The sequence below is a fragment of the Mustela erminea genome, chromosome 17, assembly GCF_009829155.1.
Source record: "Mustela erminea isolate mMusErm1 chromosome 17, mMusErm1.Pri, whole genome shotgun sequence".
Lineage (NCBI taxonomy): Eukaryota > Metazoa > Chordata > Mammalia > Carnivora > Mustelidae > Mustela > Mustela erminea.
The window spans coordinates 68,526,653-68,638,445 of NC_045630.1; the positions used below are offsets into that span (position 1 = coordinate 68,526,653).

Consider the following 111,793-nt stretch of genomic DNA (forward strand, 5'->3'; position numbering starts at 1 on the left):
TTCCCTTTAGGGACACTAAGGACCCCACCATGCCCATGACCTTGGCCCTCCAGAGAGAGGCTTCAGAACCCTAGTGTGGGGTCTGCCCTCACAGTCTCCTCTGCAGCAGGGCCCCGAGTCCCCTGACTTCTGTCCTGATCCCCCTCCCACACACAAGTTGAACCAAACACCAGCATCCACAGAATGATTTCACGGACACATCTGTGAATTGGTTCCAAGCTGGGCTGGGAATCTGGGGGTCTGTGACCTGTGCGTTTTCCATCCCACTGCTCAAATGGGCGTCCAAAGCAGAAGCCCCACCTTGGGGCTTGTTGGAACGGCAGCCGCCCCCAACCATACTGAGCTAGATTCTGCTTTTCAGGAGGATTCCCAGATGACTCGTGGTTCGTGGGCCCATTCAAGCGTGCAGGGCACTAAGTTCCAAGAGACTCCCAGGGGAGGTAGGCTCAGCCGCACCCCCCCCGCCCCCCCCTGTAATTGAGCTTGGTGGTGCTGTTAGGGCCAGCTGTGAGGTGGTTGAGGATGTTATTGTAGGGAAAACTTGGATATTAAATTGCAACCAAAGGCGGGTGGGGGGGTGGTGGTGGATTACTGCAACAAAGGGAATCCTGATAGTTTCTCCGCAGCCAGCATCTGCCGGTGGGTGGACTGGATGGCGGCCGGAGAGACTTGCGGAAGGGTTCGGAGGCCTTGCAGCTACCTGTTGGGACTCAGCGGTGCGGAGAGATGGGGCTCTTGGGGGCTGCACTAGATTGGAGAACAGTTTAGAACACGTTTGTTGCCTATCTCTAACACCGGCCTGGACACTTAAACGAAATATATTGGGGGACAGAATTTACTGAGACAGCCTTAGGAACCTGTGACAAGACTCTGCTAACAAGAACAGAGAAAAGGGCAGGATCACAACCACCACACTGACAGCAGTTCATGCCGGAACGCCCTGCCGCGCAATAACTGAAACCTGGGAGCTGTGTTGCAACAAGCTCTGAACTGAAACACATCGGCAAGTCTGCGGCTGAGGCCATGCCTGGCTCTTTCATTGCACCGGGAGTGTCCCTTTGCGACAGGAGCGCCTGTGGACAGGGCCAGAGAGATTCCTATTTCAAGGGGGAACTATGCCGAGAGGCCACACTGTTATGAAAGCAAAACCCGTGAAATGCATTGCCGTAAGGACGGAACGCATACCAACAGCCGGCTGGTATGACCCTGCGGAGCAGGGTCAGTTAACACGGAGCAGCCATCCCATGCCTCCCAAGTCTGGGTCAGGAAGGGGGCTCAAGGAATTTCAAGGGGTCCCTGTTCTCAGGAGCGGGGTGTGGACCTGGGTGTGGACCTGGGCCTTTGGCTACATCCTGGGCTTCCTTGCAGGAAGACTTTGCATATGCTTTGAAGTGCATCGGTTAGAAAAGCATGCATGCCTATTTTACCTATTCAAATCCAGAACATGCAGTTGCAAAATTTTAAGGATCTCAGAAACGCCGTAAGAGATCCAAATGTCTTCTTTCTTTCTTTCTTAATTTTTAAAAAAGATTTTATTTATTTGACAGAAATCATAAGTAGGCGGAGAGGCAGGCGGGGGGGGGGGGGAGCAGGCTCCCAGTTGAGCACGGACCCGGATGTGGGTCTCGATCCCAGGACCTTGAGATCATGACCTGAGCCGAAGGCACAGGCTTAACCCACTGAGCCACGCAGGAGCCCCAAATATCTTATTTCTAAGAGACCACAGGTGCCTGGATTTCAGCAAATCCCAGAAGTAATTACTACAGTTCTGTTTGGCTTAATGGGAAAAGACCCGAGTTCAAGTTTTGGCTGCACCCCTTGTCATCCTAGAAGTCGGACTTTAACGGAATACGGAATCCAGCAGAATCCCTCATTCTCCGACGCCAGCTCCAAGTCACCACCTCTGTGAAGCCTTCCCAGATTCTGCCCCATTCCCCCTCTCCCTCCCCAGAGAGGCAGTGTCCGGCTCCCCGGCCTTCACAGTGTGGTTTACTGGAGGTTTGGGGTTTACTGGCCTTATGCGGTGTCCCGTCCCCCCCCCCCCCCAAGAACAGGGACCGTCTTTGCAGGCTCAGCGGTGGCGGAGCGCAGACCGCCTTTGCCAGGAAGTAGCGCCCAGAACGTGGCCGCTCTGTGCCACGAGCCCTCGGACACCTCCCGACTCCCAAAGTCGAGCCTCTCCCCTCCGCCGCGGCCGCTCGGACCCCCGGGCGTCTGCACGTCGGTGCCCCGCAAGCACTGGGGGACACGGAGGGGGCGGAGGGCAGGGAGAGCCCGCGCGCACACGGACTCCCGCGGCCGCGTCGGGCCCCGCGTGCGAGCGCCCCCCGGGCCAGGGGAGGGGCGCCAGGCCGCTCCGTCCAGCCGGGCGCCAGCTCCTCCCGGCGGGCGTGCGGGCGGGCGCCCCCCGACAGCCGCACACAAAGCCCGCTCGGCCAGCTCGGCGCTCGACTCCTCACGCCTGTGCCGCCGCGCGCCGCCGGGCGGCCCCGGGTTGGGCGTCGGGCCGCGGCAGGCCCGGGGCGTCGAGCGCCGCGCGCATCGAACCGGCGCGGGAGGGGGAGGGGAGCGGGGGAGGAGGGGGAGGGGGCCGGCGGGGGAGGAGGAAGAGGCCTCGCGCCGAGGAGGGAGCAATTGAATTTCAAACACAAACAACCGCACGAGCGCGCAGCACCGCGCCGCCGCATCCGCGCCCGCCCCGTCCGAGCGGCGCGGGCGCACAGCCGTGGCCGCGCCGGAGCTGGGGCCGGGGGCCGCCATCGAGGCGGGGGCCGCGCGAGGGCCGGAGCGCAGCGGCGCCGCCACCGCCGCGCGCGCAAACTTGGGCTCACGCTCGCCGGCGCGGCGCGGAGCCCGGGGCGCCCGGAGCCCCGCCATGTCGCGCTCCAACCGGCAGAAGGAGTACAAGTGCGGGGACCTGGTGTTCGCCAAGATGAAGGGCTACCCGCACTGGCCGGCCCGGGTGAGCAGCGCGGCCCGCCGCCCCGGCCCCGGGCTGGGTTGCGTAACACCCGGGAGGACGCGGGCGCCCCGCGCGGAGGGGCGCGGGCGGGGGGCGGCCGAGTCGCCGGCTCGCTGCGAGCGTGTCCGCGCCCCCCCCCGCCGGTTACATAATGGTGGGGGCGGGGGGCCCCCCGAGGCTGGCGGCGTGGGGCGCGCGGCCTGGGCTGGGGCCGTCGGGAACCCCTCCCGGGCGCCCGGGGACCCCCTTAGAGACCCCCGGTGTCGTCCCTAATCGCTGCCCCGGTCGGACCCCGCTCGCACCGAAAGGTAGCAGGAGGGTCCCCGCCGGGGAGGGCTGAGTGGAGGCGGAGTTCGCTGCTGGAAAACTTTGGTTCGGGGCGGCCGAGAGAGGTCTGAAGTTGGGAGGGTCGAGGAGTGTTTGGGGGCGGCGTAAGAGGGGATCTGCCTGGCTCGAAAGTTCTCCGCCAGGACCCCTCGCTCCGCAGCCCCACAAAAGTGTTCCTCCATATGCTGGCAACTCAGGCGGGGGCTGGGGGTGGCACGGCCCTGGGAGGCCGGGGGGTGCAGTCCAGGCTGCCTCTTCCTGGAGGCGGGGTGGGGGGGCCCGAGCGGCTGCTCCCCCTCGGATAGGATCCTCCCGCCACAACGGCCGGGTCTGCCATGTGGTTGAGTCAGCCCGCCAGTTCGCGCCTCCCCCCACCAGCACCTGGCCAGGTGGGAGGGTGGGGCCCGAAAGCCCAACCTGGTGTGTGCATCAGGTTTCCCCTAAGGACTGGGTCAGCTCAAATAAGGGGAGTGGGGGAGGGAAGTTGCTGGAGGAGGTCGGGGGTGTCACGGGTGGGGGGGGCAGTTGTCTCTGGCAACTTCAAAGTCGGTCTGAAGAGGCCTTTGGAACTGGGAGGGGGTGTGCCTGTCCCCTAGAGGTAGGACTCAGGAGAACCGAATAGGAGGGCAGAGAGCAGTGGGTGGAGGGCAGTTTCCAGGCCAGGGGGCCAAGAGCAGACCAGCCTCCAGGCTTCTGGTTCCTCTCCACGTGAGTCTGTGCCCTTAGGGTTGCAGACCCCGCTGGAGCTGGGGAAAGTTGCCCCAGGCTCCGCTGGACCTAGTTCGGGTGGCCAGGCCAACTTTGGGGGGCCACTTAGGCCCCTTCCTCAGTCTGTACCCTCTTTGGAGCAGCGTGTGTAATCTCGTGTCCCTTGAGCTCCTTGTTCCTTGAAACTTTTAGACGTCCAGCCTGTGAATGGAAGAAGTGGGGCTCTCCCAGCTTTCAGGGCCTCCTCAGAGCCTGGGCCCTGGGGGGTGCTGGAAGCAGCCACCCAGCCTGGTGTGCCCATGGTGTGTGTGACGTGTGGACCGTGGTGTACTTTACCCAGCACCTTTGACCCGTCCGGCTTCTTGGCCCGGACTCCAAGGCCCTGTTGGGCCCGGCAGGAACTGAACCCAGGTCTTTACTGCTCCTACCTCCTGGGGTGGGACAAAGTCTGGAGGCTGGCCCAGGCCCCAGGGAGGGGTGCAGCTGAAATGTGGGTTGCGGGGAACCGGATCAGGGAAGAGAAGGGAGGGGGACACGGGCCCACGTTGCGCCCCATGAGGTAGAGCTTCAGGGTGAGGCTAGGTTGGGGATGCCCTCTGTCTTGTCTTCACTCTGGATCTCCAGGACAGAAGGTGGGGACAGGATGAGGCCTGGACCTTGGAGATAGAGTTTGGCTTGAGGAGGGCAGGTCAGACTGGATGGCAAGAAGGTGCCACCCTAAGCCTGTGTTCTGGCTTCTGTGACTTCAGGGGAATGGTCCACCCAAGGCTCTTACCTCCCAGATGAATCCCCCTGGCACGTGGAGAGAACAGACCAGTCCGAGCCTCCTCCTCGTGCTGGGATGCTGCCTTAGCCCCCCGATGGACAGAGTCTGAAGGGGCCCGGCCCCTCCTGAGAGGGAGGAGTGTGGGGCCCTCATGGACAGCCCCCCCTAATCTAAGAGACCGAATCCTCAGCCATGGCGAAGGGCCTACTTCTGGGGAGGACGGCTGACTGGGGATGAGGCGGGGAGAGGCCCAGCCAGAGGGGCCACGTGGTCGGCAAGACCTGCCTGGAGTGGAGGATGACTCCATCTTAACCTTCTCCATTCCCTCTTCCTCCTGCTTGACTTCTTGGGGGATCTCCAAGCACTTAGCAGTTAACCTCCAAGACTCAGGGATTTTTTTCCTCCGGGTTCCTTCCTCCTCTCTGCTTCCTGTTTCACAATCCCAGAAAACCTGAGCAGCCAGAGGGCCTCACCCAGCTCACTCCCCCTGCCCCCTCCCCCACGGCTAGGCCCTACCTTCTCTTTTCTGTCACACTTTCCCGGCCCCAACTGTCTCCTGCCCCAGATTTTCTGGTTCCTGGGTCAGGTCGGGCCTGGCCCTGGGTGTGGTGGTCAGAACCCTGGCTGGCAGGCTGTGTGGGCTTAGCCTTCCCTGCTGCCTTCCTCCGTGTGGGCCAGCCACCCTGGGCTGGCCCTGGGCTCGGCTTGATCTGAGGCTGGGGAGTCACCTGCTTTCCGCGCCTGGGAGCTTCAGCTCCCTTGTCAGACCTCAGGGTGGCCGTGGGCTCTGGGAGGACACGAGTCATGTGCTCGGCTCGGTGTGATGCAGCGAGTGCCGAGGGCTGGGCCTGGAGTGGATGCACCTTCTGGATTCCCCGTGTGGCTGAGAAGCCTTGGAGCCCCAGCCCCTGTTGGCCAGTGTGTTGGGGGGGGGTGCGGTGGGGTCCCCAGCCCGCCTCTGGCCCCACCCTGACCCACTTAGCCTTGAGTCACTTGTTCTGAGTCAGAGCCTGGATATAAAGCCTGGGAGACGTATGTCTGTATTGGGGGTACAGGCCTCCCCCGAGACCTCATGTCCTCTATGTGGAGGAAGAACCGCCCTTTGCTTCAAAACCAAGAAACGAGGATGGAAGGGACTTTTCCCCGTGGGGGCGAGGGGCTGGGACCTGCATTAAGTGGAAGGAGCACCCTCTCCTGGCACCTCCCGCACAGGAACCTGCCAGTCAAGGGGAGGCGGGGGTGGGCTTGGCCCTGTTGGGGTAGGTGCCCACCTGCCCAGGCCGCTGGCTGCGGGTCTTCCAGACCCACCCTTTATGTGGAGGGTCAGCAGGGCAGCTGTATCTGACTAGTCGTTCTGTTTTTAATTCCTACCCATTCTTTTGTTTCTCCCCCGCCCCTGAGGCTGGGCAGCTGGTGGCTTCCTGGGTCCCCCGTCACACTGCTGAGCTGCCTCTGACTTCGCTGCCCGTGGCCTCCCGTGGCCTCCCATGGCGCTTGCCTGGGAGCAGCCCTGCCCTGGCTGTGCTCCTTGGGAGAACTTCTGGCCCCTCCTTTCCTGAGCTTCAGTTTCTTATTTCGGCCCTCCAGCAGGTTGACACCCCGGCTCAGGTGTGACCACCAAGAATGCAGAGCGCAAGGTTCCCTGCTCTGCTCTCAGCCAGACCCTTTGCTCCCCAGCCCTGTCCCTTGTTTCTGGGGCTGAGATCCTAGAGAGGAGGCCTAGGCCTTCTGCTATTGTCCTGAGCCTTTCTCTGGGGACCTCTAAGCCTTGGAGGCGCGCATTTAGTTTTTTGCTTGCCTCCCTCTGAGAGGGGGTGGGGAGCTGGCTGGTCACAAGACCCAGGTGTCCCGGCCGGGAACCGACTCCTCCTGCGCCTGCACCCACGGGCTGGCTTCCTGAGAAGGGCCTGGGCCCTCCAGCCCCTAGCTGTGGTTTCAGGCTGCAGCCCGGGACCCAGGTGCCAGACTCCAGGCTCGGGGGTGGGGTGTGTTAGTGTCCCCTCCTCCCCAATCGGGAGAGAGGGCCTGGGGGGGAGGGGTGGTCACATTCCTGGTTGCTGAGTGGCCCCGGGGGCGGGGTGGGTTGTCATGGCGATGGGGATCCTGTTTGTGGGGGGGAACTGCGTGCCTTTCCACCCCCTGCTATCACACCCCAAGCTCTTGGTCATGGGGAGGGCCCAGTTGGTGCTGGGCCTTCCTGAGGGGAGGAGCCGGACCTCTGTCCCCAGAGGCCACAGGGCAAGGGGGGAGGTGCCCAGGGACCTGAAGGCTCCATGCCTGGAGCAAGATGCCCCCCATTCAGGCCCAGGGCCCCACCCCCTCTCCTGGGTGTGTCTCAGCTGGTTTCCAGCCCCCCAGCCTCAGCGGCCCAGGTCAGGCCCTGCGTCCCAGTCTCTGTTAATCACCGCCTTGGCCTGGCCGGCTGGGTCCTATCTGTGCCTGGGGCCCCAGTCAACATGGCCACCTGGCCTGTGTCCGGCGGGAAGCCAGGCTGCTGGGGCGCCTGCAAGTGTTGCTGGGAGTTGTAGTCCTCCCGCCCCTCCGCCTCCAGCTCAGCTTGGCCTGGGCTTCCAGGGCCTGGTCTGGGGAGGCTGGCGGGGCCGCTGCCTGTCCATTTCCCCGACCGCAGACCTCTGCACCTTCCTCGTGCCGCGGGATATGGGGGACCAGGGGGTCAAGTCAGGAGACCAACACAGACCCTCACTAACTTCCCCTGTCATTTTGGGGGGCCTGTTTCCTCCTCTGTAAAACGAGTGTCTCACTAACCTCAAGAGTCTTTCAGAGTGCTCCCCAGAGGCCTGTGGCCTTGTCTTGGGGGGGGTGTCAGGTGGGCAGCCCTTGGCCTTGCCCCTCCCGCTCCCCCAGAACTGGCTGTCTTTACCTGCTGCTCAGCTTCCTGCGGCAGATCTTTGAGCCTGTGCTTGGCCCCTAGCAGGGGGTACAGACAGACCTGCTCTCAGGTCTCAGGGCAGGTGCAAGGCTGAGTCCGCATGGGCCGTGCTCAGATACTCCTGTGAGTGACCGTGACCCTGGCGCTCTGAAGGAGAGGGGCTGCGCCTTCTGTGAGGGGAAGGCTCCTCAGGACTGAGTGAGTGTGGGAGACCAGAGGCCAGCGTCTGTCTGGGGAGGAGGGCCCGCACCTGAGGGCTGGACTGCGGGCCAGTCCATGGCCATTTAATCCTTACCCACCGGACGGCTTAAGTGCCTTGACAGGCTTCATTTTACAGATGAGGTAACTGAGGTTGGGGATGTTGACTGTGTTGCCCCAGGTCTTCCAAGTATATTGGTGGCAGCGTGGGGATTCGGACCTTGGTGCCCGGGAGGAGGCGATTGGGTGGGCCCTCCGGTGAGCCGACGGCACGAAGGGCTCGAGGCAGCACCTGCACGGTGGGCACAGTGGCTTGTAGGCGGGCAGTAGCCCAGCGAGCTCGAGGGGAGAGGTGGCCCTGATTGGGCTGGGCTGTTGAGCCCACGGAGCAGGTCCTGGAGCCAGGGGCTTCTTGTCTGACTCTGAACAAAGTCCTGCTGCTTGAAACGGTTTAAACACCACCTCGGGGATCTCCCGGCCCGTCTCAGTCTGATTTTACGCAAATGTGTCTTGGAGGCCGGCCTCAGCCCCAGACTTGACCTCAGGACACTCACTGGCTTCTCTCATCTTGCTCCCAGATCGACGAGATGCCGGAGGCCGCCGTGAAATCCACAGCCAACAAGTACCAAGTCTTTTTTTTCGGGACCCATGAGACGTGAGTGAGGGGCTGGAGGTGGGGCGGTCAGCGGCTGATCTGGCGCCCCTCCCGCTGGGGCTGCGCAGCTCACCAGCCAGGGCTCCAGAGCACAGTCTCCCCTCTCTCCCCAGGGCATTCCTGGGCCCCAAAGACCTCTTCCCGTACGAGGAGTCCAAGGAGAAGTTCGGCAAGCCCAACAAGAGGAAAGGCTTCAGCGAGGGGCTGTGGGAGATTGAGAACAACCCCACTGTCAAGGCCTCCGGCTACCAGGTGAGCGGCTGTCCACGCCAGAGACCCCCTGGGAAGCAGGTGTGGCCACTGGCTCCGGAGCCCACAGGACCGGAAATGCTTAGCCTGCAGGAGTGGGGGTAGGGGTGGGGGTGGGGGAGGCCCTGCAGGAGGGGCTGGGGTCAGGGGGTGGGGTGCGTGGCGTGGGGGGCAAGGACAAGACAGGCGGTAAGTGGGGACAGCCCTTTACGGGGCCTAGTGTGAGAGTAGGACTCGGCCCGAACTCTTTCCGCAAAGGCTTCCAGGAGGAGGTGCTCGTGCGCCGGGCAGGATGAGGCGGGAGGGTGGGGGGCGGGGGTTGGCGGGGAAAGGGTCCCAGCTCCCTTCGGGAGAAGTTGACCCGAGGTTTTGCCTCCTGCTCCAGCCCTCCCCCCTCCTGCACAGAGCCCTGCCTGCCCGGCCAGTGGGTTTAGCCCGGGGCTAATCCGACAGAGGTGGGTCTCAAATCACTCGTGAGACTGGGCACCTGGGGGCGGGCGGGGGCGAGGTGGGAGAAGGAAGGAGTGAGTGGCCGCGGGTGGGTCCGGGGAGGGGCCCCCTGCGCCCCGCTGGTGCCACTCAGCGCCTCCCGTCTCCGCGCAGTCCGCCCCGAAGAAGAGCTCTGTGGACGAGCCCGAGCCGGAGCCCGAAGCCGCAGAGGGGGACGGCGACAAGAAGGGGAGCGCCGAGGGCAGCAGTGACGAGGAGGGGAAGCTGGTCATCGACGAGCCGGCCAAGGAGAAGAATGAGAAGGGGGCGCTGAAGAGGAGAGCGGAGGACACGCTGGAGGTGACGGGCGCCACCTGCAGCCGCGGAGGGGCTGGGCGGGCAGGGGCACTTCAGGGACATCCTGATCTGGGGGAGACCAGCTCCTCGTCTGGGGTCCGTAGACCCTTCAGCTGGCAGAGGGCTGGGGAAGCGGACAGGGGGTGTGCCCAGGAAGGAGCCTCTCTGGAAGCGGGGGGCTCTGCTAGGTGGCTGGGGTCCTCCCTCTCCGGCCTCAGTGGGCCTCATCTCTGCCAATCCTCCCTAGGACTCCCCTAAACGTCCCAAGGAGGCAGAAGACCCTGAAGGGGAGGAGAAGGAAGTAGCCCCCTTGGAGGGTGCGAGGCCCCTCCCTGTGGAGGTGGAGAACAGCACCCCCTCGGAGCCCAGCTCTGGCCGGGGCCCTCCTCAAGGGGAGGAGGAGGAAGAGGAGGAGGAGGAGGAGGAAGAGGCTGCCAAGGAAGATGCCGAGGCCCCAGGCATCAGAGATCATGAGAGGTGAGGGAGCCCCCTGCCCTGAGGCAGCTGGGCTTGGGGGGGCCCGGCCACCCCTGGAGAGGAGGAGGAGGAGGGCCTGCGGCGGAGGCAGGGTGGGCTCCCCCAGGACGCTGGCCCTGGCTGGGTGTGGCCGGCAGAAGGCCACGCGATAACCCTTCTCCCCTCCAACCCTCCCCCGCAGCCTGTAGCCACCAATGTTTCAAGAGGAGCCCCTGCCCCGTTCCTGCTGCTGTCTGGGTGCTACTGGGGAAACTGGCCATGGCCTGCAAACTGGGAACCCCTCCCCCCACCCCCCTGCTCTCCTCTTCCACTTACTCCCCCCGCTCCCAGCCCAGCCTCTGGAGACTGACCTGATGGGGCAGGCCACCTGGCCCTCACCTCCATGTCCCCAACACCCTGTGATCTGATCTGAGTCAGGGCCCTGTCTTCTGCTTCATGGGCTGAGATGCGACCATTGTGTCCCTGCCTGCCTGGAGCTGTTTCTGAGGGTATCCGGTGGGGCCTGGACTGGCTGTTTCCACCTCCTGACACCCTCCCCACCCCCCTCCCCAGCATTCTGGTCCTCTGGGTTAGCTGGGATCAGAGGTAGGCGTGGAAAGGCTGGAGAAGAGACAGCAGGGTCGGCTTCTGGGCCTGAGAAGGGCCGTCTGCAAGCTGGGGAGGAGGGTGGGCAGGAGGGTGGCGCCTTGGTGCACTCCTGTCCCTTCCTCCCACACCTAATATCCCAGCTGCCTAGATTCGGGGAAAGTGGGACAGCTTGTGGGGGAGGGGCTCCCCTCCATAAATCCTTGATGATTGACAACACCCTTCCTTTTGGTGACCCCAGCAGTTCTGGGAGTTGTAGCTGATCATCAAAAGATTGGGGCCTCCTGAGTCTGGCAGGGTCGGCCCCACCCAGCAAGGGGGGGGGGAGTGCTGAGGAGTATCTGTCCCCCCACCCTTGATCTCTGCCCTGGGGAGACCCCTAGCCCTGTCCCCTCCCCACGTGCTCAAGGCCAGCCTACAGTCATATATGTCACCCAGACATAAAGGAAAAGACACATTTTTTAGGAAATGTTTTTAATAAAAGAAAATTACAAAAAAAAATTTTAAAGACCCCATCCCTTCGTGTGCCCCCTCCTCCTCACACCCTCCCCCACTGCTGCCCCCACTCCCGAAGTGCACCGGGAGGCTCCCCTTCTGTTTGGGGTCTGACGACTTCTCTTCTGTAGCTGGGGCTCTGGTGTCCTTCTCTTGTCACGGCCCATTCCCGCCCCCGCCCGGTCTCCGCGTCTCCCCAGACCCGGACCCCACTGAGAGGACAGCGAACGAAGTGCCCTCGCCCAGCCTCGCGCGCGGTCTCCTGTCTGCCCTCGCCCTCTCCCTCGGGCTCTGATGAAAACTCGCTGACTGTAGCTTTGGGAGTGTAGCTCCGAGAAGTAGCCGGTTGCAGTTCTAGGACAATAAAACCCGTTGATTACTAGCTCGGGTCCGACTGCTGCTTGGGCGGGGAGGCACGGGGGGGACCGCGGTCGCGGAGACCCCCTTCTCGGGGGCGGTGGGCGCCGCAAGGCCGCGCGCCGCACCCCTCGCTCCACGCCTGCGGCCGCCGGGAGCCCCGTCACCCCACGGGCCCCGGGAGGCCTCGGCGCGGGGCTGGCGGGAGCGGGGTGGTGGGCGCCGGGCCGGGGCGGGAGCTGCTGCGTCGGGTCCGAGCCGGGGGTGCCCGCCAGCCCAAGCGGTGGGGAAGGGCCGGGGGGCCGCGAGCGGGGTCCTCCCACGACCCCGAGTCGCGTGGAGCGGCCGGGGCAGGTCACCTCCCGCCCTCCCAGAGCTGACATTTTGTGACAAGCCCATCGACTAGCCTTCGAAGGGCCCACGTTGCACCCCTTCCTGCAGAAGCCTTAGGGCAGTTTCCTAATCTGCCCTGACCCCCTGCTGCAGACTGGGGCGCGCGGGGAGAGGACGGGTTCAGCCCAGCCTGGAAGGGGAGGCCCTCGGCTGCGAATGGGAAGCCACAATCCCCTAGAAAATGGAGCCCTGCTCTCTGGAAACTACAATTCCCAACGGCCCCCGCGAAGAGCGCGTGAGGGAACGTGCCGGGCGCTGAGGCCTATCCCGCCCGGCCTCCAACTTCCGACGTGCTTCTCGGCGCTTACGTTTCCTTATTTCCTACCCGACCAAATTTCCTGTTTCCAGCTCGCTTCCAGGAGGCGGACTGCAACTCCCAGCTTGCACAGCGAGGTTGGCCTCAGGGTCCGCTCGCATTTGGACTACATTTCCCAGAAAGCCGAGGGACCGGGGCGGGGGAGGGCGGCGGGCCCAGGGCGCATGTGCGGGCGGCGCGGTGGGAAGCCGAGGTGAGCGTCGGGTACCCAGACGGTGGTGACCTCGCCAGGGTCGCCCGGGAGCCGACGTCGGGAACGGCCCTCGTTTGCCCCGGCCGTGCCCAGTGGGCTGCGGGAACGGGTGGGTGCCGAAGACGGCTGGAGCCGGGGTAGGGGCGGGCGCGGCGCCGGGACTCGCCGCGGGAGCCCCCCGAGGACGTCCCTCCGGGGTGTGCGGGAGACGAGGGCGGGTCCCCGGGCCGACTTCCGGGGTCCCCGTTGGGAGCTGCAGACCCGGGCCCCTCGCTCCGATCCGGCGGCTGAAGTAGCCCCCGGGGTTTCCTCGTCTGCGGAACCGACCCTGTGGTCCGTGCTCCTGCCGCTTCGCTCCCAGCCCGGCGGGGCGGCTCCCCGCGCTCGGCCGGGCCCGGGGCTGCGCTGCGACGCGCGGGTGGGATCTGCGGGGAGCCGTGGGCCCGACGTTCGCTGGGGGCAGCGCCGGGCGTCGTGGTTCGCGCACGGGGAAGTGTGGGGGGAACGGCCGACGCCGAGACCAGCCGGTTCGGTTCTGTCCCCCGGCGCCGTGCGCGTGTCGGAGCAGAAGGAAGGAGCCGCGCCCGCTTCCTCGCCCCGAGCGAGCCCTGGGGCTCTCCTTCCTTCGCGGAAATTCTTTTAAGATTTTTTTATTTAGTCATTTGACAGATCACAAGCAGGCAGAGAGACACGGGGGCGGCGGGAAGCAGGCTCCCCGCTGAGCAGAGAGCCCGACGCGGGGCTCGATCCCAGCACCCCGAGATCATGACCGAAGGCAGAGGCTTAACCCACTGAGCCACCCAGGCGCCCCTAAAGATCTTATTTTAAAAAATAGAGTTTTACCTTTTGGACAGAGTGTACAAGTAGGGGGAATGGCAGGCAGAGGAAGAGGGGGACGCAGAGTCCCTGCTGAGCGGGGAGCCCCATGCAGGGCTGCATCCCAGGACCCCGGAGCATGACCTGAGCCGAAGGCAGATGATGCTCAACCGACTCAGCCCCCCAGGCGCCCCAAAACGCTTTATTTGTACGTTGAAGTTAGACTCCTTTCTTAGCTACAGAATAAGATTAACAGTCCCTGCTCCATTCTTTCCCTCTCCCCCTTTTTAAAAAGGATTTATGCATTTATTGGAAGAGTGTGAGAGCATGTGCCAAGGGAGGGAGCATCTCTCCCCGCTGAGTGTGGAGTCCAGTGCAGGACAGTCTTACGCCCTGTGATGGTGACCTGAGCCAAAATCAAGAGTGCCACACCTTTTTTTTTTTTTTTTTAAAGATTTTATTTATTTATTTGACCGACAGAGATCACAAGCAGGCAGAGAGGCAGGCGGAGAGAGGAGGAAGCTTGCTCCCCGCTGAGCAGAGAGCCTGATGCGGGGCTTGATCCCAGGACCCTGAGATCATGACCTGAACCGAAGGCAGAAGCTCTAACCCACTGAGCCACCCAGGCGCCCCAAGTGTGCCACGCTTAACCGCCCAACCAACTGAGTCCCCCAGGCATCCTCTTCCCTTAGTGCGGGATGCAGGAAAGCCGCGGGGCGCCGGGCAGGTAGAAGAGCCTAGTATTTCTGCCTCGGTTCTCTCATCAGCCCGTTGACTTAGTCCATCATCCAGAACTGGGAGGCTCCCGGTACGTACTTAGTTGGGAAATCCAGGACTCGGTCATCCTAGAGTCTGGCCCTGGGGCCTTTTCCTTTAGAAAAGAAGCTGTCTTAGGGAGGAGGAGTGCTTGTTTCCCGAATGAATTGAGGAATGGGAAGTGGTGTAGCAACATTTTAATCCCCCCCCTTTTTTTTCTATGTTTTACCTTATAATTGCCTGCCCCTTGGCCATGTGCCCTGATTTGATCCCCTTTCCGGTGTGTTTCCTGTCTTGCTGTCTGTGAGTGTATCTGAGAAGTGTTCACAGACTGTCTACTACATGCCGAGCCCTGCTTGGATCTGCCGGACTCAGGGGTGACCCAGATGGCACAGTCCCTGGCCTGGGGGAACTTTTTGGACTTTGAAGTCAGACACGTGGGTGTGAATGTCAGTTCTCATGTAGTAGCTTTAGACCACGGGCAAGTCACCGAACCTCAGTAAGTCCTTCGTCATCTGTAAAGTGAAGGGAACATCTTGTGGGGATTCAGTGAGTCATTTAACAATGGGCTGTGCACAAAAAACCTCTTTCCCTCGCTTCTTTGCCCACTTATTTCTGTCTATTTTGTGGGTTTTTTTTGGCTTTTAGTTGTTTGTTTTCCATAGGCTCCACACCCAATGTGGGGCTTGAACTCAGGACCCTGAGCTTGAGCATCACGTGCTCTCCCGACCGAGCCAGCCAGGTGCCCCTCCATCCATCCACTTCAGAGCTGACTGAGAAGGCTTCTGGATCTTCCCTGGCCAGGGGACGTCTCCCAGCCTCCAGCCATGCGTCTCTCTGCCATGCTGGCCTTGGCATCCAAGGTCACTCTGCCCCGCGACTACCGCTATGGGATGAGCCGTCCGGGCTCTCTTGCAGACAGGAGGAAGAACCCTCCGGGGACCCGGCGGCGCCGGGTGGCTGTGGAGCCCATCTCTGATGAAGAGTGGCATCTGTTCTGTGGGGACACGGTGAGAGCCTCGGATGGGGCGGAGTGGCGGGGGCTCCCGGACAAGCGCCCCTCCCTGACCCGCACGTCTTCCCACAGGTGGAGGTCCTGGAAGGCAAGGATGCTGGGAAGCAAGGCAAAGTGGTGCAGGTCATCCGGCAGCGCAACTGGGTGGTCCTGGAGGGACTGAACACGGTGAGCCGAGAAAGGCGGGGCTGCTCGGTCCCCTCTGTCACTGTGTGCGGGGAGCAGCCCAGGGCGGGGGAGACTGAGCCGCAGGGGCAGGGATGCAGCTGACTGCTCCGCTGTTCCCTGGGGCTGAAGCAACGGCTTTCCTCCATCAGCACTACCGCTACGTCGGCAAGACCGCAGACTTCCGGGGAACCATGATCCCCAGCGAAGCGCCCTTGCTCCACAACCAGGTCAAGCTTGTGGACCCGGTGGACAGGCAAGCACACGCGGCCCTGGTCAGAGGGTTACCTACCCTGCGGGTCTCCATAGCTGTTGGCCACACGGATACCAAAGGAACGGTGGGTCGTGGGCTCCGAAGTTGAGAGGGGCTATCCGTGTGATGGACATAAGCCCCCCTAGGTCGCCCCAGTACAGACGAGCAGTGACAAGATGGTGACCTGTTCTCAGCCCCTGGCTTTTTTGGGTGGAACGCAGCAGGAAGAGCTGGTTCCCATGCCGGGTTTTTCTCTTCCACCCCTAGGAAGCCCACCGAGGTGGAATGGAGGTTCACTGAGGCGGGAGAGCGCGTCCGTGTCTCCTCCAGATCAGGAAGAATTATCCCCAAACCTGATTTTCCCAGGGCGGACGGCATCGTCCCTGAGACGTGGACGGGTGAGGCGTGGGCTGAGGGGCAGGAAGGAGGCAGGGGCTGGGAGGAGGGGGAGTGAGGGGTGTTACGAAGCCCTCCCACCTGTGCTCCTTTCTCTGGCTCAACAGATGGTCCCAAGGACACCTCGGTGGCAGATGCTCTAGAAAGAACCTACGTGCCCCGTTTAAAGACACTGGAGGAGGAGGTGATGGAGGCCATGGGGATCCAGGAGCCGCGGAGACACAAGAAAGTCTACTGGTACTGAACCCAGGAGAGCAGCCTCTCCCCTCCTCTTCGTCGGGAAGGCCAGGGCCACTCTTCTCCAGACTCCAATAAAGAGCCAAGAGTCCTCCCTGCCCCTGCGTGTGGCTCTTGCCTTCAGGTAGACGGAGCCACCTGAGCCCCGCACTGTTTCCGGGACTGAAGGAAGGGGCCTCCTCACGTACTGCCAGAACCTGGATGGAAGTTCGCCAGCCTTCCCCGGGGCAGGGCCTGCAGCCTGCTGGGCAGGAGACCCGTGAGGGATGGGGTGCAGCCCACGGGGCGGGCGGTGTGGGGGGGTATGAGGCCCCGCCGCCGCACCTCAGCATCTCCCCAGAGGATGCTGCACACCTGTGCTTTTCCACACTGACCAATAATGGCAGAGAAATGAAGACTACACTTGTTTAATAAATTAAAAATACATCTTTACATCGTAGAACACAAACCCACGAACGAGGGTAGAGGATGCCGGCTCTCTGAGTGGTAGGGCCTGGGTTGTCTCAGACGGGGTCTGTCAGCGGTCTTCAGTCTCCAGAAGAGAGAAGGCTTCCCCCAGTGGCCTCTTGGTAGCCACCAGAACCAGGTTTCTAGGAGAGAGCTCAGGACTGAAGATGGGCAGGAGCTCAGCGTGGAAGCCTGGGGGAAAACGGCCGACTGGGTCATCCTCTGGCAGCCCCCGTCAACCCCCAGGGAAGGCTTCAGGGTGTCTAAGCAGACCCAGTTCTCTACCAGGAATGTGATGTCCACTGTACATTCTCGAAGCCTGGGGTTCTGGCTTAAAATGCAGCTCGGGGTTGGAGTCTGATTCTGCAGGGATCTGCACTGACCCGGCTCCCACCCCCACGGTGGCCCAACAGGTGTGGGGGTTGGGGGCCTGGAGGAGGAGCCTCAGCACTCCGGCCCCACCCACCCTGCAGCCCGTCCCCCATGCCGGCAGGGCAGGCCGCCCTCACCCTGCTCCTGAAGGTAGAGCAGCCGGTCCAGCAGAATAAGCGTCTCCACTAGCGGGGCAAGAAGCAGCGCCAGGCTGAAGAAGGCCACCACCCGGTTCTCCTGGGACAGGTGGGCCCGCAGGGCGGCCAGATTCAGTGGCAGCCGGGGGTCCAGCCCTACCCGCTGGAGCCCCCGCTGCACGTACCTGCGGGGGCCACAGGCGGCACTCAGTTTGGGTTTAAGAACCTCCACTGCCCGTCAAAACCATCCATTCCTGATCCGACTCCAACCTTGCTTCACATGTCCCCCCAGGACACATTTTCAAACGTTTTTCTGGCTGTGAAGTCTGTCCAGTAGCAAATTAATTGCAAAATATATCTTCAGCCAGATCTGTCCCATTATTTATATTTTCAGCATTTCCCGCGCAAGAGAACGACAACTCCCTTCTAAAGAAATTTAGAGAACTGCCCCGAGACATCAACATCCACCGTCCAGGCGCATTCAGGACTTCAGGATAAGCCAACAAGCAAGGCTGGTAGGGGAGTCAGACCTTCAGGTGGTGATGCCCCCTCCCCACCCCACCCCACCCCACACCTCCCCAGCCTCACTCTTCGATCTTGAGCTCGTGGACCCTGGGGATCCCCTGCACGCCAGGCCGCCGGAGCTCAGGCCGGGCCCCCCGGATGACGGTCTCCAGCGCTGCCCGGTAGCAGTGGGTGCGGAGGCTGGGCCCTGATCTCCGCAGCCGCCCCGCGTACTCCTCCAGGGCGTGGCACGCTCCCTCCCGCAGCCGGTAGGGCAGCTCGTGGCCTGGCAGCCCCGCCACCCACTGGCTCAGCGGGTAGCCACCGGGGTCACTCAGCTTCATATAGCAGCAGCCCACCGAGGCCAGTGCCACTACCTCCGGGCAGGAGAAGTGCCTCAGCAGGGTGACACTCAGGTCCCCGCACGCGTGGAGGCCAGTCAGCAGCAGGCGGGCCCCGCCCCGAGGCAGGGTCTCCAGGGGAAGCAGCAGCTCCTCGCACAGGGCCGTGGGCTCTACCCACCTAACCACATGTTGTGGGGAGCAGCGGGGGCCGGCAAGGACCACCTGTGCGGGTAGGACGGAACGAGGGCAGGTGTAAGGTCTGTCCGCTGTCCCCGTGCCACCTCGGGTCACAGGAAGAGGTGTGTCCTCTGCATTCCTTCCCAAGGAGGGAGAGAAGCTGGGGAACGGGACAACTGAACCTTGAATCAGGAGCCGGGCTGAACTCTGGGCCCCTCCCAGGAACTGCAAACCTCCTCCCCGAGTCCCAGTGCCCTCATCCGTCGCAGCCTGGTACGTGATCGGCCGGCCGGCGGAGCAGAACACACAGGTGGAAAGCACTTGGTAACCAGAAAGTGCCTTTAAGATCTGAGGAGGCTCTGATGAAAGGGGGTCCTCGGGCGGGGGTGGGGGGCGGGCAGCAGGGTTAGAGGCGGCACCATCTCAACGCCAGGAACGGGAAAGAGCAGGTCCAGCCAAGCAAACCCGGCCCGCGGCCCCGGCGGCGGGGAAAGCCGGCCTACCTGTGGGTGCCTCTTTCCCTCCTTCTCCAGGGCCTGCAGGAGCTCCCGGTCCAGGCGCCGCGCTCTCTCCACCAGTCTCGGATCCCCTTCAACACTCTTCACCGTCAGCCCCAGCCCCAGGGACATGAACCGGGAGAGATGGCCCTGGGGTCACGAGAGCAAGGATGGAGACAGCCCTGTCCAGTGCCCCTCCCGAGCGCCTCCCTTGAGGTGGCCCAGACCCCCAGAAAGCTTACCCGCCCTGCCGACTTCCACCACTCCCCGACACCTGCTTCCAGGGGCCTGTGGACTCACAACCTGCCTCCTGCTTTCTGTCCCCACAACGCAAGAAAAGAAATCCCAAACCCCAAACCGCAGAATATTGGGGGTCTGACCCACCTGGCCTGAACCTATATCCACAACCTGGGTGCAGCCCGTGAGGTCACTCAGCTTCTTCACCAACTACAAGAGGCGGGAACAAAGCTCTCCTGGCCACTGGTCCTCGGTTCCCAGAGCAAACACCCACAGTGAGGGGGGAGGGGCGGCAGGGGGCCGAGGGAGATGGCAGGGGTTGGGGGGGAGGGGCACGGAAGAGAAAGGAGATGGGGAAACCAAGATGGAGGGCGCTGACCCCAGGCTCAGGCTCCACTCCCTGCTCCTCTTAGTACCAACAAGCAGAGGAGCCCCCGCGTGAAGCCCAGAGCGGACGGAGGCTGTGGGAAACGGGAAGAGGACAGTGATTCGGACACAGCCACCAACCAGTCCATCCAAAGGACAACACGTGACCCAAAGGCAGCCTCGAGGCAGGATTATGGCACGCCTGCCCAGGGCCATCCCGCAGGCGACACAAGGTGCCCACACCCCGGTAACCCACAGCGTGTGCTCCCACACGCCGCCGCACGCCAGCCGCCTCACCTCTCCCAGCCTCCGGATCTCGTGCTGCTTCTTGGGCCTGACGTGTTTCCGGAACGGAGCTGTCAGGCGGGAGCTCTGGCTGGGGTTCTCCAGGAACTCGGAGGGGGTCTGAAACCCAGGTGTCCGGGTAAAGGCCAGGGCACAGGCTGTGGACTTCAGGGCGAGCAGGGAGAGGGGCCACACCGAACTGTACCTGCGACAGGCCGGCCGGGACCCCAGTGAACAGCTCCATTGCAACCCAACTGTGCCAGTCTGCAACCCAGGAAGCCCCAGGGAGACTGTGAGCCTGAGTCCCCCAGCCCGGGGCCCCTCTTGCCCATACCTGACCACTTCCCCTTCCCCGGGCACCCCCAGCAGCTGTGTGGCCAGCTGGGGAGGCTTCAGTCCATCCAGCGCTTCCTGCCATGAGCCTGGGAGTGTGGCCCACAGGTTGTCTGTGAAGAATTCCTGCAGGAGGGGAGAAGTGGGCTGGCCACTGCCCTCCCCACTCCTCCCGGCCCCTCCAGACACAGGGCCGCTGGCTGAAGCCGGCAGGTGCCCCCTCCCCAGCCTGGTCCCTGCTCCCCCACACCCCCAGGGGCCCAGGCAGCATCCTGGACCGGCCTCTCCTTGCTGCACTTCCCCCGCCTGCCGCTCTCTCTGTCTGCTGCACACAGCTGAGCCTGAGAGCGGGGCCAGCATCTCACCGCGGCACGGGCGACAGCTCAGTGACCGGCTGGTGGTGTCAGCGCTGCCGCTGAGCACTCCGCCGTCATACCGCGGGACACTGTGCGTGCCAGACGTGGTGTGTGACAGAAGGCATTCTTAGTCACACGCTGTTTCCCACCCGTTCTGGAGTTCTGCTCACGCACCAAGCTCTAGTCTAGGCTCAGAGGACACACAAAGAAACAGACACTGTTCTTGTTCTCGAAAAGCTGACATTAAAAAAACAAAAACGTAACTCTAGGTAGCATCGAATGCCACGCAGACAGTAAAACTCTGATCAGGCAGGTTTGACGGAGTCCGAGAGAGCACTCCAGAGAGCACCAGGGACGGCTGGTGTGAGGAGCTGGTGCTGGAGCCCAGATGCGGATGAGGGACACACAAAGGCAGTAGTTGCGGGACGGAGGGAGGATGTGGGGGTCAAAGACAGCAAACTGCCAGTTATAAACACATCTCAGAGAAGAAACGTACGGCAGGCTGACTATAGCTGACGATACTGGACTGCATATGTGACAGTTGCAGAGGGTAGATCTTAAAAGTTCTCCAAAAAAAGTGGATCTCCCTTCAGCTCAGGTCATGATCCCAGGGTCCTGGGATCAAGCCCCAAACTGGACTCTCTGCTAGCAGGAAGCCTGCTTCTCCCTTTCACTATCTTTCTGTGCTCTCTCCCTCTCTCAAGCAAATAAAGTCTTTTAAAAACTCCGCTAACAAGAAACACTTATCAAAGACTTTAATATGCCAGGCGCTGTCCAAAACATTTTTCCTGTATTAATGCATTTAATCTTCAACCAAACCTGTAAGTAGTGGCTCAGCTCCCATCTTATACTGAAGGAGACTGCCACACTGCAGTTCAGTAACTTGTCCAACTCAAAAACCTAGTTAAGTAGCAAAGCTGGGACCTGAAACCGACTGGACTCTAGTTCTTGCCCCTAACCACTCTGTTCTGCTGCCTTCCTGTGCGGGAAAACATTCAGGCACACTACTAAGTGCAAAGGCCCAGGTGCCCACCATGTCTGTAGAACAGAAATCAGGCCAGAATACGTGTGGAGAGTGAACGTGGGAAAACCAGCGTGATGGCCTTCACGTGGCAGCAGGAGACAGACTGTGCAGCATTTTCTAGGTAACAGTAAGGAGTTAGGATTTCATGAAAGCATCCAGGAAATAAGGCAGCATTTTTTTTTTCTTTTGTAAAGATTTTATTTATTTATTTATTTATTTATTTATTTGACAGACGAAGATCACAAGGAGCCAGAGAGGCAGGCAGAGAGAGGGGGGAAGCAGGCTCCCCGCCGAGCAGAGAGCCCGATGCGGGCCTCCATCCCAGGACCCTGAGATCATGACCTGAGCCGAAGGCAGAGGCTTAACCCACTGAGCCACCCAGGGGCCCCTTCTTTTTTTTCTCTTAAGTAAACTCTACACCCAACCTGAGGCTCAGACTTACTACTCTACCACTGACCCAGCCAGAAGCCCCTAATCAGATGTAGGTTTTAAAGAGATCAATCAGGCTGCTTTGTGAAGAAGTGGTCACAGGACGGACACAGAGATTCGTCAGAAAGTGGTCCAGGAGCGAGAGGACGGTGGCTTGGCCCCCAGGGGTAGCGATGGAGATGGGAACAAACGGGTGAACTTGGTCTCTATCCTGCGGGCAGAGCTCAGGGAAGGCCTCGAGGGCACATCAGCGAAGGAGAGAGCTGCGTCTAGGGTGCTTCTGGGTCTGGGGGCCGAAAGCGTCTGTGGACGCCGGTGCCATTCACCCACCGGCTCACTCGTGCTTCCCCGTGAGCCTGCAGACAGCGGTTACGACCACGGCGGAGAAGCCGGGGCTCGGCTGACCCGGCGAAGAGGGCAGGAAGGCAGCCCGACCCCGAAGCTCTAACTCCACGCCCCGCTGAGCCAGGGGTTCAGCCACAGCGGGGCGGATTCTGGGACAGCGCGCCCGCGCCCAGACCCGCGCCCGCGCGTTCCCCCGGACGTGCGAGGCGAGCAGCCGCCCCGAGGTCAGGAGTCCTCGCACGCACGTCCGAGAACTCCGAGGGCGGAGGCCCCCCTCGTGCACAGACGCGCGGGGGACGGCGCGGAGCCACCGCCCGCCGTCCGCCCGCCGCGCGCACCCCGCCCGCCGCGCGCCCAGCCCCGCGCCCAGCCCCGCGCCCAGCCCCGCGCACACCCCGGGCTCACGATGATGTAGGCGTCCAGGATGGGGCGGTAGCGCGCCAGCACGCGCGTGAGCTTCACCGCCAGCTGCCTCCGCTGCTCCGGAGAGAGGCCGCGCGCCGAGACGCCCGACATCCCGGGGGCCAGCCGGGGCGTCGGCCGCGAGCGCGCGCTGCGCGGGGACCAGGTTCGCGGACACGGGGGGGTGGGCCCTCGGCTCCCCGCACCCCCGACACCCCGGCCCCCGCCGGCCGCTGGGACAGAAGACCGGACGCGCCCCCTGACGTCACAGCTCGCGACACGGCGCGGGCGCACACGTGGGGCGGCGCGCCGCGCAGGCGTCACAGAGGCGAGCCGCGGCGCCCGGGCCCGCCCCTCCCCGCGCAGTCCCCGCCTGCCCCGGAAGTGGGGCCGGTCCCGCGAGCGGCGTTTCTCGCGAGGCGCGGCCTCCCCACCTTCGAGTTGTACCTCCACGGGGCTAGAGGGGCCGGGGAGCGCATCCCGCCCCCGCCGCCCCCCACGCCGCCGCCGCCGCCGCCGCCGCTGCCGCTGCTCACGCACTCGGAGTCCCTGGCCTCGCTCCCGGAGGCGGGGGCGCTGCGGGCGCGCGCACGCCGGCCCCCGGCGCGGTCCAACCCGCGCGCCTACCGGCCGGGGCCTCGCCGGCGCGCGCCGACTTCCGCATCCCGCTCCGGGCGCTTCCGCTCCTAGCGGGGCCGCTGGGAGGTAGGTGGGGGCGCGAGGGGCGCGAGGGGCTCTCGGGGCTCTCGGTGGCCGCCCCCCCGGCGTGCTCGCTCACGTGGGCGGCCCGCAGCGGCGGTTCCCCCGGCGGGTGGGTGTTGTCACAGGGCCTGCGTCGGGAGCGGGGCTGCGTGCGAGGCGCGCGGGGGGTCCCCGCACCTGGGGCCGACGGAGCCGCGCGGGGGGCGGGGCGATCCTGACCCTCGGGTCCGGCCCCGCCACCGGCCACACTGAGACCTCCGCGCCCGGGCGGACGATGGCGCTCCCCCGTTCCGGCTCGCCGGGCTCCGACTTCGAGCTCGTTGGCCCCGCAGCCCCCTCGGTTTCGGAATGAGACAGCTCGGCCGAGGGCAGGTGACCCTTGCGAGCCCTACAGGTGGGGAGCTGGGGGCCGCGCCAGAGTCCTGGCTTCCCGGCTCGGGCCGTGCTCCGAACGGCGTTTCCCGTTCCGGGTTCATTCCCACGCTGGCGGGTGGCTCTGCTGTCTTTCCAGCCTTAAGCCCCCCGCAGGTGGGTCTTACCGTTCCGCAGGCGAGCGCTCTCGGTTACCAGGTTCGCTTCCTTCCCCAGGGTGTCCTCCAGTCCTCCCGATGTCGGCCCGTGGGGTTCGGCAGAGGATGAGTCCTCCGTCTTCCTGTCATCAGTAACCATTCTTCCCACCTGCGCCCTCGCCGTCCGCTGTTCTCATGTCTACCTTGCTCCTCAATCTGGATTTTGGTGAACCCCCCCCAAAAAAAGCAGTTGAGGGGAATGCCAAGCACCGTAAGTTTGTCAGGAAGCGGCGACTCTTGGAACGGAGAGGCTTTTTGAATAAGAAGAACCAGCCACCGGGCAAGGCGCCTAAGCTGAACTCCGAACCTGCAAAGAAAGGGGAGACTTCGAGCGTGGATGGCGCTTGGAAGGTCTCTCCCCTTCCAAAAAAGAAGAGCGTTGCCTCCAGCAGTGGACCAGAGCAGTCCCTGGACAAGAAGGCTGCAGTGCCGTGGCTGACCCCAGCCCCTGTGCAGAAGGCCGGGTCCTCGGTGGGGAAGGTGGATTTGCTGGGGGAGTTCCAGAGTGCCCTTCCAAAGATTAGGAACCATCCAGCTCGCCCCCACAAGAAGGGCCCCCAGAAGAACCTTACTCAGAAGAACGCCCCACAGAGCTCCTCCCAACCTCATTCAGACGATAAGTGTTCTGGATCATCTCAGAAGATGGTGGCCATTGACTGTGAGATGGTGGGCACGGGACCCAAGGGGCACGTCAGCTCCCTGGCCCGATGTAGCATCGTCAGCTACCACGGAGACGTGCTCTATGATGAGTACGTCCTTCCCCCCTGCCACATCGTGGACTACCGGACCAGGTGGAGTGGCATCCGGAAGCAGCACATGGTGAATGCTACCCCCTTCAAGGTCGCCCGGGGCCAGGTGAGAGGCATGGGGTGCACTGGACACAGCGAGGCGCAGGCCATTCCTCAGCCAGCGGGTTCAGCCTGGGAAGGAGGCAGGTGGACGGCCAGGTGAAGGGGGCTTCCTGCTGAGGTGAGGCAGGCTGAGAGTCCAGGAAGTTCCAGGTCACTGCTGTGACCGAATGGGGGCAGCTGAGACCTACCTGAGCTCCCAAAACCAGTTCTCTGGGAACTGGGAATCCACACAGGGAAGTAACTGCCGCCCAGGGGCAGAGCAGGAGCCTCAAAGGGCGAGGGAAAGGGCTCCGTTTGGGAATGGTTGGTAGAGCTGGAGTTTGGGGCTGGGCATGGAGAGGTGGAGACGGTTCTCAAGCTTCAGTGTGGCAGGCATGGGACCTGTGGGGGCCGCCTGCGCAGGGTGCTGTGCACACCTGGGACAGGGAGCCTGAAGCAGAGGGGATAAAACACACGGCGCAGGCGTGTCAGGACTCTGGCTTCACTCACGGAGCACACCTCCCCGTGGTGGCCCCGTGCTGGAGGCCCCGTGCTGGAGGCCCGACAGGGGAGCGGCTGGTCTCAGGGGGCCTCCAGGGGGCGCCCGTGGTCCGCGTCAGTGGCTTCAGCTCCCTGTTCTCCAACCCAGCGGCTCTGTCTGTTCTACTGGTTGTGTTCTCGGTCTGACCGTCAGGGAGCTTCATCAGGGCGGCTGGGGCCGGATCTTAGCACTTGGGAGGAAGGGCCGCACACTGTGGGCACCGCTGAGTAGGGTTGGAGAGAGGCAGGACGTGGAATGGGTCTGAGATCTCAACTCCGCTTACCTCGGAGGAGGGCTGTGTGTCGAATGAACGCCCAGCGAAGGTGTTGGCAGCCGGTAAATGGCAGTGGTGGTCGGGAACCCACAGGGAGCTTGTTGATCGTAGACTCCAGTCCCGTTTTTGTCCTGACGCCCTTCCCAGTGCCTGTGCTGGGGTGTGAGGCTAGGGGGTCTGGCCCCGTCCGGGAGCTCCTGGGGGTTCTGCACCGACCACGGGACTGCCACTCTTGTTCACAAATGGGGCTCCACTTGGGGAATGGCCTTCAGACCTGGCGTCCAGGCCGCTGGACCGCTTCCCTCTGCAGCCCGAGTCTCTCTCGTAGCTCGTAGGCCCTTCCAGCGTCTGACGGAAACCATAGACCCAACGCCCAGAAGAGCCCCACGTGCATAAACTATTTGCCTGTGACTTGGGACCCCTGTTACCTCCGTGCAGCCCATCTTAGACTGCGTTTGTCCAGCACGTGGGGTGGCTGGGGGAGTTCCCGTAGCGAGCCTGAAAACTGCAGAGTTAGCAAGCGTCTCACACGGGACTGCGATTTGGGACTGGGGCGACTTAGCCTGTTGTCAGGGTGGAAATAAAGGAGAAGATACGGAGCCGCTGCTAAATCCAAACCAGGTCATGCCATGGGCAGCAGCTGCTCTTGGGGAGCGGAGCTGGGCCTCAGATGGAAGATACCTTGTGGGGGGGGATGAGGCGGGCGAGCGCGTGGTGGAAGAGAGTCCGGAGGGACCCGTGGGCACGTTGAGCCTCCGGGACGCAGGACTCCCCACCCCCCCCAGCCGCCTCCGCCGCCTTCTCACCCCCACATCCTCTTCCTGTTTCAGATTCTGAAGATCCTCACGGGCAAGATCGTGGTGGGACACGCCATCCACAACGACTTCAAAGCCCTCCAGTACTTCCACCCCAAGTCCCTCACCCGTGACACCTCCCACATCCCGCCCCTCAACCGGAAGGCCGACTGCCCGGAGAATGCCACCATGTCCCTGAAGACTCTCACCAAGAAGCTTCTGAACCGGGACATCCAGGTAGCGACTCCCCAGATGCTGCCGGGCCCTCGGCGTGGGGGGTGGGGAGTGGGGGGCCCTCTTTGCTGCCTCGCTGCAGACTCTGGCCCCAGAATCACCCTGGACGGCGATGCGGGCGCCACCCTGATGGGAAGAGCTTGGCACAAAGGGGCCCCATAGTCTCTCCACCTGTATGTGGGGCCACGGTTCCTGTTCTCTGCTGAGCAGTGTCCTGGGGGTGGGGGGGTGTTTGGGAGAAGGAACATCTTCCGGTGCATGCAGAAGCCCGGCTGGGAAAAGGAGAAGGCACAGCATGCTGCTCTGAGAGCCCGTGGAGTGGGTATCTGGGTCTCCTGTGTCACGCTTGCACGGGGAGGATGGCCTGCCTGGCAGGAAGGCGGCGCACGCCGTGTAGACAGCGGCTGTGGAAGGGGGGAGGTGCCGGACTCGGGAGGTCCGCCAGGGATCTGGAACGTCGTGTGTGGCGAGCGCAGAGCAGCGCGGCATGGAGAGCCCGCAGCGGGCCCCGGGGCGGGCAGGAGTGCGGGACTGGAGCCCGGCCTGCAAGGACCCAGCGGCGGTGGCGTGTCGGGCTGGGGGAGCCCGTCGGGAAGGGAGGAGAGAGGCTCTTATGGCTTCACGCTCTTGCCTCCCTCCCATGTTCAGGTTGGGAAGAGCGGACATTCGTCCGTGGAAGACGCACAGGCCGCCATGGAGCTGTACAAGTTGGTCGAAGTCGAGTGGGAGCAGCACCTGGCCCAGAGCCCCCCGAAAGACTAGCGGCAGCGGGGGCGCTGCCCCCAGAGAACCGGGGCTCCGCCTGCTGGCGAGCTCAGCTGTGAGGGGGACACACGCCCACCCCGGGCTTAATACTTATGAGATCTCACGTCAGGCGTTGTGTCGTGTGTCTGGTTAAGGCCTCCAAGGAAGCAGGACAGCCCCACAGCCCCGCGCCTCTCCCCTCTTCCATGGTGCTAAGCCCGGGTCCCAGGGTGCCGGCCTCCAGCGGGCCTTCGACCTCCACGGGCAGGGCCCCTGCACAGTGTCGCTGCCCCTGCTGCCTTATCACCGGGGAGGCTGCGGGTCCCATTTCACGCCTTCTGTTCTCAAGTAACGAGCAGCACCCCTCTCCCTCTCAAGTACCCTGGCGGGTGGCAGTGTATCCCAGACCGCACTGAGCTGAGAGTCCCCGCCTGTTACCCCTCCTCACCCTGACCTCGGGAGGGCCCGGCCCGGGCAGGTCCAGTTCTTCGGGCTCCAAGGCAGTAGAGGTCAGAGCGTGGCTGGGGAATCAACTTTTCTGACTGAGGAAAGCAGTCCCTTTCCTAAGGTCTTGGAGGGTTTGTTTAATGTAGATCCCCCTTGGTAGGTTAAAAAAGAATTTTAAGTGTTTTCGTGGTTTTTAGTCTTTTATCTCTAAAGACTCAAATTATTCCGATAAACTTTTATAACGGAAACGTGTGGTGCTGTTGTTAGAGCTTCCCGTTAGAGAGTTTCTTCAGGAGGAGGCGCGCCTGGCTGGCTCGAGTCCGGCGTGCAGCTCTGGATCTCGGGAGTAGTGAGTTCCAGCCCTCCGTGAGACATAGAGCTTACTTGGGGAACAGAAAAATCTTGGCGTGAGGTCTTACGGGGCTATGGCTGTGCGACGGTCCGCGGGTCTTGGTGGACGGCACCGTCGGCCCCCTTTCAGTGGAAGTCATCAAGAAGCAACGACCAAGCCTTTGCGTGTGGCCCACATGCTCTGTTCCCTCGTCCTCGTCCCCACCGCAAACCGAGCACGCCTGCAACGATGCCCCAAACCCCGAAAACGCCTTCCCGCAGAGGGGATGTGGCCAGCGGCGTGACTCGGTGGGCCTGCGGGAGGACGGGCAGAGGGAGGGGAGGGTGCTTCGTGATGCCGGCCCGGTCGGTCCTGCTTGGGAAGGTGAGTCACAGGCCTGACCTCGTGTCTGGGATCACTGTGCACACTGTGTCTTGAGAGAACGCAGCCTTGGCGTCTGTTCCCGGACTTGTGCCCTCTTGACTGGCTGGTTTGGCTCCTGGGGCGGCGTCCGCGTCACAGCCGCCGGTAGCAGGGAGTTTCCTGTGGCCACGCCAGACCTTTGCCATGGTCTTGCTGTCCCGTCCTGGCCGCAAGGGGCTACCTGCCCAGGCGGCTACGGGGCCCTGAGCAAGTTGGTTCCTGCTGAGCCCGACGTAAGGAATGTCTGTGACACTTGGGAGAGGTGCCAGGCGTCCTCACACACCTCCAGGTGCGAATCGTCGAGGGCCGCACCCCGAATGGGGAGTACACGCGAGAGCAAGTGGGAGTCAACTTGTCATCCGTAAACTGGGAGCTGCCTGGGAAGGTCTCACTGGAGGTCGGCGTTGTGTGCGTCCGGGTAAACAGCCGGCGGCCCCGGCGGCCCCTCACCCAGCCACCCCACCCCACCCGCCCCGCTCCCACCACGTCTGGTCTGGGTGCAGGGCTGGCCAGAGCCGTCTGCTCACCAGGAAGAAGCTGGGGCCCAGAGGACCTTGCAACCATTTCCTCCGTGTTTCCTCTCATCACAGTTCCTGGTTTAGAGCCCAGCTTGCCCTAAGCAAGGCTGCACGGGACCCTCTACCCAAGTCCCCTTCCTTCTCTGCCCTGTTCCCAGGGTCCTGGCTTCCTCTGAGGGCGGCCAGCGCCTTGCAGATTGCCGCATGAGTCCAGACCACGTGTTTACGCCAAACGCCGGTCCCTGGGCTGGAGCCCGGAGCCCGTGTAGGGAAAACATGCGTTCCCGGTGATACTGCCTTCCCAGCGGGAGGGGGTGCTGTGATTCAGAGACCCCCTCTGCAGGTGAGCTTGGGGAGGGGCAAGGCGAGGAGAGACGTCTCCTGCTAGACGCCATCTCGGTGTTGTGAATCTTCATCAAACCAGTGGCTCTCACTGAGAAGGGGTTGGCGCTGCACACACCCCCCCACCCCCGCCAGTGGCCACAGCCAGCCTGCAAGGAGGAGCCGTTTGATTCCTGGTTTAACAGGATCACAGCTGACAATAGCAAGGTTCAACAGTGCTGGGATTAGGAACTTGCCCCAGGTCACAGGAGCCCAGATCCAAGTGTAGAGACAAATACTCACATACGAAGGTGCCAGGTGCGTCCTGACTGTCCTCCCTCTGCAGCGAGCGTACAGCTCCCGGAGCGCTGCCATTCCTGGCGCCGGCAAGCGCCCCGCGGTATGAGAGCCGGTGACCTTATCACCGGGGCCGGAGTGGGATTCTGCCATGTACTAAATGTGGCATCAAGGGTTCCAGCCTTGAAACCCTGGGACTCGGAACGCCTGGGTGGCTCAGGTGGTCAAGCATCCGACTCTTGGTTTCCACTCGGCTCCCGACCTTGGGCTTGTGAGTTCAAGCCCCGTGTAGGGCTCCATGCTGGGCAGGGAGCCTACTTAAAACCATGATGCTTGCTTTCTACCCGTGACGTTAATGGCTGCTGTCGACAGCAATGGTGTCCGTGGGTCAGGCAGGGTGCTTGGTGCTCGGTCCTCTGGTGCTTGTGCCGTCCTCACTGAGTCCGGTGCTGGCACTCTCACATGATAGTTGGAGAAGCCTAGGTTGACACAAGAAATGTCGCCCAGGCCCAGTAGCCGCGTGCGGGTGGCAAGCCTCTGGTCTTCACCACGGCCCAACTCTGCTGTTGACCCAGCCCCGCGGCCTCTGAGAAGACTGGGAACCCTTCTGCTCAGATCCTGCTGATGCACCTGCTGGGGGCCGGGTGTGGGGCCAGACACGAGGGAAGCGGCGTGGTCTTTGTCCACTGGCCGCTCACCGTCTGACAGAGGGACACCCGTCAGCTCACTTCAGACAGCCAGTGCGCCCCGAGACCGCTGTGGGATCTGAAGCAGGGGACCCATGAGGTCCCACTTGGGCTGCAGGAGGATAATGCTCGCCGCGGAATGGAAGCTGGATTGGAGAAGGGCCGGGAGACGAGTTCTGTGTGGACACTTCGGAGGAGCGCTGAGGGAGAGCTGCATCCGTGAAGTGGGAGGAGGCCTGCGAGTGTCCCTGCCGAGGGAGAATCAAGAAGACCTAGAGGTCAGGGCAGGAAGATTAAAGACAGCCTTGATATTTCTGACCTGCGGGACACAGAGGCTGTCCTTCACCAACGTGAAGAGCCTTGGACTGGCAGGAGGGCTTCCTGTAGGAAGGTGTATACAGAAGAGCACAAGGCCGAGATCAGAGGCTTGGGAACACCCATCTTACAGGCCTGGAGGGAGGCCTGCTGGAGGCTGCCAGGGGCCAGAGGGCGACAGAAGAGTCTCCAGCAGAAAGGGGACAGTGTCCAACACCACGGCGAGGGCCAGTAAGATGAGAGCCAGGGAAAGGGTCTGCTTTTTGCATGAATTGGGAGCTACAGCGGGCCCCGAAGGACGGGGAAGACGAGCTTCACCTTGACCATCAGTAGGAACCCTTGTCTTCTGGGACCGAAAGGAAGGTGGGCGGTGTGGGGTGGATGGGTATGTTTCTGGGCAGCCCCTGGTGACCTGGTTTGCTCACGAAATCAGAGTATGAGCCAGAAGCCAGGGGACAGAAGCTGGGAGCCGCAGAGGCTGATGGAGGGCCCGCGGAGGGCAGAGGCTGGGGTTGGAACCTGGGTTTGCAGCGGTGGTGCAAGCCGGCTGGCAGGTCTTCTGGCCTTGTCTGGCAGCCCAAATGCAGAAGTGGCGAGTTTATGTGGTTGGGGCAAGGGGAGGCTGGGGTGTGCTGGAGCCCGTGGACTTGCAGCCCTAGAGGGCCTAGAGAGGCTGAGCTGTGGAATGAGGGTCAGAGACGTCCCGTGGCCAGCTGTGGGCTTAGAGACCCAGGAGGGGCGAACCCGAGCTGGATCCTCAGGGACCTGGGCAGACGTAGCAGCGAGCGCCTTCGGGGGGCTAAGGCATCGCCAAGGAGCATGCGGAGTCCTGACCCCTCCGTGGGAGCTGGGCCCGACTCGGTCTCGTTTGCAGACCCGGTATTTGCAGCGTACCTCTTCCACACCCCTCCCCAGGACCATTAAATACATGATTGAGTCAGAAACAAGAGGACTAAGGCACCTGGAGGGCTCAGTCGGTTGAGCGTCTGCCTTCAGCTCAGGTCATGATCTTGGGGTCCTGGGATTGAGCCCTGCGTCCAGCTTCCCGCTCGGTGGGAAAACGGCTTCTCCCTCTCCCTCTGCCGCGTGCTCTCTCTCTCTCTATCTCAAATAAATCTTAAAAAAAGAAAAAGAACAAGAGTACTAATGGAAGGCCCAGTTGATTATTTCTTTCAGCCTAATAGTCACTGATTTTGGCTGAAGTCACGTGTTTACTTGTTATTCATTTGTCCAGAAACGGTTATCGAGCACCAGCTTTTGCCAGACACTGTTGTACGACCAGCAAAATCTACGTGGGGTTCCTTGCAGTGGGGGCCGATGAGTGCCATGCAGGACTGTACAGAGACAGGCAGGTGCACGAGGACACAGGACTGTAGGTGGGTTGTAGAGAGAAGAGCTCTCTGAGGACAGGACATGGGAGCAGGGGCCTGAAGAAAGTGAGGAAACCCATTGTGTAAACATCTGGGGAAGAACATTCCAGAAAGAGCAAGAGGTGCAAGGGCCCCGAGGCAGGCGTTCACTTGGCATGTTCAGGAGCAGCAAGCCCAGTGTCGCTGGAGCAGACTGGGCAGAGGAAAGGGTGGGAGTGGGGTCAGTGAGCAGGGCAGAGGGAAGCAGAAACCACAGAGCCGCTAGACCATTGTAAGGACGCAGCTTCTCTCTGCACAAAATGGCAGCCACTGCAGGGTTTTGACAAAGGAGTTGTTTGAACTAACTCAGGGTGTAAAGGAAGCCCCCTCCAGCCCCTGGGCTGCTGGGAAGGGAGAGAAGAGAGACAGAACCACGGAGCTCTTGCTCTGTCTAAGGAAGAGATGCTGGGAGCCCGGGCAGCGGTGGTAAATGGTCTAATTCGAAACAGACTAGCTTCCCACACCTGGAGGATCTTTGGTGGGGGTGACCCTGAGCAAGTGTTTATTTTATTTTAAAGATTTTTATTTATTTATTTGATAGAAATCACAAGTAGGCAGAGAGGCAGGCAGAGAGAGAGGTGGGGGAAGCAGGCTCCCCGCTGAGCAGAGAGCCCGATGTGGGGCTCGATCCCAGGACCCTGAGATCATGACCCGAGCTGAAGGCAGAGGCTTAAACCACTGAGCCACCCAGGCGCCCCAAGTGTTTATTTTATTGCCTTTCCTTTCTTTTCTCGAGTAAGCTCAACATCCGACATGGGGCTCGAACTCACAACCCAAATATCAAGAGTCGCTGAGCTGGCCAGGCGCCGCCCGAACAAATACCTAAATCCAGGCAGACATTTTGGCCTTTGAAGTCTCACCTGGGCTGTGTACGCGCGGCGCACCCACCATGGAGCGCCCAGGGAGTGCTCGTACCCTCGGGGGCAGGACCCAGTGTGGTCCACTTTGGGGATTGGCCGCAGCCTCTGGCAGACAGACTGTGAGAGCTGTCCAGGCAGTGATGAAATGCGTAAGGGCCATCTAGGGGTGTGGGGGGCCGGGCTTCCCCCCGAGGCCCTGGCTACCTCAACCCCAACCGCCTTCGGAGCCCCTGCTCGGGTCGTGTCCCTCCTCTCTGCCCCCACCACTTGGCTGGGCTGACCTGCAGGCTTGCATGCTTAATAGGTCTGCTGTCTAGCCTCGCTCTGGGACACCCCCGACCCTGGGCTTTCTTGGAAAGGTTTATGTGACACGTCAGATTCTGAGAGAGGTGCAGATAGGGGGAAAGGCGTGGAGAGAGGAGGCAGTTTTAAGAATTTGGCTTGGAGGGGCACCTGGGGGGCTCAGTGGGTTGAGCCTCTGCCTTTGGCTCAGGTCATGATCCCAGGGTCTTGGGATCGAGCCCCGCATCGGGCTCTCTGCCCGGCAGGGAGCCTGCTTCCCCCTCTCTCTCTGCCTGCCTCTCTGCCCGCTTGTGATCCCTGTCTCTCTGTCAAATAAATAAATAAAATCTTTTAAAAAAAAGAAAAGAAAAGGAGAATTTGGCGTGGAAAGACAAACACCTTTGTCTTCCAGGCTCAACCAAATTCCATCTTAAAGGGTTGAAGAGCGGCTTTGGGATGGGCCAGACTGGAGACAGACCGCGTGGGGATGGCGCTCCGGTCTCCCTCGGCCACGCCTGCCGCGCTGGCCCGTCTGTCACAGCCTGAGCATTTCCACGAACCCAGTCAGTCTGGCCTGCCTCGTCAGGGCAGCTCCCCCCGAGGAGGGTCGGTCTGGTCTCCTCAGTCCCTTCTGCCCCATGGAATCCTGTTCGGTTGCTTCTTTGGAAAGAGTCCCTGAGATGGATCCAACCACAACCGAAGGAGGAAGAAGGGGGACTGGCCCTGCCCTGGGAGCCCGGGGAGGCAGAGCCCACGCCCAGGACCCAGAGGGAGGAAGAGGCCTATTGATAATCCAGCCTAGCAGCTCGAGGCCGGGCCTGGGGCTCCGGGCTGGGCTGGGAGAGTGGGTAGACGTGGGAAGCTTTCCTGAAGGGCGAGCCGGTGGGGCTGCTGAAGGAGCACAGGGGCCTTCGGAGAAAGGGCCGAGTGTCTTGGTGGCTTCCTCCTAGGCTAGGCCCGGTCCTGCTCCATGCACCCCCTCCAGCCAAGGCACAGAGCACCGCCTCCCTGCTTGGGTATCGGTTCCCTGGGGCTCCTGGAGGCCTAGCCCCAGGGGGTCTGGGAGCTCCAAAGAGGGGGTTGGGCCCCCAGAGACCACAATGCCCACAAGCAGCAAGAAAGGCCTGCGAGTGTCCAGGACCCAGGCTGGCTCCCTCTCTGGGCCGGTTCCTGCAAGCTTGGCAGGAAGACGGTCCCACCCAAAGTCCAGATCATCTGGAGACCTGGGATCCCGAGGCTGACCGTCCCAGAGCTCTGGGGTTTAGGAGGCAGGAGACTACAAAATCCAGGCGATGCTGGCTGGCTCCTTTGATCCGCAGGGACGTGTCCCCGCGGGTCCCCAAGTGCTAATCGCCCCCCACCCCACAGATGTCTTCCTCAGGTTGGTGGAGGAGGCACAGAGGGGAGGGGGGGCTTCGTCAGGGCAGCCTGGCCGAACTGCTCAGGCGCCAGCCCGGTGCCCTCTGGGAATCCGGGCAGGCGGGGAGGGCCCCTGCTGGCCGGGTCGGGCCAGGGGGTCATGGGCAGGGGGAGGCCGGAGACTGTTCAGTCTCTCTTTGACAGCTAACATTTTCCAGAGCTGGTGCCCGCAGGAGAAAGGAAATCAGAGCTTCCCACCTCACACATCTTTTTCCCATTTTGTTCATGCTGCCTGGGGAAAGCCATTAGGGCTAGGTCAGCCTGGGGCCTCCCCCACCGCCACCTCTCCAGCCCGCTGAGGGAGGGGCAGGGATGGGGGAGGGTCCCTGGAAGGGGCCCGACTGTGAACTCTTGTATCCCTTCTTAATTCCCTGTCCACTCAAGATGGGAGTGTAGGGGCAGGCACCCAGAACCCCGGCTTCTGGGGTCCTCTCTCACCGGCTCAAGTCCCCTGCACCCCTGCTTCTGTCTCTAGGGAGTCTGGCCCACTGGCCCTAAGGAGCATGGAGCCTAGGCCTGGTCTGCAGCAGGAAGTGCCCTGGGGTTGGGGATGCTGGCCTAAAGGGGGGGGGGTCTGGCCTCCTCCCTGGAGCCAAGTGGGGGCCCAGACTGCTGGCTATCATGGTCTGGAGGCCGGCTGCCCTGGGAGCACCGAGGAGCCTGGAGGAGGACTCCTCCCGAAGCTGGCTGATTGCCTTTCTGAGGCGAAGCCCTTCGCTCCGTTATCCTGCCCCTGCTCCCAGGGACGGTGAGCCCAGTGCCCTGGTTCTATCTTACCCAGTACTTCAAACGCCCCACTCTCTTCTCTGGGAACCTTGGCACCCCCCCCCCCCCCGCCCCTTTCCTCTTCAATCCTGGAGTCTGCTGCTCTGGCCTGGGGCCCACCCTCTGCAGTCCAGGCTGGAGAGGGAACGGAGCACCCAGCCAGTCTGCAGCCCTGCTGACCTCCTCCTCCTGCCCAAAACTCCAGCTCATCTCAATGGGGAGGGGGATTCCTGGACCCGCGGCTCTTCTTCAGTTTCCCATCGTCAAAGAGTGGGAGAGGAGGCATCTGGGAGATGGCTTGGGATCCCCAGAACAGGTCTTGGGCTAGGTTGCAGGCTGTCCTTCTTTTCCAGGGCTGGCCACTGTCCCCAGGTACCCTGCAGACCCAGGGGTTCAGCCTGCCACACTTGTCACGGTTCCAGCCATCCCTTTCCTGCCCTGGGCTGCCAGGGGTTAAGGAACCGGGGCTGGGCAGAGGGTAGGAGTGACAGAGGGGTCTGGCCCTAGTCCCTGGCTCATAAAAGCCAAGAGGAGTTTAACCGGGTCACAGAGCTGCCTGACTTCTCCATCCAGCAATGCCGTTCTGGGGGGGGGTGGGGGCGGGGGAGGCAGTCCCTCAGGAGGGGAAATGGGGGCCACCTCCGGCCAGGACCAGGGCAGATGCTGGCGGTTGCTGTCAGCAGTGCCGGCCACACTGGCTCCCCCTCTCCACCTTGGAGGTTCTCTAAAAAGCAGGACCGCAGAGTCGGGCTTGCTGGGCATCGGTGCCTGTCTCCACGGCGAGCTGGGAAAACCGGGCAGCGGTGTGAGTGGGGAAAGGCGAGGCTCTCTGCCAGGCCAGCAGGAAGCACCAGTCGGGGCGCTGGAACACAGGCAGGGGACAGAGAAGCACACACCCGGGGTCGAAGAGCAAGGGCAGGGGCCTTCTGTGCTCTGTGCTGCCCCCGGAAGAGGCCAGCAGAGCTGGGGGCCTCTCGCAGGGGACAAGACTCGGTCTGGACACGTCCTCAGCCCGTGCGTCCGCACCTCCTCCCTCCTGCCTGCCCGGCCCAGCCCTGAGGAGAGCGTTGGCAGCTGGGAACCAGGTAGCAGAGCCAAAAACAACAGAGGAGCCGCCTGGCTGCCTGGGTGCTGCCCGGCCCCTCGCCTGCGCGGTGATTTCTCCCAGAGCCCACAGCCCTCCTCCCACCGGAGCCTCCGACCCTGCCTGGCCACACCTGCCTCCTTCACCACGGCCTGGGGCTGGCGCTGGAGGTCCCCGCCGTCCCTGCCTTCCCAGACCAGCTGCCCCTTCGGGTCACTCAGGATTCTCAGCCCACACCTCCCCGGCTTGGGGTTGGGGCCGAGGGGGGGCCCTCTGCCGGCTTTCCAGGTCTCAGACCCGGTCTCCCAGTGGGCAGGGAGCCCTTCTTCCCTGCTGTAACAGCAATCTGACGGGAGAAGGGCTGGGTCCCCGAGCCCAGGCACACAGACAAGAATGGAACATTCCCCTCTGTACTGAGGGTCAGACCAGACCAGGAGGGAGACTGCTTGAGTTCACACTGTGCGGCGGGAAATCCTGCGGGCCTGGGGACCAGGGGACACCACGGTCCTGCCCCAGCCACTCCTAGCTCTTACTCTACTCTTGCTGAACAGCGCCCCCCTCCCACGGCTCCCTGGCCCTGCAGAAGCTGTCCCTCTGCGGAGTGGAGAGACCCTGCCTCACCTGGGTTCAGTTTCTGCCGGTCTCCCAGCCAGCAGCAGAGGCGGTAACTCTGCTGGGGCGAGGCTCTTCTCCAGTGCTGAACTCGGCCATGGAATCCCCTTGGCCCGGCTGGGGGAGAGGAGGGAGGGGTTCGCGACTCTCCCACTCTCGCCATCCCCAGCGGGGCAGGTGGTCCCTCCTGCCCCACCCTCAGGGCGGGGGTGGAGGGGGGTGGGCAACCCTCTGGCACGCACACACGCGTGCTCACTCACGCTCACGCCCTCCGCCCAGCCAGAAGCGTGGCCCCCTCCATTCCTTCTGCTGCAAAGCCAGCCACTTTGCTCGCAGCCTCACTGCCATAGGAACAAAGCCCCAGAAGGTTCGTTGCTCTCAGGCCTGTTTCCTCCGCACTCCAACCCGCTCTGCCTCTGCTCCCCCAGCTTTTCTCACCAACTCTGCACCCTGCCCCCGTCACCAAATCCCTGGGGCAGCCCCCGACAGGGGTAGGACTGAGGTTCCTAGAAAGGGAGAATGGGTTGCCTGGGGCTGACCTGCATCAGGTTTGGTCCTAATGAAAAGGCCAGCGACACTAGGAAATTCCTTCTCATTGATCCTGGTGGGGAAATTGAAACCAGTTGTTTGTGACTGAGTGACTGACGGGGGCTAAGCCCCTCCTTGTCGCCTGGCTCCACGCCTGCACCCTGCCCCTAGGCTCCGCCATCCTCCACTGTTGGCCCCCTTTCCCACCCCCCAATCCTCTTGTCCCACCCCCAGTGTCCCCCCCCCCCCGTGTCCCCCCATCCCCTTCCCTGCATCTTCTCTAAGCCCCCTCCGCTTGCCTGCCCCCAGGCTCCAGTGGGCAGCCAGGGCTTCTGGAAGCTGAGACCTGCTTCCCAGCATCCTGCCCCAGACCCTCTACCCACCTCCCTCCGCCAGGGTTGGGGTGCAGGGTCTGGAGCTCAGGCCCAGAGCTGCCAAACCACAAACACTCACATCTGGAAAAAATTCCCCTGCCAGCCCCACTTCCCTTTGTCTTATTTCTGTCTTTTTGGAACTTCTGGCCGCCAGGCCAGTGGGGGGAGGGAGGAAGTGAGGGGAGGGGAGTGGGCCCAGGCCTCCCCGCCCCCGCCCCAGGGAGCCCCTCTTCCAGCCTCCCCAGGATTCTCAGCCAGACCACACCCCCTGCGGCCCCCCTTCCCCCGTCTGCTCCTGTAGGTCTGGCCTCCTGATGAACGTCCTTTGGGTGAGGCTTTAACATCCTGAGTCACCAGGCTTGTGGGGGGAGATGGCCTGCCCTGGCCTTTCTCTCTTGCAGGAGGAAAGGTCGCCCCGGAGCAGGGGACTGGACCCTCTGGGCTGGGGGCTCAAGAAGCTGATGTGAAGAGGAGGTGGGCAGACTGACCTGGCTGGAAAGGGGGGCGGGGAAGGCGGAAGGGGGTGCCGGACTCGGACTCGCCGCCTTGTTCCCTCCCCCAAGCCTCTCCTCATCCCTTGGCTGGGAGCCTGATTCCACTGTCAGAACCTAATCCCCTCCGTTTACCTACAGCAGTGAGAACCAGCCAGTGGGGGAGGAACACAGGCCCTAAGCACCCCGCAAGGACCACCCCTTCCCTCCAGCACCTCCGCTTTTGTCTGTCTTTCCTCGAAGAGCTCCGACCTGCTGCCCTCCCACTTCCAGAAGCCCAGGCCACCCCCACCCCCAGATGAGCCCTCCCGCACAAACCCTGAACCCTAAAGCAGCTGAAGCACCCAGCTCCCTTCTGGAAGCCTGAGAGCTGATGGGGTCTCTGTTTCACAGCCGCTCTGTCCCGCCCGCGCAGGGACAGCCCAGCTGCTTTACTGTTTCCCGGACACAGGCGTTACTCGTTACTCCGAGATTTCCCGCTTCACAGCCCAGGGGCTCCAGCCCTCTCCAGCCTTTGGTGAAGCCGCCAGCACCCCCCCCCCCAACCGTTTGGCTCTATTCCTCCGACCCCTCCCTAGCCAAGGCCCCCAGCCCTCCAGACCGTTGCATGGCCCTAACCGAAAAGGGTTCAGGAGCTCAGTGAGCCTGTCCTCTGCTCCACCCATGGCCACGCTGGCAGGGAGGGGCCAGCTCTGGGACCAGATGTGGGGTTTTTCCTCCCCGCCTCGCAGGGAGCTGGGAGCGAAGCCCCGGGACAGGGGCGGGGGGTGGAGGGGCGGGTGCGGTGCGGGCCGCGGGGCCACGTGCAGGCTGTCGCCGAGGGCACCTGGGCCGCAACATCTCCTGAGCGCCCGCCCGCCTCCGCCGCTCTGCGGTTTGCAGCCTCGCATCTCCCGGCCCGTCTCCGGGGCTCCCCGCTTGACCTCCATCTGCTTCAGGCCCCCAGCCCTCCGCAAAGGGGTCTCGGCGGGGAGCTGGGCCCTGCCCCCTCCTTGGATCTCGCGCTCGGAAGCCGCCAGCGGAGGGCGGAGGGCGGGCGCTCCTTCCGCCGTCGGATGGCGCGGGGTGGTGACACCTGAGACCCCGCTCCACCCCTCCCCTCCCCGGGGCACCCCGTCTCCCTCCGACACGGGCGGCAGCGCGGCGCGCTGGGCTCCGCGCCTCGCGTCCCCGCCCCGCTCCCCCGCCCCTGCGGCGATCCCCCGGGGGTTCGGGGAGCCGCGCGACCGAGAAAGCGCCTTAATAAAGAGCTCGTGTCAAGTGATTGGCTGTGACCTCTGCCCTCCCCGGCCTCGCGCCCGGGGCTCTTGCTTAACCCTTGGATGCCCGCCCGACCCATTAAGAGGAAGGAGTCTCCCGCCGCCCGCTTCCTGAGCCCCCCGCAGCCGCAGCCCTGAACCCCCGGGAGGCCGGCGCGGGCAGGGGGTCCGCTCCCTCCCACCCCCCGAGCCTCTCCAGCAGGGGGCGCCGTTGCCCCACTTGGGTGCCCCCGGCCTCCCCCGGCGGCCCCAGACTCGGGGCGCGCTCGTTGCACCCAGTTCGGGCCCCGGTGGAGCCGAGCCCGGCCGCCAGCCTCGTCCCCAGCGCCCGCTCCGAGCGGGACTCGTCCGCCGCTGGTGTCGCCGGGCGTCCGGCGGGTGTCCGGCGCCAAGAAGTCGAGCGCGGGGAGTGAGGTTGGGGAGGGGCGGGGAGCACGCCGGCCGCGACCCTGGGGCCGTGAGACCTGAGCGTCTGCGCCCCGGCCCTGGCGTCGCCTCCCCAGCCACCCCTCGCGCAGGAGCCCGCCGCCTCGGCCCCCCGCGCGCGCCGGACCCGCCCACGGGGGACCAGTTCCTGAGGCCGGGGAGCCGGGGCTCAGGGCCCCCCAGGTGGGGTGGGGGCGGGGCGGGAGGCGGGGCCACTCTCCCTCTCCGCGTCTCTCTCGGGCAGGGGCGGGCCCGCTCCGGGTATAAAGGCTGCCCGCGCAGGAGCCCGAGCCAGCTCTGGGGTTGTCCTGCGACGTTCCCGTCCTGAGTCTCACGACCAGGCGGAGGCCACCGCGACATCTCTTCTGCCTAAAGACTCAGCGTGCAGTGCTCCAACCAAAGCGTCTAAGAGGACCGCCACCCGCGCCTCCATCATGCCCGACTTCTCCGGCAACTGGAAGATCATCCGATCCGAAAACTTCGAGGATTTGCTCAAAGTGCTGGGTAAGGAGGTCTTGGAGCTCCCGGGGAGCGGAGGGCGGCGAGGGAGTCCTCGGAGGTGGGCGCGAGGAAGAAAGGAGGGCGGGGATCGAGGCGCAGGAGGCTGGGTGTCTGCATCCCCAAGAAAAGGGGCCGAAGAGGGGCGAACGCCCCTGCGTGGGGGGGGCGGGGGGTGGCTCAGGGCCCGGACGTTTAGGCCCTTTATCCGGCGGGGGACCCCCACCGCACCCCCGTGCCAGCTCCTGCAGTGGCCCGCCTGTGAATTAAGTAGAAACCAGAAGCACGAGGTCGGTATCCCTGGGGGTGGGGCCGGGGAGCTCTGGGCAGTTCAGAAGCTGCAAACCCGCCCCCAGGCTGGGGGCCTGGGTCCTTACTCGGCAGAGCCCCTCAGAGCGGTGCCAGCCTCTGCACCCCCACCCACCCAGTAGCCCAGGCCCGGAGGCAGGTTCCTTATCCCTGTGCCCTGGCTCCACTCACCAGGTGCTCGGCCACCCTGGCTCCCACCCTGGCTCCACGGTTGCCCCTTCCCTCCGCCTTGGGCACTCTTCCATGTGTGACTGTGCCCCCACTCTCCATCTGTGACACAAATATTTCCCCACAGCGGCCGCTCCAGAATCCTCAGGCACTCTGGATAATTACCACTTTCTGAGATTTCAACAAATGGCTTCGTGCGAAACCCCAACCTCCCATTTCCAAAAATCCCAGTTCTCATCTCCCTCCCTCCCCACAGACCTGCTGCAGCCCCGCCCGGTGTGTTGGTTAAAGGTGGGGGAACCCTAAACCCACTCTAACTGCCTTTCTCAACTCTGGGTGCCCTCTGGTGTGTGGGGGAGGGGCTCTGGGATGGGAGGAAAGTGAGTTAAGGGCCTCAGCAATTGGGAAGCCCCCCCACCACCACCGCAGGAGCCGGCAGCCTGAGGGTAAGCATGGCCTCGATCTCTGGACTGAACAGGGTAGGGACTGAACAAGATAGTAGGGTACACCTTGTGCAGAGCTGGGTGTGCGGGTGAGTCTGGGCCCAGGAAGGACCTAGGATGCCGTGTTTCCATCATCCCTTGCCATTAGTTCTTGCACATAAACCACAAGACTTCTTCGACCCCTGTCTGCCTTCCACTCCGCCTCTGCAGCTAAATGCCAAAACATTTTCCCTTCAGAAAGCCTAGATATCATTCCCTGCCCTCCTCTGGATTCTGGCCACTCTCCCCAGGGGATGAAGCAGGAGGTGGCCGGGCACACCCACAGGCCCAGCTGGAGAGGAAGAGCCAAAGCCCAACCCCGTTGTCTGTCTGTCTTTGGCCTGTTTGTCCTCCCCGCGGGGTCTCTCAGAGCCACGTGCCTTCCTCGGGCCCTGCTGGGGGCAGATTGAAAACAGACCCACTAGACAAACAGTCCTGGCTGGAATGGCATCTCCTCGGAGCCCAGCGCAGGGTCTGCGGGACCTCGGCCCTTCCTTGCCTCCTCCGCCCTCACAGAGCACCCGTGCCCCCAGGAGGAATGCTCAGGTCTTTGGGAAGTAGCCCTTGTGCCCGCTGCGGCAGGCAGGGCACGTGTGCACGTGCTGCTCTTGTAGCAGGAGAGACAAGAGTTAGACAGTGGCAGGTGGACTGCAGGGGAGGCGGTGTAGGGGTGTCTGCTCTGCCAAGGCCCCGAGGTCTGAAAACCTCTCCCTGGACCCAGGAGGTCAACAGCCCAGAAGGGGGGCTCTTGGGGGCGTTCTCCTGCCCTCCCACTCCCTTCGTTCTGGAACAGTGGGTCTGCTTCAGTGCCGAGGGAAAAGAGGTTTTGTTGGTCTCGGAGCTCACGTCTGGAGGAGGGCCAGCGAGTCCCGCTTGCCCCCTTCATCCCCACCCATGGCTTCCCTGAAGGTCTCTGCTCCCGTTCAGGGGGGAAGGAGGTCACTGGGCAGGTGAAGTGGGGTGATGGTGCTTGGGCCTGGCCCCGGCCAGAACGACCTGCCTGCGAGCCTGTCTTCCTGCTCTCCGGGCTCCCCCGCCCTTCCTCGTGACTGGGGACCAAAGAGGAGAGGCCAGTTTGGGGAGGAGTATGGAGGACAGCCGCAGGGGCTCCCGGTCCGCAGAGGCTGAACAAGAAGACCTAACCGCCTGAGGTCAAGGTGATCCTCGAGTAGGGAACATATTGGGCGGGGGGAGCAGGGTCCCTGTCGGTCCCTTGCGGGGAGAAGGGCACAGGAGTCCCCCAGGAGGTCTAGCAAGGAAGGGTCCGATACAGGGAACTTTGTCTGAGCCTCAGATCTGGCTTTTTCTTTGGTTTCCTTTTCCAGTGAAAATAATAGCAGGATTAAGAAAAGTTGTGCCCAGAGCTGTGTTTCTGGGTCCCACGCGTGCCACCCATTTGCCCAGGGTCACCTGGCCCGCAGGGGAGGCTGAGCCCAGGGGACATCAGGGTCCAGTGGAGCCTCTGGCTTCCCCGGGCTGGGGCCACTCTGTAGAGGGGAACAGCCGCCCCAGCTGGTCACTGCCGAGGGGGACAGGGATGGGGCAAAGGAAGGCCCAGCTAGCCCTAGCCGTTGCGGGGGGGCGGCGTGCGGCAGGAAGGAAAGTGGGCCCTACTTCCAGGACGGGAGTGGTGAGGCCCGGCCAGGGCGGGTCTGGCCTGCCCTTGGCGCTGGGTGAAGACACAGTGACTCTGATGGGTCCACGCCCGCAGAGGGTCCCAAGCAGGGTGGACAGAGGGCCCCAACTGAAGTGAATCGGGCCAAGGCGGGCGACGGGGAGAGGCTACCGCCGAGAGTGCGGGGTCCGGGCCTTCGGCTCTGAGGTGCGGCCGCTCTGCCCGAGCTGCATGTGGGGAGGGGGGAAAGCAGGGGCCTGGAGCGCCGCTGAAGGCCAGCCTCCCCCCTCCCTGCAGGGGTGAATGTGATGCTGAGGAAGATCGCTGTGGCTGCGGCGTCCAAGCCAGCCGTGGAGATCAAACAGGAAGGAGATACTTTCTACATCAAAACCTCCACCACGGTGCGCACCACGGAGATCAACTTCAAGATCGGAGAAGAGTTTGAGGAGCAGACTGTGGACGGGAGGCCCTGTAAGGTGGGTCCCTGGGGCTCACGGCGTCCACGGCCCGGCCGCTTTCCAGTCTTGTCCTGGATTCTCGGCTCCGCTCCCCGTGGTGAAGGCCCTTCTCCTGCGCTGCCGTGGGCCCCACTCACGTGGCCTCTCTCTTGCAGAGCCTGGTGAAGTGGGAGAGCGAGAACAAAATGGTCTGCGAGCAGAGGCTTCTGAAGGGAGAGGGCCCCAAGACCTCCTGGACCAGGGAGCTGACCAATGACGGGGAGCTGGTCCTGGTGAGGCCTGTCCCCTGCCGGCCCAGAGCCACGTTCGGGAGTTTTCTGGAACAGTCCGGGGCACAGGGGGTGCACTGGTCTCCCCAGGTAGCTGGTGGGCCGGACGAAGCTGTCCCTGTCCCTGTCCCACACAGTGCCGCTCTGTGACCAGGGCACAGTCTTCCACGTAGAGCAAAGGACACGCACTGGGAGGTCCAGCAGTCCTCTGGGCGACGACCCTCCTGGCCTGGGGAGGAGGGTGGAGGACAGGACGTGAGGCTCCGTTGCCATGCTCCCTCCTGTGACACCGGGGCATGTGGGGACTAGCTCCCGCCTGTGGGTCCTGAATCTAGAAGGAGGTTTGGTCTCCGAAGCCACAGGACCACAGGCCTCGAGACCTATGAGTTAACAGTGACTTGTGACTTGTGTCCTTCCAGACCATGACGGCGGATGATGTCGTGTGCACCAGGGTGTACGTCCGAGAGTGAGCGGCCGTGGGTCCAAGAGTTGCCGGAGCGCCCCAGGTCATGCACCCAGGCTCCCAGGCTCCCTGCCCCTCCCCCTTCCTTCTAGGCTAGCTCGCCCCTCACCCCCTCGCTCTCCCTCACCCCCCTCACTCCCCCTCACTTCTGGGGATGCTGCCATGCCTCCAGCCAGGCTCTGCCTTGGGGGTCCCCCTCCATCTCCCCTCCCCCAACAAAGAGGGATGGAGAGCAAGAGCCCAGATCCCCCCTTCCAGCATCACTCCCCTCCCCAGCCAACAGCCCCGAAGCAGCCCAGAGCACGGCCTCTGTTTCTGTGAGGGGACCCGAGGGCCCCAGTGGGAAAGACGGCCCTCTGGCTTCTGCTCTTTGTCCCTGTAGCCTACACAGTGTAGAATATTTATTGGTTAATTTTATTAAAACGTTTTAAAAAATACAAGTTGTATCTGGCTCCTTGGGAAGGGGACAGAGAGGATGCCTGAGTGTCACTTTACCTGAGTGTCCTCTGAAGGACAGTGTCCTCTGATGCCTCTGAAGTGCTGTGTGGGAAGCCAGGGCGTCTGCCGCAGGGGGGCATTGGGCTCCAGGGAGGGAGGGGCCTTCCCTTACCCCAGTCCCCCCCCACCCCGCAGCCCCCTGCACCGTGACGCTGGCTTTCAAGGCTGGTCCTGGACCTCTGAGCGGGCGCCCGGGCCCTGCGGAGCCAACTCCCACCTTCTCCCACACTTTTCCTCCAATTGTTCCTTCTCTCCTCCAACTCCAGTCCGTGGGCTACCCCGGGCCTGGCCTTGGCCTCCCACACGGTTCCAGATGAGCTCCCCAACACCCAGGGACTGGGTCTCCTAATGAGACTCTGGTCCTGCCCGCCCTCTGAATCTGCAAGGCGACTCTCGGCCTTGAGACCGACACGCCCCTGTGCCAGCTCTCCGCCACCCCACGCCTCCACGCTCAGGTCAAGGCTCTACTGCGTCTTCCCAAGCTCCAAGGCCATCTCCCCAGTGCCTGCCCCCCTTCCGCAAGCAGAGGCTCCCGACCGGGACTTCTCCCGGCCCCCCTGGTCTCCTACCGTAGCGCCTTCTAATGGGCCTGCCTGGCCCACTCCCGTCTTCACGGCTTGGCTTTGTGGGGCCAAGTGAGCACAAGCATCAGGAGAGGTCCCGTCCTGGTTCTATCGCTGGCTCGCTCTGTGATGCCGGACAAGCTACTGAGGTCCAAGCCTCCCTTCTGTAGTCCAATGGCTCGTGTGCTGGGGAGTGATGGTGGGGGCTGGCAGGACCCAGCCAGGGTGGGTGGTGGCTTCCCCCGCCCCCTGTCTCGCTCATGTCCACTTCCCTTGTGCGCTGGCCACCTTTGGCCCTGCCAAACAGAACTCTCCCCTACATCAGTGACTTCAGTGCTCCGAGCCCCCCATCCCCCAGCAGCACACAGAGCACCCCCTTTAGCCAAGGCATCGAAGCAGCGACATCAGGCTCAGGAGGTTCACAGCACTTAGCAATAGCGAAGGTCCTACCTCTGGGAGCCTGCTTCCAAAATGCTGCCAGGGGCAGGAGGGGGGTCCTCAGACCAGAAACTGTATTATGTCAGAGCCCTGTTCCAAAACAATAAAACAGAGGTGCCTGTGGAGCTCCGTGGGTGAAGCCTCTGCCTTCCGCTCAGGTCATGATCTCAGGGTTCTGCGATGGAGCCCCGCATCGTGCTCTCTGCTCAGTGGGGAGCCTGCTTCCCCACCCCCCACACCCCGTCTCTGCCTGCCTCTCGGCCAGCTTGTGATTTCTCTGTCAAATAAAACAAAATCTTAAAAAAATAATAATAAAATAAGAAAAGAAAATTGTAAGAAAAAAAGTAGAACAGAACAAGCTCACCTTAGCGGTGGCCTCTCTGTGCAAATGACCGTGTAGACCGGTGTCCGCAGCCATTCCGGACACGGCCCCTCGCCCTCCCTGCGTGGGCCGCTCCCCTGCAGCGCCCCCCTCGCCCAGGGTGCCCAGTGCTTCTCGCCTAGCCGGAAGTGGCCTCTCTGGCCAGCAGAGCTGACAGCCCACGTCCTGCTTCACAGCCTGCGTGTGGCGGTGAGCCTCCCCCCCCTGCGAGAGCGGGGTGCCCTGGGGCCAGCCCCCTGCGAGAGCGGGGTGCCCTGGGGCCAGGGCGACTGGCTCCTGCCCCAGGAGAGGCCACGTGCTGCTGCTGAGGGCGGAGGGTCAGGGCCAAGGAGTGGGGGGACGCTGTCCAGAGTCCCCAGGCGAGCCGGTCCCTTCTCTGAGTGTGGGGCGGGGGAGATGGTGGGCCCTCTCCTGTGTGCGGCCGGCCGACTCGGGCCTCTGGACAGTCTCCTGGGAGCTGGCACCGTGCTGGATGCGGGGGAGGCAGAAATGCATCCCAGGGACAAAATCCCTGCCCTGCTGGGGCCTGTGGGAGGCCACAGCTCGTTCGGGGGAAGAGATGGTGACACCCTCAATGCCCCCATCCATTCCTGAGGCGCCCTGTGCAGTGGTTTGAGGGGAAAGGGGCAGAGGGAGGGAGAAAGCACGGAGGCCGGTGTCGCCTGGGGCAGGTGGCCGTGTTGGGAGAGCAGGTGTTTTAGAGAACAAAGAACTCAGGGGGTCCTGACAGTGGGGTGAAGCAGAGGGGAAGGTACTCTAGGTGAAGCCCCCCGAGGACAGCTTGGGGCTGGCCAGGGTCAGGGGAACAAGCGTAAGACAGTGGAGCCCTCAGGGGCTGGGGTTCGCTGACCGTAAAGGGCCTGAGGGCCACAGTCCCTATTTGCTTATTGGCTTCCAGGAGCAGTGACAAGCCACGGAAGGATTTACAGGGGACAGCGGTGCTGGGGGGTCCCCTCTGGCTGCCAGGTGAAGATGATGGAGAGAAGCAGGGGAGGGGAGGGGAGAGAGAGCAAGCAGGTGGCCAGGGAGGGGCTGGGCGGCGGGTGGAGAGGAAGTCGGAATGGCGGAGACCCGGGAGGCATGGGCAGGAGTGAGGCGGGAGAGAAAGGGGGGTGTCCTGGCTGGGTCTCTGCTTCCGGTTCTGGGGGGGCTGTTTTCAGAAACAGGGCAGTGAATCTGGCTTTCTGGAGGCCAGTTTTGCTTGACCTCAGAAGCGTCCTGACTCCGCAGCCTGAGGCCCGGCTCCGTCGCCTCGGCATCGCCTCCTCCCCTCGCGCCTGTCCCTGACCTCGGGCTCCGACGCCCCTGTGGGCTGCGGACTCCCCAGCCCACTCTGCCCCCCTTAGCTTGACTCCCGCGCCCTCCCTGGAGGACCTTCACGCAAGCTCTCCCGGACCCTTCTCCTGGACCCTTCTCGGCCTCTGTGACTTGTTTTTCTGACCAGTTTGTCTCTAGAGTCGAGTTGCTGACGAGTGTCTGTTTCCCAAGAAGTCCCGGAGCGGGGGACAGGGTCTCCCCCATCCGACTAGGGGCTCCCGGAGGGCGGGGGCTGGGTTTTCCCCATCAGATGGGGGCTCCCTGAAGGCCACGGCTGCGTGTCTCCCCTGAGACTGGGGCTCCCTGAGGGCCAGGCCCTTCGCTGGCTTGGCTTCTCCTGTACTTCCCCGCCCTCCAGCCCGAGATGACGGGGAAGTTACCTCCTGGACCCAGGAGATGGGATCGGGGAGGGGCCGCCTCACCCGTCTGGCCCAGCCAGGCCCAACCCGTGAGAAAGTCCCTCCAGCTTTCCCGTCCCGTCCCGAAGGCTCTCTTCCTCCTCGGCCGTTACCTGGGCCTTCGTTACTCAGCCGGGCTTTTAGGAGAAAAGGCACAGGCGCCCCAGTTCCCTGCCTGCGTCCCCCAGAGTCTGTGGGTAGAGCCTTCTCTCCACAGGCTTCTCGGATTTCTACCATGGAGGGGGCAGCCGAGGGCCCCGCCGCCGAGCCTCCTCTGTCTGGGAACCACCGAGGGCAGGGAGGGCAGGAGACTGAGAGCCAGAGAAGGCAGGAGGGCAGGGGCAAGGGGGGGAGCCCGTGGGAAGCTCCCCTGGGGTAGGGTGACTGCCATGCCCAGCAGGGGCCCGACCGCCCTGGCACCGCCCGCGCTGCCATCTGACATCATAGGGAAACTGAGGTCCGCGCACAGACACTCTGCAAGAGGCAGGAGCGTAGGGCTGACACAGACCTAGCGACGTCCAAACCAGGAGATTCGGGGCCCAGCCAGACAGAAGAGGACAAAGCCTGTGGGATCCAGGGCCCTGGGTGGCACAGAGGCCCCCAGATCCCAAAGGCAGCCTCCCCGCCCGTGTTTGGCAAGAAGAGCCAAGCCTCCAGAACCCCCAGGGTGCTGAGGAGAGGGAGAGGCGGGGAGGAGCCTGGCAGAGGGGACGCAGGGGTCAGGCAGGAGGGGGAATCCAGCAGGGGAGGGTACTGAGGGCCCCAGGGGTGGGAGTCAGAGGAGGGGGCGCGCTGGTCAGGCCCTCTGACCCGCGGTCCTGACAAAGGGCTGCCACAGGCACAAGATGGATGGAACTGGGGCGTCCAGGCCCTTTGTGGCGGGGGATGAAAGGGAGCCGGCTCTGAGGAGCGCCCCCGGGCCCCCCCCAGGCCTGTTGGCTCCCCTGCCCCCCCCCCCCCCCCCCGCCGTGACCTCAGGAGCCTTGGAGTGTTGTGGGGGGTAGGAGAGGCGGGGAGGAGCGGGTCCAACCAGGCATTTCCCCTGGCTGGGCCAGCCGCACCTGAGCAGGGGGCAGGCAGGACAGTGGGGCCCTGGGGGGCTCCGGTGTGTGCGGGAGTGCATCGGTGCAACACGCAGGGTCTGCGCCCACGCTGGGGAGGCCCCCGCAGAGCTGGCTGAGACTGTGGTGCCAGCGGGTGCCAGGGGTCCCCCCCGGGGGCCCCCCCTGCTCCTGCAGGCCTGCTGCCCTCCTGACCTCTTGGCTTCTTCCTGTCCCCGTCCGCCTTGGCGCTGCCAGTCGAGAAACCAGTTCTGTGCCTGGGCTGGATAAGGATCTCTGGGCTGGGTGCTTCCCAGGCCACGGCGGGAACCTGGCAGGCCGACGGCACCCTCCCCCCAGGGTCTCCCCGCTCCTGGCGGCTGCCCGCCTCGCCCCGCCTCGCCCCCCCGCACCGTCTCGACCTTCCCAGCCTCCTTCCCCTCCCAGCAGCCTTGGGTGGGGCAGGGGGCCTGGCTTGCCTTCTCCCTCGGGTGTCCTGGAGGCTGGGTCCCTGTCCTGCTGCCCCCTCCCCGCTGCCCCTTTTTCCTCCAGCCCCCCCCCCCCCCCGCAGGGCCCTGACAATGGCTCCCCACAGCAGGGTCAGCCGGAGGCCCAGTCACAGGCATGTAAGGGGGCAGGGTGAGACAGGCTTGACCCCACTTAACCCCAGGCCACGGTCTCCTCCTGAACCATCACTCAAGTCCCAGGACATTCCGGTCCCCTCCTCATCCCCCCGAGGGACTTTCAGAGGCCATCTCCTCCATTCTCCCGCCGCCTCCCCAAATGTCTGCCTTTTCTCTGCCCCTGCCCAGCGCCCCAGAAACCTCCGACCACTCCCAGCACCTCTGCCTCCACCTCACCCTCCACGGGCTTGGCCAGCCTCTCCCGGCTGCCCCCAGGAAGCTGGCGGCTTGCAGGGGGCGTGGGAGATAGGGGGCAGGGAGGAAGGCCGTTCGGAGACCCGGGCGCCTCGGGAGGAGATGGGGCTCCGGCCTGAGCCCCCGCCCCCACCCCTGGAGCGGAGCAGGTGTGCGGAGCCAGGCTGGGACTCAAGCCGGTGACTCAGGCCCCAGCAGACAGCTGCTCTGTCCTCAGCAACCAGCCCTCCCTTCCGCAGCCCGAGGTGCAATCTTAGAAGCTGGGAATTCTAGAAGCTGAGCGCAGAGTCCCAGAAGGAAGCGCCCTCAGGGATCCTGCCTCTCTCCTTTGTCAGAGGAAACTGAGGACCAGAAAGGGGTGTGTCCTGCTTGGGGGGTTGCTCAGGCAGCAGGGAAATCCCTGGTCCCACAAAACAGGCCGCTTGGGTCCAGTACCAACGAGCTGGGTCCCCGGTTGCGTGAGCTGGGCCCCTCCGCAGCCTCCTGCTCTCCAGCGAGGGGAGTGGGTTTCTCAGGGTTGAGAGGCCGCTCCAGTCTCTGCAGTCTGTTTTCCGTCTCTCCCCCCGCCGTGGGGCAAGCAGATGCCCCTCCTTGGGCCCCTCGTCTCTCTTTCTGGGCCCCAGATTATGAGGGCCCGACAGGTGCCGGGGCCCTTCAGTCTCAGGTGGGGGATTATAAGCTAAGGTTTCAGCAGGAGCCTAAAGGCAAGGATATCCCGGGCTCGGCCTAGAGCAGCCTGGGGAGGGAGAGCCATGGTCCCCTGGCCTGGCCCGGCACGGAGCCGGACACCCAGCCCCCACCCGTGTGTGGGCCCTCCCAGGGATGCGTCCGAGCACCAGGAGGCCTAGGGGGCCTCCGCCTACCTGGGTGACACACAGGGAATGTGGTATCACGGTTCCCAGGAGCCAGGCCAGGCCCTTTGCGGACGGGCAGCGTTTATGCCCCTGGCAAACATGTTCAGAGCTCAGCTCTGTGCAGACCCTGGGTGGGGATAAACCCCCGGCCACTGAGGAAGTAGTCTTGACCCCTGCCAGGCGCCCACCCTGTCCTTCCACAGGACCCCTCGGCTCCGGAGCCAGGGGTGCCTCGGAGCTCTCGGTGCGGGACGGGGTTCGAGGAGGACGGCCCTCCCCTGCCCCTGCGGCCTCTCCTCCCCGCCCTGCAGAGGCTCAACTTTTCACACAAGCTTTCCTGGGATTGTCTCTTCTGTCATCACAGCTCCTGACGCAGAAACCAGCCGGGGACTGTGGAAATGCCCAGGCAGAAAGGTGAGGCCGTCCCTCGGCCACCTGCCTCGGGACGAGAGCGTGGGCCACAGCCGAGCCCCGCCGCGCCGGGGGACTCCCCGGAGGATGCCCAGGAGAGAGTCACCCTCGCCAGCCCTCTCTGGCTCCCACCTGCCCTCTGCCCCTCTCCCCAGGGAAGTCCTTCCTCAGGGCTGACTTAAGTGCCTCGTGCGGCGGTGCTGCCGGGTCAGCTCCTCGCAGACGGACCCGGAGGACGCGCTCCGCTCACAGTGGCTTCGGGGACCAGGCAGGCAAGCGTGTGGGCGCAGCCGGGTGGGGACGCTGCGGCCACTTCCCACACCTGTCTTCCCTTGCTCTCGACCCCTCCCCCACCCTCCCCCCTCAGCCCCCACTGGAGCTCCTGGCTGGGAGCCAGCACTGTTCTGCCCGGTTCCCGGCTTCCCCCCTCCTTCCCTCCCTGCCCTCTGGTGGCCGCGGCTCCTGGGCACCCGCCTGCCTGCCCCGCAGCGTGCCCGGGCTGGGGGCGGGGTGGGAGCAGGACGGCAGGTCCCAGGCTCTGCTTCTTCCTCATGCTGTCTCCACAGACGGAGCGGCCGGGAAGCTTGGGTTACTTGGGCCTCCTGGTTATTTTTACTGCCACCAGCTCACGGGATAAATATACCTCCCCCTCCCCCCCAGCTGCCCCGACGATGAGTCCCTCCTCACCCAGGTTCCTCAGACCAGGCTCTCCTCTAAGGTCTTCCCCTCACACGCCCTCCTGGTAGGTCCGCCTGGCCCCGGACTCCCAGCAGGGAGACAGTGCGGCCCCAAACCCCATAGATGAGGGGAGAGGTGTCCTGACTCCTCCCCCCTCACCTATGGGGTTTGGGCTGGGGCAGGCTTCCCAGAGCCCCGGGGAGGAGGTGCTGCACAGGAGCTGCTCCTGCAGGTTGGGCCTCGGGGCCCCTCTCCTACTTGGCCAGGGGCGGGGGCTGGGATGGGGGCTGGTGGAGGCCCCCCACCCCGCTGCCCCTCTCTCACCCCACTCCGCTCCTGTCTGGTCCCACAGCGCAAGCAAGTTCTGCCTGCAACTAACTTCTAGGCCTCTTACTTTGGTCCAAAGAACATCCTGGGCAGGAACCGCAGCCTCTCCACGGAGGGCAGAAGACGGAGCCTGGGATCAGGACAGTGGCTGTTCATTCCTGGACTGCAGGAGAGTCTCTGGCCTGAGGAAGCCCCCAGGGTCCTTAGGACAGACCCCAGCGAATGAGCCAGCGTGTGGTGGGTCACACACCAGCAAGAGGGCACTCTCTCCCTTGGTGACAGCCGCTGCAGTCCCGAAGCAGGTGATGGCCGCCCTGTCCGGGCTGACCTCTGGCCCCACAGCTTCTGCCTCGCAGGCCTTTCTTGGACCCACAGAAGAAAAGTCTGGGCCCTTTTACCCAAGAGCTCCCAGATGCCCAGGATGACCCCATCCTCTGTATTTACTTTCAAATACTCCATGCGCTCTCTCCATCAAGAATTCTGTTACAGGGGCGCCTGGGGGGCTCAGTGGGTTAAAGCCTCTGCCTTTGGCTCAGGTCATGGTCTCAGGGTCCTGGGATCAAGCCCCGCATCGGGCTCTCTGCTCAGCAGGAAGCCTGCTTCCTCCTCTCTCTCTGCCTGCCTCTCTGCCTACCTGTGATCTCTCTCTGTCAAATAAATAAATAAAATCTTAAAAAAAAAAAAAAAAAGAAAAAGAATTCTGTTACGCACACGGCCTACCCCTCCACGCCCTGCATCTCTGTCCTGCTCCCCAGAGGGGCCCGCCGTCCTCTCCTTCAGTCCAGCATCCGTTTGCTTTCCGGAGACGCTGCGTGTGCGCCCGTGTCCGCGGGACGTGCTGTTCTGCCGGGATGCGACTGTGCAGGTTCTGCCCCGGCTCTTCCTTCGCTCGTGGGCTTCAGCTGCGCGGCGGTGACCCCCACGGTCGGATCCGATGAGCACAGCGCGCAGCCCGGAAAAGCCAAACACCAGCGCCTGGAGGGTGTGGAGCCACGGGACCTGCTTGAGGCCGGCTGGTGGGGACAGGACACGCACACCTGCTTCGGAGAGCCGCGTTTGGTCCCGTGAAGGTGTGCGATCCCCTCCCAGACGGCCTCGCAGGCCAGGAGGCCTGGGCTCGGGTGCTCGGGTGGCGCTGGGCGCCAGGACCCACGTCCCCCCACCCCCATCCTGGCGCTCTCATCCGTGAGCTCCCCGGAAGGATCGGGCAGGCCAAAGCGAACCGTCTGGGCTCAGGCCCGGAGGTCTCACCATCCCGCCTCAGATGAGAAGCTGGGACTCGGGGAGTTTAGGGGTCTCCGGAGGACTCCCACTCGGGTGTGCCTCGAGAGCCGGTGGTCTGCACAGCCTCCCCCGCAGCCTTGCCCCACTGCTCCAGGCATGAGGTGAAGGGTGTCTGTGCCCTCCATCAGGGGGGTGCCCCAGCCCAAACTCAGCCCCGGCTATGGTCCGTGAGGCAGCAAACACCCGTCAGGGGCTCTGTGTGGGGAGGCCTTGGTGGCCCGGCCCGCGTCCCCGATCCCAGCTCCAGCGCCCCCAGCAGCTCCCCTGTCCTTCCCTGTCTACGTCTCCCGAAGCTGGGCGGGCCGGGGGTGGCGGGGGAGGGAGACTCAACTCTAACCAGGCCAGAGGGGCTTGTGTCCCGAGTCGGTCACCTCCTGGCTCCATGTGCCCTACGGTGGCCCCGAGCCAGATGACAGGAGAAGCATGAGGGACAGCAGAGACTAGACTTCTCTGTGCGTCCCTCTCTCTGCCGTGTGCGGTGACCCCAGCGGCTTCATCCCCAGAGAGAGGGACGCACAGTCCAGATTCTGACCGTGTGGTCTTGGACGGTCACCCTCTCGGAGCCGCCTCCTCCCGTGGAAACCAGGCACCAGCACAACGCTAGTACCTGCCTCACTCCCTAAATCTTAGTTTTCAGACATTCGGTTCTGGGGGGCAGATGGAGGCTTCTTGAGGCAACAGCGGCCCCTGGCGCCACACCCCGCTACAGGCGGCAGACCGGCCGCGGGGAGCCGGGAGCCGGAAGGCTGCCTCTCTGTGGGGTGCTCACCGGACCCCTGGCCCGGAGTGCCCACAGACGGGAGGGGACAGCACGTCTCGTCCCTGTACCTTCTCTCCGGGAGCGGCCCGTGCATGCTCATGGTCCCCCCCGTCCCCCCGTCCGCCGTCCACCCCACCTCAGTCCTCCGCAGTGACCTTCCTAAGACACAAGTCTGAGCAGGTTACCCCGTGACTGAGGTTAAAACCCTTCCATGGCTCCCTGCTGTCTTGAGGGCAGAGGCCCCACTTTAACCCCACAGCACCCTGCTCTGCCCGCCTGTCTGTGGGTCCCACGGTGTGGCCCCCTGTGTCCAATACGCCCAGAAGCTCCGGGACGGGTGCCCACAGGGGTTCTCCGTGATTCCTTCACGAAATTTATTCAGAGCACGCGGTGCCCCCCACATTCGAGAGGGGGCTCCGGATTGCTGTTCCAGTACATTCACGAGAAAACCAAGACCCAGAGCGGCGCACTGACGCCTCCAAGTGGCCTAGAGGGGTAGGGCCCTGCGCAGTGCTCTCTACCTGCTGTCTGTGCGTCCGCCGCCTGGCCAGGATGGAGGCGGGGAAGGCCCCTGCCCTGCTGCGGAGGACGGGCCCCCACGCCAGGCCCAGCGGGCTGGCTGGAAGGAGGGGACAGGGAGGCAAAGGGAGGGGCCGCGATCTCCCTCTGCCGTCCCTTCAGGACCTCTGGCAGCTTCTCCGTGGGAGGGGAAAACGGGGCTGAGTGCCGCTTAGCCAGTGTTGTAGTCAGCCCCCCTCAGGCATGGATCCCCCCCCCCCCCCGGGGAGGGCTTACGGCCCCACGGCGGCTCCTTTCACGGCATCTTCTTAGCACACCACACCTCACCTGTCCCTCCCCGGGGCACCCTCTGTCCCTGCCATCCCCATCCAGAGTCTGTTTCCCTAACTCGGCCAGGCCCAGAGGGAGATGAGCACGCTCCTGGCCCAGGACCCCAGCGTGCCCTTCAGGCAGCCCCCCGTGAAGACTGGTCCCCTGGGAGCCCGCATCCTCTCGCCGTGGGGGGCATCACACTTCTCTGAGCCGAGGAGGGAGAAGCCACAGCCTGCCTTCCGGAGCAGCATCCCAGCCCATGTGGATGGGGCGCAGAGACCTTCCCAGTGGCTCTGGGATGCTCCTCCGGGGCGGTGTGGGGCTCAGAGGCTCCCAGTTCTAGCTCTGGAGCTTCACTGGGACAGGAGCAGACGGAGAAATCCTCCATCGAACATCATTCCAGGTTCTCTCGCTGCCCAGACTTCTTCCTCTGGGATCAATTCCAACCCCTCAAAGTCCCTCTGAAAACAGTGTCCAGAACTATCCTCCACGTACTGAGGGCAACGGGGCTCTCACCTCTGGTCTGGACACCCCGTGTCCATTAACCGCTCACTGGGCTGGGCAGCCATTTCCCAGCACTGGTTCACGACAAGCTGTGGTCCGCTAAGACCCTCGGGCTGTCTTCAGCGGAGAAGCTCTCCTCTTCACTGGTCCCTTCTTACGCCTGCTGACTTTGAAACCAAAAGCAGATTTTTACATTTATCCCCATTAAACGTCATTGGGTTCATTTTTTCCTATTTGGTCAAACTGTCTCGGCTCCTGCACGAGCCGTAGATCAGACAAATGAGGTCTGCGCTTTCCTTCGGCTCTTCAGCAAACGTCCGCGGCCATCAGGCTCTGGGGACGGCCGCTGAACTCTGTGTCTGCCCACTGGAGTGTCATGTGGTCCGTGTGGCCTGGGCCCAGGGACAAAAGTGCAGCCGAAAGCCTCACAAAAGTCCCGGGAATCCAGTACAACCCCAGGGCAGGGGAGAGGAGGCCATGTGGCCCTCCACGCGCCCCCTGAGTGCCCACTGGCCCCGACGGAGGGCCTTCTTCCCCTGAACATGTCATCGCTTCAGGTGTCACTTACCTGTTGGCGGTCGGCTGAGCATTTCCACAGCTCCGCCAGGCTGTGGTTGCCTTCGGAAACTCAGTGCCACACTCCTCTTCAGGATGTTGAGCATTTCCTCTCTCCACGATCCCCAAACGCAGCGCCAGGGTTCAGGAGAGAGTTGGCTCCAGGTGATGGCTTTCGTGGGGATGGTCTTTGAAGACGTCCCCACATGTGGTCTGCTTTGATCTTCACAACAAGCTTATGGGAATGGGTATTAACCTCCTTTACCAAACAGTACACAGAGGGTCACGTAGAGATGTGATATGATCTGCCCAAGGTCCTTTAGCCAGAAAGTGCAAAAGTCAGATGGGCTGCTCTCTCCTGGACACAGGCCTTGGGAGCCCCGAGCCCAGGCCAGACAGCAGACTTTGTGGGCTAATGTGAGGGTGGAGAAGCCTCAGCCTTGGGTCTGCTCCCACCAGCCCCTCCTAGGCCTTTAGTCCACGATTTGAGTGAATTCCAAAGCCCAGCTGGCCTGGGGACAGGGGTGGGGTATTGGTGAGACGGCCTTCCGGTCACTGACCCTGTTCTACCCCCGCCCCCCAACCTGGAAACCCTGCCCGTGCTCCAGCTCCCCCAGCTCTCCGCGGACACTTTGGCTAAGTTCTGTCATAATGTCACTGTCCTGGGCTGGGGCGAGGGCTGACACACGGCAGGGGCGTGGTTAACACTTCCTAGATTAATCTGGATTTATGTGAACAGAAATTGCCTCCCCGGGTTCCCCTCCGGCCCCTTCGGACGCTGCTGCCCTTTCCTCTGTGTTCTCCGCACCTTACCCGCCCCTCCACCGGGCAGAGGGTGCCCTCCTCCAGAGGGCCCGCCCCACGGCTCCCACGCCAGTGATCTCTCAGCTTCCAGGATGCAGAATCCTCAAAGGTGTGTTTTGCGGATTCCGTCTGAGAGCGCCAGTAAGACGTGGGAACACGATCCGGCCCCTTACAAGGACCAGGAAAGGGACTGGCCGCGACCAGGAGGGCCCCTTCTTTCGGCTCCCTTCCTCCTCGCGGCCCCGCCGCTCACCACCGGGGGGCACCCTCTGTCCACGAAACGCCTCGTGACACCGAGGGCGGGAGGGGGCCCCTTTCCCTGGGAACTGGGGGAGCCTTGCCCTCCCCGAACAGCGGGTTTGTGAGCCTCAGGCCACAGGGAAGAGCGGCGGGAAGCACCGAGCGGAGCGGTGGGCGCGCACCGCCCCCTGCATCTCCCCGCGTCCTGGCGTCTGTGCACACGCCGCACCTCCGGACGGAACGTCCTTGCACTCGCTCTCCACGCGGGGTCCCCCCCACCCCCGTCCTCTCTGCGATGCCGCCTTCTCCAGGGCGAGACGAACCGACGTCCCGTGAGAGGCCCATCATTGCTCCCGTTTTGTGGATGAGAAACCGAGTCCGAGGACTTCGTAAGCGGTACCTCTGCTGCGGGTGCTGAGGAACAGGGACCCGCCCCGCTGCCGACCCCCAACCCCCGCCATGCCCGCCCGCCCCCCTAGGCGTCGGTCCCCGGCCCCCTCCACAGGCCCAGCTCTGGGCACGGCCTCCCCCGCAGGCAGCCTTTCGTGGGATCGGGTTCCCCGGGCAGGCGTCGTGCTGGCTCCAGCTCCCGCACAGCGCGGCGCACGGACGCGGGCCGGACCCGCTTCCTGAACTCCAGGGGTTAAGGCCCGGGTCCCGCCCCTTTTCCCGCCAGGCCGGCGGGAGTATGAATAGCCTCGTTCTCACTCCCGACGCTCAGTCGCTCCGCTGCTCCTCGCCCCGCCCCGTCATTGTCCCCGGAGGTCTCCTTTCCCCTCCCCGTGCGTCCTAAGAGCTGAGGGAGTTGCTGGCTTCTCCCGCTGCCCGGCGTCTCTCCGCCTTCGGTGGGTCAGGCTCACGAGCAAGATGGAGGGCTGCCTGGGGGAGGAATCTTTTCAGATGTGGGAGCTCAACCGGCGCCTGGAGGCCTACCTGGCGCGGGTGAAGGCCCTAGAGGAGCAGAATGAGCTGCTCGGCGCGGAGCTCGGAGGCCTCCGGGCACAGACCGGGGATGCCTCCTGGCGGGCCCGTGCCGACGACGAGCTGGCGGCCCTGCGGGCCCTCGTCGACCAGCGCTGGCGGGAGAAGCACGCGGCCGAGGTGGCGCGCGACAACCTGGCGGAAGAGGTGGCGGGCGTGGCAGGCCAGTGCCAGCAGCAGCGGCTGGCGCGGGAGCGGGCGGCGGCCGAGGCGGCCCGCATCCGGCGTGCGGCCGAGGCCGAGAAGTGCGCCCAGACCCGGCTGAGCGCCCGGGCTGCGGAGCTGGAGCGCGAGCTGGAGGTGGTGTGCGCGGCGCACGAGGAGGAGCGCGCGGTCCTGAGCGCCCGGCCCCGTGCCCCCAGCCGGCCCGCCGCGCCCCGCGGGCCCCCCGCGCCCGCCCCGGAGCTGGAGGAGCTGGCGCGGCAGCTGGGCGACGCGTGGCGCGGGGCGGTGCGTGGCTACCAGGAGCGCGTGGCGCGCATGGAGACGTCGCTGGGCCAGGCCCGCGAGCGCTTGGGCCGCGCGGTGCAGGGCGCCCGCGAGGGTCGCCTGGAGCTGCAGCAGCTGCAGGCGGAGCGTGGTGGCCTCCGGGAGCGCAGGGCCGCGCTGGAGCAGAGGCTGGAGGGCCGCTGGCAGGAGCGGCTGCGTGCCACCGAGAAGTTCCAGGTGACAGGGGCCGGGCGGGGAGCCCTGCGGTCCCCGTGGGGCTCAGGGATCTGGGGAAGGCAGCGGGCGCGGGATTGGTGGTGGCTGCCCAGTCAGGAGCCACTACTTAGAAAGCCCGTCCTGGTGCCAGAAGGCTGACTTCCCCCACTTTGTCTAGAGTAGGGTGGGGGGTTCAGAGCCGTGTCAAAGAGCACACCCCTGGCCTGCCAGGAGGGACAGGGGAGGGTCAGGCACAGAACGGTCAGTGGCAGCGGCCTCCTCACTGTCTGGCCATAACCACCCCCTCCGCCCCCCCCCCCCAGCAGCGCTTCTCCTGGGCCCTGGTGTTGCTCAGAAGATGCTCAGGTCCCCACTCCCAGCCCCCATTGCTCCCCAGCGCTGAGTCTAACCAGTTCCTAACTGCCCCCTCCCCCTGACGAGAGGGGGTCAGTGACCCCCATGTGCGGCCCCAGTCCCACTCCCCTGTAACGTCTGCTCAGCTCCCCCCCAGCACATTCCAGAGCCCAGGACAGCTGCTCCCCGTGACGCGGCACGATTGGGACCAGCAGCTGAGAAAATAGCCTCCCGCCTGGGCCAGACAGAGGTCTGGCCACCGCCACCTCCCACCTCTCCTCTCAGAGGAGAAAGATTCCAGAACATGTGGGAAGTGGAGGGGGTGGAGGCCTCGTGTGAGAACGGGAGACAGTGATGGGACCCGGACTGCGGGCTCCAGGCCTCTTGATTAATCGCTTTTCCTTCTGCATCCACTTTTGTTCCCGTCTCCTCCCTGGAACCCGGCTCCCCTCCTCCCTCCCCTCCCCCTTCCTGTGGGAGCTGCAGTCCCATTCACTCCCAGAGGGCCGGGAGGGGTCGCAGACCTCAGAAACCCCAGAGGGGGTGCCCTGGGCAGGACGTAGGGTTGTGGGGCGGGGGATCCACCAGGGAGCAGAGGGAGCTGCAGCCGAGGGGCCCGCGGGTTCGTTAGGGGGGAAGCCTGCCCCTTCACGGGCTGTCCCCCCCTTTTTCTGCAGTCTGCTGTGGAGGCTCTGGAGCAGGAGAAGCTCGGCCTGCAGGGCCAGATCGCCCAGGTCCTGGAAGGTCGGCAGCAGCTGGCACAGCTCAAGATGTCCCTCAGCCTGGAGGTGGCTACCTACAGGTATGGGTTTCCGGGCCCGGCCAGGCGCACGGATGCGCACACCCCTTCCGAGGCCGGGTCACCACCAGAGGGGCCCAGAGCCATGGGTGGTGGGAACTGGGCTGCCGCTAGGAGCTGTGACTCCGGGCCGTCGTCCTACCCCACTAGGGCGTGTCCCACCAGAACCCACCTGCTCCGGTGTGTGCTCAGGAACGAAAAAGTCTCCTGGGCCTAGGAGGTCCCCCAAGGGGGGGTGATGTTGCTGAGTGGGATGGCTTCAGGAGAGACCGCTGGACACACAGGCGTGGGGGGTTGCTCTCCATCCAGACCCCGCCTAGGGGCTGAAAAGCCCAGTCTGTACGTGTGTGTGCACGTGTGGGTGTGCGCGTGTGTGTGTGCTCACGCCAAGAGGATGATGTCCCCCGGCAACCCCACCAAGGGTGAACTGCAGGTTGGGGGCGGGGGCACCCGACCTGGGCCTTGGTCTCCTTGTCTGGAGGTGGGGGAGGGGCTGGGTGACATCCAAGGCCTCTTCCATCCTGAATGTCAGGGGCCTGACTCCCCTTGAGCCCCAGCCCCCTGGCCCTGCCCAGCCCTGCCGCTGATCGCATTTCCTGTTGGCTCCAGAAAGGCTGAGACCGAGGAAGTGCTGCCTCTCTCAAAGCCACAGTCTCTTCTGGGAAATTGGCCTGGGGGGTTGCGGGGGGAACCCCGGGATGGAACTTGAGGATGGGGCTTTGCCTTCGGGTGGGGCCAGAGCTAGACATGCAAGGACAGTACCCCGAGAATTCACAGGCCGACCAAGACAGGGACCCCGGGACAGGATCAGGAGGTCAGGGAAGGCAGGGTCCCGAGAGGGAAGGTCAGTGAGGGTCCTGGGATGAAGAAGAGGACACCGAGCTCAGAGAGTCGGAGCCCCGTGGGCAAGGACAGAGGTGAGATCACGGCAGACACTAAGCAGACTCAGAGTCCTTGAGAGGAGCAGGAAGTGGATGCTCGGCACCCCCCACCCCACCCCGGACCCTCCTCATTCCCCGTGGGGCACGGAGGCAGGGTCATGGACACAGAGACTGCCACTGCCCCCAAAGGCTTGGGATCCAGAGTACTTAGACATCCCAGGATGAGGGCTTCGACCCCCAGTCAGACCACCCGGGGAAAGGGTCAGGGCCGGCTTAACCACTGGTTTTTGAGGCATGAAAAGGATTTGGAGAGAGAGAGCGGAATTCATTTGCTTTTGTCCGTGACCAGCTTTGGGGGCCCTGGGGGAGAAGGAGGGAGCCCATCCCATGGGAACAGCATGAGAATTCCCACTTCCCCTGGGAAGCCCCCCACTCAGACCCTCCAGACTGAACTGTGGACAAAGGCGGTGATTAGCATGAGAATCGGCCCCACAGAGAGGATGAGATCACTGGCCTAGGGGTGGGGGAGGGGGCGGCTGTGTGGGTGTGTGCACACTGTGTGGACTGTGTGGGAATCTGCTGTGTGTGAGTCTGGCCATGTGTCCCAAGCATGTGTGCGATGCTGTGGTTTGTGTCCATGGGACTCCCCGGGCTCAGCCAAGTGTGACCCCACGTGTGGCTTTTGTGCGGCAGTGGGAATGAAGAGGAAGCCCGCAGGGCCAGGGACACAGGCTCAGCCGAGTCCTCCCAGGCCGGCTTGCCAGAGGCCTGCGGACAGACGGACAGACGGCTGACCCCGCATCTCCTCCCTCATCCCCAGGACCCTCCTAGAGGCTGAGAATTCCAGGCTGCAGACCCCTGGTGCTGTTTCCAAGGCTTCTCTCTGCTTCCAGGGTAAGAGGAGGGGTCAGGCCCTGCCCCACCCCACCCCCTTCTTTGCTCTTTAAGCCCCAGAGTAATTCCTATCCTGGGAGACCCAGTCTAGGTCTTGAGTCCTTGGCCTCCGGTACCAGTGAGTGGACTCTCAGCCCAGCCAGTGGAAGGTGGGGCAGGGCTCACGGGCACTCTTGCCAGAAGTGGTAGCTGCTTCAAAACTCCCCGCCAGTCCCTACTGACACTGTCTCTTCCCCTCTGCCTTTCCAGACCCTAAGCTGGAGCTGCATTTCCCTGGGACCCCAGAGGGCCGGCATCTGGGACCTTTGCTTTCTGCCCTGAGCCCTACTTCCCTCTCCTTGCCCTTGCCTGATACCCTTGAGACACCTGTGCCAGGCTTTCTGAAGAGCCGAGAATTCCTCCAGGCCCGTACCCCAACCCTGGCCAGCACCCCCATCCCACCCACACTTCCGGCTCCCTGCGCTGTTATAGATGCAGAAATCGGAGCCCAGGATGCCCCCCTCTCCCTGCTCCAGCCACAGATTGGGAGGGAGCAGGCCCCAGAGGCTATGCAGGCTCTGGCCATCCCTTCCAGCATTCTGCCAGGACCAGAGGAGCCTGGGGGCGAGCAACAAGAGGCCGGTACTGGCCAGTCTTCTGAGGATCACACCTCCTTGGCCCCACGTCTCAGCCCAGACCCCTGTAGTTTAGAGGCCAAAGGGAGAGAACCCAGTGGGTCTAGAATGGCTAGCAGATTCCAGGACGAAGGTGAAGGGCAAATCTGGGGGCTGGCAGAGAAAGAAACTGCCATAGAGGTAAAAATGGTGAATAGTTTGCAGCAGGAAACACGGCAAGAAGATGGGGGTCTGAACATGAAGGAAATCCAAGACTCCCAGGGTCCTTTGGAAGAAGAAACTCTGAAGTCTGTGGAAGAGGAAATTCAAGAGTCGCTGATATCTCTGGAAAAACAGAGCCACGAGACACTGAGATCTATAGAGGCGAATCCAGAATCTCTGAGATCTTTAGAAGAAGAGAGGTTAGACGCATCAAAAGATCTAGAAAAGGAGAATCAAGAGCTATTGACATCTTTAGAAGAGAAGGATGTAGAAGTACTGAGACCTCTAGAAAAAGAGACTCAAGGGCTACTTAAACCTGTAGGAAAAGAGGACCCACAGACATTGCAATCTGTAGAAAAGGAGAATGGAGAACTAATGGGGTCTCTTGACGGTAATGGAGAGACATTTTTATATCCAGAAAAGGAAAATCATGTGTTAGAAAGGTGTCTAGAAGAGAACTTTGAGTCAATGAGAGATTCAGAAAAGGAGACTCAAGAGCCATTGAGATCTCTAGAAGATGAGAATCTAGAGAACTTGAGACTACTAGAAAAAGAAAACCAAGAGTCTCTCAACTCTCCAGAAGATGAGAAGCATAAGACCTTGAGACCTCCAGAAAAAGAGAACCAGGAACCAGTGAGGTGTCTAGAAAAAGACGACCAAGGGACATTGAGGCCTCTAGAAAAAGTGAACCAGGAGTCCTTGAGGTCTCTAGAAGAAGAGGACCAGGAATCAGCGAGACCTCTAGAAGAAGAATACCAGGAGCCAGAGAGGTCTGTAGGAGATGAGAACCAGGAGACGTTGGGATCTCTAGAAAAAGAGAAACAGAGGTCCTTGGGGTCTCTAGAAGAAGAGGACCAGAAGGTAGTGATACCTGTAGAAGAGAACCAGGAGGCAGTGAGGTCTCTAGAAGAAGACCAGGAGACACTGAATCCCCTAGAAGAAGAATACCAGGAGCCAGTGAAGTCTGTAGAAGATGAGAACCAGGAGACATTGAGATCTCTAGAAAAAGAGACCCAGAGGTCCTTGAGGTCTCTAGAAGAGGTCCGAGAGACAGTGAGACCTCTAGAAAATGAACACCAGGAACCAGTGGTGTCTCTAGTAGAAGAAGACCAGGCAATACTGAGACTTTTAGAAAAAGAGAACCACGAGTCAGTGAAGTCTCTAGAAGATGAGAACCAGGAGACCTTGGGATCCCTGGAAAAAGAGAATCAGAGGTCCTTGGGGTCTCTAGAAGAAGAAGGCCAGGAGACAGTGAGTCCTCTAGAAAAAGAAAACCAGGAGCCAGTGGAGTGCCTAGAAGAAGAAGGCCAAGAGACTTTGAGATCTCTAGAAAAAGAGAACCAGGATCCAGTGGGGTGTCTAGTAGAAGAAGACCAGGCAACATTAAGACCTCTAGAAAAGGTGAAACCAGAGCCACAAATGTCTCTCGGAAAAGACCAGAAGATATTTAGATCTCTTGAAAATGAGAATCAACAGTTATTATGGTTCCTAAAAGAAGAGAGCGGCAAGGCAAGATCTTCAGAGTCAGAGAATCTAGAACCACCAAAGTCTGCAGGAAGCAATTTGGGAATATTGAAATCTCTAGAAACTCAAGAGCCACTGTGGTCTCCAGAAGAAATGAGTCAGGAGACAACAAAACCTCTAGACAAGGAAATTCAAGAACCACTGGAGTCTGTGGAAGACGGCCAGGAGACGCCGAGGCCTCTAGAAAAGGAGGCTCGAGAATCACTGGGCCGTGTGGGCGAGTGGAACCTAGAGAATCAGGGGCCTCCAGAAGAGCCGGGTCAGGAAAGCCAAAGGTCCCCGACCGAGGAAGAGACCCCCGCACAGACGGGGGACCTGGAGCCGCCGAGGTCTCTGAAAGAGGCAGGACGGCAGTCGCCAGCGCGTGCCCAGGGGCGGGAAGACACGCTGGCATATGGAGCACAGGATCAGGATTCGCCCCCTGGCAGGGCGGCGGCGGGCCAGGAAGCTGAGGCAAAGCCCGTCATCGTGAGGGAGTCCGGTGGCTTCGTGGGGAAGGAGGAGTCTGAGGGGTGCGGACAGCTGTGGCTGGCGGCCGCAGGGGAGGCCTGGAGTGCTGGCGAGGGGCGTCCGGGGAGCCCGGAGCCCCGAGAGCAGAGAGTGCCAGTGGAGGGAGCCAGCGGGGAGGGAGGCACTGAGGGCTTCCGGGACCCCGAGGGGCCACCAGAGCAAGTCCGGGCGCCAGGCATCCAACCTGCCCAGGAAGTGTCTGAGGCGAGAGAGCTGGTGTTGGAAGGTGGACAGGAGTCCCCCGGGGGGGACCAGGCCTCCCCAGAGGTCACTTTGGGGTTAGGGACAGCTGCGGGCGAGTCTGCCGCGGGAAGCTGGCAGGGACCAGAGCGGGAGGTGGGGGGGCTGGAGGACCCAGGCTGCCCGGCCAGAGAGGAGGGGACGACACCACCCACAGGCAAGGAAGGTTTGGAGGGAGAGAGGAGGCAGGGCTCTGAAGGGTCCAGAGAGGACCCAGAGGAGGCAGCTGCTCTGGACCCAGAGCTTTCCACCCTGTCCAGGAGGAGCATGGACCCCCTGGAACCTTCCAGGGGCTGGGAGGAGGCAGAGCTGGAGGCCCCCTGGGGAGCAGAGTCCGGGCTCCCCGCCGAGACCGAGGGCCCCTCTCCCGGGGGAAGCAGTAGGGGTGCCCCTTGGCCCGGGCCACTGGCGTTGGAGGAAGCAGGAGAGGCAGAGCTAGTGCTGGGGCCCACTGAGCCCCGGGCGCCCACCCTGATCCCTGGAGATGCCCCTGGGCTCCAGCTCCTGGCCGAGGGGAGCCGGGAGGCTGGCCGGGGGCTGGAGGGCAGAGCGGAGGCTCTGGCAGGGGTGGAGGGGGAGCAGGAGGGCTTGGGTTCCGAGGGCAGCGCTGAGGGTCTCCGGGAGGGGGAGAGCAGGGAGGACAGTGAGGCTGACGAGCTTGGGGAGACCCTCCCGGACCCCACTCCGCTGGGCCTCTATCTGCGGTCCCAGGCCTCCCCCAGGTGGGATCCGGTCGCGGAGCCGAGGCCCTCCCCGCAAGGGGAGGCCAGAAAGGAAGGCCGGGGCCCTTCGGTCCCGACCTCTGAGGGCTGTGGGGCCCCGCGAGGGGGTGAGGAGGACCAGGACGAGGAGGAGGAATGCGGGCAGGACTCTGACTTGTCGGAGGAGTTTGAGGACCTGGAGGCCGAGGCTTCTCGCCTTCCCGGGGTCCCCAGGGAGGCTGTGGAACCTCTGGGCCGAGCCCCTGAGCCTGCAGCCTGGGCCGGGGAGGGCGAGTCGGACGGGTTTGCGGATGAGGAAGAGAGTGGGGAGGAGGGAGAGGGGGACAAGGAAGAAGAGGATGGGGGGCAGCCCGGGGCTGGCCCGTGGGGCCCAGGGTCCTCTGTCCGTCCCCTCCCGGCCCTGAGTGGCCCTCCGAGAGGGAACTTCCCGGGGTTTGAGGCCACAGATGGCACCGTCCCCTGGGTTGACGGCCTGAGGGACGCGGCCGCTGGTGTCCGGAGAACCACCCTGGAGACTGAGTCCCAGGACAGCTCAGAGCCCTCGGGCTCGGACGGGGAGTCTGGCCCCGTTTCCTTGGAGAGGGAGGACCAGGTCCCCGACCCTCTGGGAACACTTGGTGGGGTGGGGAACAGCCTGGGTGTCCCTGGCCAGGGCCCCAGCCTGAAGGAGGAGTTGGAGCGTGTGAGTGGGGGGGCGGTGAACGGGCTGCAGCCGTCTGACAGAGGAGAGCAGGGGACACTGGGGGGCCCCGAGGGGGACCCAGGCAGCCCCTTGGAGGAGGAGGACAATGAGGGGGGTGCCCTGAAGTCCCCTTGGGCAGGACCTCCTCTTCACCTGGGCGTGGGCCAGTTCCTGAAGTTCACGCCAAGGGATGATGTCGACTCCTGGTCCTCAGGGGAGGACTAGAGAGCAGCTCGCTGAGGACTCGGGGTATGTGTGCGTGTTGGGGGGTCCCTATGTCCCCTCCCTGCTCAGAGGCAGAACTCCTTAAGTTATGATCCCTTGACCCGTGGCCTCTGTCCCAGAGGCCTGACCGGCCAGGGTGAAGCAGGGGTGAGTCCCGAGAACAGAGGCTCCGGAATGCACCCCAGCCCGCAGACCCTGCTGTCCCAGGAGGCTGCAGCCGGCTGAACCACGTAGGACTAGGCCCCTTTCCTGCCACACCCCTTCTCCCCTCCTGTCCTCTAGGAAGGGCTCCCCCCAGGGCAGGGGGCTATGGTGGTCCTCACCGCAGGGCTCCCCTGCCCTGTCCCTCCTCGCTGCACCCTTGCAGGGGGTCTGGCCACCGGGGGAGGGGGTGCTCCCAGGCCCTGACCGCCCCCACCCTGTGTTCCTGCCGTGTTGAGTCTGGCTCATCCCTGCCTGAATAAAGCAATCTTTGGTCTCTGACATCTGGACTCTAACATCTGGACTCTTCCTTCCCTGGGGTGGGGGGGGGTCCTCGGGGCCCGGTGGAGTAGAGATGGGGTGACTGGGGACGAAGCTAGTGCTGGGGAGGGGCTGCCTCTGCGGAGAGAAGGAACGGGAAGGCCTCCCGGGGCCCAGGGTGGGGGGCGGGTGGCCGTCCAGGTGACCCTGTGCTGGCAGAAGCCAGGGCCATCATCATCTCTGCCCACAGCACTGATGACAGGGATTAGGCTGGGGGCCACCCCACCATCGGCTTCCTCCCTGCCACCCCCGGCCCCTCAGTGCCGCCAGGATAATGAACCCCTTGCCTCCAAACCCTAACAGTCGTCTGGCCTGCGATGCCGACTCCACAGGGCTGGGTCAGAGCGGGAGGAGGGCGGCTGTGGGGCCCCTGCTCACTGTTTGACCTCTCTGGACCTCAGACTCAGCCGCAGTGAGGGGCGCTGGGCTGGGTGGCAGGGAAGGGGCATGGGGAGACCCTCGGGGGCAGGAAGAACCAGAGGAGGCGAGGTTCGGCCTGGGGTACCCCCTTTCCTTGCTGCTGCTCCTCCCTGCCCCCTCCTCTCTTCCCAGAAGGGTTCTGGGTCCGTGGGGGCCGGGAGAGGCCAAGGGTTCCCGGGTTAGATGGGGCCCTAGGCCTTGAAGTCAAGATACACAGAGAGAAACCGCTGGGGCTCTGGCTCACGGGGGCTCTGGCTCTCGGCCCCTCTAAGCGTCTGGCTGGGGGCGGGGTAAAGGACCCGAGAAAGAAACTTCCCACACTTGGAGGCTGGCCCACGTCTGGGAGCTCTTCCTCTACCCAGGCGCAAGGCTGAGGGCGGGGGACAATGAGAGGACGGAGACACAGGCCCGCTGGCTTCCACTCAGGTCCTCTGGCCAAAGAGGGGTGGGCAGACGGACAGGAGGCGCCCTGATAGACTCCCGCTGTGCCCCTCTCCACGCGGGAGTCTCTGTCTTGGGACCCAGCCCCTCATGTCACATACACCCTGCCCTTGGGTGCAGGAGCCCATCCGTCCCCACCCTTCTGGCAGCCCAAGGTCCTGAGCTCCTTCCTGTACCCAGTGCTGACAAGGCCGGTCTGATCCTGCCAGCCCGCGGGGCCCGGGGGCCAGCACTCGGCGTCCAGGCAAGTAGGGCCACCCGCTGCCCCTGTCATGGGACAGAGGAGCCCTCTGCTTGATCTCCCCAGGCCCTCGGGCACTGCCGCCTGGGCCAGGGGCCAAGGACAAGAGGCCAGGCCAAGCTGTCCTTCCCTGTCCCCGGGTGTCCCTCCTGCCCCCGACACTGGGATCCCTGATCCCCTACAGGGTCACCCCCACAATCCTGAACAGGGGAAGGATGCGAGTGAGACAGAAGTCGGGGCTTCCGGAAAGGGGGTGTGTGGCGGGAGGCGTGCTCTCTTTGGAAATGGCCGTCTGTCGTTGCGATACGAGAAATGAAGGTTGGACAGTAACAGGGTCATTCCGGGAGGTGGTAAGAGTGAGTGTCGCTTTTCAGGAGACTCTGCTGAGCACCTGCTACGTGCTGTCACTGTACAGACTCCGAGAATCCGGGGTTCCTCGCTCCCTTCTTTTTTTTTTTTTAAGAGACTTTATTTATTTATTTGACAGAGAGAGAGAGAGAGATCCCAAGTAGGCAGAGAGGCAGGCAGAGAGAGAGGGGAAAGAGGCTCCCCGCTGCGGGGCTCGATCCCAGGACCCTGAGATCACGACCTGAGCCAAAGGCAGAGGCTTTAACCCACCGAGCCGCCCAGGCGCCCCGCAGAAGGGCTTCTGAGCGGAAGTCACATTTGAAGACAGAGCCGAGGAGGAGGTTATGGGAGCGTAAAACGAGGGACCTTGCCTGATCTGGGCTGGGGAGGGGGTGGGGAAGCGGGGAAAGAAAGGCTCCTTGCCCCTGTAAAACCCCGGAGCCAAACCAGAGAGCCTGGGGGGTTGTGGAGCAGAAGGAAGGCTGTGACCAGAGATGGAGGATGACGGGGGAGAAGGTTCTCAGGGAGACTAAGGAGAGCCTGAGTCTCTGGGCTGAGGCCTTGTCTGGTGGCCAGGAGTGTGCACGTCTTCTTGGGGGAATGAAGAGCCAATGCTGGGCTTGAAGGATGCAGCACGACCAGGTTTGTGTTTTCAATGTGACCTCTGTCGGCTGGGCCAGGATAAGCGTCGGGGTGGCTACTGCAATGGTCTGGGCAGGGGCGCTGGCGGCAGGGGGCATGAAGAGGACAGAAGTAAGAGACGCAGGATCTCAGCTCTTGGTGGCCTGCCGTGGGGGATGGAGGAGCGTGTGGCAGCAGAGGTTCCCAGGTTTTCACTGGGGCAACAGGAAGGGGGTTCCCATCTTCTGAGCTGGAGAATCTGGAGGGGCTGCCTTGGGGTTCGGAAGAGAGGGCCAGGGTGGGGACAAGAGCAGGAGGGTGGGAGCCCAGGAGAGAGCTCCAGGCCAGGGAATGGGAGGACCCGGGCCCTCGCACCTCAGCGGACCCTGTCCTCTTGGAAAGTTCCAGGAGAGCGCGGACTTTGTCCAGCCCAGGGTCTCTGCGGGCCCCCAGGGTGCTCAGCAAACAGGTACAGAATGAATGAACGGAGGAATGAATGAGGGAAGGAAAGAAAAGAACCGCGATGAGGTCAGACAACAGGAAGCGTTAGGGAGGGTGGGTCCCCGAGGAGCAGGCGGCACCCGTCCCTCCAGCGCCACCCCCCACCGGGAGGACAAGCGCGAGGTTATTCTGGGGCCTCTGCCGCCTCTGCCGTAAATACAGCCTCGGAGGGGCGGGGGCGGGGGCGGGGTGGGGGGCCGGAGGTGGCGGCCTCCGTTTGTTTGGGGCACTTCCTTATAAGGCCGTCCAGCCTGAGGCCCCAGAGGGTGAGGTCAGGGGCTGAGCTCTCCACTCAGCCAGCCCGATGCTGTCCTTGCTGCTGCCACCATGGGCCACCACAGTGCCACCCGCCGGGTCTCCGAGGGAATCAAAGGCCTGGGCTTTGGGCTCCGGCCAAGGGAGCTCCCAGTGGGGCCTCTTAAAGGGGCCGTCCGCCTTCCTGCCTGCTGTGCGTGCCCAGTGCACACTGGGGAGGGTGTCCGTGCAGGGTCCTCTGGGGAAGTGAGGCTGGGGCCCCCGCTGTTCCCCTCAGAGCCCCTTGGCTGGAGGCTCCACGTGGCTGTGGCTCCCTGTGGTCTAACCTTACACCTCCCGCTGCACGCTGCCCCCCTCCTGGCCTCTTCCATCACTCAGAGGTCCTTCATTGCTTCAGCGCCCCACGGCCTCCCCCAGCCCCTCCTGAGAGACCAGCTGCTGCCACTTGACCCTGTGGTGTCTCAGCTGCCGTGTCTGTAATGCCATCCTCGCAGGGAAGGAGGAATGTGGTTTAATTTCAGCTGGAATGCGCCCTCTGGGCTGCCCACCGCGAGGGGAGGGGACGGAGACCAAGCCTGCCCGAGCCCAGGAAACTCAACTGGACTCTGTGCTTGGGGACAGGCCTCCGGGTCCCCTGAGCCCTGCCCCCACCCTGCAGCAGAGGCCCTGCTCCAGGAGGGGTCCCACAGAGGGATGGGTTTCCCGGGAGCTGGGGAAAAGGAGGCTTCTTGGGTAAAGAAAGGACCAGGTGCTAGTTCCGCGTTTGAGGGCCCAGCCTAGACAGAAGAGAGTCCCACGGGGCTGAGCGGGGAAGGGACTGAAGGAAGGAGGCGGGGACAGAAGAGCCTCAGGTGAGCCCCCCCCCCCCGCGCGCACCCCGAGTCTGCAGCCGGAGGACAGGGCTCTGTTTCCTCTCTCACATCCACTTCTCTGCCTCTGTCCCTGCTGGGGCCCCTCCCTACCGCGGTCCAGCCTAGCACCCCAAACCCGGATCACCCTTGTCTCTTCTCCAAACTCAGGAGCGCTTGGCTCTGGCCCCTTTATCCCAGGGTCCCCAGGGTGGACGGCCCACCTGTAACCTGACTACAGGAGGGAACCCAGACCCCAGAGAAGACCTCCAGCCCTCTCGGGCAGCCGCCAGCCCTCCTCCATGACTCAGCTGCAGCTCCAGAAATAAACCCAGGCAGCTGCCAGGGGGCCACCGTCGAGGAACCAGCTCCCGGCAGCTGTGGGCTCAGCTGCTGACGAGCCAGGGCCCCAGGGTCCCGGGAAAGGGTGGCTGGAGGCTTCAGGGCTGGGGAGACAGCTCACCAGCTCGGCCCCTCCCGGGCCCTTGGTCAGCCTCGCTCACCACTCACAAGCCCACTCTCCCTCCCCAGCGCCCTGGTTTTGCCTCTCCCGGTCTGCTACCTGCTTTTCTCCCTGTCCCCGGGTCCTGGTTCCTTGCGGGCTCCCCAGTCTGTGGGTCTCTCCTGGGCTCCTTCCTTTTCTATTCAGCTCACGCACGTGTCACAGAGAACTTCAGTTCACCTTGATGGGGAAACGGAGGCACAAAGAGACATCCCCTGCCAATGCTCCTGAGAGCCCCTAGACACCTCTTGGGGTCCCCAGAACACAGGTTAGGGGGCTGTGGGCGGCTCCCCTTAATGCCTCAGTCCCCGGGGGTCAGCAGCCCTGCCTGGCTACCCAGCTCCCGAGGACTAAGGGAGGACAGCAGGGAGGCCGCAGGCCCCCACTCCGAGGACTAATTAGACGTCGAAGTCCTTCCGTGGTGTCCTCACGTGCTTCCTCCTTCTCCCTCTTTTCTCATCTCTCCCCCCTCCCCCCCCTTCCTCGGGCTCTGCCCCTGAGACCCTCCGTTCATCCTTCCCAGGAGGAAGCTCTGCTTTGTGGCCAGCGGGGCGGACGGAGCGGACGGGTCATCTCAGGACGGCCCGAGCCGTCTGGGGGAGGCAGACGGAGCGAGGAGACCTGGGTCCCCACTTGGGCCGGGGACCTGACTGCAGCCCCCAGGGTGAGCCCGCCGCCCCCAGGGGACTGACAGGCTGAGCATTTTTGGAAGTCTTCGGGCAGCCTGGACAATGGGGCCCTTTCTCTCCCAGCGCAGGAGACCGTCCCACAGACAGGGCTGAGGCCGGGACAAAGGCCCCAGTGAGGTCAGGGCAGCGTGTGGGAGTTAGGGGCGGGGTGGGGTGGGGGCCCTCCGGGGACGGATGGGAGGTAGGGTGGTGGTTAGAGCTGTCCGGGGGAATGCTGGGGACCATGGTAGCTGGAGGGCATCTGGAGGGCCCCTCTGCCCAGCCCCTAAAGCCAGGCCCCCCTGGCTGGATATTCACTCTGACCTCACCCCAAGAGAACAGGCAGCCCTGAGGGGTCCCCATGTTAGACTCGGAGAAAAGGCCAAGAATGTAAGCCTGCGTGGTGGGGGGCTCGGCAGGGGTGACCTGGTCAGACCCAGGTGTGCTCCTGCTCCAGGCTCTTCCGGGAGGGGCAGGGTGGGGCCCCCCATGAGCAGGAGGTGCTGATGCCCCTGCCCCGCCGTCTCGCGCACACGTGCGCACACGTGCACACACACACCCGGGCTCACGCACGCACATATGCGCAGGTCAGGGCTGGACTCAGTTCACAGTGCTGAGTCATCCCTGGACCAGCTCCCCCCTCCTCCAGGAAGCCCAACAAAGCCAGGAGAAGGCTTAGGCTTCCGTTTCCGCTGGACTTGCTCCAGTGGCGGCAGGTGCCGGGGCCGGGAGGGAGATGACTCCAGGGGCCGCCCTGTGTGAACCCCGGCAGGTCTCCTCATGTACACAGCACACGGCAGACCCCTGCTTCGGCTGTGGGGGACACTCAGGGAGGAAGTGTTGGTGGCCCGCCGGGACACCGAAGCCCCCTCCAGCTCCCACCCAGGAGCCCTCTGGGGGGTCCACCCTGCCGTCTCAAGTCCTGTGGGATCTGCTTTGCTGAGAGCCCAGGGACGGACACTGCCCCCTCCTCTGCCTTCTCACCTTCAGGCCCAGGCTTCCAAGGCCTACCTTGGTGTGGACTCACTCACCAGTCCAGCTAAATGCCTGACATCCCTAACAAGGCCCTGAGGAGGCAATGGGGGGGCGTGTAGTACAGAATAAAGTGGGGGTCTACTCTGGCCCCAGGATCATCTTCCTCCCTGTGGCTCCTGCAGACACAGCCCCATCCCCAAGCCGTGGCCGGCTGGGTTGTGTGGGAGGGGCGGGTGAGCCCCGGTGGGGAGAGGAAGGCCAGGGTAGGTAGGCTGGGGTAGGTGCACCCCGGAAGTCATGCTGGCACCCAGCCCCAGCCGGTGTGGGGTCTCGGTAAAGGGTGGAGAGGCCAGGAGCTGGTGGCACCTGTCCGGGGTGCCTCGCTGTCTCTGGTCTTTCGCGATGGCTCGCCGCCGTCTGGATCCTCTGAGTCTCACCAGGTTTTCCCGACTTGCAGGAGAAGGAATCAGAATTGCCCAGAGGGGCACGACGGAGGGCAGCCCCAGAGCGCGCGCGTGTGTGACCGCGTGCGTGTGTGTGCGCGTGTGTGCGCGCGTGTGACCGCGTGCGCGACCGTGTGTGACCGCGTGCGCGACCGTGTGTGACCGCGCGTGTGACTGCGTGCGGGGAGCGCCCGCCGCCGCAGGGGTCCGCCCCGGCCACGGCGCGGCGGGACCCAAGGCCGTGCCCGCGCGGAGCTACACGCGCGCACACGTCCTCCCCTCCCCACTGCCGACGCTGACCTCACCACCCCAGCCGCCGCTGACTCACAGCCCGCGCCGTCGGCGCGCCCTGGCCGGAAGTCACCCTCCGCCCCTCCGTCCGCTCCCCCCTTCCCCACCCGCGCGTCTCGCAACGAGGGGTCGCGGCGCCCCCTGGCGGCCTCCCGGGACCCCTGCGGCTCCTCCCGCCCGGCCGCACCCACGCAGGCGCACGCGGCGCTCTCAGCCCGCCGTGCCTGCGTCCGCAGCGCCCTCTGCCGGTCACGGCCGGGAGCCCAGCAGGTCTTTCTCGGAGCCGAGCGCACAGCAGGGCTGGGGGCGTCTTCCGGGCCCTTGTCTTGCTGCCCCAATCCCTGTTTCTTTTGCTGGAAGTAAGCCTTGCTGTCGTCTGGCCCCCAGACCTGCATTCCCTTCACTCTCACCCTCATCCTTGAGAGAAACCGTCCCTTTTGGGAACCTCAGAACCGGGCCACCAAGGCCCCGGTCTCCCCGCCTTCCTCTGTGGGCTCTCCACCCCTCTCCCTCCCCAGGCTGTGCAGGTCCGCTGGACTGGGCACTCTGGCATTCCAGCTCCTTCCAAACACGCTAGTCCTGTCGGCCAGCCCCTGCGAGCTCCTTCGTTCCGTAAACCCATACCGGGCCACCACTCCGTGCCAGCTCTGTTCTCTCCACTGACCTCTTGGGAACCTCTCTGACCTTCAGAAGCTGATCAATATCCCAGGAGGCCCAGCCCAACCCGTCTCTCATCTCCTTCCCTCTCACAGAGAAGCATCCAACTTGCCTGTGCTCCAAGCGGCTTTATTTCCTGCTGGTTACACAGTAATCCATCCTGCAAACCCATTCCCTGGGAAACATGAGAGTGAGCAGACCAGGTGTCTCCCAGTGGAACGGACGGGACAGGATGGCTGGCAAGGAGAGGGCAGTTGAGGCACTTAGGGACTTCCTTGAGGTCCTCGGCGGGGGGGTGGCCTGATGCCCATGGTAGGGGTGAGAGGGGGCTGCCCAGGTACTGCCCACAAACCCCTCAGTCACTGTCACCCGAACTCCAGCCCCACTCCTCTCCTGTGGTCACTTCCTGTGATGGGAAGAGGGTGGGGGGAGAGGCCAGTGCTGGGGGCAGCCGTGTTGAAGGCCTCGCTCTCTAGGGACCCGGAGCAGGACTGGAAGGAGGGGTCAGCAGGGCCTTCCAGCGTCCAGGGAGCCCTCCCTGATGTCCTTCTGGAGCCTTCAGTGAGTGCAGAGCTCGAGCCTGGGAAAGAGGCCCACACTCACTGTCTATGCGGGGCTCCTCCCTGGGTCTCTTCTGAGAGCCTGCCCTCCGGGGTTATGATCTCATTGAAACCCTTGCCCTGGCTCAGCCCGTGTAAGAGCCCAGAGTGTGGCCAGTGCTCTCAGACCTCAGCACTGAAAGGGACCCCAGAGCACCCACCTCATTCCCGCTGCCTCCAAAGGCAGCCACGATGGCTGCGAGGTCACACAGCCAGCGGCTGGCAGAGCTGGGACTAGAGCCCAGGGCTACTGTTGGCTACTCCCCACCTGCGTCCTCCTGGCACTCACAGGCCTCTTGGGCACACAGGAGATCTGGGGTGGCTCCCAACGGCCATTCTCCTGGCAGCGGATCAGCGGCAGGTTGCGCTGGGTCAGCCCCTCCCGGCACCGGTAACGAAGCACCGTGTCTACTTCATAGCGCAGCCGTGGGCGGCCAAACACTTGGGCCAGGGGCAGCTCTGGTGGAGGCCCACAGGACACTGCAGGGGCAGGGGGGACACAGTCAAGAACTGGGAGCCTGGCTCTGTGGGTGACAGTTCCCAGAATCAGGATGAGGAGGTGGGGGCGGGCCACAATATGATGCAAAAAAGAGCAGAGGTTCCTAGTGGACCCACCTCATTTGTTATCTCCCCCTTGCGCATGGCCTGGGACACATTTCTGATTCTTCCGTAGCTCTGCCCCCTCCTTCTACACACACATGGGCCGCGTGTCCCTGGCGCTTCCTCCTCCCCCCTGCCCGGCCTCACCCAGCCCCATCTTGCAGGTGTAGGACAGGTGGTAATTGCAGGGCACGTCACTCCATTGTCCCTGATCATGCCACACCATGACCACGCAGTTCTCTCCAGACAGGAAGTAGCTGTCAGGCTGCCCAGGGTTCCAGTTCTCATAGAGCTGGGGCGGGGGGGACAGCATGGGGGGGTGAGGGGGAGGGATGGACCTAGAGGGCCTGAGGAGGGTGGGAGGGGCACTAGGAGGCAGGGGGGTGGGGGATGGGGAGTGGGGGCCCAGGAGGTGAAGGAACAGCTCGCGGGCTTTGGTGGGGGGAATAGTGGGAAGAAAGGAACGCAAGGAAGGGAGGCCGCCCCAGGGGGAAGAGGGACAGAGAAGGGGCCCGGAGAGGGGGTGGAGGGCAGTAGGGCTTGGAAGAAGCGACCCAGGCCGCTGAGGGACAGCCGGAGCCTCTCACCAGGGGGACGCCATCTGACCACAGGAAATCGCCTTCGATGGTCCGGTCGTTGAGCCCGATCCACTGGTACTCGCGGTACCGACCTGGGGAGGAAGCGCGGGCGGGCGCAGGTGTGCAGTGAGCCCCGCTGCCAGCAGGTGGCGCCGCTCCCCGCTCCCGGCGGCCCCGGGGTCCAGGGGGTGGGTCGTTCCGGGCAGACCCAGCCGGGGCTTCCCCGCTTTCCCTTCCGCCCGTCCAGCCTCTGCCCGCGCGCCGACAGAGGGCAGGGTCCGGGCGGGCGGCAGGGGTGCGGAGAAGAAAACATCGGCGAGGCCAGAGAGGGGGAGCGGGAGAACGGGTCGGGGGGGGGCAGGCGGAGGGGCAGAGGCGGGGAGGCGGGCGCGGCCGCGGGCGGCGTCGGGCCGCTGCAGGTGGACCGCGGCCGCCGGCCCCGTCCGGCCGAAGCCCGCTGCCCCCGCGGGAAGTGCGGCGCAGGGACCACGGGACGGGATGAATGAGCGAAGTAAACCAGGGCACGGGCACCGGGTTAATGAGGGAGTTACTGGATTCCCGCACTCACTGACGGTTAGTGATGGGTTAATGAGTGAGTGAGGACGGCGGGCGACGCGCCCCTCCAGCCCCGCCCCAGCCCACTGTTGATGAAGTCCTGCTCCTCGGGCGTGCTGATGCTGGCCAGGTGCGCGCCGAACAGCCGGCACTGGGTCTCCGCCTCCTCCCAGCTCCTCCGCGTGGAGAAGTGCTTGTAGCAGGCCCCCTGGAAGGCGTCCCAGCCAGGGCTGCAGAAGCGGAGGCCTGGGGCACAGAGGGGCGGCTCGCTGAGGCCGGCGCGCGGGCACGTCCTCTGTCAGGGACTGGGCCTCCGCCTCCGCGGCCGCAGGGGCCGGGGCTAAGGGGCCGGCGGTCCCTGCCCAAGCGCCAGCCCCGAAAGGGGGCAAGGAGGAGTCCTGAGGGACCCCGGTGCAGGGGGCCTTGATGGCTTCCTTCTCTGAGCGCCAGGGACCAAGGAGGGTGAGGGCTGGTGTCCCGGCCTGGGTCTCCGCAACCCTCCATCCTAGGGGGCTGTGACCTCCCATCTTTCCAGGAGAGAAGTGACAAGTAGGGACCGCCTGCTGCCAGGCGCACGGGTAGGCTACGCACTCCTCGCTCCCGCACCACTTGAGAAAGGCATGTGTGGTTCCACTTAACAGATGAGGAAATCGAGGCTAGGGCTCAGAGAGGTTTTGTGATTTGCTTAAAATGGAGATTCATTAATGACAAGGCCCAAACCAGTGCCCTCCCTCCTGGGTGCAGAGCTAGCTCACTGTCCCGGGTCCAGGCTTCAGATCAACCCCCAACCCCCCACACCCTACCCGTCAACACACTCACCAACATCACACAGGTCCCCCCCATAGCCAGGCAAACACAGGCAGCGGACCCCCTCCTCCTCCTCCAAGCACGTCCCACCATTGTGGCAGGGGCTGGGGACACAGTCACCTGAAGGGGGAGAGAAGTGAGGTGGGGGGAGCAGGGAGCACAGCTCTGCAGCCTGAACCCCCGGGGGGGAAGGGTTCAGAGAGTTCACAGCCCAGCTTCCTTGTCTTGGGAGCTATCACAGCACCTTAAAAGTCAGCCCAGGCCTAAGTTCTGGGTTTCTCCCTACACTGACCATCCCCCTTCCCAGCATCGACTCAGCCCTGTGTTGGCCATTTTCGTGGCCACCAGTGTGGGCCCAGTGTAGCAGGCTGGGGGAAGGTGGTCAGGAAGGCGCTCAGGACCCGACCCCATGAAAGGGAAAGACACTGGGCTGTGGACCATGAGATCTGGACTCTCCTGTGGCTCCTGGCTCTGCTGAGTGACATTGCGCAGGTCACTTGACCTCTCTGGGCCTGGAGGCTAGTCTCCCACTCGCTTGTCTTGGGGCCAGGTGCCTGCACAGTTCTGTACACTTTAGGTGGGGAAACCAGAGGAGTCACCGCAGCAACAGAAAGCTGTGGTCTGTACTTTACTGCTTCTGGGACCTGATACTGGGGTGGGGGAGGGCTAGCTATTCCTTCTGCAGTCGGGGTGGGGCACATAGAGTCAGCCCCAGAAGCACCAATGGGAAACACTATCATAGTGAAGAACCAACGTATTTCCCCTGGGTCTATGCCCTAATCGTCCTCTCCCCCTACCCCCCACCCCCAGCCTGAAGCTGCAGGGCTCCCGCTGTCCTACAGCCGGATGCTCACACTGTCTCAACACCGTGCAGTCTCTTGTCTCTCCCTCTGACCTCCCCAAACTCCCCTCCACCTTGGGCTTTCTGCAAGTTCCCCAGCCCAGAAAGCCCTCTGATCCTCCTCTCTCCCTTCTGGGCCTCTCTCCCCCAGGCAGTCTTCTTAGACCGACACAGAACCCTGCCATCTGCTGTCTGGCTGGGTCACCTGCCTTCCCCTCTGGGCTCTCTCCCTCTGGATCCGGGGACAGGAGGTGGCTGCCTTTACACCGGGCCTGGGTGCTAGGTGGGCAGTTTTCACTCCTTCTGGTCCAGGAAGGGGAAGACGGCCCCACAGACTGACAGTGCAGGGCTGGGCTCACAGCTTGGGAGGGGAATCAGCTCTGAGCTGGACTCTTCAGACTGTGCCTTATGCCCAGCATCCAAGGGCACGGCCCACTGGGCTTCCCTCTGCTGGGTGGGGGGAGGGGAAGCTGAAGCTGAGTCCAAGAATGTTGCTGGGATGACCAAGCTGTTTGGGGTGAAATGAATCTGCTGTTCCAGCACCCCCACTCTGTCACCTCCCCTCCAGCCTCCCCTCCAAGCTGCCAGCACTAGCTCCCGGGGGCAAAGGGGGAGGAGAGGTGTTTTACTTAACCCACTAAGCGCCAGGACCCACAGAGGGTAGGTGCCCTGAAGCCCGTTCCATCCCTCACACTTTCCTGGGGGACGGAGATTCCGAACTTGGCTCCCCGCCCAGGCCATGAGATCTCTCCCCTGGCTGAGGGAGGTAGCACCTGAGCCAGGACAGACAGCGGAGGTGAAGGAACCCCTCTTGAGACGTTCCACTCTCCTTCCTTCCCACGTTGGGGCCAACTGCTATACACAACCAGAAAGTTCTTCCCTCCTGCTGCAATAGAAGGCCAGAGGACATCCCTGGGCCTCCAGGTGGGGTAACTAAGACACTGCAGAGATTCCCACTGCTGCTTCTCTTCCCACAAACCGCCTCCCAACCCACACAGCACTGAGCTCCGAGCTCCAGCTCCGAGGCCAGCTGGGCAGGGAGCCAATGGTTGAAATGGGCGAGCCCGACGGGCGGGCCGGGTGTGCTGCAGGGGCCCTATCCGATCCTGGACCATCTAGGGAGGGCAATGCAGGGACTGGGAAGAACCCAGCCTTCTCCAGGGTCTCCAAAGGGAAGCTCAACCTTCCCTGAGCCAGTGGGGCTTCTCTCGGACCCCAGAATCTGACTCCCACTCCTTCCCCTCTGCACTTCCTCTCCGTCCTCATGTCCTGCATTGTGTCTTCTCCAGCATCAGGGACTTTGAGATCTTTTGGGTTCAGGGAAGGTGAGAGTCTTCCAAGGGGTGGTGAGGTGCTCATTAGGGCAGGGTCAGTGGGGCAGGGGCGGCAGTGGGCAGTGGGATGGAAGTTAGATCCTGTCCCCCTTCTGAGTTGCGGTAGGGGAGGCCGGGGCCAGGGATGGGCTTCTACGCTAAGACGGACTTTCTCCATCATTAGTCTGTATGGCCGGCTCTAGACAGAAGCCTTCAAGATGGCTCAGAAATGAGTACACGTGTGTGTGCCCACACACACTCTCTCTCTCTCTCTCTCTCCCTCCCTCTCAGGCTGGCGGAAGTTTCGCCCCATCAGGAGTGAGGGACTACAACTCCCAGCAGCCCCGCCGACTGATGGGCAGTGACTCCTGTGCACCTTCAGAGTTGGGCTCTTGGCAGTCAGGAAGGAAGGCAGAGGAGGAGCCTGAGAGGGCAGAATGGAGGACCAGCGAGCCTGTTAGAAGGGGAGGGCGGGGAGGGGCACTGGCTGAGGATGAAGCGAAGGAAGAGAGAAGCAGCGAGCGAGGGAAAGACCGGGAGAGAGACAGGGCGCCAGAGGGAGCTTCAGAGAGCTGCCCGGACTTGCGACCCAAATGCGAGGAATGAAAAGGGCAGACAGCTGGGGGTGGACACAGAGGGTGCCAGAGTTTTGGTTATAAAGTGGTTTAATAGAGATTTATTTCCAAGGCTTGTTTTCCATGAAACAGTCAAAAAAATACTTCACAGAAGTAGACGCTTAAGGCTCTGTGGGGATACGGGCTCTCCTAGACCCCAGAGGCTGAGGGCAGGGATGGAATCCCAGGCTTCCCTGATATCAGTGGGGTGGCTAAAGGGGGTGGCACACAGGAGGAGGAGGGGCAGCAGGAGAGGGGCCTGGGCCCCCGAGAATACAATAGGCCCCCAGGGCATCTACGCGCTTGAGGATGGGGGGGTGGTCAGTGGGCTGGTGAGTCACAGGTGGAGAGACAAGGGCAAGAAAGGGTCACAAGTGGTCAGCTGGGAGGCTGGAGTCACAGGGTGGGACGGTGGGGTTGGGGGTCATGAGGTGAGAAATCAGAGAGCGGAGCTGGAAGTCACAGATGTGGCACCCAAGACTGGACACCCACAGGTAGGAGATGAAGGCAAAGGACAGGAGACCCTGGGGTAGTGGGGGTCAGAGGACCACAGGTCATGTGACCCAGAGCTTCATGGGGAGAAAGGGGAGAAGGAGAAAGAGGGAGTTCGAGCCTTGGGCAAAGTTACCTGATGAGGGGGCCACGGCCACTCCACCTCGGCTGGCGCTGTCAGTGGGCAGCACTGGCTGCACCCGCACTGATGTCCCTGCTGGGACGGTTCTTCCAGAATTCTCTTCAGAGGGGGCCTCCAGTTCCCTGGCACCCTCAGGGGCCCGTGTGGCTGGAAGCAGGACAGGGGTATCCTCAGAGCTCCCTGCCTCCTCACTCTCTCCTCGAGGGACCCCAGACAGCTCAGGACCACCAGCCTCCTCCCCCACCTCTCTCTCCCCGGCCGGAGTGGAAGGCGGTGGGGGTGTCAGTTTCCCATTCCTGGGGGTGGGTAGAGTCTCAGTGGGTGGTCCAAGGACCCTCGGAGGCCCGGGAGCCTTTGTCTCTCCGTCGGGGTGTGGTGACGCAGCAGGCTGTAGGACTGCACTCGCTGGGGGTGGGGAGGCACGGGAGAGCGATTCCTCTAGGGCTGGCTCCGTGGGGAGAAGAGTCTCCGGGTCTGGGCTGCTGAGCTCACTGTGCCAGGCCCACAGGGCCTCATCTTCCACCTCCTCCTCTTCCTCGTCTTCTTCCTCTTCATCTGTGTATTTCTCTTCTTCCTCCAAAGCCTTGCCTTCCTCTTCGGAGGACCCCAGGGGAGGGACAACGGATGGCGGTTCGAATTCTAGACAAAGCACAGGTGGTTCAGCACCAGGGACAGCACCAGCCCCAACCCTCGGAGGAGGGGAAGGAAGCAGGGGCTGGGGAGGGTGAGGCCTGGGGCGGCCAGGAGAAAGCCTGTCCCAGGGGGAGGCTGCCTCCGTTCCCCACCAGAAGACCTTCAACCTGAGCAGCAATATTGAGACTACCTGGAGGAGGCATCAGCCCAGGAATAAAACAGGGCTGTTCTCTCTCTCTCTCCTAGCCTTGAAATCTCTAGTCTGTTTGGGGTAGTTGGGGAAGGAGGGAACCAAGGAAGGAGCAGCGTCCTTCCCAGACGCAGAGAGTTGGGAGTGGAATGTGCTGGAAAGGCAAGGGTTGGGAGAGCACTGGACACACGCCCTGTGTCACTGAGCTGCTGAGACAAGTCATGCAGCACCCCAGGCTTGCACCCGCACCACCGACTTCTCTTACTAGGGGATTCGGTTACCGAGGAGGGTTCTCGGGGCCTCTGCAGGGTCTTCTGGAGTGGAGCTACCACCCGCTCCGTCCTCCACGATGGGGATGGAGTAGATGGCTCCCCGGGACTCGCTCTCCACAGCCTCCTGAGGCAGCTGGAGTTCCTCCAGGGTCTCTGTCACCGTGACAATGGCCTCCAGCCCATCAGAGGCCGGGTCCGAAGCTGGGTCCGACGCCTCAGGCATGGCGGACGGCTGGGCAGAGTCTGTCAGGAGGGAAGTGCCAATGGGAAGTTGACCAGGCGGCTGGGTCCTGCAGCCACAGGCCTGGGGGAGACCCACTGTCTCTGCGCTAGACTCAAAGACCATGAGAGTCCCAATTCTCACTCAGCCTTTTTGTGGAGGACCCAAAGGACCCAGGGAGCACTGCAGGAGGGAGTTCACCACCTATTCCTCAAGCATCAATCAAGGGCCCACCATGTGGCAGGCCAAGCATTTTTCTGGGCACTGAGGATACAGTGGAGAAAAGCCCACAAGCCTTCTGCCCTAAGGGAGTTTACAGCCTAGCTACAGATAATAAACAAATAAGCATGTATCATAAAGTTATCATACAAAGAACAATTAGGGGCGCCCGCGTGGCTCCGTCGTTAACCATCTGCCTTCAGTTCAGGTCATGATCCCAGGGTCCTGGGATCAGGCCCCGCATCGGGCTCCCTGCTCAGTGGGAAGCTGCTTCTCTATCTCCCACTCCCCCCTGCTTGTGTTCCTTCTCTTGCTGTGTCTCGGTCCAATAAATAAATGAAATCTAAAAAAACATTTTCTTTTTAATTAGGCAGGGTAAGGAGATGGAATGGCAGGAAGTACTACTTCAGGCCGAGCGCCAGGAAAGGCTCAGGAGAGACAGCTTCCTGATTAAGGGGAGGAGGAGGATGGGCAGGTGGTCTCAGCACTGTGGGACCCTGCTCTTGGAGCAAGGCACAAGGACCCGAGGGGTTTTCAGATGGAAGGGGAGAAGGGGCCGTCACGCAGGAGAGCTGAAGGGTGAAGTCCGGGAAGGACATCCAGCAGTCACCACGGGAGGGTCTCAGCATTGGGGCAGGATCGGGGTGGGGGGGGAAAGGGAGGGGCTGCCACACCCTTCCTGGAGCTGCTGCCTTCAAACCACTGGCGCTTTGGAAAGGATACCCTGGTCTTCGGAGAAGAGAACGAAGGTCAGCGAACCGGTGAGGCGGCGGCGGAACTGGGCTAAGAAAAGCCCTGAGGGCTGTCTGCGCTCAGCCAGACGTAACTGCACAGCCTGTCCCGCCCCCATCACCTGCTCCAGGGAGCCTGGCTCCTGCCGGGCAGATGAAGCCGTGCCCGTGCCCGCCTCTGTCCTCCACTTGTTCCCAGCCGCTCACTGTAATTACGCTCGTCACCGTCAACCCTCTTCCAGTTGGCCTTTCCAGACAGACCTGCCTTCCTACGACTGCACTGCCCCACCGCTCCCTTGCCCCGGGCTCAAGATGTTTGTGGATGGAGCCCAGCAGAAGTAAGGCTTTTCTCTCAGTCTCCCCTCATACTGGGAGCAAGGCATCTCATCTCCCCTTGGACTAGGGGCTCCCAAGGCAGAAGCAGTGGCTTTCCCTTTCAGACTAGGGGCTGTGCATTCTCCGTTCACTTCTGCCTCCAGCCCCACCAGTAAGTACCACAGGCTCCCGAGTGCGGCGAGGACTGAGAATGCCCCGTGACTGTCAGCCACCCTTGCTCGGGGCCCTGTGCCTCTGGGGGTCCCAGGCACTGCCTTCCTGCCAGCTCCCAATGTTAAGATGTGGTCAGAAAGCCATCTCTACACCCAGCGGTCCTTGAGGACCTGCTCCCTATGGGGAGGACTTGCGTCTGTCCATCAACCTTTGGTGGTTAAAGATCTGAGACCATCAAGCTGAAGTTTCCGACCCTGCCCACCCCCCACCCCCCATCATGAGAGCTCTGGAAAGCGTGATGGTAACTGGATCAGACCATTCATTGGGTTCAGAGAACGTCCCTAATCTCTGCTCTAGGGGCGCCTGGGTGGCTCAGTGGGTTAAAGCCTCTGCCTTAGGCTCGGGTCATGTTCCCAGGGTCCTGGGATGGAGCCCCGCATAGGGCTCTCTGCTCAGCGGGAAGCCTGCTTCCTCCTCTCTCTCTCTACCTGCCTCTCTGCCTATTTGTGATCTGTCTGTCAAATAAATAAATAAAATCTTAAAAAAAAAATTTCGGCTCTACTAATGAAATGCCCAGAAGTGGAAACCTCTCCAACCTCCCAATACGGAAGAGGTGGCTTTGGCATCGGGGAGGCCAGCCACGGACGGCTGAAGGAAAGGCCGGTGAGGAGCACAAGGAGGCGAGCCCTCCCTGAGGCCGCACAGCCCAAGTCAGAGGGCATCAGAGGAACGAGAGCCCTAGGTGCCAAGCCGGGCGTCACCCACGGCTCCTTCAGGCCAACGGCCAAGACCCGAGAGACACTAGTCCAAGCAGCAGTGGGACTTCCAGGCTCAGCTCTGGGTCCCTGACAGAGACAGGTTGGTCTCAGCCTCGGCAGGGAGGCCGCTCACCTCGGAAGCAGTAGACGTTGAAGCGGCTGTGCTTGTTGGGAAAGCCAGTCTGGTTGGGGAAGAGGAAGAGCGTCTTGACACCAGGCAGGCCTCCCCCGCAGCGCTGGCTGGGCGTGACGATGGGGTAGCGGACACTGCCGTCGGCCAGCCAGCCTGGGCTGCAGCGGTCCAGGCCGCCGTCCCAGGCGGCGTATAGCTGGCCGGTGGTGGCGATCTCCGCACCCCGCTCCCGGCAGTATGCCCGTGCCTCCTCCAGCGTCAGCTTGTCTGCAGGGGCACCCAGGAACAGCTCTCCTGGGAGGGAAGAGGAGGCTGTGTCACCGGGAAGCTGGCAGCCCCGTCCACTCTGGCTGGCTTCTCCAGGCCTCCGTCTCCACATCGGGGACACAGAGTCAACTCCCCTCTTTCAGGGTCAAAGCCTGGGTGGAACCTTGGGGTGAAATTACTCAGAGGGGCTGGCTCCGCTTCCTCACTCTGCGAAGAAGGAAAGTGAGGCCCGGGGAGGCTGAGAGGTAGAGAGAGGCTCAGCAGGTGTCAGACACAGTCTCCGACCACCTGTCTGAGGCGTGGGCCATGAACTTGCTTCCATGACAGTGTTTGGCGGGACCAGCTTGTTTCTTTGGAAGCCCCCCCCCGCCCGGATGCCCGCTTGAACACACGAGGGATGACTGTCCAGCAGGGGCCCCAGGAGGAGCTCCGGCCAGCCCCGAGAAGGGGCTCTAACCCGAGAACCGCTCATCCCCAGTCACCATTTAGGTCTTCGGCATAGCAGTAGACATCATAGAGGTCGTCCGGGTCCACCACTCCGTAGTTCCGGACCCCGGGGAAGCCATCCATGTCTCCATAACAGGCTTCTCGTGGGGTCTGGATGGGATACCTGAGATCGAGTACGGATGCCTTCATCAGGGAGCCCTCCAGGGATGCCCCTCCTGAACCACACTGCCTTTTAAGGCAGCCAGCTGTCTACCTGGTTCTGCAGGGACACCCCCTACCCCAGGGCAGGCCAACCTCATTGCCTGGAGGCAGTGGGAGCCGGATGGCTGGCCTGAGACATCAGGCAGTCCCTGCTCAACCAGAGCCCACCGATACCTCAGCTACAACTAGAAGCTCGTGGTCCCCGGCCGCCCACCCACCTCACGGTCTGGTCGGACAGCCAGCCAGCGTCACACTGCTCGTAGCCCCCGAGGTAGGCAGCGTAGAGCTGCTCCGGGGTGGCGATGCGGGCTCCGATGCGGGCACAGGCCTCCTGGGCCCCCGTGAAGGAGAAAGCATAGCGGGCAGAGCCTTCCCGGTAGAGAAAGACGACCCCTGGGGGGCAGAGAGGAGTCCTGAGGCAGGGTCACCCTCACACCAGCCTCCCCTGGCCCTCCTTGTCACGCCCCTGTACACAAGGAGTCAAGTCCAAACGGTGCTCACTTGGCAGCATGAGGAGGTGACCTTCGACTGTGAGCAGGATTCCCTCCGCCCCGCAGGGAGAAGCGGCGAGAAACGAGGTGACCGGGGCCTGTCTCTACTCACTCCGTTTCCAGCTCTCTGGCTGCCTTCCACCTGCGTGTGCTTGCCCCTGGGGCTGTGCGCTCCCTCCCTGCCGGCACCTCCCTCGTCCTGCCCTCACCTTTGACCTTGACCTCCACGGCGTCGCTGCTGTCGTCTATGCCGTGCTGGACTTCGCAGCGGTAGATGCCCGAGTCGTTGGGCCGCAGCTCGCTCAGCGCCAGGGACACGTCGGTGAGCGACGCGGGGTAGGCCGGCAGCGCCACGCGGAACCGGTAGGCCTCGCTCACCTTGACGCGCAGCCCCCGCGCCACCAGCACCTCGGCCTCGCGGCCCCCGGACAGGAAGGTCCACTTGACCCGCGGGGAGCCCAGCACGGCCCGGCGGCCCAGCGGCGGCCGCAGGTAGTGGACGTGGCACGGGATGGTGAGGGCGCCGCCCAGCACGCCCTGCAGTGGCGCGTTGCCCGCGATGCGCACGCGGAAGGCCCGGTCCTCTGTGGGGGGGAGTGGGCGGGGCCAGCTGGAACTCGGCGGGCGCGAGGGTCCGCACCGGCCCACCCGATTTCCTAGCCTGCTCGGGGATCCCTCCCACCCACCCCAAGTGCCGAGCCTGCGGGCCTCTAGGACCCCAGGACCACCCCGGACGCTCTCCAGAACTGTCCCCAGGTCTCCCAGTCAGTTCTCCCAGAGAGTGGCCCAGGACCACCCCAGAATCCCCGGGCGCCCAGCCCAGGTGTAATCTGCTCCCCAGGTCCTCCAGCCCTGGCCTGTTTCCCCGGTTTCCCTCAGACTCACCTTCAGGATTTCTCCCCACTCTGCCCGCTTCTGCCTCCCCAGCCCATCTACAGGCCCCAGATCCTAGAGACCCGCAGCCTTGCACCTGCTGCCGCTCCCCCCATCCCCCCCAGTTTTCCCAGGCTCACCCAGAGCCCAGGTTCATCCCTTGTTTCCAAGTGTCCCAGACCAGGCCTTTCCCCTCAGAGCCCCTAATCCTCACTCCCTGGGTCCCCCAAGCCCAACCCCTTCCCCAGGGGTGATGCGGGAGACAGAAACAGTGACCCTGAGTGCGGTTGCTTACCTGAGCTGTCCCCCTCCAGGGCATCAGCTAAGGCCACAGGGCCCTGGGCCAGGGCCAGAGCTGCCAGCAGGGGCAGGAACCGTGGGGCCATGCTCAGGCTGGTGGGGGGACTTGAGGAGGAAAGATGAGGTTAGACCTCAAGACGGACTCCCCCGGCTCCCAACCACACCCATTTGGACTCACACACATCATGGCCCTGGAAGCCCGCTGTTGCCACCTCACTGTGAACTCCCTTGTTTCTGATCCTGTCTCCCCACCAGGAGGTTCTTCCTGGGAACCAGACCCGGTTCTAGTCAACTTGCTGCATGATTTAAGGCGGGGTCCTTAACCTCTCTGGGCGTTGGTTTGCCGGCTTGTACAGGAGCACCATGACCACCACCTCCCGGGTCGAGATGAGGCTATGGGCTTTAGAGCCCTGTCTGTCCTCAAAATGCTGTACAGACGCACAGCTCCAGGTACACTGTAGGAGCTCAATAAATGCTGGTAGTATGCATGGTGGGCGCTATTGTACTTAATAACCCCTGTGCTCAGGGCACCTGCGAGGCTCAGATGGTGAAGCGCCTGCCTTTGGATCGGGTCATGATCCCAGGGTCCTAGGATCGGGCCCTGCGTTGGGCTCCCTGCTCAGCAGGGAGCCTGCTTCTCCCTCTGCCTGCTGCTGCCCCTGCCTGTGCTCTCTCAGTCTCTGAAAAATAAATAAATAAAATCTTAAAAACAAAAACAAAACCAACCCCTTGTGCTCCTCCCAGGCCAGACTCCCTCCTTGAACCCAGAACCTCCACTTCCCCCAGTATCCCTGCAGAATTCCCTTCCTGTCCCTTCTTCCCTGAATACTGTACTCACCTAGCCTCCTCCAGGAAGGCCTCCTAGACTGAACCTGGGCAATGTGTAACTTCTCTCTAGCCCTACCCCTGCTTGGCCTCCCCCTACCCCATGGTTACTCATAAGGAAACTCTTCTCTTTACTCGTAGCATCCTCCACCCCCTCCTTGGCTGACTTCTCCCTCCTTCCCAGCCTTCCTTTCTGCCTGGCACGGGCTTTCCCACCGGATCTCCTGGCTCAGAAACCGGCTGGGACAAAGCCCCTGTCTCTGCCAGTCTGGCCTCCATCCAGACTCTCCCTTCCCCCACCCCAGCCCTAGGCTCAGGGGGTGGGCTAAAGGAGGGTGAGACTAGATGGGAGGGGCCATGTCCTTCCTGCCCTTGGCTATCGGACACTCTGAGAATCCACACTAGCCTTCTGAAGATCTCAAGGCACTTACACTCTCATAATGGAGGGATGCGGGGGTGACATTGAGAAAGGGGACCCCGAGAGGGCTAGGGCTGACCCTGGTCCCCAGCAAAGCCAAGTCAGGAACCGGGCCAGTGTGTCCGCGGGAGGGAGGCCTGGGTAACTAGTGTCCAACATCCGTACGGGTCGGGCTAGTCGAAATGCGTGCAGACCCGGGTCTGCCATGGAAGAGGCCAGTGACCCAGCAGGAGGGATGCAAGTCAGAGTACAGGCAAGACGTCCTAGTGCTCAGGTTCTCTCCCACTCCAGGCCCACTGTGCGACCTCCGTCTTTGCCCTCTCGGGCTCTGCCTTCCTGCACATCTCCGCCTTCCCGAGCCTGAGCGGCCGGGACCCTCCTCTCTTCTCCGCGATTCTCCCCCGGGATCTCAGATCCTCCTCGGAAAGCCTCCCCACCGACAACACCCCCCTTCCCGCCACTACAGCTGGGCTTCATCTCCTCACGGTCACACTTGGGGAAGGAGTGACAGAAGCTAAATGTCTAGGGTCTTTCTCTAGGGTGCCAGACCAGAGGCTGCTGAGACCAGCTCTGCGCATGGGGGCACCTGGGAGGACCGCTTTCTGGGGTAGGTGGGGGACCATCGGGCGTGGGTGGCCAGTCCCTGCTGGGTGCTGGGCAGACTGTTCATCTTGCCTGTGAGCCTGGTGAGGTCCTGGCCAGGTCCCTTTCTGAGCCTTCCCTCCCCTCTCTTTGGGCTGGAGCTGGAGCAGCTCACAGACCTGGGTCCCAGCTCTCCGACAGGCGGCCCAGAAACCCATATATTTGGAGCCACTCTGGGACCCACAGCCTGGACCCCCCCTTTCACCTCTGTTTTGAAGGTGAGGGAGTGAAGGGAGAGGGTCTGAGGCTGGTGAAGGCCTAGTGACAAGGGATAAGGGGGTCATCCCACCCCGCGGGAGTCACTGACCAGAGGGGCCAAGAGGGGGCCTGGATTGTCTGGTTCTCATGATCAGAGGCAGCTGCACTGCCCCCCACCCCCCTGCCAACCCCACCCAGCTTGGGCCTCAGCTCCCTCCTGGTGCAGCCAGGTGTCCTGGGAAAACTATGGCATCCCCTCAGCGGGCACCAGCCTCAGACCTGGGCTTGAGGCGGGGAGCGGGCCCGGGCCTTCTCCAGCCCCTCTGCTGTCCTCCGGAGCAGACGCCCTCTCCGTCTCTAAGCTGGAGAGCTCAGCACGGTGGGGGGCTTCCTGTCCCTGATGCCACACCGTCTCTCTGTCCAGCTCATTCTGTCCTGCTCCAGCTCGAGGATTTCTGCCCTTGCCTTGAATTTCCCAGGCTGTTCAGGAAACTTCCCTCTTGTTACGTTGTCATGCCCATCGGACTGCGGAGTCTGGCTCCTCCCAGGCTTGAAGACCCGATCCACAGAGGAGTAAGATCAAGAGTAGGTCGTGTGTGTGTGTGTGTGTCCAACACCCCCATCTCTGCGCTGACTGCCCTCCCCAACCCCAGGCTGGCCATCTGAGGTCTGCCCTACAGGAACCAGACTCCGGAACAGCAAGGGCAGCAGGAGGGAAGTTCTCACTGTTGCCTTAGTGTGAGCAGAACCATGAGCCGCGCGACACCAACCACAGCTGCCAGCCCTTAGCCGGGCCTGCAGGACCTGCTACAGAAATTGCGTAAACAGTCCTAGTGATCAGAAGCACGACTAGTAATACAATTAGCAACATCACAAGCCAAGGACTGCGGCTCCTCGGCTCGAATCTGTAAGGCAGATGCTGCCAAGTTAGCATCAGGCACTGGTGCTGCTGTGGGTGGGCGTGGGTCGGGTGGGTGGGTCGTGGGTAACTGCGTCCCTTGATCTTATGCTTTTTTCTGGAATAGAAGTCGAGCAGGTATTAACGGTGCTAACAAAACTGATGGCAAAAACTCTTGATCCCCTTGGAAGCAGGAGAGCAGGGGACATGGAAGGACCTGGGGCGAGGGGGTGTCCCGCCCCCCGGCAGCGCTAGCGAGGAGAGCAGCAGTGGTAACCAGAATTCAGGCTCATGGTTACCGACCCTCTTCCCGAGCCAGGCCACTTAAAAACGCTTCCCATGGACAACCTTAACTTTGAGAAAAATACTATCTATAGGTTGCAGCGATGCGGAGCCCGAGGTTCAGAGAGGTCAACTAATTTGCCCAAGGTCACAGAGCAAGTGACAGAGTTGGGACTCCCGGCGCCAGTGGGAACCCGGACCACCGGCCGAGGCTGTCCCGCGGGCCCCGGGGAGGGGCCCCCAGAAGAAGGGCTGCTTCCCGCTCCTCCGGCCGCCCGCCGGCCGGCACAAGGTCGGAAGTCGGGGCGGGGGGCTGGCACCGGAGCGCACAGCAGGGAGGCGGCGGGGACCCGGGGGGCGTTCCCATCAGCCCGCGGGCACGCAGGTCGGGCCGCCCACGGCGGAGGGGTGCAGACGGCAGGGCCGGAGGCGGCGGCGGGCGCTCGGGGGCTGGCAGGGTCAGGGGCTGGGTGCGCCGCTGGAGGCCAGGGCTGCGCGGGGGGTGCGGACCGCGGGCGGCCGGCGGGTGCCCCCCGCTCTCGCGCGGCCCGGCTGCGCTCTCGCTCACCTACCTGCGGGCTGCGGGGGCCCGGGGCGAGGGGGCGGCACCGCCGGGTTTGCCGCCTCCTCCGGGCTCTCCTCCGGGCTCTCCTTCGGGTCCACGCTCGGTCCTGCGGCTGCAGGCGACTGCGGTGGGAACTGCGCGGGCGCAGGGAGAGGCCGGGCCCGCAGGATGTTCGGAAGAGGGCGCCGGGCCGCCGGGCGCCGCACAAAACCCCCTTTCTTCCCCCCGCCCCCGCCCCGCCCCTCCCCGGGGCCGCCCCCGCCCCCTGGCCGGGGACGCGGGGGGCTCGGAAGGTCACGCGACCCGCTGCCTCCTCTGCGTCGGTTCCCGGCGGCGGCCGCGGAAGCAAGGACGTGCGAAGTAGGACATGGTTCTGGGGAGGAGAAGCCGGGCGCGGGGAGCAGGGGGGGAGGGAGGGCAGAAGGGGCGGGGCGGGGCGCTCGCGGAGCGGGCGGGGCGGCTGCAGCAGGAGGGATGGAAGTTAGACCGCTGGAGGGACTTCCCGCGGGGCCGGGGGAGAGGAGGGGGGCCTCCGACCCGGGCAGTAAGGGAACGGATGACGGAGCATAAAAACGGGGGAGGGAAGCTGTGTTTTGGAGGCAGGATGGAGTGCAGACGACCTTAGCCATCTCCCGGGGGGCAGCTCTGATTGGGTTTTGTCTCTGGTGGGGCTCCCACTCCCTGCACAGAGGAGGAGCTGACTTTGCAGCTGGACGGATGGAGGTTAGACAGCAGATTCTCGGCTTAAGCAAAGCAAGTCAGGGACTCTCCGGAGGTGCGGCGGGGGAGGGGCTGCCCTGGGAATGGGCACACCCGGCGTGCCAACCCAAGTGCGAAACACAGGCGTTGCTGGGAGCCCCGAGCGCCCGCTGGCCAGGGCTGGTGCCGATGAATGTGCAGCCTGGTGCCAGGGGGTGGGCCTTGAGTGCCAGCCGGCAGTGGGGGAGTCCCCAGAATACCAACGACGCCCCAGCGCCAGCGACTCCCCTTCCCTCTGCTTTCCCAGGCTCTCTCTGCCGCACCCCCTTCTGTCTTCCCCCCTCCCTCCTGGGACTTGAAGCAGAGCCCCTGGAACGGACTGTGGGCACGACAGCCAGATGCCTGGAATGTCTCCCCTGGATACTGGTGGTGGCTCCGAGGATAGCTTGTTGGGGGATTTGATCCCCGTATCTCCGGCACCACCCCCAAAATATCCCGACTAAAGCGGGGTGCCTGCAGGGCAAATCATCCTCAGGACAGGTCCCTGTCCTTCCATTTAGGCTGCACCCCAGTCCCTCCCGCCTGGATGGAACTGCGCACTGCCCTCTCAGATGCCCCCGCCCCCAGGGCTGTGGACTGGCTTCCGGAGGGCTTCACAGAAGTTCACCGTAAGCTCCTCCCCAAACCTTTGAGGATCTGAAGGGAGAGCTTTGGCCCCTCCCTGGACAGTCGTCTACTGGGCAGGCAGGAGAGGGAGACCCGGCATGGTGGGTGGTAGGTCCTTGAGTAAATGAAATGACCCCCGCAGAGAGGGAGCCTGGAAGGACAGAACAAGGGGCCTGGCAGGGTCTGGGGAAGGAGGGACCTCCGTCCGCCATTTATTCCTCTCATTACATAAATATTAACTGAATGTCCACTATGGAACAGGCACTATTTTAGGACCAAGTCCTCCCATGGAGAGGGGGGCACCTAGCCTTGGGGCAGATCTGAGCAGCGCCCGATAGTCCCAGGACCTCCCTTTGCTCCCCTCAGACCTCATAACCCCGGCTGAAAGAGAGCCCGCCTCCCCCAGGACGGTCTCAGCGCAGGTGCCTGCCTCCAGCCTGGCCCAGCCGGGGCTAAGATCAGCTCCACCCGGGGCCCGAGCCCACACAGGCAACCAAGCGGCTGAAATTCAATCCTAGTGGTGACCGGCCTGTAACCACAGTTCCTGCCGCGGGGAAACCTGGCTGTGATGAGGAAAGACGGAGAAAGTGACCTTCCTGGCCACCTCCCCTCAGGACTAGGAGCACGGGCACACGTTTTGGTGTCCTGGGGGAGTCCGACCTTGACCAAGGCCAGCAGCAGCAGCTGGGACTGGATCAGGGTTGGTACCAGACAGTCTGTTCCAAGAGGCAGCCCCCTGGTGGGAACCCAGATGCCCTGTGGGAACAGGGAGCGGCTGCTTGAAGACTGCTGGGAGCTTGGACTGCGGAGGGGCGGGCCCTGAGGTCAAACACCCGGCTTGCCAGCTGCAGGGGCCAAACCTTGTGAAGGGCTTCCTTTCTCGAAAATCGTTTTCTCTTCTGAGCAACGAGCTGCAGGGAATCTGCGGCTCCAGATAATGTCTACTGTACCTGGCCAGCAGGTACATTCGTACAGTAGACAGCTGAGCAGCAAGCTCAGCAAAACCTCGTTCTTTACTTTTGCCAGTCACACACATGTATGCACGCATGCACACGTATGTGTGCGCACACATGGCCCCAATCCGCACAGATGTCCTGGCCAGGAGGTCGGTGGGCCACGTCCCCGAGGATGAGACAGACAGAGGGCTCATTATCCGAGAGAGGAGTCTTTCCCTGAGGGCTTCCCAGGGGAGGCAAGTCCCCCAGACTCTTGCACATTTCCAGGGCACTCTAATGGGCACCTTCTGGTCGGGGACTCTCTTTCCTGTCTTCCCTCGAACCTGGCCCCTGGCCCTGCGACAGCCACCACCACCCATTTCTGCCCCTTCCTAAGAAGAGGTGAGAACCAAGGCCTCACCAAGGTCTCAAACAGGGACCTTCAGGGACTGACTGACACCATCAGGATCGTCAGAAGCAGGAAGCATTAAAGTCAGATTTCAAGCAGAACTTCCTGCCCCAGTAACAAAAGGAGAACGTCTCAGGGAGCCATAGAATCTTCTGGACAAGGGGAGAGACCCAGAGGCGAAGCGACTGTCCAGGGTCACACAGCTGTAGGGTTGTGTCTAGGGCTGATCATGACCATGACCGGTCTCCTGAGGGATGGACATCCAGGCCAGGGTTCCTGCTGGGCCCCAGCTGTCTCTCGGGGCACAGAAATGGAGGCAGAGAGAGAGGCGGTGGGGGGGGGCAGCCCAGCTGGCTGGGCTCCCGTCCTCCTGGACCCTGGGGAGTTTTCCAGTCTCTCTGGAGGAGAACAGTTAGTCTCCTGCCTCTCCCTCTCCCCCTCCCCCACCAATGTCCCCACCCAGGCCAACGCTGAGGCCATGACCCAAGTTAAGGAAAGAGAACCCCCCTCAAGGTCGTAGCCTCCCTGGCTCCAGGGCCTTCCTCACTGTATCCCCAGCCTCAGTGGCCACTGGGAGAGCCTGTCTTTCGGCCCCTTGAGCAACCGTCTCCACTGTCCCAGACTTGGAGGTGGAGCCCCGGCAGCTCAGATCCTTTCCCATAGCACCTGGGTCCTCTGCCACAGGGACGTGGGAGTGGGGCTGTACACACAGGGCTCCAGACGCTGGCACAGCTGTGCTGGGAGAATGGTGGCTTTGATAGCTTCTGAAAGGGGCCAGGAAGCGCGGGACCCCGGCCCAGACGAGGGAGGGGCCAGCCATGTGCTGAGGGCTCCTGCAGCTGAAGGCCAGCGGCAGGCGGGGGGGGGGGGGGGGGGGGGGCAGTTGCAGGGGAGGTGGGGTGGCGAGGAGACAGAGGTGGGACCTACAGGCTGAACAGCATTTCGGGGAGCCCCTGAGCAGGAGTGGACGGACCCTTGCCACCAGGGGACCTAAGTCCTGTGTTCAGAGGGGCCACGAGACTGTTCCCCCCAGTGTGGACGGCTGGACCGTGAGAACGTCCAGCTCTCCTCATCCTGCTCGTCTGCAGGCCCCTCGCAGCCCTGGTCCCTGCGGCCGGGCACGGGCTCTGGGACAGGCGCTCCCAGCTGCAGCCTCCTCACCTGCAAGATGGCAACAGCATCTTGTTTTCTTTTCTTTTCTTTTCTTTTTTTTTTTTTTTTAAGATTTTGTTGACTTATTCGAGAGAGGGAGAGACAGATTGAGACAGCGGGAGTGGGGAGGAGAGGGGGAAGCAGGCTCCCCGCTGAGCAGGACCCCCGACGCGGGGTGGGGGGCGGGGGGGGGCTGACCCCAAGACCCTGGTATCCTGACCCCCGCTGAAGTCAGGTGCGGCTGGGACGGAGCCTCCCAGGCGCCCCCTCGTGTTCTGGTTTTGACATTGGAACCACGTAAACATGTTCTATAATTGAATCATAAAATTAAATTTAGAATAATTAAATGAATTCTAGACTGAATTTAAAAGCAGAACAGGGATTCAATTCCTAAACACCTAAAACCAGGTGAAGCAAGGGCCCGCGACTGTACATGAAGCTGGAGGCAAAGCCACAGGGAAGGATTTTCTTTCAAGTGATGACGGAACTCTGCATGCTGGCTCTCCGTCCCTCAGAGCTAAGAGAACCACGGGGAGATCATAATGTCGGCGCTGGGGTTGCAAAATGCAGCACTTACTGTGCCAAGCAAGTAAGTAAGTGCGGGAACGGCGTTCGGAGAGAAGAGTCTCAGGGTGAGAAAAGGAAAGGTCAGCCGACGGCTCATCCCGCTGGGAGCCGGCGGTAACAGTGTGGACTCAGGATGTGGATGCCGCGGAAAAGGCTTAGGATCATGACTCCCCAGTAACACTGAGTGCTCCCGGGATCCAGACCGTGGTCTCCAAATGGTACTTTCTGGGAGCCTGGGTGGCTCCGTCCATGAAGCACCTGCCTTCAGCTCAGGTCTTGATCCTGGGGTCCTGGGATCGAGCCCCGCATCGGGCTCCTTGTTCAGTGGGACGCCTGCTCCTCCCCTGCCTTTCCCCCTGGCTTGTGCTCTCTCACTCTTTCTGTCTCAAATAAATAAACAAAAAATCTTAAAAAAAAAAATAAATGGTACTTTCTGCTCCCAGGAACCAGGCCTCTTGGAGACGCCCCAGTGAGGGGCAGCACGGGTTGTCACACTTGTGAATAAAGGAGGTTTTGAGACTCAGGTCAGGCTCATGTCCAAAGGAACCAGTAGCCACTTTGCGGAGACTCCCACTGGCCAGGATGACGTATCAGCGTTAAAATGAATAATGACAGGACACCTCGCTGGCTCGGTCAGTTAAGCGTCTGCCTTCCGCTCAGGCCTGGGTCCTGGGATTGAGCCCCTGCATCGGGCTCCCTGCTCAGCAGAAAACCTGCTTCTCCCTCTGCCTGCTGCTCCCCCTGCTTGCGCGCTCTTTCTAACAAGTAAATAAGATCTTTAAACAATAAATAAATAAATAAATAAATAAACACACACATAAGTGTGCACGTACTCAGTGAGTTTTCAAAAAAAAAAAAAAGAATGGGGCGCCTGGGTGGCTCAGTGGGTTAAGCCTCTGCCTTTGGCTCAGGTCATGATCTCAGGGTCCTGGGATCAAGCCCCACATCGGCTTCCTGCTCAGCGGGGAGCTTGCTCCCCCCCGCCCCGCCTGCCTATCTGCCTACTTGTGATCTTTGTCAAATAAATAAATAAAATCTAAAAAAAAAAAAAAAAAAAAGGAATAATGAGAATGAAGCCTATCAAATCTGTAAAGTCCAAGAGTTCATCATGATACTAAAAATGAAAATCCCTGGTCACCTTTGGACACTGATGGGGCGCCGACTCACAACAGTGAAGATTAAGAGGGTGTATGGGGCCCTGTGGTGTCCACCCGTGTCTGCTTAGCAGCCGCCTCAAAAGACCAAAGGCTGCTGACTGCCTGGGGACTTTCTCTGCTGGACAGGTGGACAGCAAGTCAGACGTGGGCAGGAGCTGACGGCGTGGAAACAGCCTCAGGTCGTGACAGAGGGGAGGCCAGCAGACCAGAGCCCCAGGCCCCCTCAAGTGGGAGCAGAGTGAGGCCAGCCCCCTCTCCTGGGTCTCCCCACACCCCCAGCAGCTTTGCACTCCAGCTGGGCCCTGTTGGCCCTGTCCCAGGTGCTAGGACTGTTTACTCGGTGATCGCTTGGATTCCTTCCCTTCCCTGTCCCACTGTCCTATTAAGATCTGGGGATTCAGAGCCACCAAGTCGTGAGCACACATGGCGGGCACAGCGGCAGTCCCAAGGGGACATTTGTGATCGGGTGTGAGTGCGCTCAGAGGGCTCGGTAAGCTGCGAGAGCAGGAAGCCAGGCTCCCACGGCCCCATCTCTGGGCCCCCTGCCTCGCTCTCAGCTCGCCCATAGCCTCTGTGATCAGGCTTCAGGGGAGGAGGAACCCCAGGCCTGCTTCGTGGGCGGGTCACTCTGGTCACCGACGTGAGCTGACCGGGGGAGGTTTTGGCAGGACGCTGGCCAGCCGAGGTTGCCGGCGGTAGCGGGGACACGTGGCTGGGTTGGCTGGTCAGGCCGGGAAAGGGCACAGCGGGAAGGTGGGAGATGAGGAAGCTGAGGGAGAACTGCGGGCGGCCTTGCTGGCGCGGGCGCCGTCTCTGCGGAAGTCCCACTCACACGCCAGGGGCACGAACAGCCAGCCTTTGTCCCCCGCCACCCCGCCAGCACCCACACGGGGCCGGTGAACGGCGTGGTTGTGGCGGTGGATAAAGGTCGGCACGGCTGGCTCCCTCTCTCCTGGCCCGATCTAGCACCGGCGGTGGCCGGACGCTCGGCCGGTCGGCAGCACAGACAGGAGCCGAGCCCTCACATGGGCCATCCCTCGGGGACATCAGCCGGCCACGGGGAAGCAGGCTGACTGCGGCGCACCTCTTTCAGTCTGCAGCGGAGCAGTATCTGCCTCCTGGGGTCATGCACATTCTGGATGTGGATTTGCCTTCCCCGCCCAAGGGCCTGGGCTAGGACCAATATCCGAGGAGACGAAGGAAATGGTCTATCCCTACGAGATCCCACACGATATCACCTCTAACCGAGGGAGCCCTTGGCCGCAAAGGAAACGTGACAATGAGCCCAGGACCAGGCGTCCGTCGGCCCTGCCATCCGGCACAGCCCCGCGAAGCTGCGAGCCCGGCAGGACAGAGGACAGCCTCTGTGCGGCACATGTACACTCCAGCGTGGAGGACACATGCTCTGCGATCGGGGCAGTGGGTTTCAAAACACAATCTACCTTTTGAACCAACGCCATTATCCGGCGCTGGGCCCAGGGGGCTAGAAATCGTGGGTGTGGGAGCCAAGGGCTAGAAAGAGCAGGGATGTCACCGCCGGCACCAGTGACCCCTCGGGGGAATTCGTGCTTCCGGTCCCTGGAGGCGCTGCAGGGTCAGAAGCCCTGGTTCCTGGGGTGGGAGATGGGGTCTGCCAGGGGTCACAGTAGGGACGCCACCGGAGCTAAGCGGCCTCTGGCTCCTCTGGGGCACCTCATGCCGATTCACCGACAGGCAAAGACAGGAATTACAGTGGCGAAGGTTGCTCTTACGTAGCCCATGTCAGCCCTCCCAGGGCTCCTGGACAGCCGGCAGGACAGGGCCAGCCCCACCCCACACCCCACACCCTCTGTTGGCTGCCTCCCCGTCCTGCCTTGCTTCTCCAGCCCCCCACCAGGGGCTCTTAGCATGACCCCCAATACACCGCTCAATACGGAAAGCCTTGACCCAACCTCCGGTTTGAGGGGCCCCCGCGGTCTTCGCTCAGGCTGCTGTACCAAGTTACCACGGGCCGGACGGCTTAAACACAAACACGTATTTCTCTCTCGGCACCGAGGCCAGCAGATCTGGGGTCTGGTGAGGGCTCGCTTCCTGCCTTCTCATCGGAGTCGCACGTGGGGGAGAAGCAAGTTCTCCCTAATCTCTTCTTATAAGGACGGGGATGTCATCGCGTCATCAAGGGATGACCTCCCGATGGCCCCGGGTCCAAAACCATCATACTGGGGATTAGGGCTTTAACGTATGGATTTGTGGGAAGCTGTAAAGTTCATTCCGTAGGCACCTAGCTAGGACAGATGGGAGAGAACCCAGTGTTAACCTGACCTCTCCTGAATGGGTTCTAGGGTGACAATCATCGACGAGGGACATCTTTCTTTATGGAAGAGTTCACAGTTAATAATCAAGGAAGAAGGAACAACAAAATTAGAGGGTTTTCATTTTGTGCTTCTACCGGAATGATGCATCTAGACAGCGATCCCCAGTAGCCATTAGATAAAAAGGTGATGGTGTATGGGGTCAGATGGTGGGCACAGAAGGATACGTCCGCATCTTAATCCCTGAGACCTGTGAATGTTCACTTGTTTGGAAAAGGGTCTTTGGGAGGTAACTCATTACATGAATGTATTCCCAAAATTCAGTCATATCCTGGATTAGCCAGAGTGGGGGGCAAATCCAATGACAAGTGTCCTCAGGAAAGACAGAAGGCGAGGAGGCCCACACACGTGAAGAGGAGGAAGCAATGTGACCACAGACACAGAGAGAGGAGATATGTCCCCAGAGACACCAGAGAATGCTGGCTGCCACCAGAAGATGAAAGAAGCAAGGAGGCGTCCTCTTCAGAGTCTACACAGGGAGGCTACACCGCCAACACCAAGAGCTTGGACTTCTGGCCTCCAGACCCATAGAAGAATACATTTCCGTTGCCTTAAAACACCACGTCTGGGGCAATTTGTCGCAACAGCCATAGACAGCTGATACAACGGGGACATTTGCAATGAACGTGTCAGGCCGACGACAGAGTGTACCGGTCAGCCGCAGCGGCAACAACCAGACACCGTGTGCGTCCCGATGTGACGGAACAGGAGGCGCACGGTCCTCCTCACGAAAGACTCCTGGGCAAACAGTGAATGTGTGTTTAATGAAACGTCTCAATATAATGGTGGGGGACAGAGGGGGACAGAGGGAAGTGTGAAATGACACGACAAGGATACACTCAGCCGGATCTAGAATGGGGGAGACTCAGCAGGAGAACGACGCGGTTTCCTAAACAAACAAAACGGCACAGAAAATATGAGGGTGGAAGAGATATGACTCTAAAAAATTAACGGGGGGCAGCCTGGGGGGTCAGTTAGTTGAGCCTCCAACTCTTGACTCAGGCTCGGGCCGTGATCTCAGCATCCCGAGATGGAGCCCTGCCTGGGGCTTGTGAGGCTCTGCGGTCTGTCGTCCAGGAGTCGGCCTGAGAGTCTCTCTCTGCCCCTCCCCCCTCCTGCATGTGCTCACTCTCTCTTGCTCCCTCTAAACGAATAAACAAGATCTTTTAAAAAATAAATAAAAATTAACCAAGAAAAATCCATCAAACAATGTATAGCCCTTACTTGGATCCTGGTTTGGGCAAATCAGCTATAAAATTATATTTTCTAGACACTCAAGGAAAAGTGATCATGAAGTATGTATTAGATAATGTCCACTGGGGGAGATGGGATAATGGAGTTATGAATATTTTTTAAAGTCACTATATGTTAGAAATAGATAGTGAGAATTAAGAGGAAAAATAATGGGCTGTCTGAGATTTGCTTCAAAATACTCCAGCACAGGGACGCCTGGGTGGCTCAGGCAGTTAAGTGTCTGTTTTTGGCTCAGGTCGTGATCCCAGCGTTCTGGGACTGAGTCCCACATTGGGTTCTTTGATCAGTGGAAAGCCTGCTTCTCCCTGTGGCTGCCTCCCCCCACGGCTTGTACAAGTGTGCTCTCTCTCTCGGACAAATAAATAATTAAAATTAAAAATAAAAATACTCCAGCACAAACAAAAGTGAGCGAATTCACAGACCCCGAGGGCTCCGCTTCAAAGCGGTCAGGCTGGGATACAGCGGTCCGCCGGCCCAGTCTCTCTCTGCGCAGGTTTACAGTCCTCCATGATTAAAAAAAAAAAAAAGTTGTAATAGGAATGTGGAGAGTAGCTGTAAAAATTAGCAAGCATGTGTACTCATGGGTGAGAACACCAAGCTTTGCAGCCAGTGGAAGGGTCCTGGGGCCGGTTCCCATCTGGTCTCTGACAACGTCAGGGCATCGCGCCGAGGGAAAGCCATCTCCCTTCAGGGGAGCAGCTGAGCCCGGAATCGTGGCTTTCCGGGCTCTCACCGCAGACCTAGCACGCTAGGACTGGGGGAAGGGGGCGGCGGCCGCGCGCCTGTTCCGCGGGCTCGGGGGCCGGCCTGGGCGGGTGGAGCGGCGGCTGGTCCGGACGCGGCCGGGCTGCGGCGTCCCCGCCAGGCCGGAGTCGGCTTGCTCTCTGCTGCCCCCTGGCGGCTGCGCGAGGCCATGCAGGCGGTCCTAGAGAACGCGCGGTCCGCGGAACAGGCAGGTGTCCCCGGCCGCGGCCCCTCACGCGGCCACCGCCTTCCGCAGCGCTTCTTGCCTCCTCCTTCCGCTGCGGCGACTGGCAGCGCTCGAGGTGGCTGCTCCGCGGGCCCGGGCCCCTGAGCGGCTGGGATAAGGAGAACCCGTGGCTGACCGCGAGGCCCCGGCCGCCCGAGGGAGGAGCTGCTGCAAGGCGCGGCCGTCCGGAGGCCAGTCCCGCAGGCTGCGGACACCCGGGCCGTAGTCACCGTGGGTGATGTTGCCGCCACTGTCCCCACAGTCACCGCCGACGGCTACAGTACTGGTGTGTGCGGCACGTGGCCCTGTCTCAGCGGCCCTCAGGGCCGACCCGGGGCAGACACTCGACCCCCGGGGCCGAGGGTCACTGAAGAAGCCCTTCGCCCGGTTACGCGAAGCCCCACGGGCCGGACTCTCTTTGGCGACCACCGCAAGAGCCCTCCTGGACCGCGGCTTTGGGCGGTCCGTGCCCGGGGCTCCGGGAGCCCTTCGCGAGCGCGAGCTGGCCGCGGTGGACGGGCACCGCTGGAACGGACCCCGGACGAGCGAACGGACTCACGAGAACAACACGCAGCGTGAAAAGAAACTTAAATGCGTCCGCGTTTGTCTCTGCAGCGCCCGCCCTGACGCTGGTGCTCCGGGTCCGGTTCCGCGCCGCCCGCGGGGGCGCCCGTGCCGTCCGGTGCCCGCGCCGCGCTGGGCTGGGGGGCCCGGCTGCCGGGCCCCCCACCCCGCGCAGGGCCCGCTTCCCGTCAGCTGCGCGGTGGTTTGCGTTTCCTGCGCGGGGCGGGAGGCCGGCGGGGCCGTCTCGGTTGGTTCGGCCGCCTGCAGGCCTGCGGGGGCGGCGCGCGGCGGGAGCCCAGCCGCACGGTCTTGGCGGGCGCAAGGCGCCCTGCGTGGGGCTCGACACAACAGCACCCGCGTTCTCCAGCGGCCGCGCCTGCAGTGCGCCCTCCGCCGGTGGGGCCCCCGCCCCGCAACCCGAGCGGTCCGGCAGGCTCGCCCCCGCAGGCAGAAGCCCCACCTCAGGCAGTGTCCCTTGGCGTGAGGTCGGCCGGCTGGGCCCCAGGCCGCCCCCGCCCCACGCCTCGACGTGAGAAGTCCTCGTGTTGCTGGGCTGGGGGACACAGCCGTCGCTTAACGCCCGGGGCGGCCGCGGAAGCGCTCGAGGTCCGCGGGATCCGCGCGTCCGAGGTCCCGCCGGGCGCCCCCACCTCCTCCCCCACGCCCGGCCTGGCGGGACCCCGGGACCCCCGGCCGTGGCGGGCGGCGGGACGGGGGCGGCGGGAGGTCTCGCGCCCGGCCCCGGTCGCCCTACTCCGAGTAGCAGTAGGTCCCGAAGGCCGCCTGCTGGGCTCGCGGGAAGCCGAAGCTGCGCACGCCGGGGTCGGGGAGGCCCCCGCAGCGCGGCCGCGGCGACGTGATGGGGAAGCGCACGCTGCCGTCCGCCAGCCAGCCGCCGTCGCACTGGTCCAGCCCCGAGAACTTCCAGGCGGCGTAGAGGTGCCCGACCTTGGCCACCGTGGCCCCGCGTCGCCGGCACGCCGCGTGCGCTTCGGACAGCGTCAGCCGCCCGGGCACGAAGAACACGTGGCCTGCGGAGCGGGGCGCGTCACCACCGCAGCAGGCGTGCGGGGGCCGGGGAGAGCCTGGCGGGCGCGGGGACCGAGGGCACCACGCGCGGTCTCCACGGCGAGTCCGTGTCCCCTCCGGCCGCGCGCATGTCGCTCCGCGCGGGCCTCTCCAGACCGTCCCCACGACCCCTTCCGAGCCGCGGGCGCGGGCTCTCATCCCCGCCCCGCCGGCCGCCTGCCTCCCCGCGCCCTCACCTGCCGTCATCGAAGTGAAGCAGAAGGCGTCGTAGCGGTCGCGCTTCCGGTCGCGGGGCCCGTAGCTGCGGATCCCCGGCCGCCCCCGGCCGCCGCACGGGGCGCGCGCCGTGAGCACCGGGTAGCGCACCGAGCCCTCGAGCAGCCAGCCCGCGTTGCACCAGTCCAGGCCCTCGGTCCACGCTGGCGGGCAGGGGGAGACGGGGTCGGGGGTTAGAGGGGTCCCAGCAGACGCCGGACCACATCTCGCCCCCGCGGGGCAGGGCACATCCCGGAGAGGCCTGGGCGGTGTCCGGCCCGGGCGGTGCCCGGCGCGGCCGCTCACCCTGGTACAGCTGGGCGTAGGTGGCCAGACGCCCGTCCTGCTCCTCGCACGCTTGTTTCGCCTCGTAGTAATTAAACTGGTACCGGCCCCGGCTCGGCTGGTACGGAAACACCACTCCTGGGGGATGGGGGGAGGCGGACGGGAGAGAGGGCTGGGGGACCCCGGCGGCGGGCGGGGGCAGTCCTGGGAGACCCGAGCTGGGGCGGCCACAGCCCAGCAGAAGAGGAGGGGGCGGGGAACCCAAGGCCTCACCCTCCAGGCGCAGCGTCAGCGCCACGCTCTCGTCCTCCATGCCGTTGATGAGTTCACAGCGGTACCTGCCCTCGTCCTCCAGGCGCACGCCCTCGATGACTAGGGAGGCGTCCAGCCGGTGCCCCCTCCGCATCCTGGCACGTCCCCCCAGGGGCCCGTAGCCCCGGGCGTGCAGGCCGTTGGTGATGAGGATCAGCGTTTCCCGGAGCTCCCCGGGTTCCACTTTGCTCCAGCGGACCTTGTAGCTGGGAGGCGGGGTGCCCAGGACGCAGGGCAGCGTGGCCGTGGCCCCACGATGAGAGTGAATGACCTCGTGGATGGGGGGCAGGAGGTAGTGGGGACCGGGGTGGGGTGCTGAGCAGAGGGGGCCACAGTGGCAGGAACCCCTTGACCCCCACCGCAAGTGCCCATCCAGACCCTAGACCCCAGACTCCTCCAACGCTCCCCTTCATTCCACACTTAGCGATGGCCCTCCCTGGGCACCTCCAACAGCTGCCCCATCCACTTTCCCTACACCTGAAGCCTCTCCCCGACCGGTCCCCAAATTCTGGGCAGGGCTGAGGTCTTACCTGCGTCCCCCAGGGCTTCGTGGAGGATGGCAAAGGCCCAAGGGAGAAGGAAGTGGCAGAGTGTCGGGAGACTGAGCGGACCTGGCATGCTGGCGAGTCAGCCCAGCGCTGTCTGTAGGGCACAAAGAGCACAAGCATTTCTTGGGACTAGGAACAGGAGGAGGGAGCAAGGTTGGAGATGGATGATCGCATCCATCGGGGATCCCTCGGAAGGGACTGTCCCGCTGGAAAGCATGGGGACAGAGCAGGGGCTGAAGGGGGCAAACGGAAGGTGATGGGCGAAGGGACAGTGGCAAACTCCCTTCCCCCAGGCCTCCAGGGCCATCCCTCTTTTGCCCCTCCACGGCCTCCCTGCCCTTCCCCCTCCCAGGGGCTACTTCCTGAGTCCCGCCACCCAGATGGCCCCTGCAGTCTCTCTCCTCTCCCCGCACCGTCCTCCAACAGAGCCAGCCCAAACGTGATCTTGTCTCTCTCCTGCCTAACACACTGGCTCTTTTTGCCCTAGGGACAAGGTCTGGGCTCCTAACCGCGGCTACCAGGGCCCTCTGGGATCCCCCCCACCCCCGCCTCCCGTGCCCTCAGCACTGTGTTCCAGACACCTTGGACTTCTGGCTCCAAGAGAGTCTGAATTCGCTCTCAATTCCTTCTCCTGGGCGTCACTGTGGGCCTCACCTCCTCTGGGAAACCCTTCCTCTTCCCTCGCTGGCCGCACTGTAGTGCGCTGTGACCTGCTCCCCTGGGCCCCCTGCTTCACTGGTCTGGCCCCCGTTCTTGGAAGTACTTTTATTAGCAACTGAGCTAGCAGTGTGGGTTTGAGAGTGATACCTGGGCATGTGTGGGCTGTTATCAGGGAGGTGTCCAGTGGTTAAAAAGCTAGAGCACTAATACCAAAAACAGCTGTCTATTTCAGTAGTAGATTTTCCCCCTTCTTTTTCTTTCTTTATTTTATTAAGTAGGCTCCTTGCCCAGTGTGGGGCTCGAACTCATGACCCTGAAATCAAGAGTCGCAGGCTCTATGGACCACCAGCCAGGTGCCCTGATTTTTTCCCCTTACTGTTATCTGTTTTTTATCAACTTGGCCATTTTTTAAAAATTGGACTGAGGACACCTTTAGCCTGGCTTTACTCATTTTCTAACCCCTATTCCTCCAAGTGCTAATTGCATGACTTCGAACGAGTTATTTACTTCTCTCTGCCTCGGTGTCCTCAGCAGTAAACATGCCGATAGCAGTTCCCATCTATCTCATCAAAGGAACATGCTAGAATTCTTAAAATCGTGTCCAGTATATAGTAAGTTCCATGTTTGCGTTAGCCTTTATCTGCAGCACCCAGGACAGTTTCTGGCACACAGTAGGTGCTAAATAAATGTGTGTGCTTGTTAAAGAATGAGTCCCCGCTAAGGATTCTGGGAAGGAGAGCTGGAATGTGGGAAAAGCCGGAAGCCAGGGGGCTGAGCCCCTCCTCCTTCAAATGAAGGCCAGGCCCCACTTGCGCTTGCAAGGGAGAATTGGGGGCTGCGTGCAGAGGGCTTCCCGGGGCCTGGAGGGGAAGTACCTGGGCTGGGAACCCACCGGGAGACCCGCATGAGACCGCCCCAGCATTTGCCCCGTGTATCCTGTATTTAGGTGGGAATGATTACAGGTCCCCCCTTACACCTGTTCAAAGGTGCACACATTGTAGGGAGCAGTGAGGTCACACAGCCAGGAAGAGGACGGCAGGCTCACGCTCCTCCTGGTCTGTGTTTGTGTGTTTCTAAGCAGGCACACACGTACCCACTTTGTAGCCCTTGCAGAGAATTCGAGAGCCAACAGCCCCCAGCGCCTACCTGTTAGAAGCTGGTCTCTTCACAGAGGTGGGAGAGGCAGGCACTGGCTGCTTTTTGTCCTGCTCCAGGAAGACGTTCCAGTGAAGGCGTTGCGGGACCCCTGGCAGGTCCAGGCACCTTCGAGCCCCGGGACTTGGGCACCTGATCAGCAAGGCTGCTCCTTGTGCTTCTGCCCTGATCTCCCAGGAGCAGCTAAGGTGCCGAGAACTTGTCCACCTGCCAGTCCACTAAGCTAGGCTAGGTGACTGGTGTCCAGCCTGTGACCTGGACCTTTCTCTGCACGGCTCACTGTCCTGGGCCTGGGGAGGATGTGGGGCTTGGGATCGGGGCTGGGGACCCCCAGAGAGGTTGGAATGAAGGAGGCACCCAGGAAGGATTACCTGGAGGAATGTGGAGGGCGGGGCGCCTCGTTTCTTCTAGATGCTCTCGGCCTGGAGAAGGAGCAGATGGACTGGTGGCTATGAAGACGTTGGGCCGCTGTGTGTGAGGATGAACTGCGGATGAGCTCACAGACCACGGTCAAGATCCCGCCGTCTCTGCATTTCCACACGGGCCAGTTGAAGCAGCAGCCCCGCCCCTCGTCCCACAGAGCCCTCACCTCTGTCTTCCGGAACCTGGGTGCGCATCGCCTGCGGGGAAAGGCTCTCAAGGTGGGAAGCAGACTTCCAGCGGACCTCCAGCGGCTTCCAGAAATCCCAACCCCTTCTGTCCAGCCCCCTGTCTGTCCTTCTGTCCTTTCCTTCTCTGGCCCCACCCCATCGGAAGCACAATTTCCCATTGTCTCTGTCTTTCCCCTATTGTTGGATAACAGGGGCCCTTTCTTCATCCTGCAGGCAATGGCAACAAAATGCCAGCAGCTGGGGATGTGGGATGCAGGACCGGCTGGCACACACCACCGGAAAAGGGGCCTGGGTCGGAGCAGGATCCGAACAGGATGGACATCCCCAGGGCAAAGAGACGGGGTGGGGGCGCTGTTGGTGAGGAGGTTGAAATGGGTCCCTTCTGTCCCCAAGCTTCAAGCTTCGGGAGGGATTTGGTGTGAGGCTGGGGATGGCGGGGCTCGGCGGAGGACAGAGCACGTGGTTGGAACTGCAGTGGGAGAGAGGGCAGGTTGGCAACAAGGAGGGGCTTCGGTGCCTGGGAGGAAAAAATGGGAATTTCTGAGAAGGACTTTGAAAAGCTCGCCAGAAGAGAGGTCAGCTTATTTGTCCCGCCTCCTCTTAGTGTAAATTCTTAAGAGAAGGGAGGTCCTTAACCTCCCTGAGTGGGAACACAGTCTCCAGTCTGCCCTAGAGTCTACACTCCCACGGAGTTCACAGTCAGTGTTCAGACCTTTCTGTCGAGGCATAATTTACATACGGGGACACAGATCTTACACAGACAGCTCAGTAATATTTACACCCGTACACACCATGGAACTAACCCCCGAGATCAACATATGGAATATTTCTTTTTTTTTAATTTTAATTTTTTTAAAGATTTTTATTTATTTCTTTGACAGAGAGAGATCGCAAGTAGGCAGAGAGGCAGGCAGAGAGAGAGGAGGAAGCAGGCTTCCCGCTGAGCAGAGAGCCCGACGTGGGACTCGATCCCAGGACCCTGAGATCATGACCTGAGCCGAAGGCAGCGGCTTAACCCACTGAGCCACCCAGGCGTCCAACATATGGAATATTTCTAAAGATTTTTTTATTGGGCACCCCGGGTGGCTCAGTCGGTGAACCGTCTGCCTTCGGCTCAGGTCATGATGCCAGGAGTCCTGGGATCGAGTCCTGTTGAGCACGGAGCCCAGCAAGAGATCAGGACCTGAGCTGAAACCAAGAGTCAGACGCTTAACTGGCTGAGCCCCCCAGGAGCCCCTTATGTAGAACATTTCAACACCCAGAATAAGCGTGTTTCTTTAGCCGTCCGTGCAGAGGCTGGGAATAACCTTGTGCCAAATGTTCTAGCTTCCAATCTCCTCTTGCCTCTTCTCTCTCCACCCAGCAATCCCGGGTCAGTAGTTTGAGTCCTTAAGATCAGGTGCTTTTGGAACCGGGCGGGAGGGGAGGACCTGAGGACACCTGGCTTCTTCAGGCACCTGACAAAGAGGAGGGGCGGGTGGGAAGGGCACAAGCCCACAGGGAAGGCAGCTGCGGAGTCAGGCCTGGAACTTGCTGCCGTGCCCACTCATCCCTCTTGGGCGCCTCTCCCGGATCCTCCCAGTCCCGGAGCTGCAGGGTTTTCCGCAGGGGCCGCGGCTCCGAACACGGGCCCCCCCCCACCTGCTCACGCTCCTCTGGGGATTGACGGACTCTCTTAGGAGATGCGGTCGGCACTGTTTCCAGCACTGTTCCTGGGTCCCCCCACCCCCCCAGAGGAGAGAAGACAAACAGCCCCTGTCTCGAGCCGGGACGCCCTGATCCCGCGCATCTGACTGGCCTCCACCCAACAAACAGCCTCCCGCAGAGAGCCCCCGCCCCCAGGCCAGCCTCCGCCCTGCGCTCACCCCCACCCTCTCTTCTCCCGGTTCGCTTCTGAACCCGGGTCTGGAAGTCTCAGGTATGTGAGCCCATGAAAGGCTGAGCGCAGACGGGAGGTGGGCCTGGCACTATCCCTCAGAGGCAGAAAGAACCCTTTGCGGATGGGGTGGGGAAGGAACGGGGGCCAGGAACGAATGTGTGCCGAACAGCCCGATACATTCCCGGTTCCCCCAAGGCTCAGCTCAGCAGGGAGGTCGCTGCTGGGCTTGCCCTTCTGAGGGGAGGGCCTGGCCACTGCTGCTCCCAGCTGGGCGGGGCACAAGTGCGGAGTCCTGACTTCTCTTCCTCTAACGCCCGGACTCGGCCTCCAGCCACCAGGCAGGGTCAGCTGGTCAACCTTCTTGATGCCGGCTGGTGGCGAGCGGCTCCCAGTTTCCTCTTGAGACCGCTGCATGGGGGGTGGGGAATGTTGGCAAGATGGCCCTTTAGGGGGTTGAGGGAGAGGCTGGGGGTGGCTGGCAGGGGCCTCTCTCCTCCTTGTGAAGTTCACACACGGCCACCTCCCTGCCTCCCCGAGGGAGAGGTCCCTCGCCTTCTCCTCCCTGCAAGCCCCAGGCCACGCTTATTTCTGGCCGGGGCTGGGGTGCCCTGTGGGGCTGGATTCCAGCATCACTGCAGGTCGATGGGGGGTGAGGGGAGGACGTCAGCCTTTAGGAAAAGCATGTACCCTCCCCGCCCCTCCCTCTAGTCCCGTCTCTGTGCCCAGCATGAGGACTCACCCCTGCGCCTCAGGTGCCCCAAGGAGCCTTGGCAGGAGACTGTGCCTCATTTCCGGGGGTCCCACCCTGCCAGGAGGTCCTGGGCAGAGCCCCCGGTCCTGGCCGTCCCTCCAGCCCCTTTACTTGAGGCCCCCCAGCAGTGGGCGTCAGCATGCCCACCTCGGGACTGAGCAGGACCTCCAAACGGAGCTGCACAGGTCCAGAGGGGGGCATTGGCTGGCTGTGCGGGCAGCTTCCTGCCACCTGCAAAGTCTCAGAGGACTGGAATGGGGGGGGGTCGCCTTGTGCTCATCCCAAGCGGGCCAACGTTCAGCGTTATCAACCACCTCTATTCTGAGGGTATGATGGGGGGCAGGGGGCACTTAGGGCACCCTAAGATCATCACCTGAGCTGAAATGAAGAATCCTTTGCTGGACTGAGCCAGCCAGGTGCCCCTTGTTCTTTTTCAGTGCAGTTGAGACGGTATCCCACAAGCCGTTCCCTACTTCGCTCTTCCCGCCTGATAAGAGGCGCTGAGCCTCTGCTCCGGGAGCACCTGCCGCGCGCGCGCGCGCTCGTTCCCTTCTGCGCCTGCGCGGCAGGCTCGGGTCTGGAGGGCCGCGGGTGGAGGGTCGCGGCGCCGCAGGTCTGGGACAACTCGCTGGACATCCTGGGAGGGGGACCCACAAACAAAAGCAAAACATGATCCGTTAGCTTTCCCCGGCACCAGGTACGTTCCAGGAATCTGGAGATGGAAATGTGAAGTTGAAGCCGAAATGAATTTTTTTCAACTCGAAGTCAACTTGTATTGTTTCTTTTAAGCCTGGTTGCGGGAGGATGTAGCAATAGTGTATCCGTTTATTTAATATGGTTGATTTTATACATGATAACTTATTTTATATACTTAATTGTAAACAATTTAACAAACATAAAAAAAAAAACACTAGAAAGTGAAAATCTCCCTCAGTCCCACCACACAGAGTAAACGTCGACGTTTTGATGTCTGTCCTTCCGAACACTCCGGAACCGGGCGCGCGGCGTTCGGAGCCTTGACGGCCGCGGGGACGTGCCCTGCGCCCGAGGGCCGGCAGGGGGCGCGGGGAGCCGGCGGCGCGCGGGGCCGCGGGGGCTCGGAGGGGCGGGGGCGGGCGCGGGGGCGGGGGGGGGGCGGACGCGGGGGCGGGCACGGGGCGGGGCCCGGGTACCGCTTCCTCCCGCGCCTCGGCTCGGATCCCGCTTCTCCTCTGCTCCGCGCTGGTCCCTCAGCACGAGCTCGGAGTTGCACCCATCTGCTGTTTTACCCTTTTTCCGGATGAAACAGTTTCCGCTCATTGCGGGAGAAGCCGGTGGCTCCTCCGCCAAGCATCTGACTCTTGGTTTCAGCGCAGGGTCCTGGGACGGAGCCCGCACGGGGTCCCCGCTCAGTGCGGAGTGGGCGTGAGACTCCCTCTCCCTCTGCCCCTCCAGCTCCTGCTCTCTCTCTCTCAAATAAATAAGTAGATCTTAAATTTTTTTGAAACTCAGGGGAAAGGTACAAAGAGGAGGAAACGCTTACCTGTAATCCCTTCACCCGGGAATCACCGCACGTAACAGGTTAGAGTTCTTCCCGCATAGTGTGCCTACGCGCTTTTTAAAGATATAACTCACATATCATAAAATTCACCCTTTTAAAGTATAATCCAGTCATTTTTAGGATATTCATGAATTTAACCCCCACCACTAATTCCAGAACTCATCAATCCAAAAAGAAGCCCCGCACCCAGATCAGTCACTCCCCACCGCCCCTCCCAAACTGCCCTGTGCCTGTGGATGGCCTATCCCGGCATGTATGTGACCTTGGTCTCTGGTTTCTTAAACGTGACACGTTTCCAAGTTTTCTCATGTTGTAATGTGTTCCAGGGCTCCACTCCTTTTGAGGGGCAAGTAACATTCCATTATGTGCGTCTGCTGTGTTTCCTTTATCTATCCCAGTTGATAGACATACGGGTTGTTTCCACTTTTTGAGTATTTTAAATAAGGCTTCTGTTGACATTGATGTACAAGTTTGTACAGGCATGTGTTTTCGGTTCTCTTTGGCTACACACCAGGAGCGGGACCATGCGTCCTACGGTAATTCTGTGTTTAACTTTCTCAGAAACTCTCAACCCCTTTTCCAGGACAGCTGCTCCATGTCACATTCCCACCAGCAAGACATGATTTTTCCACATTTTTTCCACATCTTCTCCAACCTGTGTCATACTTACACTTATCCTAGTAGGTGTGAAATGCGAGCCCACTGTGGTTTTCATTTGCATTTCCCTGGTGACTAATAAGGTTGGGCATCTTTTCATGAGCTAATTTGCCATTTGTAGATCTTCTCTGGAGAAACGTGTTTTCAAATCCCCTGTCCATTTTTAAATTGTGCTGTCTTTTTATTGTTGAGTTTTAAGAGCTCTTTATATATTCTGGATATTAGAACCTTATCAGACATAGGATTTGCAAATATCTTCTCCCATTCTGTTATTGTCTTTTAATTTCCTATTTTTTAAAAAAGATTTTATTTGACAGAGAGAGAGACATCGAGAAAGGGAACACAAGCAGGGGCAGTGGGAGAGGGAGACACAGACTCCCCGCTGAGCAGAGAGCCCGATGCGGGGCTGGATCTCAGGACCCGGGGATCATGACCTGAGCAGAAGGCAGAGGCTTAACCAACGGAGCCACGCAAGCGTCCCTGTCTTTGAATTTCCTGATAGTGTCCTTTGCATTCTCGTTCCAAGCTAATTGCCCCTAAGCGTATGGGTCGCTGTCTGGACTCTGAATTCTATTTCATCGGTCTGTACACCTATCCTATGCCGGAACCACACTCTTGCACTGTGGCTATGTAGTAAACGTTGAATTAGTGAAGCATTAGTCCTTTGATTTTGTTTGCTTGAGAATGTTTTGGCAATTCTGGGCCCCTTGAATTTCCCTGTGAATTTTAAGATCAGCTTGTCAATTTATGCAAAAAAGCTAGCTGGGATTCTGATGGAGACTGTATGGAATCTGGAGACCAATTTGGAGAGTATCGTGACCTAAAACATTAGTAAGTCTTCCCATCCGTGAACACAGGCAGGTTTCCGTTCACTTAGATTTTCCTTCATTTCTTTTCAGGGACATTTGTAGTTCTCGTGTGCAGGTCTTCACTTCTTTTGTTATATTTTATTAAATTCTTGAGTGTTTTATTCCTTCCAA

At 62.5% G+C, this 111,793-nt stretch overlaps 9 protein-coding genes and 1 long non-coding RNA gene across 16 annotated transcripts; 7 read left to right on the forward strand and 3 right to left on the reverse strand.

Annotated features, from left to right (window-relative positions):
- Nucleotides 1-2,593: 2,593 nt before the first annotated feature.
- On the forward strand, nucleotides 2,594-11,480 carry HDGF (heparin binding growth factor). 2 transcript variants are annotated; one of them, XM_032318148.1, is made up of 6 exons: nucleotides 2,594-2,962; nucleotides 8,430-8,506; nucleotides 8,620-8,758; nucleotides 9,359-9,544; nucleotides 9,789-10,018; nucleotides 10,200-11,480. In XM_032318148.1, exons 1-6 carry the CDS (start codon nucleotides 2,876-2,878, stop codon nucleotides 10,204-10,206), a joined length of 726 nt encoding a protein of 241 aa, XP_032174039.1. In that variant the 5' UTR covers nucleotides 2,594-2,875; the 3' UTR covers nucleotides 10,207-11,480. The 2 variants fall into 2 exon arrangements, with proteins under 2 accessions (XP_032174039.1, XP_032174040.1); XM_032318149.1 differs by lacking the exon at nucleotides 2,594-2,962 and adding an exon at nucleotides 3,111-3,270.
- An 858-nt stretch (nucleotides 11,481-12,338) lies between these two features.
- On the forward strand, nucleotides 12,339-16,094 carry MRPL24 (mitochondrial ribosomal protein L24). Its single transcript, XM_032318151.1, has 6 exons — nucleotides 12,339-12,466; nucleotides 14,595-14,939; nucleotides 15,017-15,112; nucleotides 15,262-15,365; nucleotides 15,630-15,760; nucleotides 15,866-16,094. The coding sequence occupies exons 2-6, from the start codon at nucleotides 14,757-14,759 to the stop codon at nucleotides 16,000-16,002; spliced, it is 651 nt and encodes a 216-aa protein (XP_032174042.1). The 5' UTR covers nucleotides 12,339-12,466; nucleotides 14,595-14,756; the 3' UTR covers nucleotides 16,003-16,094.
- Nucleotides 16,095-16,386: 292 nt separating this feature from the next.
- On the reverse strand, nucleotides 16,387-22,546 carry RRNAD1 (ribosomal RNA adenine dimethylase domain containing 1). Its single transcript, XM_032318111.1, has 8 exons — nucleotides 22,254-22,546; nucleotides 19,696-19,820; nucleotides 19,374-19,566; nucleotides 18,858-18,920; nucleotides 18,480-18,623; nucleotides 17,540-18,021; nucleotides 16,952-17,136; nucleotides 16,387-16,634 (listed from the first exon to the last, which is right to left on the reverse strand). The coding sequence occupies exons 1-8, from the start codon at nucleotides 22,362-22,364 to the stop codon at nucleotides 16,513-16,515; spliced, it is 1,425 nt and encodes a 474-aa protein (XP_032174002.1). The 5' UTR covers nucleotides 22,365-22,546; the 3' UTR covers nucleotides 16,387-16,512.
- A 308-nt stretch (nucleotides 22,547-22,854) lies between these two features.
- ISG20L2 (interferon stimulated exonuclease gene 20 like 2) lies at nucleotides 22,855-27,628 on the forward strand. Of its 2 annotated transcripts, none has more exons than XM_032318140.1 (4): nucleotides 22,855-22,955; nucleotides 23,541-24,376; nucleotides 25,997-26,197; nucleotides 26,843-27,568. In XM_032318140.1, the coding sequence occupies exons 2-4, from the start codon at nucleotides 23,657-23,659 to the stop codon at nucleotides 26,954-26,956; spliced, it is 1,035 nt and encodes a 344-aa protein (XP_032174031.1). In that variant the 5' UTR covers nucleotides 22,855-22,955; nucleotides 23,541-23,656; the 3' UTR covers nucleotides 26,957-27,568. The 2 variants fall into 2 exon arrangements, with proteins under 2 accessions (XP_032174031.1, XP_032174032.1); XM_032318141.1 differs by lacking the exon at nucleotides 22,855-22,955 and adding an exon at nucleotides 22,969-23,061 and having other exon boundaries at nucleotides 26,843-27,628.
- LOC116576203 (formin-like protein 18) lies at nucleotides 23,068-39,975 on the forward strand. The gene is made up of 2 exons (XM_032318156.1): nucleotides 23,068-23,292; nucleotides 39,476-39,975. Exons 1-2 carry the CDS (start codon nucleotides 23,227-23,229, stop codon nucleotides 39,770-39,772), a joined length of 363 nt encoding a protein of 120 aa, XP_032174047.1. The 5' UTR covers nucleotides 23,068-23,226; the 3' UTR covers nucleotides 39,773-39,975.
- On the forward strand, nucleotides 36,934-39,453 carry LOC116576207. Its single transcript, XR_004280074.1, has 3 exons — nucleotides 36,934-37,074; nucleotides 37,911-38,083; nucleotides 38,242-39,453. It is a non-coding gene; the product is annotated as an uncharacterized LOC116576207 (long non-coding RNA).
- Nucleotides 39,976-40,071: 96 nt separating the features above from the next.
- Nucleotides 40,072-44,480, forward strand: CRABP2 (cellular retinoic acid binding protein 2). The gene is made up of 4 exons (XM_032318152.1): nucleotides 40,072-40,289; nucleotides 43,155-43,333; nucleotides 43,471-43,587; nucleotides 44,004-44,480. The coding sequence occupies exons 1-4, from the start codon at nucleotides 40,220-40,222 to the stop codon at nucleotides 44,052-44,054; spliced, it is 417 nt and encodes a 138-aa protein (XP_032174043.1). The 5' UTR covers nucleotides 40,072-40,219; the 3' UTR covers nucleotides 44,055-44,480.
- A 12,462-nt stretch (nucleotides 44,481-56,942) lies between these two features.
- NES (nestin) lies at nucleotides 56,943-66,564 on the forward strand. Of its 2 annotated transcripts, none has more exons than XM_032318064.1 (4): nucleotides 56,943-58,456; nucleotides 59,467-59,591; nucleotides 61,290-61,363; nucleotides 61,613-66,564. In XM_032318064.1, the coding sequence occupies exons 1-4, from the start codon at nucleotides 57,677-57,679 to the stop codon at nucleotides 66,079-66,081; spliced, it is 5,448 nt and encodes a 1,815-aa protein (XP_032173955.1). In that variant the 5' UTR covers nucleotides 56,943-57,676; the 3' UTR covers nucleotides 66,082-66,564. The 2 variants fall into 2 exon arrangements, with proteins under 2 accessions (XP_032173955.1, XP_032173956.1); XM_032318065.1 differs by lacking the exon at nucleotides 56,943-58,456 and adding an exon at nucleotides 59,021-59,124.
- Nucleotides 66,565-73,922: 7,358 nt separating this feature from the next.
- BCAN (brevican) lies at nucleotides 73,923-90,792 on the reverse strand. Of its 3 annotated transcripts, none has more exons than XM_032318080.1 (14): nucleotides 90,415-90,791; nucleotides 86,575-86,684; nucleotides 85,616-85,990; nucleotides 85,134-85,308; nucleotides 84,750-84,877; nucleotides 84,001-84,294; nucleotides 81,460-81,693; nucleotides 80,350-80,994; nucleotides 76,966-77,073; nucleotides 76,234-76,392; nucleotides 75,601-75,683; nucleotides 75,161-75,305; nucleotides 74,703-74,893; nucleotides 73,923-74,394 (listed from the first exon to the last, which is right to left on the reverse strand). In XM_032318080.1, exons 2-14 carry the CDS (start codon nucleotides 86,663-86,665, stop codon nucleotides 74,287-74,289), a joined length of 2,736 nt encoding a protein of 911 aa, XP_032173971.1. In that variant the 5' UTR covers nucleotides 86,666-86,684; nucleotides 90,415-90,791; the 3' UTR covers nucleotides 73,923-74,286. The 3 variants fall into 3 exon arrangements, with proteins under 3 accessions (XP_032173971.1, XP_032173972.1, XP_032173973.1); XM_032318081.1 differs by lacking the exon at nucleotides 90,415-90,791 and adding an exon at nucleotides 88,942-89,498; XM_032318082.1 differs by lacking the exons at nucleotides 73,923-74,394; nucleotides 74,703-74,893; nucleotides 75,161-75,305; ... (1 more) ...; nucleotides 76,234-76,392; nucleotides 76,966-77,073 and having other exon boundaries at nucleotides 77,273-80,994; nucleotides 90,415-90,792.
- Nucleotides 90,793-99,088: 8,296 nt separating this feature from the next.
- On the reverse strand, nucleotides 99,089-105,977 carry HAPLN2 (hyaluronan and proteoglycan link protein 2). 2 transcript variants are annotated; one of them, XM_032318144.1, is made up of 8 exons: nucleotides 105,965-105,977; nucleotides 105,747-105,843; nucleotides 105,367-105,425; nucleotides 103,543-103,654; nucleotides 102,974-103,327; nucleotides 102,722-102,838; nucleotides 102,397-102,579; nucleotides 99,089-102,162 (listed from the first exon to the last, which is right to left on the reverse strand). In XM_032318144.1, exons 4-8 carry the CDS (start codon nucleotides 103,628-103,630, stop codon nucleotides 101,882-101,884), a joined length of 1,023 nt encoding a protein of 340 aa, XP_032174035.1. In that variant the 5' UTR covers nucleotides 103,631-103,654; nucleotides 105,367-105,425; nucleotides 105,747-105,843; nucleotides 105,965-105,977; the 3' UTR covers nucleotides 99,089-101,881. The 2 variants fall into 2 exon arrangements, with proteins under 2 accessions (XP_032174035.1, XP_032174036.1); XM_032318145.1 differs by lacking the exons at nucleotides 105,367-105,425; nucleotides 105,965-105,977 and having other exon boundaries at nucleotides 105,747-105,834.
- Between the last annotated feature and the right edge of the window lie 5,816 nt (nucleotides 105,978-111,793).

Coding starts and splice junctions, on each gene's coding strand:
- NES (XM_032318064.1), top strand. CDS start 57,677: ATGGAGGGCTGCCTGGGGGAGGAATCTTTTCAGATGTGGGAGCTCAAC. Junction 58,457..59,466: donor GTGCCACCGAGAAGTTCCAG/GTGACAGGGGCC, acceptor CTTTTTCTGCAG/TCTGCTGTGGAGGCTCTGGA. Junction 59,592..61,289: donor CTGGAGGTGGCTACCTACAG/GTATGGGTTTCC, acceptor CCTCATCCCCAG/GACCCTCCTAGAGGCTGAGA.
- HDGF (XM_032318148.1), top strand. CDS start 2,876: ATGTCGCGCTCCAACCGGCAGAAGGAGTACAAGTGCGGGGACCTGGTG. Junction 8,507..8,619: donor TTTTTCGGGACCCATGAGAC/GTGAGTGAGGGG, acceptor CTCTCTCCCCAG/GGCATTCCTGGGCCCCAAAG. Junction 8,759..9,358: donor TCAAGGCCTCCGGCTACCAG/GTGAGCGGCTGT, acceptor GTCTCCGCGCAG/TCCGCCCCGAAGAAGAGCTC.
- BCAN (XM_032318080.1), bottom strand. CDS start 86,665: ATGGCCCCACGGTTCCTGCCCCTGCTGGCAGCTCTGGCCCTGGCCCAG. Junction 81,694..84,000: donor CAACGTCTACTGCTTCCGAG/GTGAGCGGCCTC, acceptor CCCTCCTGACAG/ACTCTGCCCAGCCGTCCGCC. Junction 75,684..76,233: donor GGAGCAGGACTTCATCAACA/GTGGGCTGGGGC, acceptor CTTCCTCCCCAG/GTCGGTACCGCGAGTACCAG.
- HAPLN2 (XM_032318144.1), bottom strand. CDS start 103,630: ATGCCAGGTCCGCTCAGTCTCCCGACACTCTGCCACTTCCTTCTCCCT. Junction 102,839..102,973: donor GCTGACGCTGCGCCTGGAGG/GTGAGGCCTTGG, acceptor CCCATCCCCCAG/GAGTGGTGTTTCCGTACCAG. Junction 102,580..102,721: donor CTACGCCCAGCTGTACCAGG/GTGAGCGGCCGC, acceptor CCTGCCCGCCAG/CGTGGACCGAGGGCCTGGAC.
- CRABP2 (XM_032318152.1), top strand. CDS start 40,220: ATGCCCGACTTCTCCGGCAACTGGAAGATCATCCGATCCGAAAACTTC. Junction 43,334..43,470: donor TGGACGGGAGGCCCTGTAAG/GTGGGTCCCTGG, acceptor TCTCTCTTGCAG/AGCCTGGTGAAGTGGGAGAG. Junction 43,588..44,003: donor ATGACGGGGAGCTGGTCCTG/GTGAGGCCTGTC, acceptor GTGTCCTTCCAG/ACCATGACGGCGGATGATGT.
- LOC116576203 (XM_032318156.1), top strand. CDS start 23,227: ATGGCGCTCCCCCGTTCCGGCTCGCCGGGCTCCGACTTCGAGCTCGTT. Junction 23,293..39,475: donor TTGGCCCCGCAGCCCCCTCG/GTTTCGGAATGA, acceptor CCGCTTCCTGAG/CCCCCCGCAGCCGCAGCCCT.
- ISG20L2 (XM_032318140.1), top strand. CDS start 23,657: ATGTCTACCTTGCTCCTCAATCTGGATTTTGGTGAACCCCCCCCAAAA. Junction 24,377..25,996: donor TCAAGGTCGCCCGGGGCCAG/GTGAGAGGCATG, acceptor TTCCTGTTTCAG/ATTCTGAAGATCCTCACGGG. Junction 26,198..26,842: donor TTCTGAACCGGGACATCCAG/GTAGCGACTCCC, acceptor TCCCATGTTCAG/GTTGGGAAGAGCGGACATTC.
- RRNAD1 (XM_032318111.1), bottom strand. CDS start 22,364: ATGTCGGGCGTCTCGGCGCGCGGCCTCTCTCCGGAGCAGCGGAGGCAG. Junction 19,821..22,253: donor TCCTGGACGCCTACATCATC/GTGAGCCCGGGG, acceptor CCCCTCCTGCAG/GAATTCTTCACAGACAACCT. Junction 17,137..17,539: donor CACGAGCTCAAGATCGAAGA/GTGAGGCTGGGG, acceptor TGGCCCCCGCAG/GTACGTGCAGCGGGGGCTCC.
- MRPL24 (XM_032318151.1), top strand. CDS start 14,757: ATGCGTCTCTCTGCCATGCTGGCCTTGGCATCCAAGGTCACTCTGCCC. Junction 14,940..15,016: donor ATCTGTTCTGTGGGGACACG/GTGAGAGCCTCG, acceptor GTCTTCCCACAG/GTGGAGGTCCTGGAAGGCAA. Junction 15,761..15,865: donor CGTCCCTGAGACGTGGACGG/GTGAGGCGTGGG, acceptor CTGGCTCAACAG/ATGGTCCCAAGGACACCTCG.